The following is a 144,179-nucleotide window of genomic DNA, read 5'->3' on the forward strand; positions in this document are numbered from 1 at the left end:
ATTTGTTAAAGGGGTCATGACCCACAGGTTGAGAACCACTGCTTTAGAACAGCACGTTTTGATAGAGCTCCTCTCTAATATGGAAGGCTGTATCTCAGAGGAAATTGCCGCACAACAGTGAGTTCAAGGCCAACCTGAGCATCCTTGTGAGATCCTTGTCTTGAATGAAAAGTAAAAGAAGGACCAGGGATGTATGATTCCTTTGGCCTTTTAAATATTAATATTCTAGTTCTCTCCAGAGTGGATAATCTTCTGCCTTTTAAGTATTAACTAACGAGGGCTGGAGAGATGGCTCGGTAGGTAAAGGCACTTGCTGCAAAACCTAACTCCTTGAGTTCAATTCCCCATTGTGGAAGGTAAGAACCGACTCCCCCATGGGTTGCCCTCTGGCTTCCATATACATGTGTGCCCATGCCTTCCAGATTCACAAATAAATGCAAATATTAAAAAGGTATATTGTTGTCTTGCTATAACTACTATTGAATCAAAAATAGTACCATTTGAAGACAAAATTGCTTGATCCTAGCAATTCTGAACAGATTAGGAACTTGCTAATCAGTAAATTCAGAAGAGTACAGAATTTTCTAAAGCTTGTGTATTTGTTTCACTCTTGGTCAGTTGCAAAGCAATGACCACTTTACTATTTCAGGAGTTTTAGCCTTTGATGTAATTCTTGACTACAAAAAGCAGAAATGAGGATTTTAAGCATTAAGTCACCATTAATGATTACCCACATTTTGCAGAAACATCGGGCTTTTTCCTATGCTTTCTCAAAAGGAGCACAGCAAGTTGCCATGTTTGCTTTTCCCATATGCATGTGTGTGCCATAGGGGTGAAAGCACAGCTCCTCACACTCTTGGTGCTCACGGATCAGCCTTCATCCTCGCCCATCATCTTAGGACACGGAGACAGATGTCATTCATGGAAACACAGGTGGCTGACACACATTTTTAAACCAGGCCTGAAGTATTCACTGGTGACTCTGTGTGTGCAGGGGGGAGGGGCAGGGGGAGAACAGCGGTAGGAAGAGGAGGAGCAGCACAAACACGAGCTCGTTTTTCTAATAACGACGTGTTTACTTTTCACTGGGAGAATCTGCAAATCAGTAATCAGGCAAATGGGTGGCTGTCTTCTTGACATTAGCAGATATTCCATTTAATGAGGACTCTGTTGACCTCAAACTAAATCCCACCGCGATAGCACTTGGCAACCCTTCCACCTGGAATATTCCAAACAAAGGGCAGGCTTTCAAGGACAACAGAGCTTCACTGCTGAAGAATCCATGACACCTGCTCTTTTGCAGCGTCTTTCATCCAGCTTGCCACACCTTGAGCTTCTGGCAGGCAGGGTTATGCCAGGCCACACTTATTTATAGTTCCTCTTTACAGCGGTGGTGACTGCAACAGCCATACCTATTATTTGTCTGCTAACTGTAGTTTCCCTCAAGTGCCCCACCCTTCAGTGTTCAGGGCCGTGGAAATGCCTGCCTTTGAGGGGAACATACTTTTCTCTCGCTGGCTTCCCTTAAACTTTTCTTATACATTTCCATCATCTTTAAAATTCTTATCTTCTCTTTATTTACCCTTTTATCTTCTAAACATTACTATTTTTATCCCTTAAGCGTATAAAGAATCCATTATAGTGAATAATTTTTAGCGATTATAGCTTCTGAAACAAAAATATCGTCCAAAATTCCTAGCTGTAGGCGGTAACAGATTCAGGAAGGTGTGTGTGTGTTCCTTGCTGCTTTCCAGGATACTAAGAGTTTCAGAGCTTTCCCAAGAACACTGAATTCATGGTGACGGTGGTATCACTAATGATTAGTAAATTCCCGGTAGGTCAGTAACTGGGCTAGCAGCCATGTAGGATGGCACAGAATTTTGCATAAGACCTATATACACCAATAAATACAGCTCAGAAAAATACAACACCAGCCAGAGCTCGCGTTTCTTGTGCTCCCTACTCGCCATTCTCCTACTCATCTCTTCCCTCCTCCACGAGAACCCACATCATAACTTTCTCGTGTCTGGTGGACTAGGAGATGTGGTACCCGCAGACCACGCGCCGCGCCTGCGCACAGCGTCTTCTCGCGTGAACGCCCTGCGGTGGCTGCCAACTCCCTGCCCATCCGGAGTGCCTGGCCGGTGGCCGGCATAAGCCACCCGCCGCGTCCTCATGGAACCGGGTACCACCCTGCTCTCCCGAAGCACATCCCTCCTCCCGCCGTCGGGGCCGCACAGGAACTGGTGCGCGCCACCTCACAGCAGTTAACACCCAGGAACCCGGCGCAGGAAGGTGCCGCCCGGAGGAACCGAGCCGGGAGGCGGGACTAGGCCGGAGTCCACGCCTCGCGCCAGATCCCGGCCTCCCATTGGCTCGTGTGCCTGTCCGTCCGCCCGGCACTGGCCCGCGCCTCTTTCTCCGCTACCTCTGCGCGTGTGGGGCGGTCCCCCCCGGCAGAGCAAGCCGGAGCTGGCGCCGGCTGCCGGGAGCTTACGGGAGGCCGGGAGAGGCGGCGCCAGGGTCGAGCATCACGGGCTGTAGCGCCGCGGCCTCTCTGCCTACAGCACCACCTGGCGCGGGCCAGGGTCTGGTAAGGCGCGGAGCGGGCGGCCTGGTGTGGGGCGGGGTGGGCGCGGGCCTTTCCGCCCCGGGAGCTGCGCGTGCGGCCCGCCTGACGGGTGGGTAGCCGGGCGGAGGGAGGGGCGCCGCACTCTTTTGGGGTCCGGCTCGCTGGTGCCAGGACACCCCGCTTTCCTCCCAGGAATCCAGCTCGGTGGCTTCTGGATCTCGAGCATCCCGGTCTCTTTTCCTCCTGCGCTGGGGGAAAGACATACTTTGTGGTTCGAAACCCCTCTGGCAAGATTTCTTTCTCAACAGAGCTCGGGGAGGCACAGGAGTTAGGCTGTGCGTGTGTTCCTCATTTTAAAAGAATGAGTTGTTGCAAGCTAGAAAGTTCTAAGATTGGCGTGTTTCCGTCCATTCATCTGTAATGGCACCTGTGCACCGGGGTTGGCCGAGGACTCTGACGCTCTTCACAACCAACCCAGAGTGTGGTGTTGCGTTTGTGGCTTTAGGTTCGACCTTATTTTGGAGAGTACTAATGATCATTCTAGAAAATGTGTGTTGCTTGTGGTGATAAGCATGATCAAAATAACTGACCTCAACAGAAGTGCACCCCTAGTAACGTTGGATCCCTGGAATTATCCTCTTAAATGCTTGTGGCAGTCACTTTAAGCAAAGCAGTTAATAACGTTTTATTTCTGTTGGTGTCGGCATTGTTGGTAACAGTAGCAGCACTGTTGTTAGAAATGGGCTGGGCGCTGTTCTCTGAACACGTTACTCCAGAATAATCCTTTCAGGTTTGTGCTCTTATCTCCCAGTAAATACCTTGGAAGGTTAAGTAACTATTTCAAGACCTGAGTCTTTAAGTAAGCGAGGGAATGGATTCAAACTCAAGCTATGGTCATAGCTCTTCTTCCCTTAACGGTGCATACTCCTTAAGTGTTGTTTATGTTGTTGAGCGATTGCGAAGTAATACAAAGTTTTATTTGTAGTTTCCAAATATTCTGGAAGTTAGAGAAGAAACTGTTGGTCACATCCCCTGAATAAATTTTAAAAAAAAAATCAATGTGTCTTGTGTATAACCGCTGCAGTTAGCTGGTTTATACATCTGCTACACGGTTTCCAAAAATACAACCGTTTAACTTTCTGAATACTGGATTTTAAGGAGTCAGCCTGGAGCATTGATTATAAGCTGAAACTGGCTCTTTGGTGCGGCTATGAAAGCTTGGAAGTTTGCTGGCCAGGAATTCTGCCATGCTGCTCTGTCGTCGTCAGGCTTGCTGGACCTTGCTTTAATTAGAGCTTCATTCATTCTCCTCAAAAGTTGCTAATGAAGAAGCATCTGAGTCACATCCTTCTAAGGAGTTCAGTGTACTTATAAAAGTGCATTTCAGAGTCATGAAGGGCTCACCATTTCAGGGTTGTTGTGCTTTTATTTGGTTGGTTGGTTTTTAGAAAGGGTCAACATAGCCCCAGCAGGCGTGGAATTCAGAATTCTCCTGCCTTGACTCCAAATGCACATCTGAGCCTCCATACCCTGCTCATTTTGGAGGTGGTAGTCTTTAAGTTAAAAGCTTCCATGATGTTATTATGCCTAATTTACATTTAATTCCATTTTAAAAATTCTTACCTATACTAAATTTTATATTGTGTTAAACTGAAATTATAACTCATTGAACTTGAAGCAAACTAGTTATATTTTGATACACACACACAAAACTCCACTAAGATTTGTTAATCTTAGGGAACAAAATGTGAGTTCAAAGTTATATTTGGTTTAATAAAATTTAATTATTTTATGGACGTTAACTAGTTTATTTGAAGGTGATCATTTTGCTTATACAGCTGAAATTGAGCAGTGTTTACAAATTTCAAAGTGAAGAACATATTACTTCTGTAGATATTGTAGAGTATTTTCTGTCGTCTGGGTCTCTGTGCTATTGTTCATAGCCTCCTTCTCGACCTAGAGAAGGAAGTATTTTAAATGTTAATTTCGATCATCCTCATAGCCTCTAAATTTAATCATTAAAAAGTGTTGATGCAGAAACTCCCTGGTGCTTAGAATGCAGGTTCTGACCATCAGCTTCTGGCCATGGTAGCCAGCAGCAGAAGTGCTGGATCAGGAGCATTTGTACAGCTTGCAATAAGCATTTGGAGTCTAATTTAAATTTAAGCTGTCTTAATTTAAAGCTTGAGGGAGCGAAGAAAGCCCTCTGAGTAGTTCTTGTTGTGAGCTACGAGAACTGAAACTCAGCGAGGGTGTGACTTAACTATGAATTAGTCGAGCCGGCAAGTGAGGAAACAAGGGTTTAGGTCCTGGCAGTTTGGCTGTATAGCTTGCCCTTAGGGTCTCTCTTTTGTCTTGGAAAAACCTTCAAGTCAGGCAGTGGAGCCTGTGACGAGATTACTGTGTGTGCACATACGCCATCATATGTGCCGTCATATACGCTATCATTCTGTAAGTTTGTCACTTGGGTTTGCCTTTCCTTTTGTGTGTGCTGTGCTTGTGCGCACTTAATGCAGACGTCACAGATGTCCTCAGCTGCTCTGTCTTCTTCAGAGACGTGATCTCTCACTAAGCTTAGAGATGACCTTTGTCTAGACTGGCTGGCAGCATTTGCCCATCTCAATCCCCCGACCCTCAGCTCTGTGGTTACACCCACATAACTGGCTTTTTATGTGTGGGTGTTAGGGATTGAAACGTGAGTCCTCATGGTTGTGAAGCAAGCACTGTACTCATTGAACCGTCTCCCCAGCCCTCGCTTTCCTGAGAAAAACGAGTGTTCTGATGGAGTGGTTGGTTCCTAGATTAAACTTCATGAACAGTTTTTGTTTGTTTCGTTTGTTTTTTAAGTATATATGTAGAGAGTATTTGGGACCAGAGAGGAAACTGCCAACTTCTAAGTTAAGAACCTTTTTAAAACCTACTGCAAATGCTGCTGTTTGGAAGGCAGGAGGGTTGCTGTATGTAATCTTGAGGGCAGCCTGTTCTAATTAGTGACTTCAAGACCAGCCTTTGGAGCATAGCAAAATGGTATCTTTAAGACCACATCAGAAGTACCCTCCAAAGCCCACTGTCCCCGTCCTGTCCTAAAAGATAGGATTTAACTGCCAAAAAGGGAAGGTCATAATTAATAACATAAAAATAAATATACATTTACTATTAAGAATTATATTATTACACTGCCCAAGTCTCTCCTTAGGTGGCCACAGGCCAGTGAAAACCTGACTAACCCCTATGCCAATTCAAAGACCGTTTGGGATCTCTTCCTAACACATTCAAGTTCAGGTCTGTAACTGCTAAGTGGACTCATTACTCCAAGTCATGACCTCTCCTCTCCTCTGAATAGAGTCGGTGGCACTGGTCTCCATGGTGCTGGTCTCCAGTGGATAACCTTTCCAGATGGTGACCACCTCATTTCTGTCCCCAGGGCATGGTGTGACTTTACAGTTGACGTTCCTGTTGGAAGTACACTGGAAGCCCTGTTTGTAAACAACACCCAGAGAGTTCCACAGCCTCAGAGTTCAAGAACTCCTTTCTCTTGTTACTTACTCTTGAAAGGGGACAGGGAGAGTGGCAGTGGCCATGCCAGCAGAGAACCAGGATCCATGAAACTTTGAAGTTTCCTGGAGCATGTCCCAGGATCTGTGAAACTCTGGAGTAGGGCACCGCAGAGGAAAGCTGTGGATTTCAGGGATGGTAGAATATAAAGAGTACTGCATGGTAGGGGCTGGGGAGATAATACAGCAGTTAAGAGCACTTGTTTTTGCACAGATTGGGGTGTAGTTGCCAGTAGCCACATGACAGCTCACAGCCATCTGTAACTCTGGTTCCACAGGATCTGACACCCTCGTTTGGCTTCCTTAGGCATGGTACACAGACCTGTGTGCAGATAGAAACACCCACCTGAGAGACCCTCCCCTTCCTGCACAGTGAGGTTAATGAAGTAGAAACAAACACAGAGGCAAGTTTGAAAGGGAAATCTTCATATGCAGGAATGAAGAAAGACCCTCCCGGCAGTGGCCTGGAGTTGAAGTGGGTAGGTGGCCCTGGTTATGTGGGGAATTAAGGACAAGTGAAGTATTTATTGCTCTGCAGGAGCTGGAAATTGATTTCCTAGGCCCCATTTACCCTTAGGAGTCAGAATTTTATGTACTGAGTGAGAAGTAGGAGAACAATGACCTTCCCGTAGGCGGGACTGGAAGTCTGTGCCCTGCTTAGGATGGAGGTAGGTTAAGCTAGTCACCCCACATCGTAAGTATGATCATAGACCTCTCTCACTTGAATCTGGGTTTGGAGATAGGCATCCATTTAATCAATTTAATTTAAGAGTTGGTTTTAGGCAATAAACCCTGGGTCTCACTGAAGCAAACTCTGAGTGGGCTCCAAAAGTTGGCTTCTAGAGCACATAAAACATGTCAGGCCACTAGCAGAGATCTCTACTGCTTCCTCAGATAAAAATGACGCCATGAAAGAAACCAAAATTTATACATGGGTACCAAAGACATTAGAGTGATTTGGAAGGTCTTGGAAAGGTCTTGGAAATATATAATGAAACCAGAATTTTAAATTATATCAACAGGTTCAGATAGAAATATAGACAAATAAAGTGGAAAACAATGCCAATCAGACATAGGTAAGTAGGGCTGGGAATGTGGTTTAGTTGGGAGAGTGCTTGCCTAATGTGCACAATGCCTTGGGTTTGCTGTCTAGCTCTGCAGGAGAACTAGCCAGGCAGTGGCACATGTCTGCACCGTGGTGCATGCCTGCACAGTGGAGGCAGGAAGATGGAAAGCTCGAGGCCTGAGATACGAGGTTTGTCTCAAAAAGAGAAAGAAAGGGATCGTTAAAGAGCTATGAGAATTTAGGATAGAGTTGTTTCATTAGTAGCTTTAGTTGGAAATATGGGATTTAGAGAGAAAAGAAATAACTACATTAAAAACTGAAGGAAAAAACCGAAGGAAAGTTTCAAGGGCTGTACTTTGAAACATGAAAGGAAGAGCAGAGCAGGAGCCCAGGGAGCAGCGGCTAAGCTGGGTGAAATACCGCATGCTAGTTCCTGTCACTGAGCTTTCATGGCTTTTAACAAATTAAGAAGTCTAAGGTAGGTGGAACTGTAGGTGTGATTCAAGGAAAATCTGCTTAAGTCTGGAAATCCACTAATGAGAGCATAGTTAACGTTAGGGCTATGGAGTTAGTCTAAGTAGCTGTAATCTTCTGCTTTACACAGGCATCTCAAGGAGCTAGGTGTGGGGGTTCATTCCTGTAGTTCCATGACTCAGGTGCTGAGGCAGGAAGATTTACTTGATTTGGGGCTATAGAGTGCATCCCTGCCTCCCATCCCCATGGGGAAAAGGATTACCAAACAAAACAAACTCCTATCCAGAAGACTTGATAATGGGAGGGGGACCCAACAGGTCAAGAGACTGCCACAGGATAGGAGGAGGAAGGGGTGTGTGCATATGTTACGGGAATGTATTCTATACATATTATATACATATATAGGATGACAGAGTTGTTTTTTTTTAAAAGACCAAAAGGAAGAAAAAAAAATCAGGCTCATAGTTACATTTTCTATGAATATGAAATGTATTTGGTCTTCGTCCTGTTCTTTGCTGAGAGCTACAAGTTGCAGAGTTTCTTGCGTGATAGGAATGTCATTTGTTCTTGATAAGGCTTGTTGATCATGCTTTGCTAAGGAGGTAACTGGGTAAAGCTCCGGGAGAGCTGCAGGATAGGGCTGGCACTGTAGGGACCAGAGGACTGGAGGCTCGGCCTCACCCATGACCTCTGGGAAGGGTGGGACTGGACATTAAGCTCTATAAAGCCTCCCGAATTAGAGGAGTTCATGTGCTTCTGGGTTGCCAATCACGCTGAAGAGCAGGGGAGGCAGTGTACCCCGTTCCCTGCACTTTGCCCAGCATATCTATCTGCAGTTCATCTGCGGCCTTTCTATATCGTTTGCAATTGAACAGTAAATAAAGTAAATCTTTCTCTGAGTACTGTGACCCATTCTAGCAAACTGTCACGCCCATGAGAAGCTGCTTGATGAGAGTATAGGTGACAATCTGTTACTTAGAGTCGGCAACCAGAGCAAGGCCAGGCCGGCGAGTGGGTCCTTAACCATCTTAACCGTCCGTGTAGTGTCACAGGTGAGGGGAATCAGGGCATCCTTGGTGTCTGCTGTACCGTTGTGTGGAGCGAGTCCGGTGTTCTGGTCAGGCGTTTGCTGTAACTCATAGAAGGAGGGAGGCGCTGAGCTCGCAGAATTGGTGACTGAAATGTGGAAAGAGAGTAAAAAAGCTTTCTCTTTACACATAAATAGTTTTGTTCCTTCCTTGTTCTGTAGGCAGTAGATCACTAACTAGGTCCGGATATAAGTTCTATTACTTGTTTCTAGAGGAATGGGGAGCTGCATGGCAGGGAAAGCAGAACCCTCACTAGTCCCTTAACATTGTGTCTTAAGTTTCCAACATGTAAATGGAAGTTAAATGTAAATCTGAAGAAATTAGGCTCTGTGATTTTTAGATCTTCTGGTTTTGTGATCACCAAAGTAAATTTGGGTATCTTTATGGATATTCAGGTTGTGTATAAGTAAAAATTCTAGGAACGGCAAAAACTGCATGAAGTAAAAATTGAAAACCAAATTCACTTCTGTCCTTTCGGCTCTCCAGATCTTCATGTATGTGTTTATTTATGAGGCAAGTTTGTTTATTGTGTTATTCGTGTTTTATGTGTACAATCTTCACTAAACACAGAGCATTGCTTCTGTTAAATATTTTTGGCATCTTTTCTCTTAAAAGAAATCCCAGCTGCACTTTAATTGCTGCCTAGAATTGGATCATAGGTTTGAACAGGTCGCTGGTGAGGACTTTGTTAGTTTTCCCTTAGTCATCTTTTCCTTCTTACCATTTCCTACTTTCTTTTCAGCTTTTCTTAAGGTACACACTTACTGCTTAAATTCCTGCTCTAAAATTTTTGGTTAGATTCATCTCTGTCTTGGCCCTTTTTGTACAGTGATTTTTACCCTCCTCAAGAGTAGAAAACGTTTCATTGCTGTTCCTGTCACTGCGTTCCCCTTCCTGCTTTATTTTAAAGTTACTTGTGTGGATGGCTATCTAAGCTGAGTGGGACATCTGCGACAGTGTTGCAAATCTTCAGCTCTGCGTTTTATCTAGCATCAGCCTCACCCTCCAGATGTGGGTGTGTTGGTGGGGCTCCTAGCCTTAGGCAAATGCCTTTGAAACAGTGTATCCCACCTTTGTTCTGATGTCTGGTGGGTGGCAGAAAACAGCTTCAGAAGATTACTTGTAGACGGCAGTATTTCAGTGTCTATGACTATGTGGTCAGCAATACTTTGAAAACTAGCCTTTTGGGGTCATGGTGGCACACACTTTTAATGCCAGCACTGGGAAAACGGAAGCAGGTGGATCTCTGTGAATTCGAAGCCAGCCTGATCTACAGAACAAGTTCCAGGACAGGCTCAAAGCTACATAAAGAAACCCTGTCTTGAAAAAAAAGAAAAGAAAAGAAAACTAGCCTTATTTGAATTTGCTGATCTCTGGATTGAAATATTTGCAGAAAATAATTGAGAAATAGTGCTAACTTCAGGCCCATAAGGTGTGTGTGCAAGTGCAGCCTGGGCAGGAGACTTTATGCCCTTCAGAGCAGGGATTCGTGGCCTCTGCCGCAGAGGCCAGCAGCATTTTTTCAGGTAAAGAACTAATGAATAAATAGTTTAGGCACTCCAAGCCACATGTGTTTTCTTTGTCTTCTGTGTGTTTATTTCACATTTGTGTTTTTGTAACCCTATAAAAAATTTGAAAACCACTCTTTAGGTCAAGGACCATGTACAAATAGGCCATAGCCTGTTGCTTTTAGAAAAACACACCCGTTTCTTTGATTGCTAACCTACACTGTCATAAAACAGTATTGCTTGCCCATAAAACAGTATAGTCTTGAGACACTTTGAAACTAGTGTCTTGTTTGATGGTAAAATTTAAAGTGTGGTGCACAGTTTTCTTTTCTAGAGAATTCCCATTGTTTCAGTGTTGTCTGCTGGGGGAAGCTGAGGAGAAACTAAAAACTGAGAGGAAGTAAATCTGAGAAGTCCATACTATCTCTGTAACTTCTGTGGAAGCTGGAGCAAGTGCTTACTTAAAAGTCATATTTTATGGTTGCTCTTAGGAAGTTTTTAGTTGGTCAATGATAAGAATAAAATAGCTCCGCCGGCACAAAAAATCCAACTAGGTCAAATCAAACCAAATCAAAATTCCCATCGTTTCATTAAGAATGACGCCCTCCGGTGGCTGAGTGCGTGGCTGGGAGACAGAACAGCAGAAAGCCCAAGCAGCCCACTTGTTTCTCCTTTGGGAGTTCACTCCCTGTGGGAGTGGTCCTGGGCCCCCCCCCTCCTCCGGGAGGGGTCAGGCCTGGCATGCTAGGATTTGGAGTCCAGAGCAAAGCAACTCCCAGGCCAGAGACTGGGGCTTTGCTCCCAACTGAACAGTCAAGCTGTGCTCTTTGCTTTATTGCTTAGTTAGCATCCTTTGGCTTTGAAATTCTACTTAGCAGAGGTTCTTCCCGCTTACCAGGAAGTTGAAAAGAGAAGTGGAGAAGCCAAAAGACTGTCCATAACATCTGCAGGTAGACAACCAGAAGCTGCATTTTCAGCGTTCCAGGTAGCTATATAGTCCAGCTTTATATGGAATGCCATTGCAGTCTTCCGTGAGGTCTTTAATAAATTAAATGTTGTTGTAGCATTTGCTGGCACACTTAAAACCACTGCATAGATTTCTTTTTAAAATAATTTCAAAAGATGCATTTTACACATCTAGCATCCCCTTTCCAGGGCAACTTTGTACATGCATTCAAAATGAAATATCTTACCTCTGGATGATATATATTTATTTGCTTTTTGGTTGCTGTGATCAAAACCTGACCCCCCCCAAAAAAAAATGGCAGAGAGCATGATAACAGTAAGAGCTCATGGCTGGGACCAAAGGGGTAGAGGGACGTGGTGGCTCTTTTTTCCCCTTTTCATTCAGCCCAGGACCCCAGTCCATGCATGGTGTCATCCACATTCAGGGTAGGCATTTCCCACTAAACTGTTCTGGAAATGTGCTCACCGACACCCGAAGTGTCTCTCCTGGGTGATTCTAGTTCCAGTCGGGTGTAGCTCAGTTGCCAAGGTCAGGAAATGTAACATCAGTAGTGTATCTCTCTCTCTCTCTGTCAGCCTCCTCAGTTTAGCCTTTAAAACTAAAGCATTTTCCAATGTGCAGTGAGCGTCATGTATGCCTTTGAAATAAATGAGGCGATGCTTTGGTGCAGTGTGTTTCTTACGAGCACTTTGTTTTTCCCAGGTGAGAGAAAAGATGTTTTCCCGGGTAAGAGCCGTTGTCACTCCTTGTACTTTGACATGTCGTCATTTGCACCTGAAGGAGAAAGGCAAGCCACTCATGTTGAACCCACGAACAAACAAGGTCAGTGACATTAATGCCAATGTGATTTATCTTCCTGGTGGAGGTGTGCTGTTAGACCGATAAGGCGTGAAAGTTTTATCTGCTAGCTCTATTGCTATAGAACGAAGGTCTTTTGGGGAGAGTTGCTTTTTCTGTACCAGACCTTCTCATTCAGCTGGGTTTCGTTTCTTTGTATGGTTGGTTGATGTTGTGCTTTGAGACAGGGTTTCTCTGTGTAGCCCTGGCTGTCCTAGAACGCACTCTGTAGAACAGACTGGCCTCGAACTCAGAGATTTACCTGCCTCTGCCTCCTGGGTTTTGACTTATTCTCACCTTTATTTACTGTATGACACTGGCATCTGAGTAAGACCCCTTGGCAACTCACCTGTTGTCATCTGAAAAAAATGGCAGAACAGTGGCCCCTGCTTGCTGAAACAGGCTTTGACATGCTTTGCTTAGTGCCTGGCATGTGGTGAAGACGTGTCAGTAGCGGTTGGGGAATAGTTCCATGGTAGAGTGCATGTTTACCACGTTCCTAGATTCAGACCTCAGCACCATAAAAAGGTATTCATGAAATGTAACTCTGGGTGAATATATCTGGTGTGTGTCAACTTGACCCAAGCTAGAGTCATCAGAGAGGAAGGAGACTCTGTTGAGGAAATGTCTCTGATATCCAGCTAGGTATTTTCTCAATTAATGATCAATGGGGGAGGGCCCAGCTCATAGTGGGTGGTGCCACCCCTGGGCTGGTGGTCCTGGGGTCTGTAAGATAGCAGGCTGAGCAAGCCTTGGGGGACAAGCAGCACCCCTCCATGGTCTCTGCATCAGCTCCTGCCTCCAGGTTCCTGCCCTGCTTGAGTTTCTGTCCTGACTTCCTCCAATGATGGACTCCAATCTGGAAGTGTGAGCCAGATGAACCCTTTCCTCCCAGCTTGCTTTTTGGTTATGATGGTTTTTTGCAGCCATAGAAACCCTAACTAAGAGAATGAAATATTTTTAAAATGCAATTCTGATAAAACAGTACTTGGAGAAAGCTTGCCAGAGGATAGATCCATAGAGTTTATGAAGTATGTCTTTTGGGGAATGCTGTGTTGAGATTAAAGATGTGATCTGTTTTTTAAAAGAAACTTGCCATAAAAATTTTGTAGCATAAACACCATCCCCTAAAGAAAAAAATCTGATTTTTTTTCGATTATAAGAAAAAACTATGAGCTGGTTAGCATGGTAATGTTTACAGGGGTTTGAGGCCTGAATAGCAGATGCCCTGAGTTTACCACATCTCAGCGTGTTAGCTGCGGTTAAAAGATGCTTAAAGAAGAAGACCCCTTCTTGGTTTTCATCTGCCTCCAGATTTTATGTGCTCCTTAACCTGTACCTCATTCCTAATCCAGGGCTGGAGACATAGTGTGATGAAAGAGACCACCATGGCATGTTTGGAGACCCGGTTCAAACCCTAGAAACATTACAGAGCAAAACAAAGCAGAGCCAGTGGCCTTTCCACACCAGCAGAGCAGGGTGGTTGCTCCGCCTCTGAAACTCTGCAGCAGTTCAGCCCCGGCTCTTATTCCATTCCAGCTTTTGTCTTTTTCTGCTGTTTTTCATGTCTTAAAATCGTGATTCCCTGAGTTTATCTTTCTGAGACTATTTCCTGTTTCTTTGGCCAATACTATTCATCTACTTTGTATCTTTTCTAATATCTCATAGTAGCCATTTTGTAAACATGTTGGATTTACTTTTTTTCCTATAAATTGTGTATGTATGTGTGTGTGTGTCTGTGCCTGCAGAGGTGTCAGAACCTTCTAGATCTGGAGTTATAAGTGCTCTCAGAACCTGCCAGTTACCTTCTGGCGCTTTTAAGGCTTTTCTGGATGTTGTATTCCCCAAATACCTCAGAGCTTTTCTATGTCTCACTCCTATGGACGCCTTATTCCCTAAGCCTTTTCCTAGCAGCTTTTTGTTCAGCCTGTTGTTTACTATGGGTGTTATACAATGTTTCAAGCAGCTCTCTGAAGCTAAACTCAGCTGCTTTTCTAATGCTCCCTGATCATTGTAAGCCTTCAGAACTTTGCAGAACTAAGAAAAAAGTTGATTCCAAATATTTGGCCAGTGCTTTTACCCCTTACCTCTTTTATGGAGGAAAAAAAATTTCAGAAATCCATACTTAAGCATTTGTGCTGGGATCATTTTAGTATAATTTATCCCACAGCTAAAAACTGGAAATTAAATATGTTGACATAGATTAATTTTTAGCTCTATTTTGTTGATTTAATTTATACGTTACATGCATCTATATAATAGGAAGTTTTATGTGCATTTTCTAAGCATAAATAGGTTAATAGTGTGCTTTGATAGGGAACTCTATTGTACACTGTATGGATGTACCATAAATTCCTTATAGTACAGATGATGAACTTCAGTTTGTAACAGCCAAGAGATCTAGGAGCACTGTTAGATCTGATCCCTGTTACACACCTCTGTGTGGAATGGCTGTGGGCAGGTCATAGTGCGTGATTAGAAGATGTGCACATTAAGGTTTGTGAGTGCAGCAAGGTGTGGCAGCACACACCTTTAATCCTAGCACTAGGGGAGCCAGAGGCCTGCCAGGTCTCTAGAGCAAGTTTCAGGACAGCCAGGGCCACACGGAAACCCTGCATCCAAAGAATGGGTGTGCTTTAGGCTGTCTTCCATGCCCAGCAGCAGCCCCTCTAAGAGTAGCCCTTCCCACATAGTCAGCAATATGTGATTCATCAATCTTGAAACATTTCGAAGTTCCTGGAATGTGTATTTTACTTTTTAGAATTTTCACTTAATTTGTATTTTAAAGGACGGTGCTGTTGTTACTGCATTTAGTACTAATTTTAATTCTTTATTTCTATTGTTGTTTTTTTCTTTAGGGGATGGCGTTTACATTACAAGAACGACAAATGCTTGGTCTTCAAGGACTTTTGCCTCCCAAAATAGAGACACAAGATATTCAAGCCTTACGATTCCATAGAAACTTGAAAAAAATGACTAGCCCTTTAGAAAAGTAAGAGTTGGTTGGGTGTTTAGTTTTTATGTTGGCAGTCATTTTTAGAATTATGGTGTGATTATTTATGGCATGAGAACACTCTCATAACCAAGTTTGTTCTTTATCAGTTAACTCCTCCTACGATGATTGTGCCTTCTTTGCTTTAGGGCACACTTGCCAGTGCTCACTGTTGTAGAGTTTTGTAGTAAATAGGGGCGGCGGGGCTGTGTTCCCAGCACCCTGGCCGCCTGCTCGGCTAGCTTATGCCCCGAAATAACAACACACAAACTGTATTCTTTTAGATACTGTTTGGCCCTTTAGCTCTAGCCCTTACTGGCTAATTCTGATATCCCGATCAACCCATCTCTAATAATCTGTGAGCACCGGTCTTACCAGGAAGATTCTAGCCCACGTCCATCCTGGGTCAGAGCTTCATTGCGTGTGTCTGCCCAGGAGCCGGGAGCATGGCGTCTCTCTCTGAGGCGTCTGCTCCCGAAAGGAGAGCTGTGGAGTCTGAGCTCACTTCCTCTTCCTCCCAGCGTTCTGTTCTGTTTACTTCTCCCACCTATCTTCTAACCAATGAGGGCCAAGCAGTTTCTTTTTATTTAACCAATGACCTTCCTCCATCAGAGTTTGGCAGTGAGGATGACTTGCAGTCACATTCCACATGTGATCAGAGCATTGGTCACGGAGGTGCCGTCTAATTTGCTCACATTCTACCCCATGGCTCTCACTGCTCTCTCACTGTGTGTGTGACATTCTGCTGCTAGGTTTGGAAGTGCAAGAATCCATGGGAGCCCTTTCATGCTGGTAGAAACTGTAGGTCCTTGCAGTTGCATGGAACATCAAATATTGAGGGAGCTAACTGGCTTTTATAAGTATGTTGCATGTGCTGATAGCTAGCCTGCTCCCATGATAGCCCAGGGACCAACCCAGGAACATACAGCCCACCTTCTAGGAGTTTAGCAGCCAGTAGCTACACTGTACTGTGACTGTGCTCTGTCTGCTTCAGTGTGTGTTGTAGAAAAATTGCACATGGGGGGTCTATTCTGAGAGCATCTAGCTCAGCTTAGGGAATCAGATAAAACTTCCTCTCTGGGCTGAAATTTAAAGCAGGTTGCAACTAATGAGTTGCAACAGAATGAGAAAGGAAGTTCTCACAGGGAGTAGTCTGAGTTCAGGACTGGATGTCTGTTGGGGTAAATAGAAACACAGCTGACCTGTGGAAGCAGTTCAGCTGATGCGATGGGACAGAAAGATAGTTGTATTGGGAAGTGAGTGGGTGGGAAGAAAGTGTACTCTGCTCTGAAGAAGTTCAAGTAACAGGGGAAGAAAGCCTTTGAGCCATAAATAAAGTGAAACTCTGGTTTAAGAATTCTCGTGTGGGGCACAAGTTGAGTGTGTTCATAGTTAACAGAGCAGCCTCAGGAGAAACCGCTACAGCAGGGTTCCAGAGGAAGGCCTAGGGTCCAGTGCAGAGGTGGAAGACTTTTGATCCAGAGGAGCATAATACAGATGTTGGTAAGGGTAGGTGTGCTAGTGATAGCTCTGGACTCATGCCTGGTGACTTGGGTTTTGTTTATGAAACAGGATTTGAGTGTCCCAGGTAAAATATAGAAGGGCTAAGGTCAGACAGAGAACGCCTGTTCAGCTAGGAAGAGGCACTCAATTATGAAGTGAAGCCCCTCAAAGTTAGATGGGCAAAAAAGAGCAACCCTGGCATTGTGGTGATGCAGAAGAGGAGCAGGTTCATAACTTGAAGACTAGCCTTGACTACATGGTAAGACCCTGTCTAAACACAGCAAATGTATGGGAGCCTTGTGGGATGGTCTCATTTGTAGTGCTGTTCTACATGGACAGTGTTAGTTTCTGCAGAGAAGGAGAGGTGTGGCATCGGTCCAGGATTGGGGGCATTGGTCTAGGCTTCTCATGTTGAAGTTAAGTCCAGCCTGTTTGTCTGCAGTTGACTGTCTAATTGGTGAGCAGGGACATACACACTTTGGTTGGGTTTTGCAGTGGTGGAGATGTATGTACCTGTGACTTGGCAAATGGTGGATAGTTAGGGAAGAGGATAGGGTTGTGATCAGTGTGGAATTCAGGGCATTTGTCACCCCTGTGTTTGAAGAGACCTGGTTGAGACTGAGATCAGTGTGAGACAAACAGAAGTGACCAAAGCAAAATGAAGATGGAGTGATGGGGCCGAGAAGCTCCCCGTGCACATGCCTGAGGGGTCACCTGTTTCTTAACATGCTTGTCGTCTCTTGCCATTTTATGGCCCGATTGCTTTTGATTATTTCCCTAGAGTGAGGAGAAATCGTCTCTTTAATTTCTACCAATTGATGTCATTTCCATCCCTGTAGCTCTATAGAAAATACAGTCCATTCATATAGTTTTCTTACATATTCACCAAATAAAATATAGAAATAGAGAAGTCTCAGCCTAAGATGGAGCTCTAATAAACCATTTTTACAGTGAAACTATTATAAGGTGAAGGTGTGTTTAGTACGTCCAACCTACCAAATACCATAGCTCAACAGTACAGTCCATTTCAGAGCAAATTACTGAGCTTTGATTGTATGTCTGCCTGGAAGCTGTGGCTCACTGTAACAGCCCAGCATGAGAGTATTTGCATGTAATCTCCACATATACCCTCCCTTTTACAGGTGATCACTTCCTTAACAGTGCAAAAGCAATGTGAAGTTGAATACAGAAGAAATAATAGGGTATAGCTGTTGGAGGAGGCCATTTGTTCATTTCCCAGACTCTCAAAGTAATCACACAGAAATCTGTATTAATTGCAATACTGGTTGGGCAATAGTGTAAGTGTATTTCTAGCTAACTCTTATATCTTAAATTAAGCCATTTATATTATTTTATATTTTACCACAAGGTTTGTGGCCTACCGGCAAGGTTCCACCCAACTACTTTCATCTTCCTCTTCTGGCGGCTTCATGGCGTCTCACTGACTCCGCCTAATTTTCTCCCAGCATTCGGTTTAGTTTTTCCACCTAGCTCTAGTCTGTCCTAATATAGTCAAAGCAGCTTCTTTATTCATTAACCAATAAAAGCAACACATATACAGAACTTCCCACACCATATAGTGGGGGCAGAACACAGAAAAGTCGAGCATATGTGTGCACTTGGAGGGGAATGGCCTCAGCCACAGTGGGAGGCCTGAGTAAGGAACTGTCCCTAGCAGATAGTGAGATGGGCCATCGGGTGCATCCTGTCTGAGCAGATGAAGTAAGTCAGGATAGAGGAAATGAGGCCGGAAAGTACATGGGGGTTTGCGCCTTACTTTATTGGCATTTAGGATCCATTTAAGGACAATTAGAAATGGTCCCAGATAATGTGTTGTAAAAGAATGGGTTGGAGCAAGAAAGGAAAATTGTATGAAGATTGGTTAGTGATTTAGACCGGATGTGGGGAGGAGAAGTGGGCATATTTGAAGGATGCTTGTAGGTGTTCACGTTGGGCCTCGGTGATCTACTAGATTGTCTCAGAGAAAGAAAGCAGAAGTTAAGAATGGCCTGTAATTTGAATCTTGTTTTCTTGGTGTTGTTTCTCTCCTTGTACCTCATAATGCTTAAAACAACTGGATTATAAACTCTTCAGCATTGGTGGCTTCTTTGTCCCTGGACTTGAGAGCAGTGCTTGGGGCCATCAGTGTTTGGTGAGCATTTGGATGCCTACCATTTCCTTCAGCTTCTTCCTTTACATGTGGGTGTCCTGTTGATCCCTTAGCATTTCCAGGCCTTTGTTCAAAGGATTAGCTGTTGTTTCTCTTGTTATCATCTTCCACTTAAGTACATCTGTGTTTGGCTATAAGGTGTGTGTGTGTGTGTGTGTGTGTGTGTGTGTGAGAAAATGTATGTATGTATGTATGTGAAGGACCCTGTTTTAGACATTTGAAAAATCAAGTTTTTCAGTGTGCTGCAAGCTAACTCAAACATTTGGTGTGCTTAATTTCAGATACATCTATATAATGGGCATACAAGAAAGAAATGAGAAACTGTTTTATAGAATACTGCAAGATGATATTGAAAGTCTGATGCCAATTGTATATACACCAACAGTTGGTCTTGCCTGCTCCCAGTATGGCCACATTTTTAGAAGACCTAAGTAAGGCTTGTTTTTACATACAAATATGTAATTGATTATTGTATAAGAAAGTATCAATCTGTAACATCTAATTAGATTTCTGTGTGTTACTGTGGTCTTATCCCCGTCAGGTTTCTCACCTCACAAAATCCTAATTTGTATTAAAAGCCTAACTGATATTAATACAAGCTCAGCATGTTCATATCTTTTGTCCTTGTAGAAGTAGCTAGCTCCTAATACTATTGCCATTATTAGAGGGGCTGTGTATTCACTGTGCCTCTCTCCCCCGCCCCAGACCGTAATTAAGGCTGTTTGCAGATTGCCAGCTTTAATTTCTGATACCCGTCTTCCCTTTAAAATGAAAAATTAGCTGTGATGAATTTTAATTTCAGACCATTCTACCACCATCAAACATTTAGTAGGAAGAGTCAGTCCCTCTATGGGCCATTACCTCAAGTCCTTGAGTGAGCACATGGTGCCTGTCTAATGGGGAAAGAACCTGTTAAGACTTGCCAAGAGGAAGCTGATGTGCTGGATCTGTCTGAGACTATTTTTATTTGAGTTTTTCTGTCCCTTCTGATCCATTGTTTACCTTAATCCTTGTCCCGTCCCCCCAGCTCACACACTGATATCCCTGTAGGCATTTAGACCAGGAATGAGAGCATCTCTCAGCCACTCCCCCACCCCTGCATCTAGTCTGAAGGCTTCTCTCAGACTTGAGTCTATAAGAAGCACCTGTTGAATTATTTAAAAGGTTGAACCATGCCAGCTCTTTCTCTCTCTCCACAAGCTTCTGATGAGGAGGAAGATCTGGCAGCCTGAACTTAGCGAGCACCCTCTGTGCTTATGGGACAGAAATTCCCTGGCAGAATGAAGCATGATTAATATAAACTCAAAGACAGAAATTGGAGTTCAATCTGAAGATCAGAAAAGAACAGCGGCCAGCCCCTGGCTCTTACCTCAACCTCATTTCAAAGGCGATCCTGCCTCCAGGAATCTCAGAATGAGACTGTGACTGAGAGCTGTCTCCTCCCATGTTATAATCCTCTCTAGGGCTGGGATTAAAGGTGTGCACCCCTGGGGTTAAAGGCATGCACCACCCAGTTTCTGTGACAACTAGTGTGGCTACTGGGATTAAAGGTGTGTATCACCACTACCTGGTCTGTAAGGCTGACCAGTGGGGTTGTTTTACTCTCTGATCTTCAGGCAAGCTTTATTTATTAAGATACAAATGAAATGCCACTACCGCAGACACTGAGAAGTGCAGTTTAATCTAACCTGTATGGTGCTTTTACCAAAGTATCTAAAACATTTCTAGGAGATAACCCAGTAGTTGGTCACATGTGCGGTTTCTTATTAGAAGAGTGTTTCTCAGCTCAGGTTAAAGGAGAAAAGGTTGGCAGGTGTACTGCCTAGACAGACCTCACCCCATGTCAGCTAGGTCATAGAAGCTCCTCTGTGTTTGTCATGTGCATCACAGGTGAGAACTGACGGGAGTCGTCACAGCACGGGGCAGGGCTTCTCCATGTTGCTGTATCATTAATTCATTGTAGCCTATGGAGGAATTTTTACTTTATTTTTCACTTTGATGGTTGGACCATGCAATATGGACATGTTTCATTTTGGCAAAAGGGTCACATCAGTTAACAGTAATCTTTGTTCAGTTATTCTATAAGCAACATAATTATCATTTGAAAGAGTTGGAATGTTCGCAATAAATCAGCGCTTGGAAATTAAACCATATCTTGGTGCTCTATTAAAATGTCTTTATCCCATGGACAAAACGTAGAAAACTGTCGTGTGTTTTCCTATTGCAGGGGGTTGTTTATTTCAATCTCAGACAGAGGTCATGTCAGATCGATTGTGGATAACTGGCCAGAAAACCACGTAAAGGTACTAAGAGCACACCCTCCTTCTCACAATGTCTTCTCTTCCTTGTAAGTTAACTCTAGATTGCCAAGAACAAGTTCCCCTTGTCGCTCTGAGTTGTTTACACACATGTACGTGCAGATGTCTGCTCTGTGTCTGAGGAGGTGCTGGTCGTAACCGTCCTGAGATGGGGCACTGAGACAGTGCTTGGCTCTGAGTGAGACATTGGCACCAGTTAAGAGTGAGCTTGGTCATAGCTTTAGTTTCTTGGTAGAGAAAGCGAATGCTCACCCAAGTGTGGTGGTGCAGACCTGTAATCCTGTAATCCCCACACTAGAAGGAAAAGGCAGGCAGACCCATGAGAGCCTGGCTCAGAAAAGGAAAGGCAACAGCATAGGAATGTCGGCTCTGGGAGAGGGGCATTTTGTGTTCTCTCTCTCTATGTATCTCTCTGTCCGTCCGTCTGTCTGTCCGTCCGTCTCTTTTTTGACTAAGGTAGATTTAGATCCTTGGTAAGTACTGCACTGTCAAAAGAATTTTAAAATGTAGCAAATACGAGCCATGGTCAGTGTAACTCTTTCATGAAGCAAATTGGACAGCTTCTTTAAAGACCTGTGGGTAGCACTGTGCTTGTCACTGCGGTCATCTCGCTGCCTTCATTGTGAATGTCTCCTTTACCAGAGTAAACGCTGACGAATCGTGAGTTCAGCCTTGCGCAGTCTCTGCACTTTCAAGGTGAAAGTAGAAGAACTGGATCATCCTTTACTACATAGGGAATTCTAGGCCAGCTTGTGCTAAATTTGACACTGCCTCCCCCTCCCCCATCCTTCCAAAATCATTAGTTCAGATAATTTAGGAAAAATTCGGTAAAATAACTAAATTTACAATATCATCTTATACACTTATATGTAGGTATCCGTATATATGATTTACATTCATAATATATGTATTTATATATATATATATATTATATATACTTTTTAAAATCTAGATTGTTTTATCCTTTACTTTGCAAAGGCTTTTCTTGATTGCCCTAGGTTGATAGATCATGCTGTTTATTTTTTAAACTTTTTATTTTGGTAATCTTGGACTTTAATTTGCTTTTCCCATGTTTCAGTCTATGGAAAAAATACTTAATCTATGCAAAGAATACTTGATCCCTCTGTCCCCTCATTCTAGTCCCAGGACAAAGTCAGATGGGAAGCATGTCTAGGAACTCTCCTCTAATCCCTCATAACAGGCAGAAGTCCTAGCTCAAGCCTGCTCCATGGGGTCAGGTTTGGAATTAGATAGAAAGGATTCTGCTCCTGCAGTGAGAGTGGAATAGAGCAGAAGAGCCCACCCTCTCTGAGGATGAACTTCTTCCGTGCCCCACTTTGGCAGCTTCTGATGCGCTTTTTGTTTTATTTCTAACAAAGGCTGTCGTGGTGACTGACGGAGAGAGAATTCTGGGTCTTGGAGATCTGGGTGTCTATGGGATGGGGATCCCCGTTGGGAAGCTTTGTTTGTACACAGCATGTGCAGGAATACAGCCCGAGAAATGCCTGCCTGTGTGTATCGACGTGGGAACTGATAACAAAGTGAGTAGCACCCCCACACACACCCCGTCCATTCTCCCTTGTTCTAAAAGAAACAAAAAAAACTACAGCTCTCTTTGAAGATGGTTTGTTGAAGGGGTGAGATCCTGTCATTTTAGGTGTTAGTCTTTGTCTTAAACTTAACTTTTAATATTTATATAAATAAGACTAGATCAAGTCTATTAAGTTTCTTAAATGATTAAAGTTTTATATGCTTAATGTAAATAAATATTATAATAAAAGACTATTTTTAATCTTCGCTTTCTTATATAGGCACTATTAAAAGATCCCTTTTATATGGGCTTGTATCAGAAACGAGATCGTTCCCAACTGTATGACGACCTGATTGATGAGTTTATGAAGGCGATTACTGACAGGTATCCTATGAAACAACCTCTTATTGCAGGGTGGGGGGCACCATTCTGCTTTTTCCTTTTATGTCCTGGGAGCTTGTAAGGGAAGGGTTAAGTTGTGGGAACTCTTTCATGCCCACTGACATGTGCTGGCACAGGTGGGACCTCTGTTCTGCATTGCTGGCTGGGATTACCTGATATCTGGAAGGAAGTCTGTCTGCTTCCGCCTCTCCTAAGCTCTCACAGCGTGCGTTCCTCCCTCAGCCTTCCACGGCCGGGCTCATTCCCACCCTCCGCCAGAGCCTTCCTTCAGCTTTGACATCTTATTTGGGCTCAGTTGTGGAGTTCGTTTGTTTCTGGGTGTGTGCATATGTGTTTTTGTGTGCATATGGAGGTCAGAGGTCACCTTTGAGGAGTCTCTCGTTTACCTTTCTGTGGGCTAAACTCAGGTTGCAAGCCGATTAGCAAGCACTACACCTGAATGGATCCTCTGTTCACACGTATACTTGTGGACGGCTGTCCTGGGAATGAGTTCAGGGCTTCACAACATACTAGACAAGCACTGTGTGACTGAGCTAGACTCTCAGTTCTTGCATATACAGTAAAGTGTGTCCTCCATACATGTGACTCACGAAGCCACCTGTGTGGCCCTGCACACCAAACTGCTGGGGGACCCTGTCTTGAGAAATTCTGTCATTGCATCCTGTTCTACCTCAGATTGAACTCTTTCCCTTTGCAAACAGCCTGCCTTCCCTATTCCTAACTGCTAACGTTGGCAGTAACGTTCACCTCGTTGCCAGACCTTTAATCTTGGTGCCGTTTGTGGCTCTCCTCCATCAACCAGCCCTTCCGTCAGAGCATGCTCACATTCAGCATGCCTCTTTAGTGTGTTTCTCGTCGCCCCAGCCTTCTTTCGCCTTGCCTGGATTCCCCTAAATCCTTCTCCGGCAGGTTTCTCTCTAGTTCATGCCCATCTAACATTAGGATTAATCTTGTAAAAATGTGTATTGCCTTATATATTTTGTTGCTGAAAATTTCTCAGTGTTTTTCTATTACCACAACTTAAAACCCAAATTCTTCATCTTTGTGGTCTAGCATGTTCTCTTTCTCTCTCTCTCTCTCTCTCTCTCTCTCTCTCTCTGTGTGTGTGTGTACTGGTGTGTGTACTGGTGTGTGTACTGGTGTGTGTACTGGTGTGTGTACTGGTGTGTGTACAATGGCAACCGTGTGTGGAGATCAGAAGACAACCTTTGGTGTCTGTCTTTACCCTCAGCCATAAAGCAGGGTCCTTGTTTTTTTACTATACAATCTCTCATATGGCACTCTTTTGATGCTGTGGCCGGTTCACAGACTCCCAGAGACCCTCCTGCCCCTGCTTTCTGCCTCCCTGTAAAGTATTGGGTTATTTATGCTCACACTGAGTCCAACTCTTTTGAGGGTTCTTGGTATTTGAACTCAGGACCTCACACTTGCTGGGCAAGCACTTTTACCCATAGAGCCATCTTCCAAACTCTAGCTAAGCATTTAAAATAACTGGCACACGGAGATACTCGGATTCCTTCCAAGAGGCAAAGATGCTGACAGACTTAGAGCTGAACTGCTTATCGGCCCACACCCTGCCCTCTGTTCCTTCTTCCTTCACCCAGACGGCCTTGACGCTGGGCTGCCTCACACTTTCCAGTTTGTTCTAGTTTTCCATGGCATCTGTTTCATGATTCCTGGGTCTTTGTGGACTCCTAGCTGCTGCTGTCTTTCTCACGTCCCCACACTCAAGCATGCCGCACACCTCTGGTAGGTTACCTTTGCTAGATGGAGGCTTTTGTGAGTTCTTCATCCTCCAGAGCCTTCAGGGATTCAACATGAGCCAGCTTCTCCTCGTCCTGCAGTGTGAACCCTGAAACATATATTCTGGCCATTGAAAATTCAGGGTCACCAGAATGTACCTTGTTTAACTTTTCTTTCTTATTAGTTATTTCTGAGATGAAGACCCAGTGCAGTTCCCTTTCCAGTCTTTTCTGCCTTTTTCTTTCCTTGGTTAATTTGTTTGAGTCTGTCTTCTTGTGTTTTCTAGACTGGCCTTAAACCTGTGATCTCCCTGCCTTAGCTTCTCTGCCTTCCAAAATGAACTCGCCTGACACACTGTCCCAGTGCTTACTTAGTGTACCTTCCTGTGCTGTCAGTCATTGCTATTTAAGGGGCTCATCCATTTCGAAGGTCTACTCTGAAATGCAAGAAAGAATCCCTTTGAGGGGGTCACTTAGTGCTCCTATGCTCTGGACACCCTCCTGGGCCTTGGTCAGTATTTACACAGGGAATGGCCATAGGCCCGTTTGTGCCTCTGTTCATTAAAAAGGATGTCTGCAATTTGGCTCTAGGCTTTGACAAGCTCTGAAAGTCATGGCCTTGGGCTAGTATAATCTCTTCTTTCAGATACTAATTGTAGAACTAGTAAGCAGGAAGTCTGTCTAATCGTGGTGCTTTTAACACAATTATCAAAGGGTTTACTGTTTCTAGATATGGACGAAACACACTCATCCAGTTTGAAGACTTTGGGAATCATAATGCCTTCAGGTTCTTAAGAAAATATCGAGAAAAATACTGTACTTTCAATGACGACATTCAAGGTAAATCAAAAATGAAATGATTCTTCCCCCTACTTTTTAAGTGTTTATAATATGTCTTTTGTTTGTTTCATTGTAAATATCATGGGTTTTCCCACAGGGACAGCTGCAGTTGCTTTGTCGGGCCTTCTCGCAACCCAAAAAGTTATTAATAAACCAGTCTCAGAACACAAAATCTTATTTCTTGGAGCAGGAGAGGTAAGTTTCTAAAGCTTTTATAATTTAAAACCAGTACCCTGTTTCCTTCTGTAAAGTAAGACTGACCAGAGCTGGTGGCGCACACCTTTAATACCATTGCACTTGGGAGGCAGAGGCAGGTGGATCTCTGAGTTTGAGGCCAGCCTGGTCTACAGAGTGTGTTCCAGGAGAGCTAGAACTATAGAGAGAGAGTGTCTCAAAGAAAACAGGAAAGTAAGACAGCATGTTGGTGCTTACTGATGGTCACAGCAATCACAGTGAGTTTAGAGCTTGCAGAAATGGTGTGAATCATGATCTCTCAGAAGTCATTTGTTCAGAGAGACTTGGGATTTCTAAGGGAAGGTAGCGCAGATACGGCCAATAATGTGATCCCTACATAAAGAGCAGCTGAGCGTCACCTCATTCTCCAGGCTTGACTTTTAAACATGTGCTTCCCGGACAGGCCGCCCTTGGAATTGCAAACCTTATAGTCATGTCTATGGTGGAAAGTGGCCTCTCAGAAGAGGAGGCACGGAGGAAGGTCTGGATGTTCGACAAGAACGGCTTACTAGTTAAGGTAAGGATGCAGAACTTGGAGGACCAACAGGGCATCTGACTGGGGTGTTGTCTTGCATCTCACTACCTACTGCAGTGTGCAGGAGCTAGCCTCTGCTGTGTTGTCCACAGAGACTGTCCCATCTGCTGTCTGCCGTGGTTTCATTTTTGTGGCTGTAATAAAATAACCCCAATGAAAAGCAACATTGGGGAGCGTTGGCTGACAGCTGCAGGTTAGAATCCTTTACTGTGAGGAAGTCAAGGCAGAAACGTCAAGTGTCACAGCCACAGTTGAGAGCAGAGAATAACATGCTTGCTTGCTGTCAGCTAGCTTCTCTTACCCTGCACTGTCAAAGCCCAGCCCATGACATGGAGTCATCCACACTCAGGGTAGGTTTCCGTTCTTCTTCGAGGCAGTCCGGACAATCCATGCAGACACACACACCCTTCACACACATCTAACTCCTGCCAGGCATGTCCAAAGGCCAACTAGGTCTTTATACTCTTCACTTAGACTCTTCTCGAGTGATTCTGGGTTGCTGTGTGAAGTTGGCAGTTCCAGCTAACCGGACACTGTCTTCTATAAAGACTCTTATTTCATACTTAAATCTTAATCTGTCTGCTGAAACCAGACTTGCTCTCTCTTGCTGTGTTCTCAAGCTCTTAAGAGATGGAATAGTTACTATATCTGATTGTATTTGACTCTCTTAAACTAAAATGTTTGTGGTGCTGGGGATTGATCCCAAGGCCTTAAGCATGCCAGGCGAGCATAATCATTCTGTCATTGGGCTACACCCCTAACACTAAAGCTCAGTTTTGAGTTGGGACCCAACATTCTGTTTAAACTATTAGCAATAAATACATCTAATATTTGAGCAGAAACTGTTTTGTTGTAATGTCGTTTAAGTCATAATCCCCTGCGTCAGTTCATGTATAGTAAGGGTCTTCCCCGTATATTAGCACCTCTGAGCCTGCTTGCCAGCACTCCTTTAAATTGGGTACTGTTTTTAATCAGCTATAGATATCGTATGTCTTACATTATGTGACATATTTTCATCTATTCAGTATACAATACTACTTTATTTTCCCGTGTTTTCATCATAATCTAGTGGCAGGACAGTTCTTTCCCATTTACATGTACTAAGCATGTTATCTTTACGTACATATACATGTATAGCCGAGTCTAAAGTGACCGTAGTGTTGGTAGTGCATTGCTTCCTCCACACAGGAGAGACTCCCTGCTCGCCTGTACCCTCAAGCGTGTTTTGTTGTTGTTTTGGTTTTGCTTTTTAGAATGTATAAAGTAGCTTGACCTGTGGGTCTTGGGTTTTCAGTCTCTTCCAGTGATCCTAACCCTGTCATCCATTTGGCTACGCTGTGCGTTCCCTGCTAACTGCCACTCTCCAGAGCTGTTGATGCCAAGGCAGTGAAGCCTGTACTCTGGGCTCTTAAACTTTGCTACTTGGAGATGGCTGGGCAGGGCTTAAGCTATGTAGTGAGTGAGACCAGCCAAAGCTAGGCCAAACAAGACCCTGTCTTAAAGGGGGAGGGGAGCTGGGGAGTTTGCCCCAGCAGTAGAGCATTTGAGTAGTATGTTCAAAGCCCTGGGTTCTGTTCCTACTACCAAAAATAAACTCTTTTGGTGTGATTGTTCATAAATTTGATAGGCTGTGGTGTCCCCTTTTGGTGGGCAAATTTGCAATATTTGCTATATTGCTGTATTACATTTCTGAAATACAAAAGATTCTTCATTGTGAATATTGAATTTAGGAGGAATTCATAGAAGGAATGAGGTTTTGAGAGAGACAGCAAAGCTTATTATGTTCTAATGTAATTTGATGGGCTGTGTTTTTGGACTCTGAAGTTAACATTAGAAAATAAAGGTTGAAGAGAAAAATAAATAGAAATGACAAAATTTATCTAATTGATAGCTCATGTCCAGATTATCTTTAATATGCACTTACTGATATTGTATTTTATCTTTTGATTCAGGGGCGGGCTGCTAGCATAGATAGTAACCAGGAACCGTTTGCTCACTGTGTCCCAGGGAACATACCTGGAACTTTTGAAGATGCAGTAAATGAACTTAAGCCTTCAGTTATAATTGGTAAGCGAAGCTGTTGATAAATAATCCTGTTACTTAGCTGCCTGCCATAACTGCCACGTAAGATTGCTAAAGTAAGTTGATGTATTTTACTTTGTTCTTAGCATATGCAGTGGTCTCTTAGTGGGTTAGGGGACTGGTGTCAAGGCCCACTGGACAAACCCAAACCTGCTGCACCTACATCCCCCATGTTAAGAGATGCAGGACTTGTTCATAACTTGTACACACCCCACTTAAACTGTGTAAATGCCGTGTAAGAGCTCTTCAGCTGTATAGTGAGACACAGAAGTCTGCACATGCTCAGTACACGCTCAGTCTATTTCCTTCGGCATTTCCAGCCTACATTGAAAGTGTACCTTAATTGAATCTGTGTATGCAGAACCCTGCACATAAAAAAAGCTGACTCAAAGTAATATTTTTGGTGACTGTGGATAAAAATTTTATTTTACTTTATTATTTTCATTTGAGACAGGGTTTCACTGTGTAGCTTTGGCTGTCTTGGAAGTCACTCTAGACCATGCTGGCCTTGAACTCACAGAGATCCACCTAACCTCTACCTCCCAAGTATTGGGATTAAAGGCGTGTGCTACTACTGCCGAGGACATAAAAATTTTAAGAGACAGAAGCTCACGCTAAAACCAGGAGGTGGTGGCGCACGCCTTTAATCCCAGCACTCGGGAGGCAGAGGCAGGCGGATCTCTGTGAGTTCGAGATCAGCCTGGTCTACAAGAGCTAGTTCCAGGACAGGCTCCAAAGCCACAGAGAAACCCTGTCTCGAAAAACCAAAAAAAAAAAAAAAAAAAAGCAGCTCAGCTAGTTATGTTGATGTGCATTTGTGCTCTCGACACTCTGTAGAGACTGAGGCAAGATTATGAGTTGAGGGCCAATTTAGGCTGCATACTGAAACATTATCTAAAAATCTGGAATGGGGGCCAGCAAGGTGACCCAACAGGTAAAGGCTTGCTACACATCTCTTAGTGTGTATTGAGCCCCCAGGATCTATATAGTAGGAGAGGACCACGGCCTGCAGATTGTCCATGGCATGGTGCCCCTTCAATACACATATAAACACAAAATAGATAAATGTAATTTTAAATTTACATTTTAACTTCAACTGAAAACAAAGCCAAAGCTGTTTTACTCTCCTGTAGGCTGACTTTGAACACATGGGCTTCAGTGATTGTCTTGCCTGAGCCTCCCAAGGCACTGGGACGGCATGCCTGGCCCTTTACAGTGTTTTACTTTCAGAGTTGTTGCTGACTGTGAATGCAGCCTTAAAAGGCCAAGGTCATTTGACAGCCTGTACCAGGAAAATCCAGTGCAGAGTGGACATTTCATTGGCAACAAAGTGAAACTTTGCAGGTGTTTTGTGAGGCTCATATAGCTGATATCTGTGCTGACACAGCCAGGAATCCTCAGCACAGACACAGGCTGTTCCCTGTATAGCTGTAGATTGGAGTTCACAATCATGTATTTTACTAGTGTTCATTTAGGAATTCTGTTTAATGTTGAAAAGTAAAATCTTCACAACGAGTTCCTGCGCTCAGAAAAGTATGTCTATGCTTTTTTATTAATAAGAACCCTCATTATTTTTTAGCTTGAGAAAAAATCTTAAAAGGTTCTCTGCTTCACTTCTCTCGAAACCCAATATGGAAACCAGAATGTATCCACTCATTGTTTCTCTCTAGAGCAGTGGTTCTCAACCTGTGGGTCAGGATCCCTGAAGCCGAAACTACGCCCACTGAATGACATGGCATTCCCCAGGCAGCTGCTGTCTGACCTCCAACGGTCTGTTTCTGGGCCCTCGGTGGAGTAGACTCTCTCAGCACTGTCTCCTGTGCTGTCAGAATGGAGGACACGAGCATAGGTTTAACAGTTTTTCCTAGAGCTCACTATGAATGCCAAAGAATAAATATTTAAGTGAAAATTTCAGTCAGCATTTCGTTGTTTTTTTCATATCTGAAACTGTCCCCATAGTATTCTCTCATCATTATACAGAATCTATCTTTGTACTGATACCTGCGGTTTTGTTACGGTAAATGTGCTATAGAAACTTAGCAGGGACCGGTTTGATATGCCTGTGCTGATGGCTCTTTTCCTTTCTTTATTGCAGGAGTGGCAGGTGCTGGCCGGCTTTTTACTCCTGGCGTAATCACGGCCATGGCCTCTATCAATGAAAGGCCTATAATATTTGCATTAAGTAATCCTACAGCACAGGCTGAGTGCACAGCAGAAGAAGCATATACACTCACAGAGGTATTATCAATGAAAAGCACACACGTTGTGTATGTGTTTCATTAGCTTATTAGTTATACGTTTGTACACGTGTGGTTCATCAGTATTTAAGTGGCAATTGTAGTGGGTCACCAAGTCTGACATCAGTTCTGAGAGCAGTGACGTCATAACTCCGCCTACCACTCATTCGCCCACCTGCTGTGCGTCATGTACTTCTGGATACTCTGAAACCAAATATGCTTCTTTTTTTTTCTTTATTCTTTTTATATAGAAACTGTCCATTTTGATTTGTGTTCATTTAAAGTTTTTTGCCTTATAGCCATCTTCCTGCCTGTCTGCTTTTATCTGGGATCATGCTCCTCCTCCCAGAAGAACTTTTGAAGGGTATCTTCACCCCACATGGAATTAACAGTTGGTAGTTGCTGCATCTCAGTGCTTTAAAAACAGGTTTTTTCTGTTTTTATTTTGTTATTTTCTGAATTGTTTTTTGACAATTGTGCTCTGGCTTTGAACATGGACCCCAGGGTATGGTTTTCTTTTTTACTGGGGCTGGCTTTTACTTTTCTGTAAACTCATGGCTGTCTGGACTGGGTTTCATCCTTTCACCCAGATTGATAGTGAGTCTGTTCTTTGGGGCCTTTGGCACTATTGTTTTACTGTGTGTCAGTTACAGCGTATATATATATATATGTATGTATGTATGTATGTGTGCATATATGGTGTGTATGTAAATATGCATGTATGTAGTGGGCTTCCCCTAGTGTTCTGTGGGATGGTGTTTTAATCTCCACTGTGTAATCACTTCTTCCATTGTTGTGGATCAACGTGACGCCAGGAAGTAGAGCTTTTATTTTGTTTTTCTTTTTGTCCTGTCTTATGAACCTATAGCCTTGCGGATGTGTGTGTTTAGGTCAGCAAGCTACCACTGTGCTGTATTCCTCGGCCCTAGGAGTGCACTGTATAGTCCTCTGTGCCTTGATATGCCGAGTTCTTACTTAATTTCTTCAGTATATGACTGTTCATGAATATAATTGTTAGGTTACAGTTGTTTTTTCGTTTGTTTTTTGGTGGTGGTCGGTGGTGGTGGTGTTTTTCAAGACAGGCTTTTCTGTGTTGCCTTGGCTGTTGTGGAATTTTCACTGTAGACCAGGCTGGCCTTGAACTCATAGAAACCACCCGCTTCTCCCTCCTGAGTGCTGAGATTAAAGGCTTGTACCACCACTACTTGGCTTGGTTATATACTTAAGAATAAAGACTGTAATACGTCTTTATCATTCTCATTACTAATAACTCACTGGCGATTTTGTTTCTTTCATATCTCCCCAGATGATTTTAAAGATCTTAAATATCAGTTGTAAGCAGCATATCTGTTGGAAGTAGAATCTTTACAAAATAATGATACAGAGGTGCTGGTTAAGATGGCTCAGTGGGTGAAGGCTTTGCTACTGGCCCTGACCACCTGAGTTCGGTGTCCGGACCACAAGGTGGAAGAAGAGAACTGACTCCCACAAGTGGTCCTCTGACCTCTCTATGTGAGTCCAGACAGGGGCTTGCACACCCCTCGAGTAAACAAATAAATGTTCCATATTATAAATAGTACTGTGCCGTCTCAAAAATTTAAAAACATAATTATTCGTGTTTATATATGTGGGCACAGACATGCCACATCGTGTGTGTTGGTCAGAGGACAGCTTGGTGGTCAGTTTTCAGTATCATGCGGGTCCTGGGGATCATCCAGTCTCAAGCGGTCAGGGCCATCTCACTGGCCCTCAGTTGTCATCTTAATACTTACTTTATCCTCTGGCATCTTTCAGCTTTCTACTGAATATCTTCTCCCTTTGTGATTTTTGTTTCTTTTTGTTATTTTTAAAGCAATTTCTGGCTTATGTTCAGGCTGAAACTTAATATCCCAGTGCCTGGATTACAGGACTGTACAGCCACATCTAACTGATGAAGTTTCTGTCTTTGCATTTAATTTTTTTAATTTGTAAATTATAGTTAAAGTTTCTGATTGTAACAAAATCTCCCTTTCTATAAATTCATTTTTATTAGCCCTTCTCCCCCTTGGTAACTAGTTTTTAATTCTCTTGTAAGCTTAGCTGTTTGCTTGTGTGTCTGATGCTGGGTAGCATGGATGACAGGCTGTGACGGTCACTTGAGGTTTGAGGTACCTTTACCTCTCTGCTAGTGGCTGTTAGGCTGGGCTTCATGACCGTAATCACTGGCACAGTCAGGTCTAGGTCTCCATCCCGACCTCACTCCTTCCTGGGCTGCTCTTCGGGTATAAACTGGGCCCTGAGGTGTTTGCTTAGAGCCTCTGTCTTTGTGCCCCCTGATGTGGTGCATTGTCCCCAGAGCTGCTCAGGAGCTCAGCCACAGCTCCGCTGTTGAGTTCAGCAGTCACCTTGAAGGTGAAGCTGTGAATGCTGGGAGCCTTCTTCCTCCCTCCCACTGATGGCTGTGGTTACTCTGCTTCTTTTAAAACTCTGTAAGACGAACTTCTTAGCTGTCACTACTGTAACCAAAGGGGACATGATCGTGGGATGACCTGGAATATCACTGACAAAGCAGAAGTTATTGAGTTGTTTGGACTTAGTTTCATTGCAGATGGACTTAGCATTTCTTCTTCTCATTGTTACAGTGGTTGTCCTCCCAGCTCATTCTGCTGGTGTCACTATTTGGTTTAGAAGAAATAAAAATAAATAGTTCTTGTGACATCAGTTTCTAGTATATAGAATGATTTTAAACCTGATTGAATCCTTTACTTTTCCAATCAGTCACAAATCAACGTATAGAAGTTTTTTTGTTGTTGTTTTGTTTTTTTTTAATGGTCTCTCTTTTCTGTCCTCCACAAGCACCAGGCATACACATGGTACACAGACATACATGCAGACAAAACACCCATACAAATAAAATTTTAAATTTTTAAAGAAATTATTCTCCTTAATCTTTTACCAAAATATAGTATTATTGTTAGCCTGTTTGCTTATCTTATCTATCAGTTTTGAGTAAAATTGATGACTGTTGTTCCCCAAAATAAGCCATTCTTATACAATGAATATTAGGCTCAGATCTAATATATCATTAGCTCTTACATTTTCAAAATAAATATACATTATATATATATATGTGTGTGTGTGTGTGTGTTGTGTACATGTACATATATATAATGTTTTACAAAGTGCCAAATTAATAAAATTTGAGAATTTTATCTTTGAATAATATTATTAAACTTAATACATATTTTTGGAAAGAACCAAAATTCTCCAAAGAGAATAGTTTGATAAACTATAATCAGTCAGTTTTAAGATGCAGATTTTAGGTCAGGGAGATGGCTTAGCAGGTAAAGGCACTTACCACCAAGACTAGTGTTTCGAATTCAGTTCGCATGTCCTATGTGGAAGGAGAGAACAAACTTTCACACATCCTCTGTTTACCTTAACATGTAAACAAGCAAAAAAAACTTGACATCCAGAGGAGAATGAGTCATAGCTCATATAAATTCTTTTTTATTGTCAAACAAAACTGTGGTGTTAAGTTTTGTATTTACCTCTTAAGTTTTTAGTGCTCCTCCTCTTAGGGGAGAAAGACTTGTTGCTCTAACGCCCTCTGCAGCTCAGAGAGAAGAATCCTTCCTTTTCCGTGCAGTGGGGCTTCAGTGTTGTCTGGGCTGCCCGCCAGCGCTAGTTACCTTCTCATCTGCCACCTAAGCGACTGGGATTACAGGAGGAAATTGTCTAGTTAAAACTGGACCGCGGCTGTCATGAAATCTGACCACGTTATGCTGTGAATGAGGAGCATCTGTAACTGAATAAGTGGAAATTACTTAGCATATGAAAATGAACATCCGAGATGCTTACCTGTGCCCTTATCATAGTTAGCTTGCTCTCACACTTAAACTTTGTATCATGTAATGAAATTTTGAATTTATACCATTTTGAAATTGTGTCACTAAAGTAAAACAATATAACATAGCCCTTCATATTGACCAACATTTACTATAAAGACTTAGTATTAGGGCTTGGGAGCATAGCCCCGTTGGTACAGTGCTTACCTAACATGCATGAAACCGCTGATTAGATCCCCAGTATTGCCTTAGCCAGGAGTTGTGATATGTGCTTGTAATCCTACCACTCTAGAGATGGAGACAGCTGTTGAATGCTATTTCAGTTTTCTGTGGATCGTGCTTTAATCTAACCTAGCTGGGTGTTTAAACATGATAACATTGGCTGTTCTTGAACATTCCAAGATAGGTTGCCCTGTTTGAGTGCTATTGTGTGGCTTTTGCGCTTTGATTTTGGTGGGACAAAGGGAATAATACTGTAAACATTTTTTGTGAATTAAATGTATAGCCCCTTTCAGTCATATGCAGAGTTCCACTAGCATCACTTGTCTCTATAGACATGGTACTAACATCAGATAAAGAAAGAGTAGGTGGAGGCTTACTTTTCCTTAACGAGGCAGCACGCAAGTTTGTTCTCTTACAGTAGTGCGGTTATATCATTCGCCCACATTATAAACTTGGAGGGGGGGGTATCATGCCATAATAGAAAAACATTGGGTTTAGATTTTAAAAATTTGGATTCAAGTTTAATTGCTACAAATTTTATACACACTCTTTACAAAGTCTTGAAAATGGCAAATCCTTAATTTTTGCTTTGCTTGTTTGTTCTTTTGATCAATGAGTGGAAGATGGTAACAAGCAAACCGGGTTTTCAGGGAAAGGTAAACAGAGTGGTGCATAAGGCACCAAGCTCAGAGCTAGCTGAACTAATGGGCCGTGAGTGGTAGCAAATTAATTCTGCTGTTTCCCACTTCATTATGAGGAGCATGTCAGTCTTTATTATCTGAGATGCTCTTTATTACCAGTTTTAATTTTATAAAGAAAGTAGAGTGTTAGGGTTTAAAGAGTTAACTGAATATTTTTCAACTGTATTTGCCTATATGCTATGTACAAAACAAGTCTCGTTCTAATTAAAGAATTTAGGTTAAAGGATTATATTATGTAGCAAATGATTTCTTGTTTCCAGGTAATTTAGTAGTCTAACTTCACTGTAAGACTTAATCTTTCATGAATTTGCCTGAATAAGTGGCCAGAAAAAATGAGATTATTTCATCTTAACAGGGCAGGTGTTTGTTTGCCAGTGGCAGCCCGTTTGAGCCAGTGCAGCTCGAGGATGGACGAGTCTTCACCCCGGGCCAAGGAAACAACGCGTATATTTTCCCAGGTAAATGCTCTCATGACTAATGTTATAGATACATCGTTAATTTCATAAAACAAATTTCAGGATGCTGGCTGATAGCACTGACTGCTTTTTCAGAGAATCCTAGTTCAATTCCCAGCACCCATATAGAAACTCAAGGTTATTTGTAGCTCCAGCTCTGGGGTTCTGATGGCCTTACCCGACTTTTGCCAGTATTGCTTGAAAGTGGTGCAGAGACATACATGCAGGCAAAATATCCAGACACATGAAATAATAATGATGATGGTGATGATAATAATAGTAAACATTTTCATGGAATTCTTTAGAATTTAAGGTTGACATAACCAATAGTATTCACAGAAATATGATATTTACCGGGAAACAAGGAATTCAGTAATTCTAACTTGCTGTTTTCTGTGGTTCCTGCAGTTAGACTTTATGACAGAGATGATGTAGTACATGTGTCAGGAAAGCACAGAGGAGCAGAGGTTACTGTGTTCAGCTCTGTTGGTGCTTTCAGCACACTCTGATTGTTGGGTTTGTCCTTTTTCTGGTGGATACAATCAAGTGTTTCTCTTTAGCATGGTTCTCCTAAACCCTCTGTAGATGTGAACTTCCTCTGCAAGCCATCAGCAATACCGCACACATAAAATAAAAATAAGTCTTTAAGAAAAGACAGATAAAGATAGTAAGTAGACAGCCTTCAAAGATCAGAAGCCAATAATGTATTGACTGATAGATAAGATGTGAGATTCTGGGTCAAGATTAAAGAGAAGAGAGTTTGGTGAGGTGGCTAGAATTCGTAGCCCCCTTAGCACTAGAAACCCTTCCTGATCAGGAAATAAACAACGAAGGGATAAGTTGTGCTTGTCCTTGAGTGTTGTTATATCTTCAGCAATTACAACTCCGCTGTTAGCAGCCTGCTTCTGTGACTGCAGCCTGGCGGGAATTCTGTCCTAAGCTCCAGCTCTGTCACTGCCGTTAAAGGTAGCTGTTACTAAATCTCTATCGTTCTATTTATAAATAAATTAGAGATTCAAAGGCTGGAGTGAAAACCTGGGAGCTCAGAGAGGCTGAGTATCAACTAACTAACCCCCTGTCCTTGCTGGCATATCCAGAAGACCTGTGCACAGGAAAAGGCTGCACCACTCCAAATCCTTCCCTGTTACTTCCTGTGTGTCTCTGATGCTCTGTGATTACTTCCTGTCAACTATTGATAATGCAGCCTTCTGACCCAAGGTTAATATTTAATTAATACAAGTGCAGACTTGGGGTTTACAGTGTGATCGGCTATCCCCCAACACTAGGGAAAGGATAGTAATGACATCTTGTCCGGGTATGGCTCCTCCCCTACTGAATGGCCACTCATACAGGACTGCCCCTGGAAGTCGACTGTGGTTTATAACCGTGGGTGGCCTAGAAAACTTCAGCCTTTGCTCTGCACTGTCAGTGCCTGGCAGAAGCAAACAGATGTCTCTGAAAACACATCAGCCCTCAAGTTGTTTTTCTAAGGAAATGTACAAACGCAGCTCTTGTTCAGAAGGAAAAAGGAGACCTGTGCAAATACCTGAAACACCAGCAGATGCCACAGGACAAGATGACATGTTTGGGCCCACAGGGAGACAAGTGCTAAACACAAACATGCATGTTATTTTATAGCAATAAAGGCAAAACTTCCGAATTTAGTCAAAATTATTCACTTCTCGAATTGAGTGACAGTAATAATCTAATGGATGAATGAAGATTAGACCAAAGCAGATAACTGGAGGGCACCGCAGAAGAAACTATAAATGAAGCAGGCAAAAGGGAAAATGCGGAAAAGTAAGGACTAGGCCTTTGTCGTTATTAAACAAACCCTGGAAGACAGTGAGAGTGGAATGAAGCAGAAGCAGCATGCAGGCTGCATGGCCAAGGATGTCTCCAGCACACCTCTGGAAAGCCTCTGTGGGGTAGACAAGACATGCATATCTAAGACCCTCACTGTAAGGGGTCGGAAAGGCCCAAGAAAGAGAAATTGTGACAGCAGCTGGTGCAGCTGTGGGAGCAACATCTGATTTCTCAGTATCGCCGAGGGCCAAGAGGAGAGGAGTTATCTCTTCTTGTTGCTTGTTGGAAATACTTGCCAGCCTAGAATTCATTACACGGTGACAGTTTCTCACAAGAATTAGGGCAAAATGGAGACATTACAGTAGTACAGAAAACTCACTGCCTGCTTATTCGTATGAAATCAAAGGACAGAAAATCGTGTTCCTTAGACCAGTGGGGAACTGTCCCAGGAGCTCAGAGATATAGGAAGAAGAAGAACAAAGCGTGCTGTGGATGGGCAGGCAGACAACAGGACAGGGACGCAGTATTCCAGAAAATGTGTTGAGACACAGTGGACAACGATGCTTTTTCAGTTAAATAGACCTGACCTGTGGGAAGGGATTTCCCTTGTCTGTCAGGAAGATAAATTTTAAATGAATGGAAACTTGTGGCGAGAACACATGCTGTGAATTTGAGGATGGTCACCAGGATACTAGGAAACTTGCCCTTTCCAGACAGGAAATAGTGGGGGATAAAATGCAACCGTTAAAGAACAGAACCAAAACACGCAAAAGGAATCATAGACAAATACAAGACAAAGCGCTAGCTTTAGCCTCAGACGCTTAAATGTCTACATTACAGTGAGCTGGACCTCTAACAGAGGGAAGGGGGAGAGAAGGGCGTTCAACTTTGGGGCCTAGAGATGGCTCAGCAGTTAAGAGCACTGGCTGCTCTTTCAGAGTTATCTAAGAAAAGTCTCTCATAAAAAAATTTTTTTAAAAATGATTGCTGTCATAAGAGACCAAAGCAGTGTTTAAACAAAAACAGACATCTTGGAAGAAAACAGGTCTGTGGGGAAAGTTTTTGAAAGAACTATAAATATCCTCATAGGGAGACTTATTTCAAAACAAGATAGAATGTCAAATTAGAAAACAATAAATTCTTGAAAATAAGTTGATACCAGAAAAATTACAGTAAAAAAAAGTTGAGGGAGCCTGTTTAAAATGAATTTGGAACAGGAGATAGCAAATAAAGAATAAAGTTAGGTGTCATCTCTAGAGGTACGAGTTCAGAAAATAGAAATTTCGAACAAAAGGGAAAAAAAAAATCCAGGGTAGGGGTGGGGAGTGTGGCATCAAAGACAAGCATTTCTCCAAGTGGAAAGGTGCGGGCTCAGAGGGGCTTACCAATGAGTGCCAGATCCAGTGGGTTTGGAAACATACCTAAGACACAGTTACAAAATCAGAACCAAAGATCTCCATGCTTCCAGAGATGAAAAGACAATGCCCAAACAGACAGACCCTGGGCCAAAGCTGGAAGCCAGGAGATGCAGTGCTGTTTTCAAACCAAGCCCAGAGGAGTGGAAATAGGTAAACATACATATTTTCAGTAATGTGGAGTTTCAACAACAACAAAAAAATGTATTTCCCATCAGTTGTTTCTCAGAGCAACTGGGGGAAAATCTGTCCTGCTCGAAGAAAGAGTAACAAAAGACTAGGAAAGGGGGTTTTGTAAATGGACTCAAAGAAACACAGCCCTTAAATGATGGGGTGGAGAATCAGCTGAGCTAAGAGGGCTGCTGCGAAGATTTGTGCAGAAAATAAATGGGATGCTAGAATACAAGATCGGACAACTGAAGAAGAGGTCCAAGGAGAAATAATGTTAATTACTAAAGATCACAGTAACGGGACAAACAGAACGGTAAACGTGGGGAAAGGGAAATTTATACCAAGAGAAAGTAGCCCCAGTATGACATGAACACGGCCGGTACTGAGCAACACTTATAAAATCACAGTGTAGACCACACCCAGAGAGAGAAGCCTGGAAATAGGAGGGGGCAGGATGCTTGTGTTTGGTCGGGAGGAATTGCGGCTCTCTAAAGCCTGTTTTTAAAGCTCAGGAATAGTGAGGTGATGAGCTGAAGGAGCTGGCAGCGGCTGCTCCTGTCGGGCCGAGGTGGCCTGGGCCTGCCTTGTCTTTTGCTGCCTTCCTTAAAGGTTAGAGAGTGCACAGTTTTGTGTGACATTGGTGTTTCTTCTGGGCTCCTCCGCCCAGTCCCCCGGCCTCCTCCCCCGCGTGTCTGTGTTTCCCTGCCTCTCTTTTGCTTGCTCTCATTTTTTGGCACTAGGATTTGAGGTAGGCCCTGACTCAAACCTGGAAGTATTTGCTATGCTGATAAAGGGTAAAAAAAAATTGAGAAGGCCACTTAATTCTAAGGTGATTTTGTTAACAAATAAGAAGTAGACATTAACAAAGATCATTTACTTTCGTTTTAGTTTGGTTTTGCTTTCTCTTGGACTGTTTCGGTCGGAGTTTATTACTGTTTATTTTTCTCAGTTTAGGAATTGAACCCTTCATAATTTGAAAAGTGACCTTATTAAATCAACTATGTAATGTATATTCTAGGTGTGGCTTTAGCTGTTATCCTCTGTCAGACCCGGCATATCAGTGACAGTGTTTTCTTGGAAGCTGCAAAGGTAATGTTTAAATATTGCTGATGTATAAAGTATGGGTTATAGAGGTGAATGAATCTTAGAACCAGAGTGGATTAAATATCCTTATGAATGAAAAGGAAGTTAGCAAACCATTGCCTTTTATTTTTCTGCTTTTGTATTATGTTTACTTGTTAAAATCATAACTGTTCAAATGTCTGATCATAAGCTGTGAATCAGCTCATATTTATGATACTCGTGCCTGTGTCTCACGTGGTCTGGCATCTGAAGGTGATGCTGTGACAGCAGAGACAAAACGTAACTCCTCCGCATTCCTCATGGAGCACCACATCCGAGCGGGGATTCTGAAGACCTCGCGTTAATGCTCGTGCTGATGTCTTTTCTTCCTAGCCGTTACTGTGTGTAGCTTTGTGTGCAGAAGCAGAGTATACCATGAAGTCTTTAGATCCGGTTATTTATTGGTTGCTTAGTGGTGAACAGAGTTGTTTCGGTTCTGTTGTGTTTGAATGGGGCTTTTTGACTTTAATTTTTAAGACAGGCTCTCACTGTGTAGTCCTGGCTAGCCTAGAACTCACAGGGTAGACAAGGCTGGCCTCTAACTCATAGGTCACTTGCTTCTGCCTCTGGGTGCTGAGATTAGTGTGTCCCACCATGTACAGCTGTGATGAGAGGTTTTAATTTCTACATTGGTTTAGTGTAATCTTGCAAGAAATAAAAATTCTATTTGTCTATAATACTTTGGTTTTCCAATTTTTTTTTTTTCATTTTACTAGATTCTTCTGTTTAAACAAAAATATGGTACTGGTTTTTCTTTCAGGCACTGACAAGTCAGTTGACCGATGCAGAGTTAGCCCAAGGGAGGCTGTACCCATCACTTGCTAACATCCAGGAAGTTTCTGTTAACATTGCTATTAAAGTAAGTCATCTGTTCATCTTACATAAACTCTAATGACATTTTCTTGTCCAAGTCATACAAGTGCATAAGTTCCTAATATTTAGAAGGAAATTTTATGTGATCCATGTTCGGATGTTTTTATTTAAGAAGAAGTATTGTAGCCTCATCTGCTATGTCCAGTATGACAGTGAAGGAGACCGCTATGAGTTACTGTAAGACTGAGCCCAGGCTGGTTGCACCCTTGGGAAGGACGGGAATCTGCTGCCACTTCAGAGGTTGACTTTCCTTTTTAAGAGAAAAAAGTCAGGAAAATATGCATGGCTTTGTAGCCACAGGAGCCTGCAACCCCTGACCATCTCCTCATAGCCCAGTGGCCGGAGAGTTCTGTATCAGGTCTGGGCTATTGCGTGTTCCCCAGTTTGCCGCCAGTAACCCCTGCATCCGTGCATGACCAGCTGGGGCTCTTATCTAAATGCTGACTTTTAGTCATTTTGTCAGCAGGATGTGTGGGTGCCACTGTGAACTCCTCTGCCCGGGCCTTGTATCTCAGGGTAAAGCATAAGCTTACATTCCCTTTGGCAGCACCCCGCACGCTGTTCCCTGCACTCTAGAAACCATCCCACTTTCCCTTAAGGTTTTAGCTGCCCGTTGTTACCTGTACGCTAAGACAGCATCCCACCTTCTCTTCAAGAGTTTTGTCCTGGGCTGGAGAGATGGCTCAGTGGTTAAGAGCACTGACTGCTCTTCCAGAGGTCCTGAGTTCAATTCCCAGCAACCACATGGTGGCTCACAGCCATCTGTAATGAGACCTGGCGCCCCCTTCTGGCTTGCGGGCACACATGGAAGGAATGCTGTACACATAATAAATAAATAAATAAATAAATATTTAAAAAGAAAAAAAGAGTTTTGTCCCCTGTTGATGGGAGTTTTTCTTTCTTTTTTTAAGTTACTTTTATGGGTATGGGTGTATTGTCTACGTGCCACTGTGTCTGGCACTCATTGGTAAGCCCCTCTGTACCACATGATCGTGGTGCCCAAGAAGGCCAGGAGAGGGTATCAGATCTCCTAGAACTGAAATTACGGGCAGTCACGAGTCACCATATAGGTGCTGGGAACTGAAGCCCCCATAATTGGCAAGAGCATCAAGTGTTCCTAACTACTGAACCCCAGAATTTCTTTGTTGTCTTATATTGTTATCTCAGTGGATGGGCCTTTACTCAACTATTGTTAAGATTTTTTTTTGCACAGTTTTACATTTTAATCAAAAGTGAGCATTTTTGTCCCTTTAAGAGAACGGCATTAAAAATACAAAATAGAAGTTTAGAGTTTACAAGGAACCGGCTTATTGCACTGGACAGCATGTCTCGAATAGGAAAACGCTTGTTGACAGAGTCCAGGCCGTAGGACCAGGCTGTGGTCATACGAGGCTTTATAGATTTGAGGTGGAACCCAGGATTTGCATTTCCAAGTTCACCTACGATGCTGATGCTCCCGGTCTGAAGACTGTGATTAGCATTGGCCCTGTGTATTCCATCAATATCTCATGTGGTGTAGGAAGGAGGAACTGTCCAGAACCAAGAACAAGAAGCTAAAGCAGGGTGACTTGCATACACAAAGATTTGCAGAAAACCATGGTGGGGGTCAGGATTCTCTCTGAAGGCAGCAGACAGCAACTGAAGTAGAGTCAGCCTCACATACTTGAGGACAGTGGCTGATGAAGCTGTGCTTCTGGGTGTGTCTGCTTCTTTGTCAGTTCAATTCTTGTTTGGCACTTAATGTATTTAAGGTTGTGATTGCTCTTTGAGGCCATTCTGATTAGGAGGTAGAGTCACCTAAACAATACAGCCTTTCAGCAGGGCTATGGGAATGGTGACTGGAATATCACCTGCCTGGAGATTAGCCACCTAGACTTCTATTCGCTTGTTGAATTTAAAGAAATACTCATAATTCTTTTCTACATCAAGAAAGGTGACCAGAGGGCTGGAGAGATGATGGCTCAGTGGTTAAAGAGCGCTGGCTACTCTTCCAGAGGTCCTGAGTTCAATTCCCAGCAACCACATGGTGGCTCACATGTAATGAGATCTGTCGCCCTCTTTGGCCTGCAGGCATACATGGAGGCAGAATGTTGTATACATAATAAGTAAATAAATCTTTTTTTAAAAAAAAGTGACCAGAACATCTGAGTTATCTTGAGATGACAGATAATTTTTTTAATATTTATTTATTTATTTATTTATTTATTTATTATGTATACAATATTCTGTCTGTGTATATGCCTGCAGGCCAGAAGAGGGCACCAGACCCCATTACAGATGGTTGTGAGCCACCATGTGGTTGCTGGGAATTGAACTCAGGACCTTTGGAAGAGCAGGCAATGCTCTTAACCGCTGAGCCATCTCTCCAGCCCAATGACAGATAATATATCTTTCAAACTTTACATAGTTTTAAAATAATTTGAAACAAATCAAAGTAATATTATTTTATATTTTGGAAAAAGAAAAGTGCCATTTTTCTGTATTTGTGTCTGTGTGTTCTAATGCTATTTATTTCTCTGATAGGTTAACATTCAGACCCTAAGTGGTAATGCTGTTTATTTTCCAGGTTGCAGAATACCTGTATGCTAACAAAATGGCTTTCCGATACCCAGAGCCTGAGGACAAGGCCAAGTACGTTAAAGAAAGAATATGGCGGAGTGATTATGTTTCCCTGCTCCCGGACGTGTACGATTGGCCGGAGTCTTCACTGAAGCCTCCTCAGATGTCCGAATAGAAACTGCCCCATCAAGACATTCCGTGCTTCAGAGAACCACTATTTTTAGACAAAAAGATAATCTTCTCAGAGTTGCAGCCTGTGCTTTATTCCTCCACACCACTTGCTTGGCATCTCTTTCTGTGAATCTCTCTCCTTGGGGACAGACATGTTGACTGTACTGCTACTGCCCACCAGTGCCCACAGTCCAGTACTGAGACCGCGTCGGTCCTGACGGTTGTCGCCATTGTGCCCTTGTTGGAGCTGGCTACGGTCATCTTGCTGTTACATGAATGTATCCTCCACCTCCACTCAGCTCTTCCAGGGCTGTGGATCTGGGTACAGAGTATTGAGAAGAAGCCAAAATTTACTTAATTCCAAAGAAAACTTGTCAGTACTTAGAACTGTTCTTTTATATATTTTTACTTTTATTTTACTTTACATTTTACGTTCGTGCTCTGAAATCCATTTGTAGTATACAGATCTGGGGAAATAAGAAGAAATCTCCCCAATTTCCTGGAACTCAATCAAGGCTAACTAACATTATAGATGAGTGGGAGGAGCCAGTGCTGCCTTTAGACAAGCTGAAGAGTCACTTGCAACACTGTACAAAAATAAATACTACTTATTTAATAAAAGTAATACCTTACATTTAATTGTTTCAGTTACATTATCTTATTGATCAAACAGAAACCTAGGTTTGTTGATGCTGAAAACAGTTTCGTTGTCTTCACGTCTAGTTGAGGGAGTGTCACCGACTAGCAGCTTATGACTCATGTCATGTGATCTGGAAATCGTATCTGAAGGACTTGACTACATACAACCTATACCTTTTTTTCTTTCTGCCATATTCTTTGCAGTCATTTGGGATTCTCCTGTGACTCATTCCTTTGAGTATTGGTAGTGACATCTTTCTCTGCTGAGAAACTCAGTGGATATAAATAAAGTAGAATTAGACCAGGAAATGCCTTTTGTTTTCTCGAGGCAGGGTCTCATTGTGTAACCCTGGCTGTCCTAGAACTAACTCTGTAGACCAGGCTGGCTTAGAACTCACAGAGATCCACCTGCAGAGTGCTAGGATTAAAGGTGTGCACCACTCCACCTGGCAGAAAATACCACTTTTATCCCAGGAAGATAGCAAACGCTATGTAAAGACATCAGTGTTCACAGGTCACATATCAGGGATGCTGAAGGACCTCTCTGAAGTATTTTGAGAAGTAGCAGTGTGGCAGTGATGTTTGCCTGTCTAGATGCTTTGAGGAACAACGCTCGTTTTTGTTATGAGACTGTAGCAAGGTGGCCTGGAACTCACTGGTGTGTTACTGGCTTGCTTCCAAGTGCTGAGATCATAGTTACAAACCACCATGCCCTGCTCAGGACCAGAACTTAAGGATGCTCACCCTGGAATGGTAGCAGTACAGAGCAGTTCATAGTTAACATATCACAGGACATACTGTATGTTCTCTGTCGGTGAAAAGGATCTTTTCAGCTTCCCGCTTAAAGAAATTGATTTAAAATTCTGATACCAAGACTGCTTAGTGTATACCAGACCTTGGGGGTCAGTTCACAGGACCACCCCAAAAAGAAGCAGACTTGAAATGGCTTTGTCATTTTAAGTATGGATAGATATGGTGGCTAATTTAACATATGAGTAGTCAGAAATATGTTTAGCAAAATATGTCATAGTTTGATGCCTTTGAAGATGAAAGCTTATACAACCCTGGATCCAGCACTGAGGCAGGAGGACCTCAAGTTCAAAGCCAGACTGGACGGCATAGTATCTATCATCCCGTCTGCAAAAATGAGCCCACAAAGTGAAAGCAAGATGGTTCCATGGTTGTTAAGGCCTTTGTCCCAAGCCTTGACATTTAAATTTAGTTCCTTGCCTCAGTTCTCACCTTCCAGGCTCCAGCAGTCCTAACCTCACGCATGCTAAGCAAATGCTTTGCCACCCAGCTACAGCGCCAGTCTTTGGCTGCTGTCTTGGCGCCCCCCATCCAGGCCCTCAGACCCATCTCACGCTCAGAGATCCTTCCGCTGCTAATTAAAGGCCAAATTTAAATTCTTATAATCCCATATGCATGCCTACAGGTAATTTCTTCTGGCTTTTCTATTTGTTTTGGCGGGGGGGGGGGGGGGGGGGGGGGGGGGGGCGGAAAATGGTCCGAGTGACAGAGCAAGGACTGCCAGCCTTGCTCCAGGGCACATTTGTTTACATTTGGCCTCGTCGTTCCTTCTCTCCTCCTCTGTCGCTCTGTATACAGAAAGGTTATTTTCTGAATGACTGAGAGTGGTTTGCAGGCACGATGCTGGATATCCAGAGCGGCCTCCGCGCTCCCTGCACCCTCTGCCTGGAACTCTTGAGTTCACAGCATCTGCACCTCCTTCGGTTTTCGCCCACGACATTTCACAAAGACTTTCTCTGACTCACCCTCTAATGACTGCAGCTGAGACTCCCCAGCACCCCCTCTCTAATTTTCTCCGCTATCTGGTACAGTGATCATACTTATTTCATTCATGTCTTTGTCTCTCCCCTCCTGAGTAAGAATGCTATGAAAACCGGGCTTTTTTCTCTTTCATGTTTTCAAAAAACACCCGAGTTTCTCCCACAGCACTCGCCGGGCAGTCTCCTGACCTCTGGTGTGTGTGTATTTCCCTTCACCCCCGAGCAAGCGATGGTGCGGCCCTCAGGATCTCAGTTTCAATTCTTTCACTGTCTATCTGGAGACTTGGGTGTGGCAACCACGAGAATGCTTTCATCATGTCGGATTATGAACCACAAGCGCTACACTTTGAAATCATGTTCCCTTTGAACTTGGAAGATGTGCTGCCTTTGGACTCTCTCAGCCAACAACTTAACCGCAGCACACAGCGTATGGACGGCAGGCCCTTTCCTGAGAGTCAAGGACCAGCTCTTTCTTCTAGAGGGCAACATCAGTTCATGGCCTCCCAGTGGTCTTGCAGAACAAAACTGTATTTCCACCTAATGTGCTTTCTTATTGAAACCTGTCTTCCCTATCTGTCTTCTTCACGTTGGATCACATCTCCATCACGTTTTGAAGGCTCTCACAGCCTTGCTGGCTCCCTCCCTACTTTGAACAAACATTTCTCCTAATATGTTACTTGCATGTTTAATTTTATCTTGTGTGTTTCTTGGAAGGCCAAGGCTAGCACAGGAGATGATTCTGGAAATGTATTTGCAGATAAGAAATACTAAAATGATGGAAACTATTGATGGGGTAATTAGAATTTCTGCATTCTGAATACATACCATTTTCCCCCAGATTTACTGTCCCAACTTCAGCTTATACCATGAAATAACCTCGGCCAGTCTGCAAACATGCTCTTAATTAGGCCCTTAAAATTTAATGACAATACCAAAAAAACTGTAGATGAGAAGGCTCAGCTACCCTCTACTTCATTATGACGAGGAGTTAATGAAAATAAGTCTTAAACAATTATCATATGTAAACACTCAATAAGCAAATATTCTATTACAAGCAGACTTATATTACTTGTCTGCCTTGGTTTTACAGGGTTGTCATAGCAAAATACCAGAGATGAATGATTAAACGATAGGAATTTGTTTTCTCATAGTTTAAAGGCTGAAGCTAAACCATCTTGGTTGGTTTCTGGTGAGGGTCTTCTTCCCGGCTTGTACAGTAGCTCCCCTATCCTTAGAAGACAATCCAAGGCCCAAAGGGGATGCTGGACATTGTCAGAAGTTAGATGGAGGAGCTGAGCTCTGTGTTGTTTCCGTTAGAAGCCTGGAGAGTTCCCATAATCTGTTAGGAGCCTCGACTCGGGCCAAACAGAGTTATGGCTTTAATACAGAAAAGAATTTAAGAACCCATCAGTATGAAGCAGAACTGGAGATTTTATTAGATACTTTAATACAGTATGGGTATGATAGTGTACACCTTTAATCTCAAAACTCAGAAGGCAGAGGTAGGTAGATCTCTGTGAATTCTCGGCCAGCTTGATCTACATAGCACATTCCAGAACAGCCAGGGCTATATAGAAAAATCCTGTCTCAAAAAGAAAGAAAGGAAGGAAAAGAAGGGAGGAAGGGAGAGGGAGGGGGGAGAGGGAGAGAGAGAGAGAGAGAATTTTAATACAGGTTCTAAGCATGAGATGAGGGCTAAGAGAAAGAACTGATCAGAAAGAGCGTATTTCATACTTAAATGTCAAGTGGGCTCAAGGGAGAGCTGCCATTGCTGTGTTAGTGTTAGATGTGTGTTCCATTTTGGTGGCTTTCAGGTTACATCTTAAAGAGGTTATTAAGAGGAGCTAGAGAGATGGCTCAGCAGTTAAGATTACTGGCTGTCATTCCAGAAGAGCTGGGTTCAGTTCCCAGGACCTACATGGTAGCTCAGAGCTCTCTGTAACTCCAGTTGCAGAGGATCTGATGCCCCCTTCTAGCCATCAAGGCACTGCATGTAAGTGGTACACAGGCATTCATGCAAATAAAACACCCATACCTAGTGCAGGAGAATTATCTATATTCTGTCAATTATGTTTTAAATAAACCCTGATTGGCCAGTAGCCAGGCAGGAAGTATAGGCAGGACAACCAGACAGGAAGTAGAGGCAAAGAAATGAGAACAGGAATATTCTGGGAAGAAGGAAGCTTCCTTCCCAGTCCTGTCCAGACACTGAAGAAGCAGGATGTAACCTGCCCCACTGAAAAAGGTACTGAACCATGTGGCTAACATAGATAAGAATAATGGGTTAATATAAGTTATAAGAGCTAATACGAAGCCTGAGCTAATGGGCCAATCAGTTTATAACTTATGTAGACCTATGTGTGATTTTCTTTGGGGGCTTACTGGCTATGGGAACTGGTCAGGATATAAACCCCAACAAGCAGGTCCTCATGTTACATATACCCATGAGATAAATTTTTTTAAAAAGTTATTAAGCATGCTCACTTTGGCAGCACATATACTAAAACTGGAACAATACAGAGAAGACTAGCATGGTTCCTGCATAAAGATGATATGCAAATTCATGAAGTATTTAATATTTTTATACCCATAAGAGACCTGGTCCTTTCTAAAGAGAAACAGAAGAGGAGGGAGTTGGACATACAAAATGAAAGAAAGGTAAAAAACCAAATGGTAAATGTAGATTAATAAAAACAGGTTAAGGGGCTGGAGAGATGGCTCAGAGGTTAAGAGCATTGCCTGCTCTTCCAAAAAGGTCCTGAGTTCAATTCCCAGCAACCACATGGTGGCTCACAACCATCTGTAATGAGGCCTGGTGCCCTCTTCTGGCCTGCAGACATACACACAGACAGAATATTGTATACATAATAAATAAAATATTAAAAAAATAAAAATAAAAACAGGTTAAGTTATAAGAGTTATAAACCAAGGCTAAGACTGAGCTTTCATAATTAAGTCTCTGTGTCAGTACTTGAGAGTTGGCAGCCCACGGAAAAATCTGACTCAACCCTCTCAATTCACTCCTCTTCTGTTTTAAATATCATATTCTGTAGGTCTCCGAAGTGTTTAAAGGCCACCTATCTAGTTAAAATATATCTCTGTTTGATCTTGAAAAGACACCTAAATTAGACTGTTATGATGACTAACTACTAACCTGTCTTTATTATCCTAAATAGCTTTCAAGAACTAGAAATTCACATTACATTTTAAAATGAGCTGAGTAGGCACCATACCTTAAACACATACATATATATGTGTGTGTGTATTAACAAAAATAACCTTAAATTTATACCAATATACTGAAATCCATACCAATGCAAAATATTTGAGTCTAGTGGTTGTTCAAAAGTAATCAACTTTTTTATCGCATCATTTCTGTACTATGTCCCTCCCCCTTTGCCCTTCAGAAAGAAATCCCTGACTCTTATCTCCTTTGTTGAGCTTTTTTTCCTGACCATGACCAACAATCAGCCCCCAGAAATAATGATAAGCATCCATAATGCACTGAAGGTCCAAAAATCACCTACCCCACCTCTTGGGAATGTGGGCCTCATGTTCTGTAGATTGCTTCCTGTTGTCTGGGGGTGGCAGCATCTTCAGGGAACCCTGAGAAAATTGTGATAATGGTCAAATCCTGGGAGAGCTAGCTGTATCTTTTGTTGTCTGTTCTCTGTGTAAGTGCAGGGCCTATCTGGAGTCTTGGATGGCTGGACCATCTCAGCTCGCCACCTGGAAGTTGTTACGGATCCAGAATTTTGAGGAAACTGCAAGAGAGGCATCCTGAGAGGCTGGGTCACCTGGGCCACTTGTCTTCATTGGCATCTGGTCCTTTTGTTCTGAAAACACAAACTTTTAAAGGTAATGTATATATATATATATATATATATGTATGTATGTGTGTGTGTTATATATGTTATATATATATGTTAATGCAGATATATCTGCATTAACACAAATACGGTATGTGCGTTAAAGGCAACCTTCATATCTGCAATAACACAAATATAGTATTGTGGCGTGTACAAGTCTGCTAAAGATTTTCTATTTTGTTTGATCCAGTAAAAGGTATCTGTCAACTTTAATTTAACCATTTTACTTTACACGAAAAAAAAATTTATAATCCAATTTGTTCCATGGAAACATACCCCACCACCAAAAAAAAAAAAAAAAAAAAAAAATCAGGAGAAACATTGTTGTCTGGGAAAACAGGGCATGAAAATCAAACCAAACGCGGAAGAGTAAACGTTTTCCCTTCGGGGTCAGCAGCTCCAGCCGGCACGCGTCGCAGTCGCATCCACCGCATTAGAGACTTGGAAGGTGGGGACCCGCCGACCCTCTGCAGGCTCTGCAGCCCGGCCGAGCAGGCAAGCCGGCGGGGGCCACCGAGCGCGGACCTCCCGCGCACCTCCCACGCGCCTAGAGCGGCAGCGGCGGACCGCGGGGCGGCGCATTTCCGGCCGCGCGTCTCTGCTCGTGCACTGCTGGGCCTCGGAGCCGGCCTGTGCCTCCCTCGCCTCCGGCGGGCCTCGGAGAGAGGGTGAGTGGGGCAGGACGCCCGAGGGGGGCGGGCGGTCCCGGGACGCGCCGAGTGGTGCCCGGAGCTGGCCACAGGCCTGGCCACTCACTCTCAGGCCCACACAGCTCCTTCATCTCCAGAATGATGGGCGGCGTCATCACCCTCCTGCACCCCAGGCCTTGACACTGCCTTTCTGGAAACTGAGGAGCGGCTGGGCTCCACTAGTAACCCAGGGGCTGTGGGAGGCCCCACGGTGAGCAGAGATTGTGATCTGCAGTAAGGCCCGCTGTGACAAGTGACAGCATTGTCAAGGCTGAAATTACTACGCACGCTCTCGAACGTGGATGACAGTCTTGGGAAAGCCAGCAGCTGCTTTTTGTCCAAGAAGACAGGGACCAAATGTGGTTTGCTAGCATTTAATTCCTAATACCTAGAAACATGCATGTCACCAAACCACCATTGCTTAAATAATTGCTGTTTGCCACCTGACCTGCCGGGAGGGTTTGGATTATTGAGTCTAATTTTAAACTTTGTACTGGAGAAATTTTCAAGCATACATGGGGGAAAAAAAATCCCAATTCATGATCAAGCTTGTTTCACCCATTACCCTCTTTCCCACGGTTGTTTTAACGCCATTCTGAAATGTATCCATTCCATCTGCTAAATGCTTGTCAATAAGCATTTATGTTTCTGAACATAAAGTCATCATCCATCTAGTGAGCATTTCATACCCTCATCTATTATCCAATTAGTGTTTACATTCTCCCTCTTGTCTCTTCCCTTGCCAGTTTATCCAAATCAGGAGCCAAACAAGCTGCATATTATTACAGACAGAGATTTCTCCCATCTCTTTCGCTCTCCTAATCCCCTCTCTTTTTTTCCCTTGTATTGTACTAGCTGAAAATCCAAGCCGCGTGCCCTATGTGTATTTTCCTACCTCCTGCATATTGTCATACATATATATATATATATATAAAATCTCCATCCATGGACTTCCTTAGTAAAATGGTATTTAGCCTGTTCTGGTTCTGGTTCTATTTTCGGCAAGAAAACCTCATGGAGGCCTACCATTCATTTTATACTGCACCATCGAGACTTAGATAAGATCTTGCCTCTCTTCAAGGATCTTTAATATGTAAAGCGCACCTCAGGGTAAGCAGATAATTGAGTAGGGAACAACTAAGGGCTACTCACCTTGAGGCAACCCCTAATGACATAATGGATCTTGCCAGTGATCATCTGTAGACGTTAACAGCAGAAAAGGGGGCATTTCTAACACGTGTCTGTCCTGTTGGAAGCCCCTCCTACCCAGCTGGGTTGGAGAGGAATCCAGGTTGCCCGGGAGAATTTGAAGCTCCATGAATACTCTGTGGCAATGTATTGAACTGACATGTCTAACTTTGTGTGTGTTTCAGATCTCTCCTTTTCTTTGTTTTTGTCTCAAGATAGGGTTTCTCTAGGCCGGGTTGACCTCGAACTCTAAATCTCTCTACTTAACCCTCTCGTCATGCGAGGGTCTGAGGTGTTCACCAACACACCCAGTTGGAATTTGTGTTGATGTGTGCGCACTCGCTTACACACGTGTGTGCCAATGCGTGTGGAGGCCAGAAGTCAATGTTGCATGTCTTCCAGATCACTCTCTACCTTGGTTTTTTGAGGTAGGCTAAGGTCTTTCACTCACAGGTCGTCTAGACTGGCTGGCCAGTGAGTTCCAGGGATATGCTTGTCTGCATCCCCAGCCCTGCGGTTACAGACACCCCTGCCAGACCAAGGGTTTTTATGTGGGTGCTGGGGATCTGTACGCAGACCTCATGCTGTGTGTCTGGCACTTTATTTGGCTGAGATATTTCTCTAGCCTCTGAAAAGTTTCAACCTGGGTTTGTTGTCCTTACTGTGTAGCCTTAGGTGGCCTGGAGCTTGCTATGTAGACCATTTAGAGAGAGAGCCGCCTGCCTCTCTTCTGAGAACCATGCTCCACCTGAATAGTTTTCTAATAAACCGTATTTTAATGTTGACTGATGATTTCAGGCTGTGATCCTTGAGCTACAGTTTCCTACCAAGGCGTTGTTGTTTGTTTGTTTCCTGGGCTACTTTGAAAGTATCTTTTGTAGCTCAGTCTGACCTTAAAGTTGCTATGTAGCTGAAGCTGGGGATTTTGGTCTCCCAGATCCTCTTAGCTCCACAGTCTGAGTGCTTGGATCACAGGTGTGCACCACCTAGCCTGCTTCACTAAATACTTCTAAGCGTGATTTGGTATTAGAATTCTGGGGAACAACCCCTCTACCCTCTTAAAAACAATGCTAATCAAGTGCCTTAGAGAATTTCCTGGTTAATTGTTCTGGGATGGGCCCAATCATGGGTGTTTTACAGCTCCCTGAGTAATTATGATGTGCTTTTAGTTTTCCAACCCCTTGTCTAGATCCATTCTTTGTTAGGGATTGCAAACCGATTATGTAAAGTAGGGATAGGAGCCGCAGATAGGAGATTAGTAAACACTGCTTGGGCATGAAAATGCCCATCCCCGAGAGCCCTGAATGGAGACTCTTCTTAGTTTTGATATTTGGATTCAGCTAAATTCACATGTACATATCATCTGGCTTTTGATTCATCTTTTTCTATAAACTGTAGCACTGCTCTTGGTAAGGAGGAGACACATTGGAACTTCTCTTTCCACAGTTTTGGCCAGAACTGTAAAGAAACTCTTCCTTCCATCAGTTCTGTCTCCCAGTTTCTCAGTGGCAAACAACATAACGCCAGCAACAGCACCCTGTTCTTCCTTCTGCGTTTAAGTTAGCTTTCTACGTTATCCCTCCACTTCCTGAAAAGTGCAGTGCAACAAGGAAGAGATGCAGTAAGCCTGCAGACACTAAATTACTTAGTTGTTAAAAGGTGAGCTTGGTCTTAGAGGTAAAAATGCAGAGTAACTCATGGAAGGGATGCTAACAGTAACCTTAATGCTTGGGTGTAGATAACCACATTCAAATTCATGACCTCTTCCTTAGTTTCTACTGTTCCACACAGATATTCATATATATATATACTCATATATATATGACCTACTGAATCCATTTAGTGTTGCTTATGTGTGCATATGTTTAGGGCTGACCAGCTGGGATTGGATAACTAGGGAGTGGAGGAAGCCCTGAGTGAATGTGTGCTGTTGATATGGACACAGCCATGTCATGGACCACAGCCTCAGACCCATGGGAAAAAGGCAAAGCCTATGCCTTCCCACCCAGGGTCTCACTCAGAGGGGTGGCAAAGCCTGCCTGGGGAGTGTTGACAATGTGTGCAGAAGATGTCCACCTTAGCACCTGCTCCCCTACAGAGACTGCTCCTGCTGACGTTAGCTATCCCTGCCTTCCTGTTTAATAGTAGCCCTGCCTCCTTATTCAGCTATGTGCAGTAGTCCTCTCTGTTCAACTCTCTAGAATAAAAGTGCTGAGCTTCTGGGATGTTGGGTTGGTCCATCAGATAGCCCAGCCCATCCAACTCCAGCTGTCTGTGTATGTTTGTGTTTTCTTCGTTCCCTTGCCACCACAGTCACATCTGTCCCTGGATCTGTGCAGGACACAGCAGACAACCTGTCATGTGACTGGCTGGGTGGACACAGCAGATAACCTGTCATGTGACTGGCTGGGTAGACACAGCAGATAACCTGACATGTGACTGGTCCCTGGAAAAAAACTGATTCTCCCTCCCTAAGCACCCTTTGATTGTAGCTCTTCCTCTAGGGGTGGGACCTTTTGAAATTTCCACTATCCAGGTGGTCACATGGACTGGTATTATCATTTGCAGCCCATGCTTAGGCAGCCATGCTGTTGAGACTTGACGTGTGTTGCTTCCCGGTCATATTTAGAAGGCACTGTCTAGCAGCAGGCATCCTGGTCATCTGGCCCTTACAAAATCTTTCTGCTGCTTCTTAGATTTGCCTTAGTCTGAGATTTTGTGGATGTTTACCTTTTTTCCTGTCATTTGACAGAGTTTTTGATACACAGATGTTACAAAATGCTGTAACATTGTTTTTAAATTTCAGAGCTTCTTGCCTGTGCAGGAAAGACTTTTCTACTTCCCAAGTTACATATTCTTCTGCTCCCCCACCCCCACCCCAGTGCTGGGGCTGGAAGCAGAGCTTCTTCCGCATGAGACAAAGGCTCACCTATTGAACTATATCCCCAGCACCCTCCTAATTTTAAAGCATATCCAACTCATGTGGAACTGGTCATTCATAAGTTTCAGTTAGCCCTCATATATTGTGTGTGACACATCCCATCACAGTCAGAGATCAAAGGTGGCACAGTGCCTAGATCTAGGAGCAGGCAGAAATCTACATCCGCTGGGTCGCAGATCACTGAGAAGAGTAGCTAGAGTCCCGGCTAGAGGCACACTCCCGGTAGCTCCTCTGTGCACCAGGCCCTGTGCTTGAGCCTCAGGACTTGGGGTAGAAGGCAAAGGTGTGCTCTAAACCAGCCATGAACTCTGTCCTTGAGGGAAGGACACCATCCGCACTGCTGCGAAAAATCTGCAGGTGTCCCCCATCTTCCACAGCAGCCACTCGGTGAACATGGTCAAATACTATCCCTTGTTCAGAACCTTAGCCAGATCCAAGTTTTATTAGAACTTAAAAAACATGAACTAGTAAAGTATGGCGCCTTCTCATAGGCCTTCTCACCCTCTACTCCACACTTCTTCTCTACTAACATGAGTCTGGTAAGTTCATGAGCTAGTATAGTCAATTATTAACAAATGTTATTTGAATTTTTGTGTTGTGCAGTGTGTGCACTGATACATAACAAAATTTCTTTGTCTGTATATGTGGTACTGGGGTCAAATCCAGAGCTTTATACATACTCTACCCCAGTTACATCCCCATTTCCAATATAACGACATTGCTGACTTGATTGCGTCATATAGAATGGTTTTGTTTCCTTAGAAATGCGTGTCCCCTATTAATCCTTTCACTGGCATCACCAGCAAACCCCCATTATTTTGCTGTCTCTGTAGTTTGTCTTTTTGAAATTATCATAGGGTTGGAATTCAACTACAGTGTTTTACTTAGAGTGCCAAGTACCAAGCCCAGAGCCTAGTACGTGCCAGGCAAGAGCTCTACCATTGAACCCTTCAACTATAGGTTTTTAAAAAATATATATTTATTGATTTATTTATGTATGGAGGGAGTGTGGAGGTAAGAGGACAACTAGGAACAGGTTCCCTCCACCATGTGGATTCCAGGGGTCATATTCAGTTTGTCAGATGTAGTGGCAAGTGGCTTAACTTTAGTGCTTTGTGTGTGTGCGCGCACATGCATGTGCACGTGTGCCTGCAGTTGTATTAGGTTTGATGGCTTGTAGTTTCAGCTAGTTAAGATATAATTAGAGGGGGCTGGAGAGATGGCTCAGCGGTTAAGAGCACTGATTGTTCTTCCAAAGGTCCTGAGTTCAATTCCCAGCAACCACATGGTGGCTCACAACCACCTGTAATAAAAAAAAAATCTGATGCCAACTTCTGGCCTGCAGGGACACATGTAGGCAGAACATTGTATACATAATAAATAAATATTAAAAAAAAAGATGTAATTAGAACTGGGGGTATAGCTCAGTGTGAGAGTGCCAGCACCATCTTAAACCACCAAACAAATCATTTTAGCCGGAGAATGAATAGGGGTCGAAGGGATAGCTCCACCGAGAACTCATGTTCAGCCAGTGTGGAGATCTAGGTCCAGTTCCCGCACCAAAATCTACTAATCAGTCAATCAGTCAGTAAAGCTCAAAGGAATGTGTTTTGGTGCAGTAATTTTTTAAAAATAACCCCCAGGTAATATTTCTGTTGCAGGTTGAAAGATGTCTATGGATGTGACCTTTCTTGGGACAGGAGCAGCATATCCATCCCCAACCCGGGGTGCCTCCGCTGTGGTTCTTCGGTGTGAGGGCGAGTGCTGGCTCTTTGACTGTGGGGAGGGAACACAGACTCAGCTTATGAAAAGCCAACTTAAAGCAGGTTAGTGTGCACCCAGCTTTCTTGGATTGTCTTTGGTTGTGTTTCATGTCTTGGCTCTCAGGGAACCTCTTGTTGTGTAACAGCCCTGAAGTAGCATCCACTTCAGAGCTAGGGCTCTGTCTGGCAAGACTTGGAAGAGCATCTGGCATCCAGCAATGCCTGCTGAATGTCATATATGCCTTTACTTGCTTCTCACTCATCCTGCAAGTGTTGAGAGAAGGGTTAATGAAGGCCTGAGCATGCCGGATAGTGAGAGACACAAGAGGTGTAGCAGATGAACCCTGCCCTAACAGGGCTGGTGACCAAACTGGTCTCCTGCAGGAGATATGCATTATGGGAGAATGCAAAGGGCAGGCAGTCAATGGACAGATGGAGGATGCTCCCTTGCTATCATGGTAGCCATCTCAGACAAGTTCATCTATGAATTGCTGAGAGAGGAAAACTCCCTGGCCTGGGGAGAATGGAAGTCCAGCTTGAGGGAATGGAACAGTGAGCCCAGACCAGCACCTGGAGCAGAGGATTCCAGTGGTGAAAGCTCTCAGCCTGGAAACAGCAGACCTGGGTGTTAGGCCCAGTTGTATTTCCAGTTTGACCTTAGCAGAGCAGAGGGCTTAATCAGAACAGGGATACGAACTGCCTGAAAGAAATGCTATAAACCGGGTGTGTGGCACTTGCTTGGAATCCTAGAACTCAGGAGGATAGCCTGAGCTACACAGCGAGCCCTTGTCTCAGAAAAAATTAAAGGAATTACATATATTAAATAATTCATATCTTCCGTGGTTGCTTCTATCTCATCATTTAAATCTTTAAAAATAATTTCTAATAACTTATCAATTATCAGGTTTTCATCATTTAAATCTCTTCTCAAAGGCTATTTCCTCAGGGTTTCCTGAACCTCCTGGGTTAAGTACCTTCCCCCTACTCCAGTCATTCCTTTATTTTATTGACTTTATTAACTTCTTAGCATCATTAGTGTCTGAAACTATGCTATTTAAGTAGTTTTTGTGCTTGCACATTGATGTGGAGGTAGGTAGGTTTATTGACACTTGTGCACTTGGTAAATGCCTGATAGGCTCCTGTTCATGGTGAACAGGTGGACATTTAGGGTCCCACTCTTGAGGTCTTGATAAATCATAGTTGCCACTGATCATCAGAGGGTGTGCACTTGGTCTTTAAAGACGTACTTCTAGTGTCCAGGGACCAGCAGCCATCAATCATGTAGATACAGGAAAAAAAAGGGAGGTGTTTTTAAATACTTGCAGCATGAAAGAGGGAGCACTAATTATGGTAGAATGTATGCTTAGTATATGTACCACCGTGTTCCAGTCCCCATTATTGAAACCAAAACCAACAAAGCAGAAGAAATGAGTATTAGGTGATTCCTAAAAGTATTACAATAGCACAACGACAACACAAATGATAACATTGTACATGGGTCCATTTGCAAGGATTCAGCCCCAAACTAAAAAAAATTAATTATATATTTATATACGTGTGTGTGTGTGTGTGTGTGTGTGTGTGTGTGTGTGAGAGAGAGAGAGAGAGAGAGAGAGAGAGAGAGAGAGAGAGAGAGAGAAAGAGAGAGAGAGAGAGAGAACTGGCAATTGAGTGCTCTACCACTGAGCCATATCCTAGTACTTTTTATTTTGAGGTAAGAATTTGCTGTTACCCATTGACTGTCCTTGAATTCACTCAGTAGTCAGGAAGGCCTTGAATTTGTGGTCTTCCTGATTCAACTTTCCCAGTAGTTGGAACAGTAGGCTTGTGGTACCAGGTCTGGCATGTGTGTGTGGGTGTGTGTGTGTGTGTGTGTGTGTGTGTGTGAGAGAGAGAGAGAGAGAGAGAGAGAGAGAGAGAGAGAGAGAGAGAGCTGGAGCTGAAGGGAGGAAGGAAAGGAAGAAAACCACGTTGCTGAGGCTGCTCTAGTAGTACATTCCTGTTAGCCCGGTACTTAGATGGTAGAAGCAGGAGGATTAGGAGTTCATGGTTATCCTCTGTTTTTGGAAAGCCTGAGCTACATGAGACCTTGTTTCAAATGAACAAAACTTCTTAATTATAACATTTTTGAATACATATTTTTATTGAAGAAATTCAAATAAAACAAAACTAAAAAGTGTATGTAAATAAGAAAAGCCCAAGTCTTCCTCACATAGACACCCCCCAAAACCTCTCTTTTCTTGGAGGCAGGATTTCATGTAATCATGAGGCTTTGAGCTTGTTATGTAGCCCATGACTTTGATTATCAACCCTCCTGCCTTTTTTCCCCTGTAGTACTGGGGCGTGAACTCAGGACTTCATGAATGATAGACAAACACTCCCCCACAGCACCTACGTTCCTAGCTCCCACAGGAACATTCTATAACTACAGATGTGGTGATGGTGTGAATATGTATAGAAGTGCGTGTAGTTTGCCTAAATGAAGCCACAAGTTACTCGACATTAACTATGTTCGATGTTTTTGGCTGAGCAGTGTATTTATCACATCCTGTACAACAGCAGATTTGATTAACTATGTTCGATGTTTTTGGCTGAGCAGTGTATTTATCACACACTGTACAACAGCAGATTTGATTGCACCGTCATGTCCACCTAAGGATGCGCAGTGTTCTGCCTCTCTGTGGGCAGTGTTTCCTCACCACTTCCTTCGGCTTAGGGGAAGGGAATCGGGTGTGATCTTCACTCTTCATCTGTCGGCTTCCTCATACCTTTCATAACTGTGGTTGCCATTGCTTGTCTCTCAGAAATCACATTTCCCAAAAATGAAATGCCTGGCCTTCTTGAAACTGATAACCGTGGGAAGCAGTTTTTCTCTGACTTTGTTTGCCACGCTTGTTCTGGGTTCCCAGGCTGTTTTGTGTTCAGCGTTGGCTTTGTTTTGCAATAGATAGTGAGAAGACCTAGAAAGCCTGATGTTGGCACTTTTGAGGCCAACATGGGATCCGGATTCGGTAACTGCTGTAGTTCTTTTGTTTCTAGAGTCCTTGGGTCATATTAAGAGACAGCCTGGAAAGGGAAAATGGGAAATTTAAGGACTATCCTTTCATTTGAAGTTTTTTTTTTTTAAAAAAGAAAAAGCAGTAAAATATGAAGGCTAAAAGAGGCCCAGGAGTATAGCTCAGTGAGCACTTGCCAAGTATGTGTGTGACACCCCAGCCTCAAGCCCCAGCACCATACAAAATAGCTCTGAGCCAGCTATTGTTCTAGGCCACTGCAGCCTAGGCAGCCTAGGCGTAGTCCTTCTGGGAAGTCTTGCTTTGAGAGCATTTGCTGTCAGAACAAATCACAGTGTGATAAACTGTTCCTGTTCTTTTATGGTATCAATAAACTGCTCCTGTACTTTTATGGTATCATATACTTCAGATAGGTGGCCCTTGAGCCTGTTCTACTGGAAATATGCTGTTTGTGATTGTTACTTTCAAAATGCCCATGGTACATCTCAGAAAATGCTGATGTGGCATCCTGCCATTTACCAGCAGTAAATTCAGTTTACCATTAGCTAAATCAAGTTATGACTAAGCCAGTGTGCACTGACAAAGCTGTTGTGTAGATGCAGACTGGAAACAGGAGCTGGGTCCATGTGCCCTCATGTAGTATGCTCAGGGATCTGCCTTCAGTCTGCAGCCTGGCATCTGGTGTTCATGACCCGCCTCTTCTCTCACCTGTTCCTCTTCTAGTTATCTTACTCTTCCTCCTTCTTCTTTCTTCCTCAGTCCTTGTCCACTTTGTCCTTCCTCCACATCCTCACTGGGACACATAGTTCAGTCTTCATTGGTGACCCTATCCAGGAAGGAGACCTTAAAAGGCAGTTTTGGGGTTAGGACTGATGCAGTCAGTTAGAACCATAGAACATTCCACTTTGCTGTTGGTATGTCTCAGAGGACTGACAGCGGACGGTGTAGCTGAAAGATACTTTGACACTTGAGGGCTAGTTAGTTATCTTGATGAACTTTTTTTCTAAAGTGAACAGTTGACCTACAAGTGTTTTGTTTTTGAGATTTATTTATTACATATACAACATTCTGCCTCCATGTGTGTTTGCACACCAGAAGAGGGCACCAGATCTCATTACAGATGGTTGTGAGCCACCATGTGGTTACTGAGAATTGAACTCAGGACCTCTGAAAGGGCAGTCAGTGCTCCTTACCTCTGAGACATCTCTCCAGATCTCTTGATGAACTTTTTTTTTAATATTTATTTATTATGTATACAATATTCTGTCTGTGTGTATGTCTGCAGGCCAGAAGAGGGCACCAGGCCTCATTCCAGATGGTTGTGAGCCACCATGTGGTTGCTGGGAATTGAACTCAGGACTTTTGGAAGAGCAGGCAATGCTCTTAACCACTGAGCCATCTCTCCAGCCCCCTCTTGATGAACTTTTATATTTCACTTTGGAAAATAAGGATATGTAGAAAAACACTTGGAAAGCTGCAAAGCATTGTAATTTGAATATTTTCATAGAAAAAATAATATCCTGTTTAAACCATCTGGTGGAACTGGGCCTGGTAGTTTAGACCTATAATCCTATCACTTGGGAGGCTAAGGCAGGAGAATTGCCACAAGTTCAAGGCTGCCTGGATTACATGGTGAGTTTCACGTTAGCATTGGCTACAGAGTGAGATCGAGGTCCTGAGTTCAAATCCCCACATCTGTGTAAAGAGTTGGACATGTCTGGTGCCTTTAACCCCAGCATTAGTGGGTGGTGAGGGAAGCAGAGCCTGGGAACTCACTGATCATCCAGCCTGGTCAAAATGGTGAGCTTCTGGTTTATAAGAGAGCCTGTCTTTTTTTTTTTTTTTTTTTTGGTTTTTCAAGACAGGGTTTCTCTGTGATTTTGGAGCCTGTCCTGGAACTAGCTCTTGTAGACCAGGCTGGTCTCGAACTCACAGAGATCCGCCTGCCTCTGCCTCCCGAGTGCTGGGATTAAAGGCGTGTGCCACCACCGCCCGGCTGAGAGCCTATCTTAAGATGAAAGTAGGGAGCAGTAGAAGTCACCCAAACACCTCCTCTGGTCTCCACATGCATGTATAGCTACCTATTCATGTGCACAGACTACACACACAACACCACATGCACACCCCACAAACATACAGAAAACCAACCAACCAACAAGACCATAGAGCATCATAAAACCTATCTCTCTATTTCTGGAGTCACGCAGCAGGATGAAAGGAATGAGTAAGTGGATGGTAACATACAGAACGTCCAATTTCAGCTTACTGCTTTTTACGTAAGTTCTTAGGCTTGTTTTAAATTGCTTTGTCTGTGGAACTGAGGCTGTTCCTTAGTGGCAGCATAGTGGCGGAGCAACTGCCCTGTGTGCACAAGGCTAACATCCAGCTTCACACTGAGGGCTGAGGATGTTGAGTCAAATAGTTTTGTTTTGTTTTTTATTTCTGAAAATCATCCTAATTCTTTTCTCTGTCTCAATCAAAAGGGAGAATTACCAAGATCTTCATCACACATCTTCATGGGGACCACTTCTTTGGCCTCCCGGGCCTCCTCTGCACGATCAGCCTGCAGAGCGGCTCTGTGGTCACGCGGCAGCCTATTGAGATCTACGGCCCTGTAGGGCTTCGGGACTTCATCTGGAGAACCATGGAGCTCTCCCACACAGAGCTGGTTTTTCCTTATGTGGTCCATGAGATAGTACCTACAGCTGACCAGTGTCCTGTGGAGGAACTAAAAGGATTTTCACATGTGAACGAAGCAGACGGCCCTCCCAAAGGACAGGGACGAACTATCTTGTTAAACACAGAAGAAAACTCCTACTGTCTGGTTGATGATGAGCAGTTTGTTGTAAAAGCATTTCGCCTCTTTCACAGAATTCCATCCTTTGGTTTTTCAGTTGTGGAAAAGAAACGTGCAGGCAAACTCAACGCACAGAAGCTGAAGGACCTCGGTAAGTTTGCCTTTCCTTCCTTATCTGACTGTCTTACCGGAAGCCACTGGGAGTGCCAGGGTAGCCTGTTTCCTGTGTGCTCACAGTAAGCACTCACTTCCTTTGCCCAAAATTTGCTTATTAAGGAAAATCTTTGGTGTCTAAAGATACTATTCAGAACAGAACTAGAATATTTAATATATATGAATCTTTTCTCATTAGTTTCCTGGATTCACATTCTTTTCTCTTCCTTTTTGGCTGCACTGGTGATTGAATCTAGGACACAAGCTAAACAAGCACTGAGCTCTATCTCCAACTTGTTTATTATTTTTTACCTGAGCCATGGTTTCACTAAGTTGCTCATGGTGGCTTTGAATGTGAGATCATTCTGAGAAGCTGGGATACAGCCTGTATGACCAGGCCCAGCTCTGACTTGGTTGGCAAGGTGGTTTGAATTGGGCTGGTAAGTCCATGATTTATTTTTATTTCCTTGTGCTTTCCTTTTTGTTTTATTTTGGTCATGCTAGGGTTCAAGCCCATGTGCTCTGCCACTAACCTATACTTGTAATCTTTATGTTTTATTTTTGAAGTTGTATTTTCATTTTTTAAATCTGTTTCTATTTTTATTCTTGTTTGATACAGGATGTTCACTCTGTAGCCCAGCCTGGCCTACAACTCACTATGTAGCTCAAATTCAAACTCATGATCCTCCAGCCTCTGCCTCAAGATTGTTTGGAACTGGAAGTGTGCACAGTCCTCAGGTATGTTTTTGATGACGTCTTTGTGTGAGGTGTGTGAGCTGTGTGTGTGTGCTGTCATCCATGCATGTGCACACAGAGGTCAGAGGTCAACATGAAGAGTCCTCAGTTACTGTCCACCTTTTTGATGCAGGCTCTCTCACTGCACCTAGAGCTCATTATTTTGGCTAGATTGGCTACCCAGTGAGACCTTGGTGCTAAGGTTGCACCTGGCTTTTACATGGGTGCTGGGATCTGAGCTCAGGTCCTCCGCGCACTTTACCCACTGAGGCATCTCCTTGGCCCTTCAGTGCCGTCTTTAGTGCAAGGATTTTTGCCATGGGCCTTTACAGCAGCAGCCAACTACCTCAAGACTTCCTTTCTGTCTACCTTGCCTACTCATTCCAGCCTGACTGAATTAATTTGATGTTCAGGACATTGCACCTTAACTAGTTCTACATATACCATAGTCACCATAGTGGAAAGGAAACACACAAAAATGGGAAAAGGGCCTTGAAGAAGTTGTCTTTTCTCCATGTGAGGCCATGATGCACAAGTGAGGAGACCTTAAGAAATGGAGGTCAGGTCCATCCTATGCCCAGCCTTACCACTACGCCTGGCATGACACCTGTTGAAAGAACAATAGTGATTCATCTAAATTTTAGTTACCTTCCCCAACTGAAATAATATACTAGATAACGAGGAAAGTGATGTAGGTCAAAGGTATTCTTGTCATATAAATTCTGTGTAAATAGTTATATTTGGAAACTTTAAACATGATCACTGTTGGAAATATTGACCATATATTTCTTTGTAAGTGTTAACCTCTGTGTTAGTCTGTATTAAATAACACTGAAGCTTGAAATCTGGAACTACTACCATCTACCAAGAAGATTAATCATGTATGATTGCCTGAAATACCCCATGACCTTATTTTTGGTGGTTTTGCTTGGTGTGTGTGTGTGCATGTGTGTTTGCCGTGGTGTGCAGGCAGGGGTCAGAGGATAACTTTTGGAAGTCGATTCTCTCCTTCCACCGTGTGGGTCTCAGGAAACAAACTGAGGTCATTAGGCTTGGCTGGAAAGGTCCCTGGCTCACACTTAGGATCCCAGTAGTCCTCTCTACCAAGTTTCTTACTCAGTTAGTCTGTTTGCAGATACTTATTCTGACTGGAGATATTGATTATATGATTATTTAGATGTACTCTTTGATGTTGTAGTAAATAAAGGATCCCCAAACTGTTATTCTCATGCAAAGCAGAAAATCAGAGCTGGTATCGTGAGTATAGTAAGGCCTAAGTGATACTTCAGAGCTTAAAAGTCAGCTCACACATGTGCTAGGAAAAGCGTAAAGCCATTGTTAATAGCAACACTGAACTTTTAAAATGTTTAAATATCCCAGTTGTCTACTAGTAGGAAAGCATCTCTTCCAGTTTTGGAAATGATCAGATGTCTTTAACTTTTAAATTTTATGTGTATGGATGTTTTGTGTGCATTATGTATGTACCATATACCTGTCTGCCATCCTCAGACACCCTGGTACTGGAGGTACAGACATATGTGAACTGTCATGTGGGTGCTAGGAATTGACTTAAGGTCCTTTGGAAGGGAAACAAATGCTCTTAACTGCATCCAGACCCCTGGATGCCTTTGCTATTTGCTGTTTGCTGTGCTGTTAAAGCTGTTTCTTTACAAATCCTAATTCCATGTCCCTGATGTAAGGTTTCTGCATCATCAGGTGTGCCCCCAGGTCCTGCCTATGGGAAGCTGAAAAATGGAATTTCAGTTGTTTTGGATAATGGAGTTACAATTTCTCCCCAAGATGTCTTAAAAAAGCCTATGGTTGGAAGAAAAATCTGCATATTGGGTGACTGTTGCGGGGTTGTGGGTGATGGAGGAGTGAAGCTGTGCTTTGAAGCAGACCTGTTGATCCACGAGGCAACTCTGGATGATTCTCAGATGGACAAAGCGAAAGAGCATGGCCACAGCACACCCCAGATGGCAGCGACATTCGCGAAGCTGTGCCGTGCAAAGAGGCTGGTCCTGACTCACTTCAGCCAGCGGTACAAACCGATTGCTTTGGCTAGAGAAGGAGAGACAGATGGCATTGCAGAGCTGAAAAGGCAAGCTGAGTCAGTGTTAGATCTCCAAGAAGTGACGCTGGCAGAAGACTTTATGGTGATTGGCATTCCCATCAAGAAATGAGAGCGGTGCTCCAGAAGGCAGACATGGACGTGCTGTGGCTGGTTCCCAGACCTGCACTGCAGGCTTTTATTGTTGGTCGTGAGTGATTTTTTTCTTTATGTTTTGGATTTTTTTCCTTAAAATTATTTTGTCCTTAGTAATCCTTAAGATGGAGCTGGATTGCTGAGGTGACTCAGTAGTGAGAGGGAACAATAAATCATTTTTAAATGATAAAAAATACCCAGCATCCTTCTTAAAGTGCAGATGGAATAAATCATCGATTTTTCAGGGGTATTGCTCTTGTGTCTCTCGCCACAGATAGAAGCCAGTACTCCACACAGTGTTGGAGTTAGCTCTGCCCAGCTTAACTGCCATTATTGGCAAAGTGTCTAGGACTGGGTCCTCTTGGATACAAAATGATATTTTGTCAGTTTGTATAGAATTTGTCCTAAGATGGAAATAAATGTAGAGGCCATCTTGATGGTAACATGTGGGAGTTCACTGGAACAGTCAGTGCAGCTGGGACTAGCGTTAAGCTTAACATTTTATTCAACATCCCGGTTTCTTTCAACACGTGGTCCTGGGTTGTCACAGTGACTAAGGAAGATGGTGGCTCCACAGCAGCTCAGTCAGTGGGGGTCAGGAATGCCGTGTGCTATGCACAGTTCTGCATAACAATTACCTTGATATTCTAGGCCTGTTCGGAGACACAAAACTCTACTCCCAATGTGAATATACTTTGCCAAAATTGGTGATGTAATGGATTGATTTAATAGACAAGCTAAATCTTCCAATAGATGGTAAAGGATGAGTATAGTCGAATGAAAATGCCACATCAAGTATTATTTGGAAAAAATGAGTCATCGAGTGAAGCTTGGAACTGTGGGGAGAAGTATCCACGAATCCCCCACCTGGGGAGAGGATCTCCTTCCGGGCCAGCAGCCCTGGAGCTGGGCTGTGAGCTGAATGTGCAGGTGGATCCATGGACGAAGTCAGGAGTCAGAGTGGACCCTCCGCTGCATCACTGCGCTGCCTAGGTGACTCTGGAAGACACGAGCGCTGGACTAGCCTCGGAGAAAAAGGCTGTCTTTTTTCTAAGTGCTTAAATTGAGGGTACATATATAGAGAGATATTTTATAGATTCTTATACATATGTTTGTGTATGTGCATAGTTTATTCATGCATATTTTTACGTGAAGGCTGGTCTCCCTCCACTATTTTCTTAAATAAAGATATTTTATTGGACAAACAAAAACTAGGAGTTTATTATCAAAAATCCTCTGTAAGAAACTCTGAGGCATTATTTTTGGCAGAATAAAAATAATGAAAGCCATAAAGGGGCAAGTAGCTGAGTGATGTAGAGAAACACTGACTGTAGGGCTTCAAAATAAAGCGCTGGCTAACGACAAGTCTTTAACTACTCTTCTCATGAGCATTTCCTGTAGCATCAAGTGGTCTCTGAAAGTATGAGCTTAGTGATTTTATTTCATTTTAGAATTGTGTCTTGGAGCACTGAGATTGCTTTCTGTTAGTAGAAATAAAGCTGACACGGGGTCTTTAAGTATCTCCAAGTCATTCCTTCTTTCTAGTTGATCTCTCTGTTGGGTATGGTGGCACAAGCCTGTTTCATTTGCATTTGTGAGGGTAAGGCAGGAGAATTCAAAATCCAGGAGGGCCTGGCTTACATAGTAAGACTTTAACCTAAAAAAAATTAAAAAAGAAAGGAAAGAAAGAAAAAGGACAGAAATACATCTGACTTATAACATATATTTTAATATTCATTCATGTTCCTAAGCCCACACAGGAGTGGCCTGTTTTATTAGTCTATTGAAAATACAACTTCATCAATTTAAAAACCCTCTCTCAAGTCCCACCCTCTTCCTGTCTTCTCTCTCCTTTTTTAACAAGTCTCAGTGTGTCCTCCTGCTTGAGAGCTGGCGTTATTAAGTATGCATTTGTAATCTCACCATAATGTTTTGAATATTTCTTTACTAAGGTTTGTAATTTTTAGGCTGTGAGTATAGCTTGGTGGTTAGAATACTTGCATAGAATGTCTGAGGCACTGGGTTTGATTCTGTAGTATAAAAAGGAAAGAAGATTTTTGCCTCCCAGTGCAAATATCGTTATTATGCCTTTAAGTTAATACATATAATTCAACTCTTATTTCTATGCATATTCTGATGCCAGCTTGAAATTTTGTTACTTTTCCCTTTATTAATGAAATATAAATCCTTCTTCAGTGTGTTTGTCACAGATAGACAGGGGTGACTCTCTCATCTTACAGAGGTGTATGTTCATAGTGAAGTGTACGAGATCTGTCACTGGCAGATTTGAGGGCTGATAAACTAAGGAAGTAATCAGTGGGAGCATTGCCACCCCATCTTTCTCTTTCTTTTTTTTTTTCCTTTGAGATGGGGCCTTATGTAGCCCAGGCTAACCTTGAACTTGCTATGTAGCCAAGGATGACCTTGAGCTTCTGATGTTTCTGCTTCCACCTTCAGAATGCAGGGGTAACAGTCAGATGCCATCATACCAGGCTTGTGTGGTACTGGGGATCGAACCCAGGACTTTGTGTCTGCAAAGCAAATACCCTACCAACTGAGCTACATCCCAAAGCCCAAATACATGGAGTTTTTGTTTATTTTGTTTTTTTAGGGGAATATTAAAAGGAAACACTAGCTGTGACTTTATCCTCTCTTGACAGAAAAGAGCTAAGTTTAAGGCAGTGCTATGGGTTTATAGTGTGTGATTTTTCTTCTCTTCCTTCAGTGTGCAAAAATGAAAAACAACTATTTAAGGATATCATGTTTTAAAAAGCAAGAAAAGTATCTGCAAATATAGCTTGGGTAGAAAGTGGTTAGCCTGAATAAGGTATTGGGTTTGATTCCCAGTGCCCCCACTTGACCACCTCCCTGAAGAAAAACAAGGGGGTAGGAGAGGGAATATAAATGGTTAAAAGTATAAGAATTATGAAAATGTGATAAATACACTGTTTTGTATAATTAGTATGTGCTAATAACTTTCTAAGTGGAGAAAGCTGCCGTGGCAGAGGGGCAGGAAGTCTGGGGAGCAAAGACCACTTTTATTGTTGACTTTTGAGTCAGCGGTACGGAAGATGTTGTGGCTGTTTGTATGTATATATCCATTTCGTATAGCACTCATAGAGATAAACCACTTCTCTAAATAATTAGCCGTCCCCACACGGGCACTCCAGAGCTGACAGTTCAGCTCCAGTCCTTGTAATGTTCCTGTTTGTCATCTGTACTGTAGCTAGAGGAGTGGTTTTTCCCCCAAAATGTAAAGTTTTGCCATCTCTCCCTAACGTGAAACTTCGTAGTGATCTGGTTCACTCATTTCTCTCTAACTTAATCTCACTTCTCAGTGCTACTCAAGTTTGCAGCCCCAACCATGTGGGCCTCCTCTCCGTCCTCCACCAAGGCTTCTGGTGTTCCAGAGCCTTCCTGTGGCCTGCTTCCTTCACCTGAAATGTCGTTGCCGACCCCAAATCAACCTGGAGAACCTGCAGGCCACAGCTCTGCAGCCTCATGGACTTGGCCTGCCCAGCTCCCGCTAGGTAGTGTGTGTTTTTCCCAGCGCCTACCCCATCTTCCCGCACTTGTCACAGCTTCGCTTCGCCTCTGTATGTGATGTTTCTCTCACAGCAGCTCTGTAAGCAACACAAGGGCAGAGCTCTGTCTGCTTCTGTTCCCCTTTATGACTGACTAACTCAGTGCCGAGAACATCAAAGGCACTCAATAAATAGTGTTGACTGGATCAAATGTTCTTGTCCTGTTATTTTGTTAGTGTTTAGTACTGTGTCATCCAATGGATTTTTCCCCCTGATTCGTGTTAAACACACACAATGCACAGACCAAGTCTCTGACACGGAGGAGGAGGAACAGAACTCTTGCTTGGTGTTAGTGGGCAAATCCTTACAAATAATATTCTGAAACTCTATTTTGGTGTTTTAAAATATGCATGCAAAACTCAAGAGTCGGGGGAAAAGTTTAGAGAAAGATTTTCTCTACTTAAGTTGGGTACCAGCTTTGGCTGTGTAAGGATGTTGGAGCAAAGCAAGAAAGGAGCAGGGAGGCTGAGACTTAGGCAGTAGTCTGCAGATTTACACGTGTAGAAAATGGCGTGGGAACCTTCTTCAACTTTTTTTTTTTATGTTTTTTCAAGACAAGGTTTCTCTAGCTCTCCAAGAACTTGCTTTGTAGACCAGGCTGACCTTGAACTCACAGAGATCGCCAGCCTCTGCCTCCCGAGTGCTGAGATTAAAGGTGTGCGCCACCCTTGCCCCTCTTTATTCAACTTTTTTTTTCCTAAAAGAAATAAGAAAATAGTTTATTCTGAACCAATTAGGAGAAGCTGTGACCTGATGCTGATACAGGTTACCTTGAATAATGTGTTTTATTACTGGCCTTGTGGCCCGGAAGTGAGTCCCTGCTTAGTCCTAAACATAGAGGTCTGCGAGGTCCATGCTTAGAGGAGTCTTTCTGTGTTGTGTGCTACACAGCACTAATGGAGAACAAGGCCTGAATCCTATGACAGTCTCCTGTGGGGAAGGGGGACAGCAGCAGGCAGACAGCGGACAATCCCTCACGGGGAACAGTTCCAGACGCTGTAGTCAGAGGTGACCACAGAACTGCCTCCAAGAAGACCAGAAGCCTAGGAGGCACAGACTGTTACAGAGCCATTTTCAGTCACATCTAAAGGGCAAGGTGACTCTAATTGACACCTAGACTCAGATAGTTCTGTGTTCTTGATGCATTCTGAGGGTTGGATAAGGCTGTCCTTATTATCCTGATTAATAAGGAAGTTGGGGTGCCTAAGTTTACCCAAAGCAAAAAAAAAAAAAATTCCCCTAAATAAAGCTAGCTGAGAAGCCCTGCTCAGATGTCAGCCTGCTAATTATATACTCAGCAGACATGGCAGGTACAAAGATTAAATTCGCCCACAAAAAAAAAAAGTGTAAGGGAAAAGCGAGGGATCAGGTTTTTCAGCAGTATAAATCTCTGTAGCTGCCAGGGCTGTTCAGACAGCACAAGCAGAACTAAGCAGCATTTAGTTCTGTGTAACCCAGCAAAACAAGGTCATCTTGTCCAGGTTTCCTACATTGTTGTGACTTCCAGAGATGATGAGTTAGTCTGATTCTCTCTCTTTCCCATGTCTGGACTGGATCTGACCTTCCCAATGTCCAGGTCTGGGCCAGCAACCCAACGCCACCTCAGGACTTTGCCACACAGCTAGCAGGACTAGAACACAGTCCCTTTCTCTCCTGCCTAGCCTGTGAGGCAGCGTCACCTAGGACAACAGTCTTGGAACTAGCTGACTTTCCTGAGATGTATGGGCTACTTTTTTATGAAACACTTCTAGCGTTTGGTCTTCCTGAAACCTAGGAGAGCCAGTGTCACGCTAGTACTCCAGGGTGATGTCAGTATGAAGACCCTCCAAGTTACCAAAGACAAGGAAGATAGGCATACTGATCAAGGCTCAAATGCTAAATGATTAGCTAACACATTCTTTCACAGGTCTAGTTCCCAATTTGTTGTTTAAAAAAAACTGAGGGAGGATGTAGTTTGTCAACAGTATAAGGTGTGGGTTTTTGTTTTGTTTTGTTTTTCTTTTTGGTTGGTTAGTTGGTTTTGGCTTTGCTGGGTATTAAACTCATAGTGACATTTTAAAGATAAAAAACTTTATTGAGCTCGAATTAAAATAGTTTACAATTCAATTGCAACTATCACTACTACGGTTTTAGAGTGTTTTTATTATCCCCCAGAGAAACCCCACACTGCCGGCAGCTAGTCATTCCCAGTCCACTCCTTTCCACTCTTTCCAAGCCCCCTAGCCTGGGGAGCCTGGAATCTGTTTTCTGGATCTATCAATTTTTCAGTTCTGATCATTGTGTCTGAATAAGATTGTACAGCATGAGTGTCTTTGTAAATGACTTCTTCCACTCAGCATATTTTCAATATATGTCCCATCAGGAATTGGCCTTTTATGGCTAAGTACTATATGGATATACTTCATTTTATTTATCCATTCTTCAGTAGATTGGATGGATTATTTTAAAATATTTTATATAAAATACCTATATTAGGAATATGAAAGGAGATATTGGTACACATGATATCAGCATTAATATGACAAAAATATTGTCATAAATAGTATTAATATTAGGTGAAACTTCTAAAGCAACTTTTTAAGAAAGCAAAACCTAGGAGCTGAGCATCTCTGCCCTCCTGGCATTTAAGAAGCAGAAGCAGACCATCTTGGGCTGCACTGTCAATTCCAGTCTCAAAAAACAAAACAAAAAACTCAAACAAACCATCAACAAAGAGGACCAAAACAAACTCCTCCCCTCCTCAACCATTAGATAGATATGGTTTTGTTTCCCTACAGTCTCAGTGCTTGGGGAAGGTCTGGAACCTGGGAGTTTAAGGCTACCTATGCCAACATATTGAGACCCTGTCTCAAAGATTACAAAGGAGAGAGAGAGAGAGAGAGAGAGAGAGAGAGAGAGAGAGAAACCTAAAACACAGTTTCCCAGAACTTATACAATACTTTTGAAAATACATAGTATGAACTTTTCAGAGCATTCTTAAGACCATTATTTTTAAAAAGTTTAATTTATGGCTAAAAATTTTTCAGTTTTTCCCTGGTTTCCATTAGTGAATTATTCTACAGAAACACACCTTCCTTCCACAGACACTTCTAGAAGGCTGAGAAAAGGGAATTTGTCCAAGCCTTTTATGAGGCCAGTATAATCTAGATGATGTTGAAATGGAAGGACAGAAAAAGAACTGACAGTTACATGCTAATCTCTTCCATAAAACCCTGAGGAAAGTAATTAGCTAATTGAATCCAATGACATATATTACAAAAGACATCTTTACGAGGGAAGTTCATTCCAGGAATGCAAAGCTTGTTAGCATTGGAAAAAGCATTGGTATTCACATCAACAAAAATGGGAGAAGAGAGGCAAGATGATCTCCCAGACAGAGACATTTTTGTCTAAAACTTAACACTCTTTTATAATAGTAAGAATTCTGATCATATTAAGACAAGGAGATGCCTTTATTCTAACAAGTAATATCTTAAAAATACAGTAAATGAAGTCGGGCAGTGGTGGTGCACGCCTTTAATCCCAGCACTTGGGAGGCAGAGGCAGGCGGATCTCTGTGAGTTTGAGACCAGCCTGGTCTACAAGAGCTAGTTCCAGGACAGGCTCTAAAAAAAAAAAAAAAAAAAAAAAAAATACAGTAAATGTTATACCTAGTAATATTTTTGTAATAAAAGTTTTGTCTCTAAGAAACATTTAAGAATGTCCACTTAGTACCATATTAATAGTATAGGTTTTTTTGTTTGTTGTTTCTTTCTTTTTTTTTTGCCCAGTTTTATTATGACAAAGATGGGGACGATCCCCACCTCACCTCTGAACAGGGAGCTCTTGTACCTTTCTTTGAGAGTCACACACAACCCCATGCTAAAGTCCTAGGAACCTCTGAGAAAGAGGGACAGACAAGCAGGGTCTTCTGCTCACAGGCACCACCAGAGAGCACCTGAACTCTTGCTGAAGGAATGTATGGGGCCACAGCTTAGAACAACCTGAGGGATGAGAGATGTTCTCACAGATCTTTTCCGCAAGCATAGGACCCCAGCTGCTACTCCAAGGAGACCCTGCTCACTCCGTGAACCCGCTGTTGAAAGGAATTGTTTTGGTCTATGTTTTTGTTGATGGTTTTGTTTGGTGTGCACCAGGGTCTCGCAGTCCATGCTCTGTGGCCCGAGAGGCCAGGCTGTGCAGTGGTACCAGCAGTGACTGCAGTTTATGCTCCAACACGTCACCCTGGGACTGCTGCCTGTGCGCCTGCTCCCTCACAGCCTATCCGCTCCTGCTGTGGGGTTTGGAGCCACTAGTGAGGTCCTCCCTCCTTGAGCAAACAGAGCATCCCATCCCATTTGCCGCTCCCAACTCTGGCACCACTGCCCATAGTATTGACAAAGCGCTGGGAACAACTGGCCTCTTCAATACTGCATTCATCCACATCTGTGTGGCAAGTGTCTCCCTGCCATCACAAAAGGCAGCAGCAGTAGCCTAGGAGGATGCAACTCCTCCATTTGCACATGGAGGCTGCCATGTTGCAGCTCTACAGAGCCCCGGGGAGCCTGCTGGTCCTCTTCCAACGGGAGCAGAAGCTATAGCAAGGCCTGGTGGGAGTCGGCCCAGGGCTGTGGGGATGAGAGCCTGGTAGATGGTCCAGCAGATGCCGCAGGCTCAGTGTTCATCGCAAATGATGAGGAAAGACTGGTATAAACGTTGCACAAAGGACTCAGAGACAGGGCCTCCAGAAAAACCCACGGCACACACTCTGCCTCTGGGCCTGTAGACATGCACAGTACCGCCTACTGCCAAACCTAGAAACCAGGGCACAAACAGCTCTCAGGAGCCCCACGTGGTTCACATCTCTAAGTGGGGTAGCTTTCTTCTTTTGGTGGCTGCGTGGTCCTGGGTGCACACCATAATATGTTTCCTTAAATGTCATAGCAGTACAATAAAGCAAGACATGTAAACAAACAAACCAACAAGTGAAAATTAAAGAGAGATAAAATGGTCTTTGTTAGCAGGTGATGTAATTACATGGGTAGGAAGTCCAAAAGAATTAAACAGATAACCGGGAAGGATTAATAAATTAATTTAGCCAGGTTGATGAACATAGTTAACATGTAGAAAAGAAAGCTTATTTATAACGTACAGGGGAAAGCCCCTTTGCAACAGCCGTGACTTAAGAGTGGAAAGTGATGGCTGCATTTACAAAAGCTTTCAGAGGACATCTGAACAAAAACCTGAAGGGTCACCAGTTAGCAGATGAAATCACAGTCTCTGACACAAGGGTGTGGCTGTGGAGAAATTGCTTCATCTCTCCTGGGGCTCAGCTCCTTTGTCTGTCAGTGTGGGGCAGCAGCAGGGTTCCAATGAGTGTGTTGTCATGCCGACTGAAAGGTGAGTGCTTAGGACAGGAAGTGCTGCACACAGGTCTAACATTGTCACCTTGGAGCCTGGGGTATTATCCGGTCATTCTCAGGGAGTTGTGGAAGCTGCCTTGGAGAGTTCCCCCTGCCCTGGAGTATGGGGAGACAGCACCTACAACCCCGCAGCTGCCTGGAATATGGGGAGACAGCACCTAACCCCACAGCTGCAGGAGGTAGGTGAAGGACACATTGCTTCCCGTAGGTGTTGATGTCTCCAGCCACATGTGGCTACTGAGTGCCTGAGCTACAGCTGGCCCATACCAAGATATGATGGGAGCAGACAATAATCACTGGGTTTCGAAGACATTATGAAAGTAACATGATTCAATTTTTATATTGACTATATGTTAAAATGGTATTTTAGCCATATTAGGTTATGTTATAGTATTGATATTGGCTTTGGGCTTAGGAAGATGGTTCAGTGGGTACGGATGTTTGCTGTCCTCCAGCACCTGTGTAAAAGACAGGCTGTCTGCTGGGGGCAGAGACAAGTAGATCCTGGGAGCTCTCTGACCAGTGGGAATGGTGAGCTTCTTGAATTCACTGAGACACCGTCTCAAGGAATAAGGTGTAAAGTGGCAGAGGAGGAAGATACTTGATGTCCTCCTCTGGCTTCCTCATGAGTGCAGGATGCATGCATTCAAACACACATACACACACACAGACACACACACACAGACACACACACAGACACACACACACACACACACGCTATTGAGTTCACCTGTGTTTGTACAGTTTTGCTGTATTTGGGGCAGGGTTTCACTATGGATGCCGGGCTTGTCTTAAACTTGGAATTATCATGCCTCGGCCTCCCAAGTGGTTGGATTATTGGGTACTATGCCCAGCTTTTTAGGCGCTAGTGTATCTACAAGAAAATTCACAATTGCCATTTGAATCTCAACAGGACAGTGCTGCTTTACATCATATAGATGAGAATGGAGTCCTTGAAAGACATGGTTCAGGTCATGTCGCTACTCTGCTTAGAATTCTCCACTGATACACACTGCACTCACCAGAAACAATCTTGACTAGATCTTGCGTGAGTGATCAAACTCTTGCCTCCCCCATCTACAACCAATACAGACTGTGAATTGAGCAAATTAATTTGAACAAATTAATAAGTCACAATAGTTTTCTGGACTCTTCAAATTTTAGGTCCTGGCCTTCTGATATGTCTTGAGGCAACCAACCAGACATCCTGATGGAGAAACAAGTTCTCTCATCTCAATAATGCTCTCATGAGCCTTGACCTAGTCTCTGGTAGCTCCTGAAGCTTTCTTGAATTTGCCAGCTTGGACTTCACCATCTATCACTACTTCTTCCTTTCCTTCCCACCCATGGGGTGCTAGAGCTTGAATCTAGAATCTCCTGAATGTGCGCTATCATGGGCAACAACCTGCACCCCTAGTCCCTTTCCCCTCCCTGCTCTTCTCAGCAGCAAGCAGTATACAAGCAGACACTTTAGAGTTTTCCATTGTCCCTTTCCTGGACTAGAACATTCAAGGGCTGGTGAGATGGCTCAGTGGATAAAGAAGTGAAGTGTGTCCAGTCTGATAATCTGATTTTGATATCTGAGACCCACATGGCAGAAGGCAGAGAAAAGTCATCAACAATCTTACCTGTGAGCTGAGAGCTACAGTAATGAGCGGCTAATCAAGACGTGCCCACCAGTGCCATACTGGCATAGCTGATGTGGGGCTCACCAACAACTTCATAGCTGAATCTGAGGCCTACTCCACAGGGAGAAACTTATGCCTGGTTTTGAAAACCTAGTTGAAAGCCCTTGGCTAGAAAAATCACAGGCCCTAGTGGGGCAAGATGGGTAATCCATTACTATTGTTTTATAAATGGACATGTTGTCAAACTACCTTCTAAATACTTGTGTTTATATTCATAGATATAAACTGCACTCAACTCTTATAAGAGAAGGTTCTTGTTGCAATGACCATAGTAGTTAATGCAGAAACACGTAGACTGGCAAACTGAGAATAAGTGATGGCAGAGTGTTTGGTCCTAAATGGGGCATATACATCATCACCTCTGAGGCTTGGGGAACGTGGAAAGAAGAAGGAGAGAAGAGAACGTAATAGCCAGAGGACAAAGGGGTAAATGGCAACAATATGTCTTCTGGATATGACATGTTCCTCGTATTCATGAAGTCACTACAGCTGTCAGTAGTCATACAAGACCTGCACAAGATCAGCTCCCTAGGGGGCTATTGAACGTTAGTGTTGCTGTGGGGGTGGGCCTCCCATTCTTGGGTGGTCTAGCCACTAATAAGTTGCCCATGTCCCATTCAGTAAATAATTTCCCATCAATGCTCATGCAAGCAGGCCTAATGAAACTTGGTTGGTCAAGCACACACACGGACATGAAGGTGAGAGAATTTGTGGGAAAGAAAAGTTCTGGTCACAGGGAGGCAGGGTGTGAGAGGGGGTGGAGCGGCTCACAACTGCTCTTTAACTCCAGCTCAAGGGACCCAGTGCCCTCTTCTGGCCTCCATGGGTGTGCCTGCACACACATGCACACATGTACACAGATACACACATACACATAACTAAAAATGAATCTTTAAAATCCCACAAATACAGTAAGTATGACTTAAGTCAGAAGCTATTCTATTCTTTACTGTGTCTTTCTAGAAGAGTAGTTTAGCATCACATTTAGGAACACAGACTTTGAAATCCCTACTCGGCTGCTTAGCCACGTGCCCTTGGACCAAGTCATTAACCTCTGTGAAAACTAGATAATGTCTGTTTCATGGGACCATTAAAAAGAGCAAATGAGCTGGGCGGTGGTGGTGCACGCCTTTAATCCCAGCACTCGGGAGGCAGAGGCAGGAGGATCTCTGCGAGTTCGAGGCCAGCCTGGTCTACAAGAGCTAGTTCCAGGACAGGAACCAGGACAGAGAAACCCTGTCTCAAAAAATAAAAAAAAAAATAAAATAAAATAAAAAAAGAGCAAATGAGCTGGTAAGACTAAAGCGCTTACCATAGGACCAGGCACACAGTCGGTACCTAGTAAGTGTGACCAAAAAGTGTCATGTCTAAATGTAAATGTTGACTTCCTCAAAATCAGGAACCCTTGCATGCATTATTCACAGCCCTGCTAATACGTACAGACCGCTTGAAGCTTTCCCCTCGCTGGGTTCAGCAGTATTAATTTATTAGCAGATGCAGGCATTGTCTTATTTGCTGGTTTCTCCATCTGCTCTAAACTTAGTACTAAGTAAAGACAGTTGTGGGGGTGGAGGAAGTTGGCGATCTCTGGTACAGATCCATTGGGCTTTTTGTCTTGTGCAAACGCTGTAATTCAGGCAGAGTTTGGAAGCATCTGCTGAGGATCAGTGTAGGCATGCTTTGCAGAAATCTGCAGCATCTGTTCCCATCGTTATGTGCATCCATACGCTGAATCTTTAACCATTTGCATATAGTAGCATCCTTACTTACACTCCAAATTTGATACTACTCTGTATGTGGGCTTGTATAATTCTCGACACATAATAGATATGGAAGAAGTTGGTTTATCCATTGCAGTCCTCTTTCTCGACCGTGGTAAGTAGAATAGCTGTGATCCCCCAGTCTCAGGTTTGAATAACGATCTCCAGTCCTAACTTCACCTGACAATCTGTACTGTGCATGATAAAACCTTGCCTGTGTCTGTTTTGCTTAATTCTTCCAAGCACTCAGCCAACGAGACAGGAAGGTGTGTACCACGGGCTTCTCTGTACAGATGAAGGCATGTGAAGAAGTGGTTGCCTGAGTTTCTTAAAGGCTAATAGAGGGTGCAGCTAACGCCACACTCAGTGTCCAGCTGCTCGCCAGCGCCTGCTCCACCTTATTAATAGAGATTAATGATAAGAAGTTCCCCCTTTCTATCATTTTTTGTTTTAATAATAATTTAAATTGTATTTTTAATTTTGAGAGTGTATGTATGTGTGTGTGTGTGTGTGTGTGTGTGTGTGTGTATGTGTGTATGTGTTGGGGTTGCCTGTGTGGAACTCTGAGAACAATTTTATGAGTCAATTCCCATCTTCCATAAGTGGATCCTGAGGATTGAACTCAGGTCATCAGATTAGGCACCTTCACCGACAGAACCACCTTGACAGCCCTAATTGTTTAATTTGGGGAAAGCTGGAAACTGAACCCAAGGCCACATGTACGCCAGACAAGCTCCATATCGCTAAGCAACACCCACAACCTTCTCACTGTGTTTAACCAGCTTTCTAGGAAAGACTGGGAAGTTCTTGTCAATGGCCGTCTGTTGGCATCCTTTAGCAAAGTGTGTGGTTGGTCTCACCTTGTAAATGTGATAGTCCCATCCCCCGCGGCCATGAGGATTTGTAGTGTGTGCGTGTTTTTCAGTAGTAGCGTTTAACTGCATATTCTGGAACTGAGAAACTTGAGAACTGAAAGGCAAACAAGAATCATGGCTGGGGGTGGGTGAGATGGCTTCTCTGGTAAACCATTAATTACTGAGCCAAAGTTCGATTCCCAGACCCACACAGTGGAAGGAGAGGACCAGTTTTCACAGACTGTCTCTAATCTCCACAAGCAAGCTAACACACATACACATATTCCCCAAAGAAAATAAATAAAGCTAACACACACACACACATTCCCCAAACAAAATAAATAAATAAAAATGGAGAACCATTGCTGAAGTAACTAGAATAGTGGCGGAGAACCTTCATGTTAATACTCAACCGTTCCTCACTTCAAGTTGAAGGCGGCTATACAACCAGACACGGTGTTGTATGACTTGGATCTCAGCACTCTGAAGGCAGAGGCAGGCAGATCCCTGATAATTCCAGGCCAGCTGGGGCTACGTAGTGAGACCCTGTCTCAGAGAAAGAAATCCCACATGAGGTGGAGCAGAAACAATTCTCTGGGTGGAAATTTGAAGAAAAGAAATCCTGCAGGGTGTTCGGACGGGATGCAATTTTCGTCAGAATTCTTTGTCATTAAATAGAGCGGAGGGTCAGGGACCAGGAAAGGGAAAGTCTTATAGGTTCAGACTCATGCAAGCAGCACTAATTGGAGTCCACGGGTTATTAAAAAAAAAAAAATGAACCGGTCATGAAAGTGGCAGGAGAAGCGGACATGTTTGAGGGAGCAAGGGAGTGGGTTGGGGAGTGACTCCAGCCATATGGTGCCCCCATATTCAGGGTGGGTTTTCCTCCGACTCAGTTAACTTCTCTGGAGACAGCCTCACAGACAAGCCCCGAGGCGTGTCTTTTAGCTGATCCCGAATCCAGTCAAGCTGACTCTGAGGACTCACCTTCACATCCTGCTTGCCAACTTCCCATCTCCTAACGTTCAAGCAATGACTCCTGGGGCACGTCTGGAGGTAATGCTATGCTACAGAATAGCAAGTGTCAGGGGGCCACAGTGTCCAGCTCATAAAGTTGCCACAGATGGCCTTAGCAGTCACCAACGTGTCGCCTCACCCTACTCAGCTTCTCTCACACCCGTGTTATTCACTAGGACGTATTTACCTTGGAGCACCTGGTGGCACTCGGTACATATTTGTTCAATAGATGGACATACTCAGAGAACATTTGGTCAGTCCCAGGGGCGTGTGTCTGTCATCCCAGCTGCTTGGGAGGCTGTGGCAGGAGGACCACCGCAGCCTGGAAGTTCAAGGTCTGGGTAGGCAACAAAGGAGACATTTTCTCAAAACAAACAAACAAACAAACGAGTCAAAGCAAGAGTCTAAGCTTCAGCAGGAAAGCAGATACCCTCTCAGAGCTGTCCTTTCCGGTACTTTTACTACACTCCAAGCCTCTTCAAACACCATCCCTCTGGTTTCATTTGAGGAGTCCCAGCTTTCTTGCCTTGCCCTGTTTTATGAATACACAGAGCTTCCTTCTGCTTCAGGATCTTTATACCTACTCTTCTCATATTTGCACACCGCTCACTTCTTGTTCTAGTATTCCTGTTTTTTACTTGATTTCTGTTTGGTCTTGTTTTGAGACAGGGCCTCACTATGTAGCCTTGCTAGCCTGGAACTTGATACATGGGCTAGACTAGCCTTGAGCTCCCACAGGTCTGCCTCCCTTCATCCACCAAGGGCTGGGAATAAAGACATGCACCACCGTGCCCGGTTTATAGCACACTGCTTGATGTCCTTCAGTTCCCTGCTCTAATGCCAGCCCCTTGGAGAATCTCCTGATTGTCTCATATAAAAAATATCAGCTTAATTAAACACCCTTTCAGTTACATGCTTATCACGTGTATCACCCATTAGAATGCAAGCTCTTTGAGGGCACAGAATTTGCCTTGGACACCATCATGTTCCCATCTAGTGCAATACCTTGTAAAAAGAAACTGCTCTTTGGTTTCCCGACTGCCCAGACATGAATAATCACACAGAAACTTTATTAATTGCAACACTGCCTGGCCTATTAGCTCAGTCTTCTTATTAACTAACTCTTACATCTTAAATTAACCCATTTCTCTTAATCTGTGTATTGGCATGAGGCTGTGGCTTACTGGTAAGGATCCGGCATTTGTCTCTTTTGGCAGCTACATGGCATCTCTTTGACTCTGCCTCTCTATATATATCTCTGCTCAGATTTTCCTCCTGGCTTTGTTCTGCTAAGCCATTGGCTGAAACAGCTTTATTCATTAATCAATGGTAATAAAACATATTCACAGCATACAGAGGGGAATCCCACATCAGTACCTGACAAATGGTGAACTCTGGGTAGATTGCTACTGGATGTAAGCCTTCATTTCATTCTCAGGAGAAAAGATTAAAAGTGTTCCAATACTTCTTGTGTAGATGATTTAACTGAGGTTCGGTTATGCCTAGCAACTTGTCCAGGAGCGAAGAGCTGTACAGAGCGAGGATTTTTCATGCCTTGCCCATTTATAACCCAAAGATGTTGTGCTGCTGTCTCCTAATTAAGCAGGATCTAAACACAGAGGACAGTAAAAGTCACAGGAGGAAGAGTGGCTGGTGGCTGTTTGGATGAGATCAGTGGGAATGGAGTCATTGGCAGGAGACAGGCCAGGCCTTGTGAACAAAGGCTATTTGGAGAGATGGGGAGGGAGGCACACCGCCTCACCCCAGACCCTCATAGGCTAAAGACTGTCTGCTGTGTTCTTGGCCTTGGCTGAACAATCCTGTTTGACGTTTCCCTTCCCAGGACAGCATTGAGGAGAGCACATTTTCCAAAGAGCTTTAGTGGACTGTGGTTAACTGTAGTCTTGACCGCATTCTAACCAACTGGTCTAGCTTTGGACAAGTTCAGGCAAGTTCAGATGAACTTCACAATTCTCAGGCAGTGCTACTTGCCTGACTGCTGAGCAAGGAGGTCCAGGCCTCAGACAAGACTTTGCCTACAGTGTAGTTCCTTCTTAAAAAAAAAAACAAAATAAAACAGGGGATGGGGGAGGCAATGTGTGTTGTACATGTGTTTTCTTGTGTATGAGTCAGAGTATTTATGTCATGGTGATTGCAGAAACAGTACAACCGTAGGTGTCTTGCCTTCTATTTTGTTTGAGAGAGGGTCTCTTGTTTATCACTTTACAGTTAGGCTAAGTGGTCCATGAGCTTCCCTGTAGATTCTTCTATCCACCTCCATATGACTGTAGGGTACTGGGATTGCAGAGGTGTGTTATTGTATCTGGCATTACATGGGACTCATGCCCAAGTGCTTTATCCACTAAGCCATCTCCCCAGATTCTAAGGGCATCTTTTAGAAAGAGGATCAGTGATACTGTTGAACAAGGTAGGAGATGACCTGGGGACCAGCTTTCAGGCTGCTGTGGAAGGGTGTCTGGAGGTGTCTCCTGTCTTGAAGATGTGGATTTCGCCCAGGAAGCTACCTGGATGGGGAGGGCAGTAGCAACCAGAGGCAAGGAAGAAAAGGGGGAGGGTAGTTCCCAGGCAGTCACTGGATTGAAACTGGTTGGAAGTGCCAGGGAAACCAAAGTCAGCCATGGGAAAGAGAAGAGGTAAAGGTGGACAGGTGACAGCCAGCACTTGCAAAGATAAAGGGACAGGAAAATCTCGGGAGGGGTGGTTGTATCCAGGAGGCCTCAGGGAGGCGAGGGATCTGCAGGTCACCTCTTTGAAGGAGGCTGAGCCTTAGATGCATTTGTCATCCCCCACATCTTTCAGAGGAGACAAGGCACCATCTGCTCAAATATTCTGAGCATCTCCTCTCCAGCACCTGTCTGCTGAGCTGAATTCCCACCTCCGAAAGTGACATCACATTAACCTGGGACCTTGAAAAACAGTAACTGACTTGGATCCTAAGCAAAACAGACTATTTTCCTTGAGTATCTAATTCCAAGAATAATGTTTGGAAAAATAAGAGGCAAATACAACTGGAAAGATGGTTAAGTAGATAAGGATGTGTACTGCTCTTGGAGAGGACCCAAGTTTGAACACCAACAGTACCCGTGTCAGAGTTCACAACCACCTGCAACTCCAGCTCCGGAGGTATTCAGTGCCTCCGGCTCATGTTCTCACATGTACACACACACACACACACACACACACACACTCATACAGTTAATTAAAAATGAAAATGTTAAGTATGAAAAGAATTTGGCACTGTTTAGCTAGTACACCTACCCCCTTAAGATCAAAAGCTAAAAATATATAACACAAATATTAATTAAAAGAGACCTCTATAACTCCAATGATACCACAGTATGACTGCCAACTCTTGTTTTATTTTTTTCCTGCTTTTGGTAAATTTGTCATTTCTGGAACTCCTTTCCTGCAATATCCTCTCTTGTGCCTGTGACATTGAGACTTAGATACCAAGTTTACCTGGTGGACTCAACACTGCTTAGACTTGAGGCTGATTTGGTGTCTCCTAGGAGAATGGAATGGATGAAGGATAACTGTTTCAGTTAATGTTCACCCGTCCAGCTCTGAATTCCGAAATGTAGCATAAAGTCGGGACACTCTGCATGTTCTATGAGGGAGAGCATGCTTGAAAGAAAACCAGCTCAATTTCCCGGACAGCGTTTGGAGTGGCTAGATGGATGATTTACCAGATTGCATTTGGAGTGGCTAGATTGATGACTGTGGATGACTTGCTAAATCTTTTTGTGTTTCTTTCCCTTCTGCTGTTCCCACAGTGAAGTTTGTGTTTGAATCCCTGAAGGTCTGGGTCATCTAGTATAGGACTTTTGCTCCTTGACTATGTGGTCCAGGGACTAGAGTATCAGCTTCACTAGTGTGTTAGGAAGCTCTTCCTTCAGCTTGAGCTCCCGGTCACTGGTTCACACCCTTCCTTAAGATTCTCGAAGCTTGTGTGCTGAGGTTAAAGATGCAGAAATGTTTCTTAGGACCCTTTCCAGTGCCTCTAAGGCTCTGGTTTCAGCCTACAGCTATTAGTAGTGAAGGCTAGAACCCCCCGACACACACACACACACACACACACACACACACACACACACTATGGAGAGGGCTGGGCTATAGAGGGTTCAGATTCTAGGTCTGGGGCTGAGGATGTGTGTAGAACAGTGCTACTGTGTGTTCAGTACATATTGAAGTTCTGAGTCCAATCCTCAGCACCACACACATACACACACATGCATGTGTGTGCACACACGTGTAACACCAAGCGGTGGTGGCTCATTTTTTTTTAATCCCAGCATTCAGGAGGCAGAGGCAAATGGATCTCTATGAGTTCAAGGCTATCCTGGTCTACAGAGTGAGTGCCAGGACAGCCAAGGCTACACAGGGAAACCCTGTCTCAAAAAAATTAAAAAGGCAAACAAACCACATAAAATTTGTTCAATATTATTATTTAATCTCTATCCTGTAATATCCTTTGTAGAAAAAAGGGGGAGCATGTCTATTAGCCTCCTAGATCTAGTAGTACAGGCACCTTTTCTTTGGTCTTTGTCTTTTACAGTACTGGTATTTTTAAAGAAAAAAAAAACACTCAGAACATCCCTCAGTAAGGAGACAAGTTATTTTAACTTTGCAACACTGAAGACCGAACTGAGGAGGCCCTTATCCAAGTCAGGTTTGCCTGTCTTTGAGGTGGGGCTATGTAGCCCTGGCTGCCTAGAACTTGTTGCCTAGACCAAGCTGAGTCCAAACTCAATGTGTAGATCAGGTTGGCCTCAGAGTCACACTAACCTCCTGTCTCTGTCTCCTACATGCTGTGATTACAGCTGAGTGCTACTATGCCAGGCCCTCGCCTATGCTTTACATTTTGATATAATGTCTTGATATCTTACTCCATATATCTATGGTAGGCTTGCATTAGACTTAGTCTGTAGCCATTCTTCAAATCTGTGGTGTTCCTGCCTCAGCTTCCCAAGTAGCTGGGATTAGAAGCCTGTATCCCCAGGCCAGGCCTACGTCTTAACTTTGCTTGGTCTCATCACTTGCTGGTGGACTACACAGCTTTCTTTGTGTTGAGCCAAGTAACAGCATGGCATGTGGCAAGGGTGGGCAGTTGAATGAGTAGCCAACACTGACTAGGCCATTGTTAGTCAAGCGACGTGCCTTACCTGAATTCTATCTCTGGGTTTTACCACAGCAGATGCTGCCTAATCTGAGATGGATTTCAGAAGGGACTGAGACTCCTTTGTCCGAGTTCTTCAGGCTAGTCTAAAATGAAATTCCTGCTTGAATCCAGGCCAGCTGACCTCCAAAGATGATTTGCTTAGTAAGTACTCATGCAGTTCTTGCTTAAAATGTAATTTTCAGATAAAATTTATATAATGGAGAACTCACCACTTCAACCCTTTTAGGGTATCCAATTCAGCGTCTTGGTATATCTGCAATGCCCTGTAAACATCAGCATGTTCTAATTCTAGAACATTTCTACCATCCCCGCAGGAGACCCTATGCCTCTCGGCTCCCTCTCTCCCCTTGCCTGATGAGCACTAACCTATTAACAGACTTAGCATCTCTGGCTTTGTTCAGTCATGCAATGGAGTATACTGGACAGTGAAAAGGACCCGATTGTTCCTTCACACACATAGCAATACCTTGGATCTCAAAACACGTTGAGTGAAAGAATTCCGATATAAAAGGCTGCATGCCTGAAATTCTGCTTATGTGAACTTCCAGAAAAACCCATGATATCAAAAGGACCTGAGGGTAAGGATGGCACAGTGGACTTTTGAAAGGAATCTGCTGTTTTAAAATTTGATTGTGGAAGTGTTAGCTGAATGATACACATGTCTACAGAAATATCTATCTACATCATATCTCAACAAAACTGTAAAAATCCAAACATATGTGGCCCCAAGAGTTTAGTTCGTGAACATGCTCTTTTTTCATGTTCTGCTTCAAATCTTTTTTCCTAGGTACATCTCCCCTCTCTGTGCTCAGACACTGTGGGGCACTTGTTGTATTCAAGCTGGTAATAGGAACTGAGGAATTCACACCTTGGTTTGTCTATAGCAAGGGGAGTACCAGTGTGGTCCTAGAGATTTATGAGAGGAAGGGATTGAGACAAGTCCCAGAGAGTTTAGGTTCTGGTCACGTTGAATTTCAAGTTTAAATCTAAGCTTTCAACCAGGTAACACATTTACATGGTTTCTAAAGAGATTAAACAGTGAAAAATGTCCTCCCACTCACCTCAATGTCATCTCTGTTCTTATTCCATGTGGTACCACCACAATGTGGTAACTATCTTGTTTCTCCTCCTTTAAAACATAAATGCCACCACGATATTCTCATCATCAGCCCTCCTTTAGGGGGCATCATTCCCCTGGGATATACAGTCTGACATTTTCTATTGGATGCACCTTAATTTATTCAAATCATTTCTTTTTGATAAACATTAGTATCTATTTACCACAGCAAATAATCCATTTTGTGCTCTTTTATCAAGTTTTCTGGCTGTATTTTTACATGGGCGAGTATATGTCACTACATACTGATGTTTTAAAAATCATTCCACACACACGTAACAACAAATTTCCTGTTTCTACGTCTGTTCCCTTTGCTTTGAAAACCTCCACTCTTCCCTGTCAACCAGTGATCACTTCACAAAACTCAGCAGAAGAATTGCTTTTTCTGAAGCCTTCTACAGTTCTGTCCCAACTCACCTTCAGAATCATCCAACACTCCACCGTCACCCACAGGACTGGGAGCTGTTCCAGAATGCTGATTGGCAGATTTATCTCTGAATCGCTCGGTATTTGACACATAGTAGGCACCAATATTTGACACATAGTAGGCACCAATATTTGACACATAGTAGGCACCAATATTTGACACATAGTAGGCACCAATATTTGACACATAGTAGGCACCAAGTACAACATTCAAAGAACTGGTGAGGGGCCTGGGTCCCCTCACTCAGAGTTGTGCGGCCACCTCTCTGTGTCAGCGCTGTCGGTGGCCTCTTGGGAATTTTGAGGGTTGCTGCCAGACAAAGATGGACTGTGGGTTTTCCCCTCCCCTCCTAATTCCTTCCTTCCTGCTCCACCTCTTTCCCCCCTTGGGATTCTGTCCGCAGCTGCCTGTGAAGGTCCTAGTGGATCCAGCTTGAACAGCAGCCATTCCAGACTTTTGAAAACAGTAAAGATGGACCCTTTGCTCCATCCGTTTCTCTGTTTCTTTTCTCCTCTCCAACTAAAAAAGAACAATAGCTGGGTGGTCAAATGAGTATCCAAGTCACCGTCAAAAATCTTTTCCTGGTCACAAAGCCAAAGATTACTAAAACACTTGCCATTTCGGCTAATCACTGGCAAACCACTGAAGGGCTGAATGTTTAAAAAGACATCGGCTTAAAGGACTGGGCCTGTAGTACAGGTTAACTGTCCCAGCATGTGTGAGAGTGAGACAGGAGGATTCTAAGCTCAGGGCCAGCCTGGGCTTCAAACATGACCGTCTCAAAAAAAAAAAAAAAGAAAATTGAGCTAACATTAAACTATGTCAGTGACGTGCTTGAAGCTGGCAGTTGCTAGGTTGTTTCCATGGCACAGTTCACTTCTGCTCCTTCCCCTGCCGGGTGCCACTACTGGGGCTTTGTCTCTATCTTCATAGAGGGACTGGAGGTCCACAATCTTCTCTCCTGGAAAATCTCCACCTAGGAGGTACAGGCCCCTTAAATGACAGCAGAAACAGAAGGCTTTGAAGTCTCTCTCTGCACAGGTCAGAGATGCGGGTGAGAGCAGAGATGGCTCACCCAGGAGAGCCCTGCAAAGGGGCGGCTTGGCTCCCTGTGTGTGTTCTCTGGGACTGTGGTCCTCAAAATGACTTCTTGCTGGACTCATAAAAGAAATTTGAGTAACTGTGTTCCTGGTACTTTTAAAGGTCATATTTAAAGTGTTTCCTCGTAACTTTAAACGATGGCAAGCTTTATTATTTCTGTCATATTGTAAGTATTGGCATTTTAAAATAAGACTGTTACATCATTCCTTAAGTATATCCAGGGGAATCTACATATCATAACGCATCTCTCATCCATCAAAAAATACACGAACAAGCTTTTCTTTAAAAGAAACTTTATATCACTCTTCAGTCTTTGATCTTGTTTTTCCATTACACTTGTTTCTGAGAATTTTAATGTAATATTTTAGGCTGGAAAGTTTTTTATTGATCCACATATAATATTTCTCTATGATTTAAAAATATTTATAAAATGGAGTCTCAGTGTCTCTTAAGATTAAGGAAATCTGTCCTTTTGTTGTTGTTTCTTTTTTTTTAAATATTTATTTATTTATTATGTATACAATATTCTGTGTGTGTATGCCTGCTGGCCAGAAGAGGGCACCAGACCCCATTACAGATGGTTGTGAGCCACCATGTGGTTGCTGGGAATTGAACTCAGGACCTTTGGTAGAGCAGGCAATGCTCTTAACCTCTGAGCCATCTCTCCAGCCCCTGTTGTTGTTTCTTTCTTGAGACAGGGGACTCTCGTTGTAGCCCCCAGCTGGCCTGGAATTAATGCAGATCTGGTTGACCTTGAACTCACAGAGACCCACTCATCTCTGTCTTCCAAGTGCTGGGATTCAGAGGCATGGGCTACCACAATAGCAGGTATTACAAGTACAATGTGTCTTAGTTAAGTGCTGGGATCAAAGGCATGCCCCACTGCACCCAGAAAGGAAACCTATCTTGGTTGTATAATAAGTACAATGTTACTTTTCTGCCCAGAAAGGAAACTTACCTTGATTGTATAATGAGTACAATGTTACTTTTCTGTCACTGTGGTAAATATCACCATGAAAAGCAACTTACAGAAGAGAGCTTTTTGGGAGTGGGTTACCTTCACAATGGTGGGGTAGGCATGGCAGCAAGCACCAGAGTAGGAAGCTGAGAGATCACATCTTTAACCACACAGGAAGCAGAGTGAGCCGGAACTGGGATGAGGCTACAGAGTTTGCCCAGTGTAATGTACTCCCTCCATCAAGGCTGTATCAGCTAAAGCACCAACACTAAACAGCATCACCAACCACAGAGGGAATGTTCAAATATGTAAGTCTCTGGGGCACACTTATCATTCAAATCACCACTAATAGCTAATTGAAGCTAATTGATATAAACAATGTAAAATACTACTTAAAAACAAAGCAGGGTTTCTCTTTGTGATATGGAACTAACGATGTAGCTCAAGATGGCCTTGAACTTACAATACTTCTGAGTCAGCCTCCCGAATTCTAGGATTACAGGCATCTGCTACAATGCATGATGAATAAATTTTGACATACCCTTAAATTTTAAGTACAGAGTTCCTGGAGAGATTGATCAGTGATTCAGCACACTCACCACCAGTCCCAACAGCCTGAACTATATCGGAGTTCTATACTCATGTAGTGGGTATGAGCATGCATGTCCCTGAAACAAACCCACTTGGCAACACTAGCAAGTACTACTGTAAGTCTCTGCCCTTATGGAGTTTATACTCTGGTGTGGAGGAATGATAGACGACAACCAAACAACAAGGTAAACGCTACATGTGACGAGAGAGCGGGGTGACAGCAGGGTTGAGGTTGGGGATATAGGTCCATAAAGTGCCCGCCTAGCGTTTGCAAAGCTCTGGGCCCGACCCCCAGCTTGCCAGAAAAAAATAAAAGAAAAGAATGGGTTGCGAATTTTAGAAAGGTTCTGGTGGGCCCCACTGAGAAGGTGACTTTGGCCAAAGGAGGGAAGAAGTTAGAAATGTAGGCCTCTGGCGGAAATGTGTACCGGACAGAGGACAGAGCCTGCTCAGAGGGAGCAAGTGTGGTGTCTTCCACCAAGCAGGTGGAGCATACTGATGGATGAATGAAAGGGGAGAGGAAGGAGACAATGATCAGGCCTGCCCGTGCCGATCCTACGGAACTCTGTTAGAGGGGTATAGATTTTTACTCGGATCAAACTGAGGAATATTAGTGAAGAAATGAGTTGAGGTTCTGTTACTTATTTGGGTACTGAAGATCAAACTTATGGCCTTGTGTAAGGTAGGCAAGTGCCTCACCACAGAGCTGCCCACCCAGAAGCAGCCCTGTTCTCTCCATGACTGCCTCACTATTTAACTCAGGCTGGAATGAAGCTTCCAGCCTCCTGACTGGTGGGACCATAGAGAACATGTCAGGATGTTTGCCTGGTGGTGATGTGTTTCTAGCTATTTCATTGAGAAGGGGAAAGAACAGACCAGAGAATGGCATGAGGTCACGGTGTGAGGGAGGTATATTGTTCAGTCTGTGACATGTGGAGTTTGAGATGTGGCAGATAAGCACAATATGGAATTCAGATGAAAGTGTGAGCTGGTGATATAAATTTGACAGTTGTCATCATCTGGTGACATCATACAGCTGCGATGGTACTGAAAGTCAAGAGACTGGATGAGATCACTGAGAAAAAAATATGTATAGATTAAAAAGCAAAGGTGAAATTTAAGGGATGAGCCTGGGGCCACTCAGCGCAAGGCTAAACAGTTTGAGAGAAGAGGTGGAACAAGCAAAATGACAGGGAAAGAGGGACAGGGGAAATCAATAGGTTAGAAAACCTAAAACAAACAACCCCAAGCAGGTCTCCCAACCCAGTGATTAGCTGTGTCAGCTGTCATAAAAAGCATGTCAAGATGGGACTTAACCATTGGATGTAAGCAAAATGAAGCTCATTGTTAACCTTGCCAAAAGTTGTTTCGGTAAAGTAGTAAGGAGTGAAGCATGATGGGAGGAGCTTTAGGGAAGTGGAAGACCTGCCATTTCGGCTGACAAAAATAAGGTGCATCTATGACTTCATGTGTGCAGTCTTCTGTGTATTCACATGTTTGCAGATGTCTTGTGTATATAGCAATGTGTATATACATTTGTGAACATGTATGTATGTGGCGGCCAGAGGTCAATCTTGGTGAGTTTCCTCAGGAATTGTCCTTGTTTTTGAAGAATGGGTCTCTCAACCAGGACTGGGGATCAACAATTAAGCTAGTTTGCCTGATCAGTGAGCCCTAGGGATATTTTTGTCCCCCCCTTCCTCATGATGGACTACAAGAAGATACAACCATGGCTGGCTTTTTATGTAGGTGCTGGGTTCTCAGGAGTCTCCCCAGCTTATAGGTGTTCATCTGAACACAGGTTACTTCTTTTTGGACTTTTTAGGAACAGTATGATATTCTATGCATGTTCCTAGCATGGGAGAACTAAGAACAAAGTATTATTATGTAGAACACTATTGGAGTTTTGCTGCAGAGGAAGCAGAGAAAATAGCTGACAGAACAAATGGGGACAAGAGAAGGCTTAGCAGGAGTAGAAAAATAACGGCTGTTGATGGGCATCTGGAGTGACCAGCAGAGGCGAAACACTGGTAATACAGAAAACAGGGAATGGTCAGAGTGAAGGTGAGAGGGATTAGGACCCACCTGCCACCTTTAGCGGAGAGCTAGCATCAGCCAGTTCATAGCAGCTTCCTCTGAATTCAAACACTTCCTCTAGGAGGGAGGAGGGGCTCATGAGACTCAGTTGGTTAAATAAAGGTCACATGCCTGAGAAAGTAGAAACTTGGAAGATTTTTTTTATTTGCTTTTTTAAAAAAATTAAAATAAAATTACATCATTTAGCCCTTCTCTTTTCTTCTTCCCACTATTCTCACACGCCCTTTCTTGTTCCCTCTTGAATTCATGGCATATATATATATATATATATATGTGTGTGTGTGTGTATATATATATACACACATATATATATATTTAAATAAATAACTACAACTTGGTCAGATTTTAGTTAGTATTTAGTATTCCTTAAATGTTATGATCTCAGGGCTGACCACTTAGTATTGGATAACCAGTTAAGACACTCATCCCTGGGGAAGACTGTTTCCCTGGTCTCAACATCCATTAGTTCTTTCTTCAGGGGCCCAGTGAGATGTTCCCTTTTGTGTGAGCATGTCTACCGGTGTTGCATTTGTTTGGGTCTTGCTTAGGCAGCCATATTATTGAGGTATCACTGGTGAAGCTTCCCTGACATTTCTAGGAGAAACAATCTCACAGCAGACTTCCTGGTCCTCTGGCACTTGCCGTCTTTCTTCCCCATCTTTTCTGATGTTCCCTGAGTCTTAGGTTCAGGAGTTAAGTCATAGATATGTCAAATGGGCCTAGTATTCTAGGATCACTTGTTTTCTGCATTTTGATTGGTTGTGGTTTCTGTAATGGTCTTTGTTACAAAGAGGGTTTTTTGCTTGTTTTTTGTTTGTTTGTTTCTGACGAGGGGTGGGAGCTACATTTATTTTTCGGTATAAGAGTAAATATTAGAATGGTAGGTAGGGTTTGGTAAACTGTTGACATGTGGTTCTCCTCTAAGATCCATGAGCTCACTGGCTCTGGGTAATTGGCTGGGTTTCCAGTCTCAAGCATGGTTTCTCTCCTGCTGATCAGGTCTTAGGGACAGTAGACAACTGTAACTTACCTCTAGGGCATGAATGCCACTATTGCACTCTTGGTTTGTCCTGCCATGCTGGTTGGTGTTGTGGTTCATAGAAGTCATAGTTGCGTAGAAGTATGGGTTGCTTCCCACCCTTGGAAGCTTGCACAGCACCTCCTGGTTCTATGAAAGTTAGACCTCGCGAAGAGGCTTTCAGATCAATTCAGCCTGGATCGTCTGTGTTGGTGCCTGAAGTGTGTGATAACTTAGTAGTCCCTCTGGGAGGTAATCAAGGGCAACAGCAATGGTCTGTTGCTTTGGGAAGCTCTTAGACCAACAACTTGAGAGGTTTTGTACGCCTGGCATTAAGAGTTTTTGTTAGTTTAAGATTCTTAGTTGCAGGGAGGAGCATTGTCAACTCAAGTGGGAAAATTTCATTCTATATGTATACACATAAACTTACACGTACATTTATGTCAAGATAAATAATGGTGATTCCTTATGGTTTTTTCAGGCCCCTTAGTGTTATATTGCCCTCTTCCCTCCCTTTCTGTATTGACTTCCTTCCTCCTCAGTTAATGCCCTGCCCCTCTTTCTCCAGTCTCCTTCAAATCACACAAATCCTGCTCTTCCCTTCCCTAGTGTTTCCCACAGTCATATTTAGCTTTCCTGATGGGAATATTCTTGAAGGCCCCTCCACAGCTTCACAGAAGAAGAATCCAAATACCGGAGGAGGATACTCTGACCAGCCAAGATACAGAGAGGAAATCTGGGGGAGATGCCTGCAAGCTGTGCAGAGTTCTGGGGTTGTAGCTTTCATGAGCCATCATCAGTGTTGGGGGTGAGCTTTTCCAGAAGCAGCTGTTTTTTGAGTCATTGCTCAAAAAGTACTGCTCTATTCAGTAATCACTCATCCACACTCCAGTTAGTAACAGACTCATTGCTTCACCATGTTGGATTGTGTGCAACAGTTACTTTGGTCATTCCTGGGTTACCTTTCTGGAGTGAGTAGATAAGTAAGTCGTTTCTCCCCAGAAAAAGTCTCTCACACAATAGCTGGGCACACGGAAATCTAACTGTGTCATGAGGGGCAAGGTGGAGACAGAGCCAGTGTGTCGATGAGGGTAGATGTGGTTTGTGTCTCACTGCTTTAATGCCCTCAGCGAAACAGAAAGCAGGGCAATTCCTTGAAGAGGAAGATGTATAGGTTGGAAGAATGAAATCTAGAAAGAATGGAAGGGGGAGGTAGGAACCTGAGATTCACAGTGATAAAATGAAAGCAAGTATTGTGTTTTCCTATAGCTATATCCAGATGCTTGGGTCCTAATGTCTAGGACCAGATGCTTGGGTCCTAATGTCTAAGCCAGCTTGAATCAGGACTGTGTTTTTGCTGAACTCAGGAAAAAGGGAGAAAACCAAGGGGCTGAGGATATGTGCAAGGGTGACTATCACGGCTGGGCAGAAGCTAGAGCCAGGCAAGGATTTGAGAAGACAGAGGTGAGAGTTGAACTCCTTAAGAACTTGGAGTAGTTGATAGAGTGATCTGGAAAAAAGAGGTAGTGATCTGTGTATCAGCTGTTTGAAACTTTGATTATGAAGGTGTAGAGTTTGATACGACTCCCATAAATAACACCATAGGAGTGCATGGTTGAGTTAGGGCAAAGGCCACGGAACCAAGAGGCCGGGGTGTAGGGAGCATTGCCCTGTAGAGGACCTAGCTGAGCTATGCCTGGACTCAGGAACAGAGAATAAGAGCGTACTGCTTTAATCCTCTAACTTGTAGTAACGCATTAGATAGACACAGATACCTGACATAAAAGTTCGATGTTAGCAATGATATTCCACTTTAACAGACTTCTTTCAGAAGTATATTCCCAAGGACTCACAGACTGATCCACAACCAATCAATTTTAATGATCTGCCAGCTGACAGATCTTCCTTCCATCTTTCAATTGTATTCATTGTGGGGTTTCATACATGTATACACTGTGTATAGACCTTTTCCACTTTCCCTACAGTAGCTCCTGAATTCTCCCAACCCTCATATCCCCCTCCTGATGGAGGTGGGTCTTGTATCTTATCTGTTGCTTTCATTGGTTAACTAATAAAGAAAACTGCTTGGCCTGATAGGACAGAAAATTGGGTAGGTGGAGTAGACAGACAGAATGCTGGGAGAAAGAAGCCGAGTCAGGCAGTCACCATGATTCTCCCACTCCAGACAGACACAGGTTAAGATCTTCCCTTGTAAGCCACCTCGTGGGCTACACAGATTATTAGAAATGGGTTAGATCAATATGTAAGAGCTAGCCAATAAGAGGCTGGAACTAATGGGCCAGGCAGTGTTTAAAAGAATACAGTTTCCGTGTAATTATTTCGGGGCATAAGCTAGTCATGTGGGTGGCCGGGTGCCGGGGATGCAGCCCTGCTGCTCATAATACAACACCCTCCCAACTTCATCTCCTCCTCTTTTTATAACCCACCAAGTCCAGTCACTGTTGTACCCTTCAATTTTGATGACAACAAAGTATTGGATTTGCAAAGGAATTTAATATAGAATTATTTAAGTAATGCATTTTCTCATCACAGATACCAATTTTTGGATCCCTGTGGATAAAAAAATCCCAAGTGCCTTTGGCTTGCCCTGAGGGTTTTACATATTGGGCCACCTTAATAGTGGGAGAGAATTTTGACTTTCTTTTGTAAGGTATGAGGACAGTCTTGAAACACTGCCCTCAGCTGCCTTTTGGAGGTGAAGAAACAGCACACACTGTCTGGAAATGAATTCTCTGCATAGCCTTGAAAAGCCTTCCTACACCTCAGGAGTAGACCAGTTTCAGCTGAAAACCTCAGGGCTTTCTTGTTGAAGAGGTTTAGACCAGGCTGGGATGGTCAGACGTGGAAAAACACGTGTAAAGTTTCACCCAGAAGAGCTTAAGAAATGACTTAACTGGTCTAATAGCTTGTCTTAAAGGAATCCTGATGGAAGCATTTTCAGGTTGGTGAAAAATTTAAAAAGACACCAATAATTTATGTTTTCTGGGACGTCTAAATTAATTATTTTAGAGATAGGGTCTCACTCTTTAGTTCTTGGCCTGAAATTAGCTATGTAGACCTAGCAGGCTGGCGATCCCCCTGCCTCTGCCTCCCAAGTGATAGGATTACATGCGTGTTCTATGAATCAAACCCAGGGAGCATGTGGTAGGCCTGTGTTCTAATCACTGAGTACAAAAGTCATAAAATTAGAAAAGAAAATAATTACGAAGTTAAAATCAAGAGTGGGTCTTTTGCCACCAAATGACTATCCTTTGTTTTGACTTTTGTAGCGTGGTGCTGCGAAGGAAACAGCCTTTGTACATAGACATCAAATCTTGAATTTTCCCTTTAGGTTGCCCTGGATGTTTTAGATATTCAGCCATCCGGCCACCTAGGGAATGGGAGAAAATTCTGACTTTGCTTTGTAAGGTGTTAAGTTTGAAACTGAGCTATACGTCCCAGCTTGCACAACCTACCCAGCAGGTGTACAGTAGGTCTGGAAGGTCGCCTCCAACTCGAAATTCCAACTGCTCACATTTGGCAACACGGGCCAAGGCCCCTGATCGTGATTCCTTGACCGCGCGCCACCAAGTTGAGCTCGATTCCGGGTCGGTGGGAAGAAAGGGACAGACACTCCACCCCGCCCCCCCCCCCCCTCGCCCCCTCCAAAGTGAACTGCTACAAACACCTGCAGTTAGCGCTGCCGTGCCCACCAAGGTCTTCAAAGTCCCAACCCGACCCGGCAGCCCTGCCCATTGCACATCCTGAGCTGTCCCGCCGCTGCTTGCGTACTCTTTAAACAGTCCGCGAAACTACAACTCGCCGCCACCGCCGCCGCTCTGCTCTGCGCGCTCAGCCTGGGCCGGCCCTGCCGGGGCTAGGGTTGCGAGCAGCCCGCTGCTGCCCGCGGGCGCCTGCGCACTGGGACCCTCCCGGATCTGGGCGGGAGGCGGGGGCAGCCGGGAGAAAGGAGCGCTGCGGGGGGGAAAAGGGCCAAACCCTGAAATTACCCGGATGTGGTCCCCGCGCGCGCATGCTCAGTGGCCTTCCGACAAGTTGGCAGCAACAACACGGCCCTGGTCGTCGTCGCCGCTGCGGTAACGGAGCGGCTCGGGTGGCGGAGCCCGTGCGTGCGCCCGCCCGCCTTCCGTCCGTCGGTCCGGCCGTCCTCGGGAGGCCCTTCCCGCGTCGCGCTCGGCTCCGCGGCCGTCCCCCGGGGGGGCGGGAACGCGTGACGGGAGCCGGCGGCCCGCGAGCGAGGCCCCCCGCGGCGGGGCGGCTCCGGAGCTCCAGCGGCCCGGCCCGCGCGGTCCGCGGCGCGCGCGGCGGGGGAGAGGGGCCGCCTGGGCCCGGACGCCGCGGGCGGGACCCGGGAAGCGACGGCTTGGCGGTGCGGAGCCCAGGTAAACGCGCGGGTCGTCCCCTGGCCCGGGCCCCAGGGCGGGCTCCCGCGGGCCCGGCGAGGCTCGGGTGGGTCGCCCCCCGCGCGCCCCATCTCCGCGTGCTCGCCCGTGGGTCCCGGGGCCCCAACTCCACTCGCGGTGAGGCGCGCCGTCCCGGGAAGTCGAGCGCCGTTTGCACCGCCGCTCTTTGTTGTTCGGGAGGAGTTTGGCCGCGGCCCGGGCCGTGGCGTCGGGCAGCTCGGGAGTGCGTTGTGTCCGGGGTGCCCCGGGTCCGTCCGTCCTCGTGGCCCCCCTCCCCCCAGCAGCAAGTGTTTGTTTTTTTCTCTTTGTCCCCACTTTCTCTTCCTGGTTGTGTCCTTTCAGTTTACGTTTGTAGCTTTGATTTGTTTACTTTTTGGGTATTGTGGGTGATGGCGGCTTGCGGGAAACATTCTTAGCGCCTAACTGCACCACCTCCCTCCCCTAATAAAACGTGTCTTCTAATAAAAGGCGTAGTTTATTTTATTGTTAGGGCTACATGCACAGAGCGTGAAATTAGTGGAGAGTGGAGGGCGTTGGCTTCAGCACCCCAAACTGCTGTTATGATTTCTCAAGCCAGATTTTTCAAAGACATGGGCGTGTTTAGTTAACTTGAAAGGTTCCTTTGCGAGGAGGGAGGCTGTTGATTGATAGCTCCTCCCAACTGCCCCCACGAAAGCTGGAGTAAACTTTAAAATTTTTAAAGTTGATTTTTTTCTAGGTAATTCATTTTTAAATTACTTTTTAAAGTGTCATAAGGTTTTGATAATTTAAGGAATTTAAGGTGGGATTGTCACTTCCTTAGAAATAAAGTAGCAAGATAAAAGAAGAGTTATAGAAAACGCCCTGAATTCATGTTCTGCAGGCTTGTAATCTCGGGTAATTTTTTTTTAACCATCTTTGACTTCTGTCGGATTTAGCATCCTTTTCCTCAAAGTAGCATCTTGATTATTTGAACGTTTTAAGAATTAGGGTCAGGATTTTATGCTGAAAGGCAAAACCGTGTGGAATCTTACTTGAAAGTACGGAAATGTATAAATTCCACAAAGTAGTTAAATTTTAAGCACTGCATTTGAATTTTTTTTTTATAGGTCTCCTGATTGACCTTGTCTTTAGGACCTGAAGTATTTGCAGTTGGAACGTAGCTTAGGATGTTCTAAAGTAACTTTGCTCTAGTGTTGGGGGCTCTTGTCTCTATTGGAAAGACTTGATAGGATTAGTACATGCTATTTCGAGGTGTAAATGATTGGTATACTAATTTTAAGAATACAATTTCTCCCTAACGCTTCATCCATGATACTGTCATGAGTTTGTATGGCTTCATACTCTTCTCACCATCCTTTCTCGGTCTCTCAAGTGCTGAAATACAGGACTGGGACAAGGTGCCCCCAGGCTCAGGCTTCTGTTTTCTTTGGTGAACTCCTTAGAAACGTGCACAGAGGCAGACTAATACCCACGGCTCCAAGTGGCTTCAGATCTTGATGGGATGAATTTCGTAGGCTTAAATTGCTGGAATTTAAATGAAACCTTTCTGAAGAGAATTAACAGAGTTGACTGCAGTAATATGAGTGACTTTGCTTTGCTTTCAAGACGTATTACATGTACTTTTGTTTGTTTGTTTGAAAAGTAATTAATAGTTTTGATTAAATGCTTCTGTTGTAAATCTTAAGTTGGGGGAGAATTAAAATTGTGTTTGCAGAGTTAATGAAAATTTGCGCTAAACAAGTCAGTGAAAGTAATATGGGATTATGTTATGTTTTATATGGACCTACACTTTCCTGAGGGCTTTGCCCTTGAAACAGTTCTGCTTATACTGGGTTAGGATCTTGTTTTTTTCTAAAGTCACTGTTTTGTTTATGCTGTATGCTAGTTTGAAGTATTTCTGTTGGTGAATTTTGTATCTGAATTCCCCTTTGTTTACACTCCCCCCCACACAGAGAGAGAGAGAGAGAGAGAGAGAGAGAGAGAGAGAGAATTAAGAAGTATTAAACTAATTTATGCAGCCCTGTCACACCCCAGCTCAATTAGAACCTATTTTTCTTCCTGATTGAGCCAGAGTTATAGTAATACTGACATTCACTATTCTAATTGAGCTGTTCTTGACTGGGGCCACTACTAGGGCAATCAGCTCCGCAGGGTTAATTGCATATTTGGGCTTGTTGAAAATTTTGCCTCTTTTGGGGAGAACATACATTCTTTTTCTGGTGTTAAAATATTAACTTATTTCAGTTCTGTTTTGTCCCCATGTAGTTAATGCCAAGGTTTTTGTTTTTCTTTTCATTTCTCATTCTTCCAGAGTGGATAGCTCTTTAAATATCTTGTAATAACTTTTTCAGTGCTTCATTGTATGGTTGTATATATACCTCCCACCCTCCACTGTGTTTTGTTCAAGCCATGAGGATGAGTGACTCAGGTGAACCCTTAATCATGTATAAAACTAACCTGACTAAATGGCTTCATTGTTTTTTGTGCTAAGTGAAAGTTAAGGGTCTTAGACTAGAATGTCAGTATAGCTTTCTTAAATTATTTAGATTTTTTTGTTTTGTTTTTGTCCATTAGTTAAATGAAGATTCACTTAAGATGAGACTTCAGATAACTGATAAATATGTATAGATACCATGCATATGAGCTACTTTGGTTATGATGCTGTGGGCATCTTAATATCCTCAGCTTATGCTAATGAGTCATTTAGAATTGTTGGAGTTTTTCCCTTTTATTTTAAATTGTGTAGTTTTGGTAATGGAAATTTTGGCTGAATACCAGCTTCTCAGAAACGAGGTATTTTAGATTGTGTCACCTTGACACTGTTACATGGTGTAATTGGCATCGAGGAAGATTTATTTTCGATATGGAAGTGAATGAGGACTAGGATGGATAAGGACTAGGTGGTACTCACTTCTGTAAAACTGGAATGGTAGGTGATCAGATGCTTGGTTTTAATAATTGATAAAGTCCATAGGTCAAACATTTACTAGAGATGATTGTATTTGAAGCTGATTCTAAATCTCTTTCAATACAATTCATATCTTAAATAGGATTTTCTTTTCCCAGTTTGGAAAACTTATTGCTCTAGGCCTCCGCTGTTGTGGGGGTAGAGCTTAGGCCTCATGAGTGCAGGCGAGTGTCTTGCCTCTGCACTGTGCCCTCCTAGCTCTTTTCACTGCTTTTTTAATCTCAAGGGTTGGGACAGTGATTTTCAGTCTTACTTGAACATTGAGATTTCTTGGAGAGCTTTACGAAACATCGATGCCTGATTAATAACCACAGAAGTTTTGATTGGTTTGTGCTGGACTGTGTAACCAGCTCAGGAAAATGCAGTAGTTGAACCTTAGGGTCCTTTTAACCTGTTTCATTGTTGATTTTAACTCCCCCTCTCATTTTTGTTTGTTTTGGGGATAGGGTCTCACTACATGGCTGACTTTGAACTTTGATTGACTCCCCCCCTCAGCTTACTGAGCAGTGTGATTACAGCCTATGATCCCATACTCAGTTCTGCTTTATGTTCTTTGTAGTGCAGTGATACATTCATACAGAAGGTCCATTGCACATTTAATTTAATGGGTCTTTTGAAGGTATTGCCATGTTTGTTTTGCTCTTAAATCTCTGCCTTCCTCTTCTTCCCAATCCCCTTCTTTCTGTCCCCCCCCCGTTTTTTTTCAGTTTATTTGTATTTAATGACAAGTTTTAGGAAGCTACATTTCTTATGATCATTAAATTGATCTCTAAATTAGCATCTAAACACCCAATGAAATTTTATTTCTTTTTAAAATATTTATTTTTATTAATTATAAAATATATTTCTATGTATGGGTGTTTTACCTACTTCTATGCCAGCACCACTTGCATTCCTGGTGTCTGTGGAGGCCAAGAAGAGGGCACTAGATCTTCCAAAATTGGAGTTACAGATAGTGGTGAGCCACTATGTGGGTGCTGGGAATTTAATCCAGGTCCTCTGGAAGAACAACCAGCGCTTTTAACTGCTGAGCCACATCTCCAGCCCCTTAATAATTTTTAACTAGACATATGTATGTGCCTCTCTGTAGGTAACTAAAACCACGTGCCCAGAGTGGGTGCTGAGAACCGAACCCCATATCTCTAGAAGAAACAGTACATTCTCTTAACCGGGTAACCATTTCTTCAGCCCTGGAATTTTGTCATCCTCAGGGGTTAGTGTGCTTGGAATCGTCACAGTATTCTGGGCCTAAAGAGGAAAGTTGCATTGATTAAACCTGTACAGTTGGGGGTTTAATTTTTGCATTGTGAGAAAGTTGCTCAACTAGCCCAACTAGTTGGCAGTTCTATGGAGAGATCATTTGGGCACTGTTCTCTTTTTCCTATTTTTCCCTGTGCTGGTGATTGAATTTAGGGCCTCACGTTTGGTTAATTAGACCAGTGCTGTGCCACCGAGCTCCTCCGCAGCCCCTCTACTTATGTACTCTTGAGATTGCTCCAGAGCTGGGCTATAGAGTTAGCTGCATCTCTTGTCTTTGGAAGAACTATTTATAACAATAAAACTGTTTTGTTCTCGAACTGTAGCGCATGCGTGCGCACATGCACACACACACACACACATTCAATTCAGAATGGGAATAGGATGAAGGAGGCATGGGAGTAACTATAGGGGAAAAAGCCCTGTTTTGGTTATTTATATTGCCTAATATTTCTGTATTTGTTTATACCTTTTGACCATCAATACTTTGGAGTGTTTTATTTAGAACCTATCAAATCCTAATTTACATGTTTTGAATGAAGTTCTTATGATTAAACAGAAAGGATTACTGATAAGTAATTGCTCTCCTAATATGATTTCTATACATATGGATGAATCTATATAGTTTGGGCTTTCTCAGATTAAATGTATGTATATACATGTGCTTGTGCTTGTATATTTGTGTGCATGTGTGTGTTTTCAGACAAGGTCTTGCCACGTAGCCTTCAATTTCAGGACATCTTCCCTCAGCCTCGTAGATTACACATTTGTGCCCTACACCTGGCTTCAAAATATATTCATAAATTTGGAACTGAATTAAGGGTATTTATTAGTGGTAATTGGCTGACTAGTTAACTCTAGAGAAGGTAATATGGTGGACAGTCATCGTATCAGTTGAATCATTTGGGGGAAAGATTGACAAAGTGTAATGAGCTGAGAGAAGCTAGGAATTGTTAGGACACTAAATGCATCTAATGTTATAGACTTTGTTAAGATCAGTTGAAGACTGGCATGGTGGCAGTCTTTAATCTCAACATTTGAGAGGCAGAGGCAGGAGGATAGCTCTGAATTTCAGGCCAGCCAAGGCTGCATAGTGAAATCCTTTTTCAAACAAACAAACAGAAAAACCCCCAAAAACAATAAACGTAGTTGAAAGAATAATTTTATGGATGTAGGTATTGAAATGATGCTGATAATTATATTAAAAAAGCCCACTTTGTTATTAGACTTTTCAATTAGGTGTATTCATGGTGTTTTAATTCATTTTCTGTATTTTTGGTAATCTGTAAATTAGACCAGTGCTTTGTGGCATTGAGAGCATTTCAGACTTGTACTTTTAAAGGTTAGCCTTCGCATACTGGAGCTACTTTGAGCTCCCGTGGAATTCCAATACAGTCCTCTTCCCAGTGGCCAGGTATTAAAATTCAACTTCCTTTCTAACCTTTTGAAACAGTGGTTCCCAAAATGTGCTCTGTGGACTTCTGGGAAGTCCCACAGTCCTTTTATTAAAGAGGTCATGAGCTCAAAATAATTTCCATAATAGGGGGAGACATTTGTTCTCTCCCAATGTCCAGTTGTGCTGTGGTGCAGACTGGTGGCTCCTTGGCATGTATTAATTAAGACAGTGTCTTTGTGCTTTTCACATCCAGATATATGTTCAGCATTTGAAAGAAAACTCCAGTTTCACTTAAGAATGCCCTTTGTGAGGGTTTAAGTAAACAGTTTTTTGTTTGTTTTGTTTTGTTTCTTCAGTTTTTTCAAGACAGGGTTTCTCTGAAGCTTTGGAGCCTGTCCTGGGACAAGCTCTGTAGACCAGGCTGGCCTCGAACTCAAAGAAATCAACCTGCCTCTGCCTTCTGAGTGCTGGGATTAAAGGCGTGCGCCACCACTGCCCGGCCAGTGTTAGCTTTTAAATAGTCTTTATTTTGTGTGATTAAATGTGAAGTGTGTGCGAAGCATTTTTGCATGTTCAAGTGAACTGCTTGTGTCTAGGAAGACCACTTCGTGACTGAGCTGCTTTTGAAATGTGGTGTCATTTTTTCACTTCGCAGAATGCCTGTGGCTACACTCCTGTCATTTAGACCAGGTGTGTGGTGAAATGAGTGAGATGAACCCGGCACTTAAAGGAAAGTAACTTATTTGTCAGTGATAAAAAGTTGAATCTTTCACATGAAAGAAGTTAAGGTTTTGGAAAACCAGAGTCAGTCGGCGTGAATTTGCTAGTTTCCCAGTACGTGTTTCTGGTGTGATTGTTGGTGATTTTCAAGGAATGAATGTGTTTTTTAAAAATACATTTGTTCTACATGAACATGGTGTTATGCCTGTAATCTTAGCATGTGGGAGACGGAGGCAAGAAGATAACTGCTTCAGCATTTGGAAAATATGAATAACTCACCAAACATGTTTTTTCCTAAATGATCAATTCTTAATGTTTTTTTTAAAATATTTATTTATTTATTATGTATACAATATTCTGTCTGTGTGTATGCCTGCAGGCCAGAAGAGGGCGCCAGACCCTATTACAGATGGTTGTAAGCCACCATGTGGTTGCTGGGAATTGAACTCAGGACCTTTGGAAGAGCAGGCAGTGCTCTTAACCTCTGAGCCATCTCTCCAGCCCTCAATTCTTAATGTTATAAAAATTTTCCAGAGAAAGATGTAGATAGATTTGTGTTTGTGTGCACGTGTGCGCGCTCATGTGCAGGTGCTCCTGTGTATTGTATGTTTGTGTTTGTGTGTGTGTGTGTGTGTGCATGTGCAGGTCCTCTTGTGTATTGTATGTAGGTAGGCTCATGGGGAAGTAGATGATTGTCTTGGCTGCTGCTTATTAAGAGTGGTCCACTTTATTTTTTGTTTTCTTGAGTTTGTTTTGTTTTTGTATCAGCTCCAGAGATCTGTTTTTACTTCCCAACATTGAGATTAGAAGCATAGCTACCATGCCTAGCTTTTTTGTTGTTTGTTTTTTGTTTTTTTGGGGGGGGGGTTTGTATGGGTTTGGGGCTCAGACTCATATCCTCATGCTTGTTAGTGACTGAACTACCTCCCTAACCCCAACCCAGTGGATTTTTATGCAACAAACCGAGAATTTAGATTCTACTTAGTAACCTGCACTAATCTCCATTTGTTGCGTTTTGGCATTGAATAAAAGATGAATACCCATTATTATCTGAGAAGACTATCAAAAAAAATATTCTTTCCAACTGTACAGATTTCTGTGTCACATTTCCTTCCTGTACTTTCAAATGTGCAGCAGATTGAATGCTAAAGAAAGTAGGAGAGTCCAGCTGTCTGTGTTGATCCAGACAGTAAAGAAACTTGCACAGATGTAGAATAGTGTCACTCTTACTACTAACTTTTGTGTTGTTTCTAGAAAAGGTTATTTTTTATAAAAGTTATTTAGGTTAGGCCTGTTGAAAGTGAATTAAAATTTACTTAAAGTTTTACTTGGAATATGATAAATATTGATAGAACCCATATTTAAAAATTAGTTTCAGAAAATAGTCAAATATATAAATAAAGGGAGTCAGAAAACAGTTTGACAGGTACAGTTTTAAAGTAGCTAGTTCTGTATTTTTACTAGATTACCAATGGGATATATTATTCATATGTTTGGGCTTATCTGAGATGGTAACTCATGTAATTTTTTTTTTCAGTTCTTATGTTTTCAGGAACATATAACAGTCAATATTCAGGTACTTCATTGACTTGACCCTAGATTGCTGGTTTCAGAATTTCAACCAGTGTTGTCAACATTGCCTTTTAGGTTTGATTTCCTGTTCTTTTCTGTTAAATCCTCAGCTTAATTATTTTCAGCTTAGGTCCAGCATAAAAGGAACTCCCCTTTCTATTTTTTAGAGATGGATTTCAGGTTTGTGACTTGTCTCCAGCTTGCCAGAGTTAGGATTTGGGGCACGTGCTACAATACCTGGCTTATGTGGTCCTGGGGATGAAGCCAGGGCATCTTGCTAGGCAGGCAGTCTATCGATGAAGCTCATCCCTAGTCTTCACAAGGACTCAGTTTCTTTTGTAATATCCCCTCCCCATTGTCTATCAGAAGTTAAGCCACTGGCTAGGGTTCTTTTCATCTCTTGGGTGATAGTGTGGCCAGGGTTTGGTTCTATGTACTCTGGTTGGGAATTGTCTTGCCTGCCTAAATAAGATTTTTCCCTGGAAAACCAGACTTGTTGCAAAAGGAGAATATATGCCGGCCATAGTATTTATTGATCCTTTTCAAACTGTATTTAAACAGGTTCTCTCTGTGTAGCCCAGGTTGGTTGTGACTGCAGTGCTTTTGCCTTCAACTCCTGAGGGATAGGATTATAGGTGTGGACCACCATGTTGAACTACAACTTTAACTTTTTTAAATTTTTATTTAATTTTGGAGATAAGAGCTTATTTTGTAGCCCAGACTGGCTTTGAATTTATGGCAATCCTTCTTCCTCAATCTCCCAAATGCTGAGATTACATATACGTATGATTCATTATGCCTAGTTTTAAAATATGCTAGTTTTAAACTAAGGTTATTTAATACTGGTTCATGAAAAGCATTTGAGTAAGCAGAAGCACATGTCCCTATTGTCTCTCATAGTTCACCCTACAAGTTACTATACAAATACTTTTTGTTGCATTGGTTGCATTCGTAATACTTAATGCTTTTGGATGTTCTCTAGCTACCCTCAGAGGTATCGCAACCGTCAGTGTAACATCTGGACTGCCACTTGTTGCAGGGAGATAAGCCTGAACAATTGTTTTACTTGATTGTGAAGCTTATGTTAGAATTTTTTCCTAGTCTCAACTCACTAAGCCAGCACCCTTCCTCTGAAAAAAACCAAACCTCTTGATCTTTTTAAAAAAAATACTTTCATACTAAGTATTAGTTTTATAATCACTTACCAAAACACATAACTTCTAGAAAATTATATGCTTGGTATATGTAATACAGTTCTCTTTGTTCCTTCTTGCCTCTCCTCCCAAACCTGGTGCTGATTCTTCCATGGACCTGCATACACAGTCTCTTTTTTACAGTCTGTTGCTACCGTTCCTCCTCTTTGCTAATGTAAGCCTACTCTAGACAAAATATTTGATTTATTTCTTTGCCCTATTCCTGTGTTCCCCCATTCCCATTTAGCCTTGCAATTCCATTTTGATATGTGTAGACTGCACTGTTCTACCAAGTATTCTGATGATGGATCACCTGGCATGTGGTAAAATTAGCTTCCTTGTCCTTTTTTGTTATCCCCCTCCTTGAAATTTGTGATAGCCTAGGGTTCTCAGCTCAGACACTTGTCATTTTGGATTGGATAGTTTTGCTCTTTTCACCTTCATTGGGGACCAAGGAAAATTACTCCCAACTAATACTCACCAGACCTGACCCTGCTTGGCTTCTGCTATCAGATATCAGGCACATTTAGGATGGTATGATCAGAAGCCAAACATTTCTGTAGACATTGCCAAACATCCCTTATAAGACTAATTCCCTGTTGGAAACCACGGGTATGGCCATGTGATAAGCCTGAACAATTGTTTAGCCAATCAAAGGCAAGGATAAGTAATAACCTTTAAAAGACAATGTGTGAGCTGTCCTCTCTTTTCTCCTCCTTCTCAACATGGGAAGATAGTTCTTCTGTCAGTCTCTAAAGTAGCTGAGCAATGGATAGTGCCAGATGATCTGTGACGAATGAAGAACTTAAACAAAATCAATCTCTAACTGTAGGTATTTGGGGAGTTGGTTATAAATGTGACACAGCCCATTCTAACTTGATTTACACATTATGTCAAGATAGGACCTTTCTGTGTTGTTCCATTCACTTTTATACCTCTTTGTAGTTCTTAATAGTTTGGTAATATGTTTGGGTTTTCTAGATGTGTTATGCATACACATGCTTTAGAAATTGCCTTCATACAACATAGATACATATTTCACCACTACCTCAAACTGTAGATTCCAGCCCTGAGGAGGCAGAGACAGGCGAGTCTCTTGAGTTCAAGGCCAACCTGGTCTGCAGAATGATTTCCAGGACAGCTAAAAGAAATTTGTCTTAAAAACCAAAGTGAAACCAAAACAAAACAAAAAGACAAAAAAAAAAAAAATAGCCTTAAAATATTTTCTGAGTTGAAATCTTGCTGTGTTGCCCAGGTCAGGTTTTTTGAACTTTTTGTATTACTGATATTTTTATTTGACTTATGTATAAGCATATAAAAAATAGGTATGCAGGTAAGACATTTCCTGATAATAAGTATAATAATATCTAAAAATTCTTTGCTGTAGATAAAATTTCTCATTTATTGAAGATCAAAGTAAATTAGCACTAATAGGATGAATGTATTTGTTGATTTTTACGTAAAGAATTAAATCTTTGCTGCATATTTGCTGCTATAGCACATCTTCAGTATTTTCCATAATTGGTCAGGGTTTTCATTTTGTCATCATCAGTGCTGAGAACCCTGCTTCTTATGCATACACAGTACATGTACATCCCATACATATGCAGTACATCCCATGCATACACACTATATCCCGTGTATACACACTACATCCTGTGTATACACATTACATGCTGTGCGTACACACTACATGAACATCCCATGCATACACAGTACCAGGTGGAAGAAGTATGTTTAGGGCCATTTCAAAATTGTTGGAAATTTAGTCCTAATTCCAAACCCAAATTCATTAAGCAAGTAAAAGAAAATGAAATTCAGGTCAGCTACTCAAATTACAGTTCTTAAAATCAGACATTCTAAAATAACATAATCCAAAGTTACACTAACTTGATACATGCTGAAGAATGCTGGTAGGAAAATATTAAATTTTGTCCTCTGTATTAAACCTTTTAGCAAGAGACTGCAATAAGAACACTGTAGTTTATAACACAGTAATCTGGAATCGCGGCAGTGAAGTCACTTTGAGTGTGGGGAAACGATGCACCACCAGAAACTCCTTGGGTTTATTACTTATTTTTTGTGAGTTCAGAAACCTTTTATTACTGTTGCTTGTTTTTGTGACCTCCACCTTTAATTACAGGACCTCCCTCCCCCAGATAGGTTCATAATTTACAGTTGAGGAACTACGGGCAGGTGGTTTTCTGTCTTAACTGGGGCCACTCATGGTGTGTACTGCTGCAGCCAGCCAGTGTCTGCAGTTCTTGTAGACTTTTGTGAGAGGTCCTTGCAGGTGGGGTTTAAGGGACAGCATCTCGAACAGGCAGTGAAGAGTTATCTTAGCATCTCTCACATAGGAAAACATAATTAGTATTTAGTCCATTTCTAGCAATTAAATTTTTCTTAATTGAAGCTTTTTTTCTTTGGAGCTTTATTTGTCCACCGTTTGAGAAAAACCAGTGTTACCAACTGTGCCGACATAATGCTTGTCTTAAGTCTTGACATGCAACCATCGTGTTTATGAGGCTGCAGAAAGTACAAGCATCTTAACTCCTTTTTAAAAAATTGGGTTCCAGAGTTTAACCCATGATAAAAGTATTCTGCTGAGTTACATTCTGGGCCCTTAACTTCTGTATTTGTATTTTCTCATTGGTGTGCCATACATCAAAATGCAGATTTTACTATGTGAGTCTTTTCCTCCTTTATCTAAAGTTAGGATAGTTGAATTTTTCAAAATGTATAGATTATATTTTTAATTTCAAGATATCAAAGGAGGTGTCCTAGGTTGTTAGAGATACAGAGTTTTGGTCTGAGCATACTTTCTCATACTTAACCTGTTAGTCTGTGTCCAGACTGCAAGCATAGCTGTGCTGCCTTGGTCAATGTGGCTCCTACTTTGCTTTCCTATACATTGTTGCATTTTATTACTTGGTTAGTCTGTAGGGTGGGCAGGACAGATACTGCCCATTGTATAGATGGGACCATTTTAAGAGGTTATTATGTTGCTAGAACCTTATTTGGAACATACAGTTTTTATTTAAATCATGTCAGTATTTTCTCACGTCTATCACATTTCCATAATCCAAAGCCATATACTATAGGAATACATTTATATATCCCTGCTGATAATTGTTTTCTTGTAAGAAACTTCTAAATTAAGAACCTTATGATCCAAGAAATACAACAAAATCCAAGATATGAGAAGGCTGCTTTTAAGAAAACAAAGTTATTACTGTATTCAAAGAAACTTATGATTAAGACAGCCTTTGCAATACTGTCAGACCCCAAGCAGCCTATTTAATAAAGGATGACCTTTAATATTGACACCATGGAGAAATAGCTGTAAATAAATTATACATTGGTACAATTTTCACTAACTGTGAAAACAAAAAAGCTTATTTGCAAGCTAAATGTGTCTTAAGACAGATCCACAGAATAAAAATCGTCTCGCTGGTCCATAGATACTTGGTATATGTCAGTGTCTTAGTTACTTTTTACTGCTGTGACAGAGCACCATGACCAAAGCCTCTTAGAAAAGAAAGCATTTAATTGGGGGCTTGCCTGCAGTTCCAGGTGAGTCCATGACCATCGCGGTGAGAAGTATGCAGGCAGACAAAGCACTCATAATAGCCGAGAATGTACTCGTTCAGACAACAGCCATAAGGTGGTGGTGGTGGGGAGTTGTGGCACAAACATGAGAACATAAAGTGGAAACTTCAAGGCCCATCCCCAGTGACACACCTCCTCCAACAAGGTTATACCTCCTGGTCCTTACCAAACAGTTCTACCATTGGGGAACCAAGTATACACACATAAGAGTCTGTCTGGTTGGGTCGTTCTTATTCAAACCACCACACTCAGGAACTGCATGGTGTTGGGAATTTCTAAGGTGAAACTTTTTTTTTCTTGAACTTCTAAATTTATACGTTATATTTTGAACTCCTAGAACTGAGAGACATATAGTGAAATTACTGTAATTTAATATGTAAAGTATAATAAAGGTGTACCTTAAATTTGAGAGAGAGAGGAACCAAGTAATTCTTTGGAATCGAGAGGCAAGGTGGCAACATAGTAAGGGGAAGAAACTCTTCAGGGTAATTCAAACATTTAGGCTATAATTTGAAAGGAAGCCTAGGGCTTAATTATTATTAAGTGGCTAAAATGGTGGTAAATGTTTTAGGTCAAGGAAATACTATGAATTAAGCATGTGAAACTCAGGATTGCACCTGTTGGGCAGTATGTGGGGCTTAACCTGTTCTAGGATTGGTGAGGATGACTAGTTCAGTCTTAACCTGTCTACAGGTGCCTCAGTCAGTGTCTTATTGCTGCCATGAGACATTATGACCATGACAATTCTTATAAAGAACATTCAGTTGGAGCTGGCTTACCGGTTCAGAGGGTTAGTCCATTATCACCGTAGCAGGTACATGGTAGCCCTCATAGAGCTGAAGCGGTAGCTGAGAGCTCCAGACAGACTGTGTATAACATGGACTTTTGAAACCTCAAAGTCCACCCCCAGTGACACACTTCTCCATTGAGATTATACCTCCTAATTCACTCCGTGGATGAAGCATTCAAATATGTGAGTCTATGGGGGCATATTCATCAGACCTCTACCACAGATCTTGTAATACAGGAATAAACTGTGGCAGTGAGCTATATCAGGTCAGATGGAGGGTTCCCCTTCCTCCAGTCTGAAGATTGACTCTTGCGTGTTTACATGCTAAGCAGGCACTGTATTACCCAGCTATATCCTAGCCTTAAGAAAGAGGGGTGTATGTGTGGGGTGTGTGTCATTGAATTTTATGATCTTGTCTCAGTCTCCAAAGTAGCTGGGTTTGCAGGTGTTCACTACTATGCCTAGCCTAGATTTATGCTTACTGTTTTGTTTTCCTTTTCTTTTTTGACCATACAGTAGTTTCTTTTACGTTTCCCTTCTTTCTTTTCTCCATTAATAAATCACCATTACTTAAAAATAAGACTTTGCACACTGAGTACATGGCCATTTTTCATTTTTAAGTTCACAGTCTAGTAGCAAGTGCCACTTCTGGGAGCAAATAATAGTTTTCCAGTTCAGGTGGGTGTGAGCTGTCCTTTTTACTTAACCTCCTGCATGCCTTTGAACTGTAGTGGCTTACCTCTGTCATTGCCTTCTTACATTTCCTATGGTGTGTATTATTAGGAGAAAATGCAGACAAATATATAATGTGTTTTGGGATAATATCCTTTAAAAACAAATGTCTTGGGATTCAGACAGTAGGTACGCCATACTGAATGCTGTATGCAGCATACTTCGTATTGCCTTGTCTCCTTTGAGTTCTCCTTTTAGTTCCAGATTCAGAGTGTAACTCTTTGCCCAACTTCTTAGTTTAACTGGAATCCTCCTCCAGTCTCTGATTCCATCCACCCATGTGCAAATACTCTTTATTTGGAAAGTGTACCTTCAGTGACTATTTATTAGCTGAGTATGATCTCAGCATTTGGGAGGCTGATGTAGGAGTATTGCTGTGGGTTCCAGGCCAGCCTGGGTTGCGGACTAAAACCTTGTTTCCAAAACAAACCTGCCAAGCGGTGGTGGCACACGCCTTTAATCTCAGCACTTGGGAGGCAGAGGCAAGCAGATTTCTGTGAGGTTGAGGCCAGCCTGTCTATAAGAGCTAGTTCCAGGACAGCCAGGGCTATTACACAGAGAAACCCTGTCTCAGAAAACAACAACAAAACAAGAACAAACCTTTCCCTATCTTTTTATTTATTTGTATTTATACATATGGATAAGTGATGACTATTAATACACATGAAAATTTGCTTCTTTATGTGAGGACATAAATTGAAAGACGTTTAAGAAATGACTCCAGAGAGTGGTTCTCAATCTGTGGGTCACAACCTCCTTTGGATTGAGTGACCCTTTCACAGGGGTTGTACATCAGATAGCCTGCATATCAGATATTTACATTACAATTCACAATAGTAGCAAAATTACAATTATGAAGTAGCAGTAAAAATAATTTTATGATTGAGATTACCACAACACAAGGAATTCTATTAAAGGGTCGCAGCACTGGGAAGGTTGAGAACCACTGCTTTAGAGGAAGTGATTATATGAATTCTAAAAAGGCTCAAAATTGCAGCACTGGCATAGAAAATAGAAAGGGTGCAGAAATAACTAAGTAAAGATTTGGGGTAATGTTACGTTTGGTAAAACTTGTCTTAGTGTGCCTTTGCATTGATGAGAGGGCCTGATTTTTTTTTAATGATTTTGGAATATCAAAACTAGCTACATTTTATAGTTAAGCTGTTTCACACTTTAAACATTTTTTAGAACTATGAGTGTTGAGTCCCTTGACTTAAGTGGAACAGTTCTTTCCCCCAGGTAATTATATCTACCTTGTAAAATATATTCTTTCCCCACTCTCTCTCATTCAGATTACCCTGCTCACCAGATGTCTGACAGCTCTTCTTGCAACATTGGCTATTGGTTTTCACTGCCTTCACAAGATCAGAATTACTCCAGAAATTGGAGAGTTTGATTTAAAAGAAAAAAACTTAAACAAATGGACAATATGTCTATAACTAATACACCAACAAGTAATGATGCCTGCCTGAGCATTGTACATAGTTTGATGTGTCATAGACAAGGTGGAGAAAGCGAAACGTTTGCAAAAAGAGCAATTGAAAGTTTGGTAAAGAAGCTGAAAGAGAAAAAAGATGAATTGGATTCCTTAATAACAGCTATAACTACAAATGGAGCTCATCCTAGCAAGTGTGTCACCATACAGAGAACACTGGATGGACGGCTTCAGGTTGGTCTGCAGAGCTTTCTGTCTTCTGTGCTAGCAGAGTAATTGATGTTTTTAAATTTCCTCTTAAGGTCTTACAAATTTAATGTGAGCTTTATCTCTTTGTATATTTATTTATTTGTATATTATTATTTGTATGTTATGTATTTATAGATTTCTTTTTATTACTTGTGTGTGTGTTTGCACATGTGTATGTATAGATACGGGAAGAGGGCAGAAAAGAGCATCCCCAGATGCTGGGATTGAATTCTGCTCCTCATAATAGAGCATCAGGTATTCTTAATGCTGGGCCATCTCTTGTTCTATAGCTCTGTCTCTTGGCAGACTGTGCATCTGTTGCCAGTGTGTGTGATGAGAGTATATTCTTATTCAAAGTAATTCAGTGAAGAAAATTTGAAAAATAAATGAGAAGCCCTGTATTTTGAGAACTACCTTTAGCTCTTCAATATCCATCATTACAGTTCACACTCTCCCTATCTGCTAACCTCTTTTGGTATTGTAGATGGTCAAACTGATGTGTTGGAATCCTGAAACCTCGGTATGTTACATTTTCCATGGTGTGAAACATTCACTGGTCACATTTTTTTCATGTAAAGCAATATCATTTGTATGAATAAGTATAGAAAAAAAAGTGATGTTAGATTTTTAAAATTTTATTTCTGCATTTTAGGCATAGTTTATGACAAATTCATATTTTTGCATTTTAGAAACCCGAGTGCAAGTCTTGAAATTGAACACTATTTCAAATTCTCTCCATGATCCTGACTAGGTCATTTATTTGTTGTAGCTTGGCCTAACCTGGAACTTGAGGGTTTTTTATCCCCACCTCAGCTTCTGAGTGCTGAGATTGCAGATGTGTGCTCCTTTGTTCTTGTTATTTTGAGCTTTGGATTCTCAGGAAGGAATGGTTACAATCTGACATTGGCAATGGAGGTGGGATGGGGAGTGGGACTCTCAAACCAGTTTCCCCTACTGTAAGTAAGCTCCAGCCTATCTCTTTTGTGACCTTCACAGGTGTGAGGTTTCTTTTATCTTGATAAATAAGCGCGTAGGCGGGTAGCACCTTGCCTCCTCTAATTCAGTTCAGTTCTGACAAGGTCTACTTGGAGATGCCAATCATAATCGTCTGCTTGTTTTACCTGTGCTTCTCTCCGTTGTCCATAAAGGGTTCCCACAGTCCCTCCCATGGTTCAGTTAATTTAGTCAAGCATCTCCTGTGGCTGAGGGAACCTTGTTTATCATTATGAAGGGTATTGCATAGGCCCCAGATTGAGAGCTGCATAGGCACGGTAAACCGCCATGCCCTCTGAAGGTAGACCAACCTCCAGGACCTCCACATGCTCAGCCACCCAAAGTGTCTAAACCCCGTTCAGGTTTTAGTCATTGATTGTGATCAACTCTACATACATAATAGCCCCTTTCCCTTCCACGGGGGTTGGGCCTAAAGTTCCAGCTTCCCTATTCTGCCTCTCTCTTTGATCAGCCCCCATCCTTATGGTACTTGTGAGCTGTAGCCTTCAGTCAGCTCATACCTCAAAAAAAAAAAAAAAAAAAAAAGATTTTTTTAAGCACATGGATACACTCAGAAGGATATCATTTTTAGAAGCCTAAGATTTTAGTTTTATGAAAGGAAATATGAGCAAAACCATGTGTATGTTTTACAGTATTACAGATGCTGACTTTGTAGAGTTTGAAGATTAAATAGGAACATTTTTTTAAATCCCTTGTGTAATGTATAATACAAAACTGATACTTAATAAATGATGGTTTCTTTTCCCAGGTGGCTGGTCGGAAAGGATTTCCTCATGTGATCTATGCCCGTCTATGGAGGTGGCCTGATCTACACAAGAATGAATTAAAACATGTTAAATATTGTCAGTATGCTTTTGACTTAAAATGTGATAGTGTCTGTGTGAACCCCTATCACTATGAACGTGTTGTGTCACCTGGAATTGGTAAGTTGACTGTCTTTGCACAACCTTCATAGATCTATAAAGGGAAAAGATCCTAGCAGTATTTTAATTTTCCTAGTTTAAAGCTTGTATTTGAGGACTACTTAAGACTTCAAATAAAGTTCAAGAATCATAATTAAAATTTTATTTTAGACAAGGTCTCATCCCAGGCTGGCCAAGAGCTGGCTATGTAGTCAAGGATAACTCTTGATCTCCTGCTTCAACCTCTTGAGTAGTGGAATTAGAGGTATGCACCACTATGCTTGGCTTAAGATTCAGATAATTTAAATGAAATGTAAATACTTAAATTTGTGGTTTTGATTTCTAGAATTGAGTATATAAAATTGATACTCTGGGCCTGGAGAGATGGTTCAGTGGTTAAGAGCATTGCCTGCTCTTCCAAAGGTCCTGAGTTCAATTCCCGGCAACCACATGTGGCTCACAACCATCTGTAATGAGGTCTGGTGCCCTCTTCTGGCCTGCAGACATACAAACAGACAGAATATTGTATACATAACAAATAAATAAATAAATATTTAAGAAAAAATAAAATTGATACTCTGCCTACTTTTTACATTGTTGTTGAAGATGGGAAACATTATAAATTTAAATTTATAAATTTATATATTAGCTTATATATATATAACTATATATATATGTATAAAATTTAGAATCTGCCCTACTTTTAAATTGAAATGGCTCATGAAGTTTGGTAATCTCTGGCTTACATTTATGTTCTATATGTAATGGAAGATATGTTCATAGTAATGATTTATGTTTCATTCTTTTTCCCCTAAAATAAGATCTCTCAGGATTAACACTGCAGAGTAATGGTAAGTAACTGGTTTCCTGTAACTTTTTCTATTTTCTTGTATCATGTCTTAATTTATTTTTTGTTCAAACAAGTGGTTTGAGTTGGAGCTAGTAACACCAACAAGAAAAAAGTTGCTGCTCTGAACATGTAGATTTTGTAGGGAGGTATATATTAACATTTAAAATTTGGCTTATTAAATTTTTTTATTTTATGCATCTGAATGCCTGCATGTATTTTTATCTACCGTGTGTGTGTGTGTGTGTGTGTGTGTGTGTATCTGATGTCTGTGAGACCAGAAGGGATATCAAATCTCCTGAAATTAGAGTTACAAGTAGTTGTGAGCTACTTCTGTGGGTGCTGGGAATTGAACCTGGGTCATCTAAGTGCTCTTAGCGGCTGAACCATCTCTGGAGCCCTGTAATACTAGATTTAAATTGGCTTTGGCTCTCTGAGTTTGAACTGCCATTCATGAGTTAAAATTCCTTAGGTGTGATAGATGAATACACCAGTACATGAGTCTAATTAATGGTCAGTTTGAACAGATTTTTAATTGTTAAAGGAATAGTTCTTTGTAAGAAAAACACGTGTAAATGGGTATCAGTGACCATAATGTGTGGTAATTTGGAATTGTGTGTACCATATCTTACAAGATAATCTATTTTAGTTTTTCTTCATTTCACCCTAATTTACTTTCATGAATGAAAATACTGATGATGTTTTTGAATTATGCATATTAATATTTTGAAAATGTATTTCAGTGAAATCAAAGGTTAAAATGTTTTGAGGTGTGAAAATCCTCTTGTTTTTAATTTTGGGGTGAAATGGACTTCTCTAAATCTTTAGTTCTAATAACTTAGAACCTATTAAACTAAAATCTCTGAAAAAATCTATACTTTGTGGAGATGTTCTGGTACAGAACCACTGTTATCTTAAAGCAGCAGAATGCTTGTTCTGCTGGTGTTTCATTCTTTACACTCCCAGAGGTGGGCCAGAAACACCACATGACTTTACATTGTCAAATGTGCCTGGTAATAAAGGGCTATTGTGGCTACTGGTTCCTGAAAACTGCTTGGCAATAGCGGGAGTTGTGGTCGTCTAGGAATGGTAGCTTTAGAGCTGCTGAAGCTCTGCCTCTGCCAGCACAGGAGATGTTGTAAGCAAGCACCCAGCAGTTGTCACCCTTCTCCATCCATAGTTTTTGCGATCTAATGCATTTACTCAGTGGAAATTAGGGTTTAGGAAACTGTAGTGATAATTTTAGAATTTCAATATGGATTAGTTGTGAGGTTCCACATCCGGGTTGTGGGAGTTAATATTCTTCAGGGACACTAAGGGCATTGTCAGCCTTGTGGATCCCCCTAGTGGTAGTTTTTTAGACCATCTTGCCTGGCTTATTTGCTTGGAAAACAAGATTTCATTTTTGAATTGGGCAGAACAATAATAGTAGAGCAGGTAATGAAAAGTTGAGAAAAACAGAACCCTTCCTTCACTTGTCAGTTGGGATCTTGTGGTTGTCCAGCACAACTCATCTCTGTCACGGAGCTCTGTGACCACACCGACCCATGTATTCATTGTTCAAATATTTGGTGAGTTTATTATTGCCTGTTACTGTGCTAAACTTTAGGAATATTAAGAAAAACGTGGTGTGTTTCTTCCAGTCAGAGTTCAGAGTCTTTTGGAGGGAAGAGAAAGTTAGCAGAGAGTGGCTTGCTAGAGGGTAAATGGTCAGTGGCAGAGTGCCCAGTGGCTTAAGCTTAGTCCTTTTCACCTATGGAGAATTCACTATTTACCTCTCATACAAACCTTTATTTATGATTATATTTATAATTATAAACTACATTTATAATTCTCTAAAAACCCAAGCAGCTGGGCACACCTATAGGACTTTCAGTTAATTGGCTCATTTGCGGTGGGAAAATCTACCTTAAATCCGTACCATTTGAGGTTGGAAGAGTCACCTTAACCCTGGGCCACAGATTTGTAAAAAACATGGAATAAGGAAGATTTTACTTTGTTTGTCCTCGCTCTCACTGGAAGTTTTTTCCTTCACTAGTATTACATCCACTCAGGATTTCAGTCATGTGTACTGAAGACCAGTTAACTCACTGAGCCTTACGGCTGAGCACCTACTAGATTCTTGGATTTTCCTTTGGAAGACAGCCATTGTTGGACTTTTTGACCACAGCCTGTAAGCTACTCTAATAAAGCCGCGCGCGCGTACACACACACACACACACACTTCCTTCTTTTTCCAGTCATTCTGTTAGTTCTTTTTCTCTAGAGAACTCTGACTCATAACAGTTCATGAGCCTAGGGAAACAGAATTGCTTCATGGAAAGGACAAAACTTTGTTCTTACTGGAATGTATATTTGTTCTGGTTATGGATTTCTGTTTCTAGCCTGTAATGATTCTGCCAACACTACCATCCATGGACTTAAAGAATGTCTTGTCTACCATCATGTTATTCCATACACTATTGCTTCTGACCAAGGAGCTCACTTCTCTAAGTGTGACAGTGGGCCTGTGGTCATGGAATCCATTTGTCTTGCCTTGTTTCCCACCATCCTGAATTAGCTGGCTTGATAGAAGGATGGATCAGTCTTTTGAGACATGGTTACATGCCAGTTAGGTGGCGGTAGCCTAGAGGACTGGGGCAGGGTTCTCTAGAAATTAGCATATCTTTTGAATTAGCATCAAATATGTGATGTATTTTTCCCATAGCCAGGATTCATGGGTCCAGGTCTTAAGGGGATAGGAAAGGGAATAGTTCTTCTCACTGTTACCCCTAGTGATCCACTAGGAAAAGTTTTGCTTCCTGTCCTGTTCTGCTGACTTAGAAATTTTGGACCCAGAGTGGGGAGTGCTCCTGCCAGGAGATAAAACATTCTATTGAACTGTAAGCTCAGACTTCCTCCTAGCCACTCTTGCGTTCTCATGTCCTTAAACCTACCGTCTAAAAAAAAGAATAACATTGTTAGGATGGGTGATTGATCCAGACTACCAAAGGGAACTGGATTGCTTCTCCACAATGGAGGTAAGCAGGATAATGTGTGGAGTGCAGGAGATCCTTTAAGGGGTCTTTTGCTGTTACCATGCTGCTGTTACCATGTTCTGTGATTAAAAGCAATGGGAAATTATAACAACCTACTCACAGGCAGAATGACAAAGGGCATAGACCCTTCAGGAATGAAGGTATGGATCACTTCCCCAGGAAAAGAGCCAAGACTTGTTGAGGTGCTTGCTGAAGGTAGAGGAAGGTAGTTAAAAATAGCAGCTAAGGCCACGTGACCAGTAGTAGAAATGAAGTTTATAATTGACATCAGTGTTTCTGTCTTATTTTGTTAAGAATGTTTGTACAGATATTTGTGTTTTCTTTTCTCTTATTTCTTTACCCTATAGTATATCCTGTAATAGAGGATGATTGCATTCTCCTCAGCTAAGATAATATTTCAGTGCTTAATCATATTAGAGATATTACAAGAATGTCCTTCAAAAAATTGTCACCTTTCCTAAAATCTATAATGCATTTGGTTGTAAGTGGGATAGTATATCATGTTAGGCAAAATTATGACCTGCTTATTGTTTTTATTTGGAAATTAGGCATAATGTAAGAAGATGTGATTGTGTGTTAGGTTGACCAGGGGTAGACTTGTGTTGGCTCTTCTTGAAAATGGTCTCCTGTTACCTGATGAGGACATGGGGCTTCCTGTTCAGCCTCTGTAGCCTCTGCAGCCTCTGCATAACTAGGAATAGAAAAAAGCAGGACTATTGAAACCCATAGCTCCATGCTGTTCTTATGCACTCAAAATAAGTCCTGGAGGTGGACGTTTATGTTTTTGGAAATGTATCTCTGCAGCACCTAGTGTTGATGTTGCAGGTCCTGTGATGACCTTTATATGCTCACATTTAACAAGCAGCTGGGCAACATTAGACACAAGTTGATTAATCCTTCCTGTCATGGTTTTGATATTTTGGATGAAGCACCCCTTGTCTGGAAGTTGGCTCTTAAATTCAGCTAACTCAATGGTTAACATATGAAGACAGCGGTTTTACTTACTGATATCTTACCACAAGAATTGCACCATTGCTTCAAGTGAGCCATACTTGTGGGAGATTGAGGAGACTCGTTGGTGACCACGTCAGACTGGGTGACTGAGTGTGTACTCCTAGACTGACTTGGTTATCATGAGAGACTCCTGAGGTGTGTAATCTGAGGTGCATTATCTCAGGTTAGTCTGGCTGCAATGTCGTCTCCAAGGGAATTGAGGATAAGGTTAAACATGGGAGCCTGTGAAGATGTTCTGAGTGATGTACACCAAGGCACCTTGGTTCTCAGGGAGGTAGGATTCTTCCTCACTCAGTGAAAGGGATAGAGATAGCCTATGTATGTGGACAGATGGAGGAACTCAGCACTGGGAACTTTTTCTTAATGTTTTTTCTTGATGAGTTGTTATATTCAGAAGAAATCCCAAGATGAGGTTCCAAAAGGACACTCTAGGTGTCTTGTTCTTTTTCTCTGGCAGTTAAAGAGTTAAAAGACAGGAAAGATCAAGTGCAGTAGATGGCATTGGAGAAATCTCAATTCCACAGACATCAGCAGACAGAATCGGCAGGTGTAGAAAGGTGTTTATTGGGAGTGAGGAAACACAAGCGCTGTAGGCAGATGGAGGAAAAGATCCATTGCAAAGTAGGTGGTGACTTGAGAAGCTGAAAAATCCTCGTTCCAAACTTCTGTTTAGGGAAGTTTAGTCGACATGTGAAGGGAAGGAAACGTTGGGAGGTGTAGCTATTTAAAGTACACAGCAGTTGACTCTTGTGATGTCACGGTCAACCATGCAGCTGTCAAGTTCACAGCTGCTCTCTTTTGTATTAGTAATGCCAACAGGTTAAAGGATCTCAGTCACTTCAGCAACAAAAAAATTGAATAGAGATGCCATTAATTAGATGGCCCATTAAGTTAAATAAATAATTAAATCAATATTGCCAGGATTTTTTTTAAAGAATCTTTTTTTAAAATAAATCTTTATTTAAATCTATTTATTATGTACAGTCTTCTGTCTGCATGTATGCTTGGATGCCAGAAGAGGGCACCAGATCTCATTACAGATGGTTGTGAGCCACCACGTGGTTGTTGGAAATTGATCTCAGGACCCCTGGAAGAACAACCAAAGCTCTTAACCTTTGAGCCATCTCTCCAGCCCTTGCGAAGATCTTTATGAAGAAAAATCCAGAATTTTGTTGAGTAGACTAATCATAAAAACAAACATGCAAACGGAAAAGCTTAGCCATTTATACCACTGTGTTTTCTTTTTTTTTTTTTTTTTTTTTGGTTTTTCAAGACAGGGTTTCTCTGTGGTTTTGGAGCCTGTCCTGGAACTAGCTCTTGTAGACCAGGCTGGTCTCGAACTCACAGAGATCCGCCTGCCTCTGCCTCCCGAGTGCTGGGATTAAAGGCGTGCGCCACCACCGCCCGGCTACCACTGTGTTTTCTGAACAGGAATTTTTTTATTATAATTTTCCCAACATTAGTGAGTATTTAGGGTCAACTTTTTTATTTAAAGTTCTTTTTTACATACAGTATATTTTGTTTTTAATATTTCTCCTTCCCTAACTCCTCCTGCATCTTACCCTCCTCCCTACCTCATTTAGACAGCTCATTTGAGTCTCTGCACATTGTCCAGTTGTGAGTCTCTGTTAATTCCCACCTACTGCAGGAGAGGCTTCTCTGATAAGGGCTGAGTGATGCACTAATTGATCTATGAGTATAGCAGTATGCCATTAGGAGTACTTTTGTTGCCGTGTTCTTGTAGCAGAAGAATAGTATTAAGTTTTCCTCTAGGATCTATGAACTACCTGGTCTCAGGTTTTTGGCTACCTTAACAGTGTCAGGTATGGGTTCCCTCTCATGGAATGGGCCTTAAATCCAATTTTAAAAAATGATTGCTTACTCTGAAAACATTTGTGCCACTGATACATGATAATGTGTTAAGCATCTTTTTATTATTGTATTGGTTCCCTTAGAAGTTACTTTGGGGGGCTGGAGAGATGGCTCAGAGGTTAAGAGCATTCATTGCCTGCTCTTCCAAAGGTCTTGAGTTCAATTCCCAGCAACCACATGGTGGCTCACAACCATCTGTAATGAGGTCTGGTGCCCTCTTCTGGCCTGCAGGCTTACACACAGACAGAATATTGTATACATAATAAATAAAAATATTTTCTAAAAAAGAAGTTACTTTGTTTTCCTTTATTATGTATATATTTTTGTGTTTCTGTGTGGGTGTGTGCACATGTGTGCCAGTGCCCTTGAGGCCAAAGGTGTATTGGTTCCCGTGGAACTGGAGTGATAGAAAGTTATGAGCCATTTGACATGGGGTGCTGGGAACCAAACTCGGTATAAACAAGTTGCTCTCTTAACTACTGAGCCATCTCTCCACTCCCTACTACAACATATGAGTTTCACAAATAACAATGTTTTCATGTTTGAAAAGTCAAAAAAAGAGGTTGGTTGTATGCAGAAGCTTGAACAAATATGGAATATTTCTACTGTTAGAAGTCACAAAAAAAAACTAGATAAGGAAAGTGATATACTAGTTTTTCAATTGAAGAGAATGTCTTTGTGGCCTTTCCTTGATAGCTCTAAGAAGATGTGGCGCACACCTTTAATCCCAGCACTCGGGAGGGAGAGGCAGGCGGATCTCTGTGAGTTCGAGACCAGCCTGGTCTACAAGAGCTAGTTCCAGGACAGGCTCCAAAGCCACAGAGAAACCCTGTCTCGAAAAACCACAAAAAAAAAAAAAGATACCTAATACTAGTATTCAGTTGATTATAAAACTTGAGTTACCTACAAGTGTTAGTTCAGAAACATGAAAAGATGATTTTCCTATAGATGGCAGAACCCGAAATAGTGGGTCAAGACCATACGAGAAGGCTCCGAACAGAGAACTGATAGGAACACGGTTCAGTTTCTCTTAAAAAAAATAGAGCAAAGCAAATAGACCCCTAGTTTATTAAAGATACTACTTTACATGACCTGGACACTAGATATGTTCCTTATGCTCCTTAAAGTCTGAAAATTTTAATTATTGACAGTTCTCATCAAACATTTTTATGTAGATTGGGATTCCAAAAAGAAAATTTCAATTTGATGACTCGTGATCTTCCTGGCCTGTCTCCTGAATGCTGAATTACAGGCCAACACCCTGCATTGGGCTTTCATTTGACTTTTTAACGGGCTGTTTTAGGACAGCAGTTTCAAATAATAAATAAGTCCAGGTCTTGGCGTTGAGTACCTTTTAGATCCCACTTCTCTCTCTGTACGTTGTGACATTCAGAAAGGCAGAGCCAAGTATGTAGTCTCATTTTGTCTTGAGGAATAAATGATCTTCACAGCTGAGTGAACGTTTGCTAGGCCTTTGGTTTTTACTTATTTAGATGATTATGCACTTCTAGGTTTGTCAGGAAACTGAAGAATAATTCTTCAGATATCAGAGAGTCATAATTGATAAAAATTTCTAAAGTTACTGTAGCTGATAAAATATGCTTTTTTTATATATGAAAATTTTCTGAATTTGAATTATTTATACTTAGTTGATTTTAGATTTTGTCATATTATTTGTATATAGTTTTTGTGGAAATGGAAGAATCTAAAATATATAATTGTGTTTTTTTTTTCTCATAGCTCCACCAAGTATGTTAGTGAAGGATGAATACGTTCATGACTTTGAGGGACAGCCATCCTTGCCCACTGAAGGACATTCAATTCAAACCATTCAACATCCACCAAGTAATCGTGCATCAACGGAGACATACAGTGCCCCAGCTCTGCTAGCCCCATCTGAGTCTAATGCCACCAGTACCACCAACTTTCCCAACATTCCTGTGGCTTCCACAAGTGAGTTATGCAGTTCAATACAATCGTAAGTCTTCCTAATCCTTGAATATTTATGTGTAGTCACTTGGAGAAACCCCAAGTAAGTAAAAACTTGTGGTCTTTATGGTGCTGGGTACGGTGTCAGGGCCAGATGCGAACTAGATGGGTTCTCACTCCTGAGCCATACCACTCAGCCCACAGGAAGATATGTTGAATTGGTATTTGAGTTCATTCTGGAGAAAATGGTGTTCATAATTTATTTAGAATTTCTAATGTTGATATACAGTCAAATGTAATGACTTTGACTATACTGTTATTACATTGCATAAGTAAGAAGTCTCCTAATTATAGTATGAGTGTGTGATTGTTTGTGTATATGTGTGCCCATGTTTGTGTGTACATGTGGGCCATGGTATGTTTGTGGGGATCCGAGGAAAACTTGGTGGATTCATTTCTCCTTCTATCTTTCCATGGATTCTTGGTATCAAATTCAGGCCACTGAGCTTGTGTAGCAAGACTCATTCCTTACTGAGCCATCTCTATCACTGGCCCAGCAAATAGCTTTGAACCAAGGTGTTTATAAAAATCTACAATCAAAACCTTTCTTTTAGTCCATTATTTTGTCTGAGAGGGTAACTTTATAATAGTTTCTCAATTTCCTATTGTGACTACTTGAAAAAGGCTCTTAAAAAGACTTGCTTATACTATTTGTGGCCCCAAGAAGGCATCAAGTATTTTAACCAGTCTCAGAATAAAGCTAACATGCACATCTTTGAAAAGGATGTCATAGGGGGTTCTCAGTCTGCGTTCTGTTCTTGTTGTCTTCCTTCTTTACCTGTCTTTGTTTCTTTCTCATATCAGTTGAAGCTAGGACCTCTACCATGCCAGATAAACCCTTGGCCACTGAGCTGTACCCCCAGCCCAGGCTCAACTTTTCTGGGACTCTAATAAAGACACTGTGATCTGGTTTTGTTTATATTGTTATTTGCTTTTACAATTCCAAAAGTTGAACTTTGCTTTGCATAGTAGAGTAATTTGCTTATTTAATTCAAAAATTGAAAAAAAGAGTTACTGTGTCTGTTTGAGTGCTGGCACATGTTGTGGTGTACATGCAGAGTTGGAGACTGCCTTTGTTGTTGTCCTCTCTGTCCAGCTGCTTGAGTCAGGGTCCCTTACTGTTTGCGGCTGCACATGCCAGGCTCTCTGGCCAGTGGGCGGGGTTTCTTATCTTGACCTCCCATCTCATAGGAGGAGTTAGTGATGCACACTATAGTGTCTGTCCAGTTGTTTGTAGGTTTATAGGTTAGAGCTGAGGTCCGCATGCTTGCAGGGCAAGTGCTTTACCTGCTGAGACATCTTTCTATCCCTAATTATTACTGCTATTTTGAATTTAAATATTATCAAGTATACAAATAGTAATAATTTGATTACTAAGAGAATTGTTTTTAAACCTAGATTGTCAAGGGATAGTTGACTGATATAGATGGATATTTGTTATTACCTAACAATGGAGTATCTATGTTCATATCAGTTTAGACTCAACATTGAAATTTTAATCTTTGTGATAATCAGATTTATTTCTGAATTGTTTTGCTTCCATCCCACCCCCTGACATTTTCCCTAGTGCTGGGAATCCAAGCCACTGTGTTACCCCTGATAAGCATGATAAGCAAGCACTTTACCACTGAACTATGTGTCTGGCCCTGTAATTGTTTTCAGAATTTCTCATTAGTCCATTTCACCACTTGAAAGCAGTCTTTTTCAGTGGTACAATCTTAGCACAGATAATTTCTATGCACATTTGATATATATGAGTATGTATATACATTTGGGGGGAGGGTTGGGACAAGATTTCACTTCATAAGCCAGGCTGGCTATGGACTTCTGATTTCCTTGTCTCAGCCTCTGAAATGTTGGGATTACGTGTATGCAGTATAGGACCTTGCTTGCATCTCTGACTGTCCTGTCTTTATTTGCTTATTTGGAGTATGGTTGACAATGGTGGAGATGAAAAATAATATAGATGCATTCACTTATGTGTAGATTACTTCTGGGTCAGGCACGCACTTCTGTACATTCTCTGGAGACTGAGCTTTGTTCAGTTATTTCCAAAGTGACTTCATTTTGACTTTTTCCTTCCCTCCCTGCAGGAAGAGTTATGCTTGAAGGCCAAAAAAAGATGTGAATGAAATATATCCAATTCTGTCTTAATACTTTTTAAAGTATATTTTTATAACTGAAATATAAATATTATATATTTTAGAATTTGCGGTGAAAGTTCCTTATTTCTAAAATGATTGATAGCGTTAAAGGAAAGAAAAGAAATTAGATTAAAAATAGAGGAATGTTTTTACACGAGCTGGTTTCACATTGTTAACATCTTACACACTTGGTTCGTGGTGGTGATTCTCAGTGTAGAGGAGTACAGTGATTTTGCAGGTCCTAGTTTTAAGGAATTATGCTGTGTAGGGAGGAGAAATGTGCCTTGTTCATTGTTTCTGGTTTTGAGACAGGAGTTTTACGTTATAGCCCAGCTGGCCTTGCGTTTGTTGAGCTTAGCTTTTCTCCTGCTGGAGTTGTAGCCATGCCACTCTGCCTGGCAAGTCCCTTCTCTTGTAGTTTCTTCCTCTGACTGCACCCACTATGAGGAGAGAAAACCAGTGCCACTGACACATAGCAGTAAGAACACCGCAGTGTTCTCCAAATACAGTGAACATGACAAATGCTCGCTCTAAGAAATAGCCTTTTCCACGTACAAAATAAAACCTATACATGGCAAATAATAAAACATAATGGAATATATTTTGAGTCAAATGAAATAATTTTCTTGGTGTATTACAGAGGGAGCAACTGATTTGATGCAACAGTGACTTTACTGACATGATTCTGATTTTTTAAAGAGAACGTGGAAAAAGTTTCAAAATTGATGAACAAGTTTTGTTGTTTTACCAAATGCTGTATTGGCTCGACAGTGGAGCAGGTTGTTTTGTTGTGCTTTATGTTAACTTTCTTACCCTTGCCACCCTATTCATTTAAAACACTTGCCTCCTGTGCTTTTCGCTGTTGTTAAAGCCATTGTCTTGCCATTATCAGCACCAGTGCCATGATAATTAACTTTCTGTTGTCAACATTTTCTTGCCTGGGTTTTGGGGATTCAGATCAGGAAAGTCCAGCATGATCTGGTGAAGTGCTTCTAAAGCTGTTGCTGTAACCTAGATGTTTCGTGTGTTTCTTAGCATTTGAAGAGGGCCTGTAAAGAAATAGGACACTAATGTTAGGAAAACATCTTCCTTCCTTCCTTCCTTCCTTCCTTCCTTCCTATTTCATTTATTGTGCACTGGTGTTTTACCTGCATGTATGTATGTATGTCTGTGTGAGGGCATCAGATTTCCAGAAACTGGAGTTATAGATAGCTGTGAGCCACCATGTGGGTGATGAGAATCAAAGCCAGGTCCTCTTAACCGCCAAACCACCTCTCCAGCCCCAGGAAAACATTTCTTAAGAAAAGGACATTTTAAATAATTTCTGAAGGTTTTCCTTTATAAATGCTTTTAGCCTTTTTATTTGATAGGCAATGGGTAAGTTCCACTTTTGGCCCACCTTTAGAATTGTGGATTACCAGACATAATTAGACCTTCATTTTTGTATACTAGCGTGAAATTGCATCTATACATATGCTGTGTTAATGTCTTCTTGTTTCTCTAGGTCAGCCGGCCAGTATTCTGGCAGGCAGCCATAGTGAAGGACTGTTGCAGATAGCTTCAGGGCCTCAGCCAGGACAGCAGCAGAATGGATTTACTGGTCAGCCAGCTACTTACCATCATAGTATGTACATGCTTTTTAAAATCTTTTAAGTAGTTGAGAAAAAAACTAGGCAGCCTTTATAAAAGCATATTAATGCATATGGGCCTTAATTTTTAGACAGCACTACCACCTGGACTGGAAGTAGGACTGCACCATACACACCTAATTTGCCTCACCACCAAAACGGCCATCTTCAGCACCACCCGCCTATGCCGCCCCATCCTGGACATTACTGTAAGCTCTTGTTTTCATTGTAAGCAGGGCCTTTTTCTTTTCTAGTTAGGACTTTAATTTCTATTTTCTTAAAAAATGGTTTTACATCTTTTATTCATCTTACAATTTAATTTCATTAAACTGTTAAGTGTTTTTACTTTTTCAGTATTTGTTTGTAAAGAGTTCCTTTAAATGGTTCTCACACATTTGTTTTGCACTGATGTTCGCTGAGTACATTCATTTGTCTGTGCTGATGGTTCATCAACACCACATCGATTTCATTCGTTTGTTCGCTTTATATGTGGTTTTAGGTCTTGAGTGTTATCGCCCACAGTCAACTGGAGCCCTTGAGTACTATGATCTCAAGGTTTCCCTCACCATAGAATCAATGCAGTAGATGCTGTAGATCATAGGTGTTGAGCAGTGCTCCATATAGTTGTGATTAGGAGGGGACACTACAAACAGTCCAGTTTCAGGCAGAATGGGAACATTGTTCATTTGATTTTAAAATCGTGAGTATAGGGATGAAGGGCAAAAATCAGGGATATATATCTTTCATAAATATAAAATCCCTTTTCCTCATTTTATGATCAATAGTACCAAAAACACTAGAAAAGTACAAAAGGCATAAATAATAAAACTGCTTAAAATCTTATGTAACCTAGACATAGTCACTTCTAGTATTACTTCCTTCCAGTCATATAAATGGTGTGTGTGTTTGTGTGTATGATATGTATTTTTGGGGAAGGGTCATGCTATATGCATATTGTTATGTATCAGTTACACTACTGTCTTTCCAAGTGCTCAGAGAATCTGTTTTCTAATGGACCAGTACATAGGGTATTGGGTTTGCTCTATGATTGCTGGTCACTTACTTAAACTTATTAAGCCTCAAGGGCTGTAATTTTATTTGCTTAAAACAACATTATAAGAAGTGAATTTAGTATTTCTGTAAGGGTTTTAGCACAATGTATTAACTAGTAAACTTTCAGTTATAGCTATTGGAACATCACATAAATGTCCCTAATTTACTAAATAAAAGCACTTATTTTTAGAATAGATTAGCAATTTAAATCATTATACATTGCATTATAAATTATACTAATATGTGAATTGAATAATTAATTTATAACCTGCATTAAGTATTGCATATGTGACTTTATAAATTGTTAAATAGCGTGTGTCAGATAGCACTTAAATTGTTAGCTTATTAGTATCACAAAAAAAATTTAGGAAATAAGCTTTTAAATTCTTGGGCATGGCATAAACTTGATCTAAGCCAGTCTTAAGACTTATAATATTTATATTTAAAGTTTTTTTTAAAAGTTTTGGCATTGGGAAACTTTTAATAAGTAAAATGGGATTTTCATTATATTTTCTTTAGGGCCAGTTCACAATGAGCTTGCATTCCAGCCTCCCATTTCCAATCATCCTGGTAAGTATATTTCAGTATTGATTCCCTGTATGTAGATTTTTATTATGATAATTGGAACATGTATGCCAGTGATTATTTTACGGGTAACTGACCTCATAGTGTAATATTTGTTATGACTTAATCAGAAATTTAAGAGTAGCTGATAGTCACACATAGACTATATTTAATTCATTTTAACTGTCTGAAAGAAAAGTAAAAACTGTTTTGAAATCAGATACTAAGTACAGAATTCCAGGTTTTAGCATTGCAGCAGAATGAAACTAAGCTTAAGTAGAATAGTATCAGACCTATCGCTTAAAAACCAGGGAAGAGGCTAGTGAGATGGCTTAGTGGGTGAAGTGGCTTGCTGCCAGGTTTGATGAGACAGTTTGATCTCTTGGACCATGTGGTAGGAGAGACTGACTTCCATGAGTTGTTCTCTGACCTCCACATACATGTTATGTCGTGTGTGTGTGAAGGGGGGGGAGAGAGGGAGGGAGGGAGAGTACTAAATTTAATTAAAAGGTCAGAGAAGAATCTTAAATAGATGTTAAAACCAAAAGTAATTGTAAAGAACTGTTTTATAAGAGAGATGCAGATCAGCTGGGTGGTAGTGGCGCACACCTTTAATTTTAGCACTTGGGAGGCAGAGGCAGGCAGATCTCTGTGTGTTTGAGGCCAGCCTGGTCTACAGAGTGAGTGCCAGGACAGGTTCCAAAGCCACACAGAGAAACCATGTCTTGGAAAACAAACCAACAACAAAAAAAGAAAGATGCAGATCCTGACCGAAATTTAGAAAATACTGTGTTAAATTATAGATGCAGGAAAACAGAAACCCCCTGAAAACTTGAGATGCCAAAGCACCTCTGTAACACAGACAATAGGAGCAAGAGCTTTCTCTAATTCTGACTTTATAACTGATTTTCTTCACTTCAGCTGTACTTATATTCAGATCTAGGAATTCTCAAGTCCTTTATATAAGACCATGTAGTAGTTATTCTCTTGATTTACATATGTTTTTTGTATATTATTTGCAAATATGGCATCATTTTACATAAGAGACTGAGCGTCTACAGATTTTGATGTCTGATGGCTCTTTTGGAACCACCCTTTTTGGACATAGGACAGCTGTTTGTTTTCGGTAAAGTCATAAAAAAATAGCTACAATCACCCTTAACTATAGTTAAAGGATAGGTCATAGAGTTGTTTAAGTGGGTTCTTGTTACTTATGTTGATTGCAGATTTTTTTCCTACGTGCCTAAAAGTAATTGGGTAGATGATCTGTGTGCATACAGCTTTTCTCATACTTTATAATTAATAAATAATAATTCCTAGATCAAGAGAGAGAATGACTTTATTGACACCATAACAGCGCCAGTCTTAAGATGCTCATTAATGTATATGTAATTCTTAATGAGCATTTTGCTGTAATACATTTCATATTTGGACACATTGTATCAAGATCTTAATTTATGTTTGGAATTGCAAGAATGAGAACTTCTGCTGACTCTGAGGCAGCATTCTTGAGAGTCAGTACTTGTTTTAAATCCCTTTAGTGTTTGTGTGGCTTAGTAGAGCTGGTCTGCAGGAATAAGGATGGTCTGATTCTGAAGAAAAACTAGGTGAGGTGGTGGTGCTTCACACCTTTCATCCCAGTACTGGGGAGGCAGAGGCCGCTGGATTCTGAGTTTGAAAAGGTCAGCCTGGTCCACTGAGTGAGCTCCAGGACAGCCAGGGCTACACAGAGAAATCCTGTCTTGGGGGGAAAAAGAAGAAAGGAAGAAAGTACGGATGGACAGATGAACTTATTATTGAATGGAATGTATAGTGAGAATAGATATGGCAGTCAGCTACCATCTAGACTTGATTTAGGTTCAGCAATTGCCTTTGACCTCTTGATAAATTTGCTTCCATCTTCTCACAGTAGAATGGATGATGAGACTGAATTGCCCCTAGTGTTTAGAGAATAGTATTGATTACATGAGGATGCATCTGTAGCAGCCTGTATTGACATTGATTCCTGTCTTTCAATAGAATACAGATGTGTCTTAATGGTGAATGCATCCTAAAAGGGTTTTTGTGTTTTTTTTTTATTGGTTTTGGGTTTTTTTTTATTTTATTTTGTTTTGTTTTGGTTTTGGTTTTTGTCCAGTTGGTTGTAGGAGGAAAAGATTAATTCTGCACTTTTACTTTTAGTGGTTAGAACTCAGGTCTTGCTTGATGATTGATATGGGAGGGCCCAGCTCACTGTGGGCAGTGCCACCCCTGGGTTGGTGGTCGTGGGTGCTCTAAGAGGAGCAAGCCAGTTGGCAGTGTTCCTCTGTGATCTCTGCTTCAGTTCTCAACGTAAGTTCTGCCTTAACTTCCCTCAGTGATGGATTATGACTTGACACTTGTAAGATGAAATACATCCTTTTTTCCCCCAAGTTGTTTTTGGTTGTGTGTTTTCATAGCAATAGAAATTCCAAGAGAAAGGTAAACAAAGATGTAACTTATCAAGAGGCAAGAAACAATTGAGACCATGCTAGAGTCATGCACCTCACTCTCCCTTCCTAAATGTAGTTTAAGCATGTCTGTGCCCCATACCTAGTGCTGGCCATACTGAATTACAGTAACCAGCTTACACGTCTGCTTTCCTAATTGAACAGATAGAAAAGAAATCAGTTAAATATTCTTCTCCCTCTAGCTCCCGCTGTCCAGAAAGTTACTATTTAGACCAGAGTAGCCTCAAACTCAAGAGTTGCAGTGTGATGTCTGGGTTATTAAGCAGGTGGGGACTTACTGGTAGGGAAGTAATGAAAGGTTTAGTGCATTGCGGATATTTCAATTGGTAATAATAAAAGTACATTTTTTCTTGAACATGGAAACTGAAAGGAACCCTTTTTTTCTTTTTTTGAGTTGACTTGCCTATAATGAAGCTTTAGCCTTCCATAGAAACTGGGAAATACATTGTACTTGGAAATATCACCCCCAGCATTATATTCATTTGTAACAAAGTTTTCATTCCCTACTCAAAGATCTTGTAAGGGCTACTAGTTTTTATTACTGTCAGAAAATTGGGTAATTTAAAAATTGCTCAGTCTTAGCTTCAGTCAGTAACTGCTGCTTGTTTGCTGATTATTACTGTTCATGATATATGATATCTCCATTAAAGAGTTTCACTTATGGGGGCTGGAGAGATGGTTCAGCAGTTGAGATCTGCTTTGACTCCCAGCACCCATGTTGCAGCTCTCAGCCATCTGTAACTGCAGTGCTGGGGGTCTGTCATACTGTTCTGGCTTCTTTGTGCTCTACACATGTGATACACATACATACATGCAGACACATATACTCACAAAATGCAAATAAATAAATCTTTTTTTAAAAAAGATTTTTACTATAGAAAATAACTTCACCGGCAGACAGTGGTGGCACACACCTTCAATTCCAGTTCTAAGAAGACAAGGCAGACAGATCTCTGAGAAACTCTGTCTCGAAAAATCAAAAGAAAATCCACAAATATTTCAAAACTGGTGTTTAAGCAATCATTTAGGTATAATTTTATAAACAAACATATTTAAAGAATTATATTTGCAGTGAATTTATTGGATTGATGTTTCAAAGTTTTTAAACATTTTTGAGTTAATCTATTCTTTTTTCTTTTTTTAAGACACGGTGTCTCTGTATAGTCTAGGTTGGCCTAGAACTCACTGTGTAATCCATGCTGGCCTCATTCACATTCTTCCTATGTTAGCTCCCTGAATGTTGGCGTTATGGGCATGCCTGTGTGTGCCTGACTAACTCCTCATTGGAAAGTGCTCTTTTGCTTGACAGGTTTTTGCCCAGCAATTAGGTACCTTTATATATTAGCTACTTCTCTTATCGCTATAGCAAAATACCTCTTTTTTTTTTTTTAAAGCAACTTAAGGGAGAAAGGGTTTATTCTGACTCACAGGTGAGAATATAGCTTACCACTGCAGAGTATTGGGTGACTAATCTCTTTATTAACTGCTGCTGCCACTTGTCTGTAGGTTCAAGCTAACATTGTTGCAATTGCATGTTTTCATATTTTCCTACTCTGCTTTTTGTGCTTCCTGTACACCTGGATGAGAGCTGTGAGCAGTAAATATTATGCAGATTACATATTCTGTTTGGAGACTTCGTCCACCCAGCACATTACCCCATTACTTTTAAGCTTGGTCTCGCTAAACTTTGCAGAACACAGGCATAATCCAGGTAGTGTCTAGACAAGCTATAATATGGAATGACCTCTACCCAGTTTTGGAAAGAGTGCCTGGCCTCCACTGTCTACATTTCTCTTGGCATTCTGCTTGCCCAAACGCATACCAGAATGACCCCTTAAGCTCTTATTTACATTGTTCTAGTGCTTTTCTAGGTCAGAGTTTCAAACTTCTGCAGTCCTGTTAGTTCCAGAGGCTTAAGAACCACACAGTCAAATGTATCACAGCAGTGACCCTGTGTTTCTGTTTTACTTGTTGCTATGAGAGAATATGTGTGACATGAGAAGGGAAGGAGGTACAGTTTGTCACATTTGGGATGTTATTGTGTGGCAGAGGGGTTAGGAGTGGGTTGCATTGCATCTGCAGTCAGGAACCACAGTACCTGTGCTCTGCTTTCTTATTTGTTCAGCCCAAAGTGGCCTTGGGTCTTCCTATTATACATGGTTAGCCCGATTCAGACTGTCATAGACAGTCCCAGAGCTTTGTCTCTTGGGTGATTGTAGATCCTGTGTACAGTTAGTATTAGCCATCATAGTCCTGTAAAGTGTTGTTTTTCTTTTTCATTTTCTTTGGTTTTAATTAAAATTTTCTTTTTTCGTTTGGTTTTTTGAGACAGAGTTTCTCTATATAGCTCCAGCTGTCCTGGAACTCACTATGTAGATCAGGCTGGCCTTGAACTCATAGATTCACCTGCCTTCACCTCCTGAGTGCTGGGATTAAAGGTGTGTGTCCACCACTCCTGGCTCAATTAAAATTTTCTTTTGAGAATTTCATTTATGAGTACTCTTATTTACATCATTTTTTTTTAAGTTTTAAGTGTTAATACTTCATTTTTCTGATGGAACTTGAAGTCTGGGCTGGTTTTTGTCGTTCTAAGTATTGTTTCAGAGTGCAGAAAGTTTTGATTCAGATTATACATAATTCATAACACATTGTAATGTAGATAAGTCTGCAGACAAAACTCTTACTCCCTAATCTCTCAGAAGTTCTTCCTCTGGGGCCAGTATAGGACTTTCATTCAGGTCTTGAGTTTTCAGACAGAATGTCCTTCAAATTTGTAAACTGACGTGTTCCTTCCAGTCACCTTCTTTTCCATAGCGTTCCTCCTCCACCCCATCCTCCACTCCCTCTCTTCCTTCTCCTCTTATTCTGATTACCTTTGCAGTGTTGTCATGACCTGGGCTCCATGTTCATTTGTTTGCTCATTTGCCCACTTGAGGAACCTCTGTGAATGGTTTTGTTTGCTGCTTTGCATACAGTGCCAAGAAAATTCCCTAGATGCTCGCATATATCTATTAAATAAATTGTGAAGGAAAAGCCAAGCAGATTACATGTATACAAACTTTCTTTAATAATGCAAACAAAATCAGAAATAATTCTCTGTATTTGCAGTCCAAACCAAGTATTGTTTCTTCTCCTAGCCCCACCCCTGCTCGTCATTTAAAATAATAGTTTTAAATGAATATATTGTACTAGTTCACTAAAATGACTTCTAAAAATGGGATATGTGTACATTGGGCAAATGACCTTTGATTTTTGAGACACAATTACGAATCTGTATAAAACAGCTCTGCAAAGTTCTTATGTATGAGCAGGAGTATGTCGACTGATTTAGGTGCTTTCTCCTAATTAGGGGTCTGTAAAAACATACTATAGACTATGTTTTAGGATTAGTGTACTTGTCAAAAACGAAGTTCAGACAACAGAACATATGTGCAATCAAATGAACTATCATGATAGAAAAGTTTGTTTTAGAATGTGCTTGTTTGCTTCCCTCCCTCCCTTGCCTCCTCTCGTGCATGCACGATCTCTCTCTCTCTCTCTCTCTCTCTCTCTCTCTCTCTCTCTCTCTCCTTTCAGTCTGTAGACCAAACTTGTCTTGAACTCACAGAGATCTGCCTCCCGAGTGCTGGGATTAAAGGTGTGTGTCATTACCGCCCAGCTAGATCTGATTTCTTGTGTTCTTTAATTTTAGTTGATTTGGTCCTTGGAGTATCAAGGTGTAAGTACTAGCTACAGATAAAATATGAAATCACTATTTTTCAAGTGTATTACATTATTTTAATCCAATTCTTTTATGTGCTTCTCTAACTCCTCTTTCCTTCATCTTTGTCTAGGTTTATTTTTGTGGATGAAAGTACCTTCTCCCCCTCTAATATCTTGGCAGCATGGATGAGTGTTCTTTTTCATTTATTTTCTATAGCTCCTGAGTATTGGTGTTCCATTGCTTACTTTGAAATGGATGTTCAGGTAGGAGAGACATTTAAGGTCCCTTCAAGCTGCCCTATTGTAACTGTGGATGGATATGTGGATCCTTCTGGAGGAGACCGCTTTTGCTTGGGTCAGCTCTCCAATGTCCACAGGACAGAAGCTATTGAGAGAGCAAGGTACGTTTAAAGAGTAAAAATAATTAAATAGTGCATTATCTTTTCTTCAAGATTATTATTTTTCTATGTATGAGTTAAAAATAATGGAATAAAGGTCATTCTAAATATTCAGAACTTGTAAGCATTCCACTTTAATTGTAGGTGTTTACTAAATTTAAAGTTATAAATAACAGCAAGGTTTTTTATATTTTTATTATTTCTGTCTGTACTATCCCCTTCAGTAGCCATTAGCCACATGTGGCTTTTGAAAACTTAAAATATGGTTCATGTGATTGATAGCTGGATTTTAAGTGTATTTTAAATAGCTGTGTGTTGTGGCTGTTGATTTGGGCAGTGTAGCACATAAGCCTCAGTTTCCTTATAAAAATAGAAATTTTATGAGGCTGGAGTGATGGCTCAGCCATTAAAAGTGTTTGTTATTCTTCCAGAGGACTGGAGTTCAGTTCCAAGCACCCACAACTGCTTTTAACTAGCTCCAAGGGATTTGATGATGACGGGGCACCAGATCTCAACACAGATGGTTGTGAGCCACCATATAGTTGCTGGGAATTGAACCAGGACCTCTGGAAGAGCAGGCAATGCTCTTAACCGCTGAGCCATCTCTCCAGCTCCCCACATACATCTTTTTAAAAAGTAAAGAATTTACCTTACTGAGTTGTGAGGGTTAAGTGAAATTTGTGTTAAGTGCTTCTGATATAGTAAGTACTGTATCTGTTTATATAGAGATTAATATATACGAAAAGGAAATACCAAAGATGCCTACAGTGGCAATATTTTGTGTATTGTATTATATTTTTTATTCTTGCTATGTACCTAAACTAAAACTTCCTGTACCTAAGATGAAATGTAATTGTGTCTTTCCTCCCTAAGGTTACACATAGGCAAAGGTGTGCAGTTGGAATGTAAAGGTGAAGGTGATGTTTGGGTCAGGTGCCTTAGTGACCATGCAGTCTTTGTGCAGAGTTACTACCTGGACAGAGAAGCTGGACGAGCACCTGGTGACGCTGTTCATAAGATCTACCCAAGTGCATATATAAAGGTCAGTTACATGTATATTTGAATATTTTAGACTTAAAACCCGCTTTGTTGAAGCCTGGAAATGGAGGTGTGAGGAATGGAAACCTGTTTTGGTCAGAGGTGGTGAGACAGTCTTGTCATGAGAACATTCAATAGAAGGATACAGGAGGATTATGAGCTCAAAGCCATTCTGGGCTGTATATATTGTGAATTTTGAATAAGCCTTGGCTGCATTATGATACCCTATCTCAAAAGCACCACTATAACAAAATATGCGTGTATTTTGAGTATAAAGCACATTTTCTGGAGATCTCTCCTTACTTTATTAAATTTTGACATGGATAATTTCACAACAGTTGCATCATTATATAGTTTGCTCATAGAAAACTCCATTAGAAATTTATTTGTATTTGTAACCTTTACTACAAGGAATTTTCATAGTTCATTTGTGTTGCTCTTTGTTTTTGTTTTGAGGCAGGGTCTCATGCAGCCCAGGCTGGACTTATACCTGTTAACTGGTCTCTTGTAGCCCAGGCTGGCCTTACACTTGTTAAGTAGCCAAAGTTGGTTTTGAACTGATAATTATCTTCCCTCTGCCCTGCCCTTCCCTGAGTCCCAGGATTACAAACATAAAACACTACATCCAGTGTAAATGGGATGCTAGATCGCACAGGGCTTTATCTGATCTGTTAGTGGCATTGGATTTATATGATTTATGCTTCATTTCGTTTGGTTGACAAATTTGTTTTGAAAGAATTACTTTTTAAATCTATGTATCTATCTGTGTGTCTATGTATCTATGTATGTATGTATGTATCATCTATCTATCTTTCTATCTATGGTCTTAGTTTGGATTTCTATTGCATGGTGAAGAGACACCATGACCATGGCAACTCTTATTAATTAATTGGGTGGCTTACAGTTTTCATAGGTTCAGTCCCTTATCATCATGGTTTATGACATTCAGGCAGACAGGGTGATGGAGAAGGAACTGAGAGTTCTGCATATTAATTTTTAGGCAACAGGAAAGTGTCACTTGATCATGGGAGACCTTAAAGCCCACTCTACAGTGATGCACTTCCTCTGACAAAGCCACACCTCCTAATATTCCGGCTCCCTATGAGCTTATGGGGCCAGTTATAGTCTAATAACCACTTTTCCTGTCATTACTTTTCCCTATAGGGCAATTTTGCCTGTCACTGGAATCCACATTTTAAAACCAGATTTTATAAATAGGAGGTAGGGAGACTTTTTCTTTTGGGGAAATTGAGTTTTTATCTCTGGGTATTCACAGGATTAAATTCCATTGGCTTCATTTCTTTGATACCTCTGCTTTGGGCAGTATTTGCATTTAAGGGCATATCTGAACTGATTGTCAGACTATTTGTATGGTTCATTGGCAGATGCCTAGTTGTGTCCCTGAGAGTTTTGACTGTTGTCCCTTTTCATACTGCAAATAGCCAGATTCTGTCTTTTACCCTCTTACAATCTTGGCTGAGAGAGTTTTGTCTTCAGTTTCAGCTGTCTGCTGTGAGGTTCTCTCTCTCTCTTTCCCTCTCTCCTTTCCTTTCTTCCTTCTCCCTCCTTCCTTTCCTCCCTTCCTCCCTCTCTCTTTTTTTTCAATGAGCTGTAGAAAACAACTTGTGGGACAGAATATTAGGCACTAAAACAACATCCTACTTTGTCCTCTTAGTTGTCTAAGTTATTACTATCATCATCAACATTGAGACAGGCTATACCAGAACTCACTACGTAGGCGAGGCTGGCCTCAAACTACAGAGATCCACCTGCCTCTGCCTCCTGAGTGCTGAGATTAAAGATGTGTGCCACCACACCTGGCAAGAATTCTTTCTTTTTAGCAACTATTTTATGCTCCTCAGAATAATCTTATTAGATGGGTATAAATAAATCTTAAATTGAACTACTGATATTTTCTTATTTGCTAATTCATTTGGCAGCAGTGCTGTTGCCTAGTTAGATTGTCCCCAGGGATGTTGTTTCTAGAGTGAACCCTATGTAGATAATGTGAGCCCCTGGAAGAAGTGCCTGCACACTGAGAAACACACATAGAGAGACACTTCCCTTTGAATTAAAACAAGGTAAACAAATATTAGTGTTTTTGGGTTCTGTATCCCATATTGGCCTTGAATTTGCTATGTAACAATAGATGGCCTTGAACTCCTCATCATCCTGCTTCTACATTGTGGGCTCTGGGATACAGGCTTGCTCCACTACACCTTACTTTTAAAATTTAAATGAAGCAAGTTTTTTTTTTTATGCGGTCTTGTTTTTTCACTTTTAAGGAGGGGACTTTTTTTATTCTTTATTTTATTTTATATGTGTGTATGAGTGCCTGCGTGTATGTGTTCCTGGTGTCTGCAAAGGTCAGAAGAGGGAGGGCATCAGATACCCTGGAACTGGAGTACAGGGGATTGGGATGTGCCATGAGGTGTTCTGTGAGAGCAGTATGTGCTCTTAGCCGTGGAGCCATCTCTCCAGTCATCTTCCTTTTACCTCCAGAAGTGTAGGGTCTGTTATATTTTGTGTTTTAGTCCTGGGAATTCTGGTTTTCAACAGCTTTATTGAGATAAGTGTAATTCATATGTCATACAAATCATCCATTTTAAGTATTCAGTTCAGTAATTTTTAGTGTATTCACAGAATTATATAGTCATCACCAAACCATTTTAGAATATTCTAGAAAGAAGACCCATATTTTTTAGAATATGCTAATTATATGTAATAATGTATTTAACTGTGACATTTTCATACATATAGGTGATCTGTTTTCATCTTTTTAGATGTGACATAGTTTAGGATTAGTTTACAGAAGCATATGTTCCTTAACAGTGGCTATATCATTGAAAAAATATCTCAACAAGCATTAACTTTGTAAAACTGAGGCCCCATGAGCCCCTTTTCTCCCTCCTCAATGCAGGTGATTGCAGCTCTTGTGGGTTTATCAGCCATGTCAGTGCTCAAAAGGTAGCCTTCCTCATCACTTCCTCCTTTTTCTCACATTGTTCCCTGATGACTGGAGAAGGTAATATAGATGTCCAGTTATGAATAGCATCTAGTACTCACTTAATTCTCAGCACTTTGATCAGTTATGGGTCTCTGTGGTTGCCACTGATTACTGCTAAAAGCTTTTCTGAATGAAGCTGACGGCAGCATCTAATGTGTAGGTGTAAATGTGGGTGTTTAGAAGGCAGTTTGATGGGCATCATGTCCATTTAGAAAACAGCAGTGGTTTCCCCGCTAGGGCCTCTGCCTTCCCCAGCTGCTGGATCTTGTTCAGGTTTATAGAACCAGCCGTGAATTCCCCTGTGGAGCTTGTCTCAAACATAGTGAGAAAGTGGTTGGTTACTTCCATAACCAGCTTGCCACTGTTACAGCAATAGGTATGTCTTGCCTGTGTGGTCAGTCTTGTGTCAGCAGTATTGTACTCAGAGTAACAGTGTTGATGACAGTTCTCCTCCAGTTGCCCGCCAGGCATCTTCTAACACAGAGCTCCTGGCCCAATTCTAGCTTGATTTCACTGTCCTGTGACCAAGGCATGCATTGTCTCCAGGGTAGGTCTTACCTACCATCCAAGAACCACCAGATTTTAAAGTAACTTCTACTTTTGAAAGATCTGTGTGCTGGTCATTTCTATGTCAATGTGATACAAGCTAGAGTCATCCTTTTAATTAAGGGAACCTCAGTTGAGAAAAGGCCTTCATAAGATCAGACTGTAGAGCAAGCCTGTAGGGTCTTTTCTTAATTAGTGATTGATGTGGGGTAGAGTCAGCCCACTGGGGTGATACCATCCCTTGGCTGGCAGTCCTGGATTCTCAAAGCAGGCTGAGCAAGCGGGAGGAGCAAGCCAGTAAGCAGCGCCCTTCATGGTCTCTAAATCAGCTCCTGCCTCCACGTTCCTTCCCTGCTTGTGTTCTTGCCCTCATTGTTTTTGATAATGAACTGTTATATGGAACCGTGAGTGAAATAAACCTTTTCTTCCCAAGTTGCTTTGGTCATGGTGTTTCATCACAGCAATAGTAACCCTGGCTAGGACAATCTGCTAGACCATTTTACGAAAACCATATATTCCGACTAGAGTGTGTGTGAGTGAAGGTTCCAATTTGCCTATTTTTCATCAGCACTAGTGGGTCTGAAGTGAAATCCCATAGCAGTTCTGTTAGCATTTCTGATACTGAATCAATTTGATTTTGAACATATACATATTGGGGCAAAGAAGCAGGAGATGCTTTTAAAACTAAAAGCTGTTTATATGGAGGTAGATTGAAAGTGTTATGTACCCATTAAGCTTAATTTATTCCCATCATCTGCTTATTGTTTTTAAGATTTATTTATTATATACACAATATTCTGCCTGCATGTATCCCTGTGGGCCAGAAGAGGGCACCAGATCTCATTACAGATGGTTGTGAGCCACCATGTGGTTGCTGGGAATTGAACTCAGGACCTCTGGAAGAGCAGCCAGTGCTCTTATCCTCTGGGCCATCTCGCCAGCCCCCTGCTTATTTATTATTATTTTTTATGTGTAAGTGTTTTGCCAACATATGTATGTATGTTACATGTATGCCTAGTACTTGCAGAGGTCAGAAGAGGGTGTTGAGTCACCTGGAAATGGGCTTGCAGGTGGTTGTTAGCTTACCATGTGTTGTGGAGGTTTCTGTCCCACCATGTCCAACAGCCATTCAGTCCCAAAGAAACACAGAGGTCTACATGAATTATAAGCTGGTTGGCCTATTAGCTCAGGCTTCTTATTAACTCTTATAACTTACATTAACCCATAATTCTTGTCTGTGTTAGCCACGTGGCTTGGTACCTTTTATCCGTGAGGCATTCTCGTCTTGCTTCCGCCGTGTCTGTAGACGGAACCTTTTTCCTCTTCCCAGAATTCTCCTGTTCTAGTTGCCCCGCTTATACTTCCTGCATTTTATTAAACCAATACAAGTGACAAATCTTTACAGGGTACAAGACCATTGTCCCACAGCAATCATGTGGGTACTGGGACTCATACCTTAGTCCTCTGCATGAATTACAAGTGTTCTTAAGCACTGCACCATTTTCCAGCCCCATATTGTGATCTTTAGCTTTAGGTCAGGTAACTTAATAAATCCTTTGTACAGTTTTAATATTCAAGCATTGTACATACTATACCACTGTGTGTTCGCCTTCCAGGCTGATGTTAATTCAATTAAGCCTTAGGAAAAAAAATCAAATTTTGGTTCTTGATTGAAAGATAATATACTAAAGCAATGTTATGTTCACATGTGTTGTATAATGAGTTTGTAATCAAGAGTAACTACAGAAAACATGATAATAAATAAATGAAAGTATGATTAAGTTGTTCATTAGCTTAGGAGTGATGGGTCAGAAATACTTTTTTGGATCTATGCTAAAAGGAGTATTTACAACCTTTGGTTCCTTTGGATTGCTTCTATCAACAACTTAGATGATTCTGAATGGAAGATGGTACCATTTCAACAGTAGCACTTATTTTACCATTCACTAAGAGAGACCTGCTGTGTGTATAGTCAGCCATTTACTGTGTGAAGCCAGTAAGCGACACAATAAATGTTGTATAGCTCGACTGGAAATTTTGTTTTCCAGTCTTAGTATTGTAGTTACATGAATGATCTACTGGAAAAGGTTTGATGAAGTTTGGTGCATCATATATATCCTCAGAATCACGTCATCATTTTTCATTTTTGGGGTTTCTTGACATATATGCCACTAGTGTACTATGCATTCAGTTGTGTATTTGATACTCTATAACATAATTGTACTGTCCCCATATGTGAAGATTATTTGGTTGATTTTCATGATTCATGATGGGCAGGGAGGAATGTTAAGCATTTTTTTTTAATTCTATGTTTAGATAATAAGATTACGTATGGGCTAGGCATGGTGCTGTATACCTTTAGTCCAGCTCTTGGGAGGCAGAGACAGGAAGGGCTCTGAATTCTAGGCTAGCCTACATAGTGATTTCCAGGCTAGCCAGGAATATATAGTGAAACCTCCCTCAAACACACCCCCCCAAAAGGATTATGTATATTATACCTGATTAGTGATGGTTTTTTAAAAAGTGATTGTATATAGGTAATATAAAACATAAAACTATGAAATTCCTATAAGGTATGAGGATTAAACCTAGATAACTTTAGCAAAACATCAAAGTCTTGATTTATAAAAACAGTTGGTAATTTGTGCTTCATTAAAACTAGTTTATAGGGGGAGGGAAATGGGAGGCAGTGGCGGGGAGGAGGCAGAAATCTTTAATAAATAAATAAAAAAACAAAAATAACTAAAAAAAAAACCAAATTAGTTTATAGGGTAGGGATTAGGAAAATGGCTCAGTTGGCAAAGTACTTTCTCCACAGGCTTTAGGATCTCCGGTCAGATCCCCACTACCTGTGTAGAAGCCAAGTGTGGCAGTGTGGGCCTGTAACCCTAACATTGTTAGGGCAGGTAGGTCGATAGCTCCAGGCTCAGTGAGACCCTGTTTCAAAAAGTAAGGTAGAGATTTTGGTGTGGTGGTGCACGACTTTAATCTCAGCACTTGGGAGGCAGAGGCAGGTGGATCTCTGTGAATTTGAGGCCAGCCTGGTCTATAAAAGCGAGTCCCAGGACAGCTAAGGACTACGCAGAGAAATCCTGTCTTGAAAAACAAAACAAAACAAAAGACACTTTGTACAGAGCTATTGAGATGGGAAAGGGTTCTGCCATATGCTGGACTGTGCTAGACAATACCTTCTAAAGGTCAAACCCAGTAGAAAAGTTGAGTGTCTAAGAAAACTGTTGGGAGCTGCAGAAAGTAGCTTTTCTGTTCTAGGCATTGAGGAATTCTGATCCCTAGGACTTGTCAAGTTCGTCTTTGAGTCTTTCAGGACTTTGTAGTTGACCAGTCTTCCTACTCATAGCCTCTCTAAGAGAAGGATGCTCTCGGTTTGTTTTCTGATGTGCCAGTTAAGAAATGTTCTGTTTCTTGTTTTTTTAGAAAATGGGTATCGAGTTAAGGAATAAGTAAATAGGATTATGGTTTGTTATTTGGAGAGATTGTATTATTGTTGTATGTCTTTATGGTTAGTGTTTAAATACCATGATTAAGACATTGTAAGTGTCAGAAAATTTATGGACTTGGTTTCATACCTATTATTACTGAGTAGAAAATTATGTACACTTTGATTTCTCTTGTTTTCAGTGATAGGGTAGCATGTACTTGGGTTATCTGCATTCCAAATTTAAAGAATTAGTTATGTTTTAAATAGGAGTCAAGTTACACAGTTCAGAAGCTAAAGTGATCCAGTATATAGCCTTGTTTCTGCCTCTCCTGCCCTTCTCACAGCCTAGTACTCTTTCTGTGGACTCTCCCACAGCTTACTAAAATGCCAAGAGAATTTTGGGAAGTAAAATTTAAAATGTAGTTGTTTTTCTCAGATAATGAGGTGATTTGTTACCCATAAGTGTTTGATTATTGAAATCACATTCCAGTCCTTACATAAAAAAGGGGATAAAGTGTCCTTTGCTTTACAGAAGATTCTCAGTTTCAGGAGGTCCCATTTATTCAATGTTTCCCTTAATGTCTGTGCTGCTGGGG

General features: G+C 42.0%; 3 protein-coding genes, 1 non-coding gene and 1 pseudogene across 7 annotated transcripts in view; 4 read left to right on the top strand and 1 right to left on the bottom strand.

Moving 5' to 3' along the window:
• The first annotated feature begins 2,115 nt into the window (after positions 1-2,115).
• Positions 2,116-44,606, top strand: Me2 (malic enzyme 2). 2 transcript variants are annotated; one of them, XM_041639321.1, is made up of 16 exons: positions 2,116-2,593; positions 11,932-12,051; positions 14,925-15,058; positions 19,013-19,162; positions 20,959-21,034; positions 22,429-22,590; positions 22,861-22,964; positions 25,455-25,564; positions 25,662-25,759; positions 26,202-26,315; positions 28,286-28,400; positions 30,511-30,653; positions 35,758-35,860; positions 40,268-40,338; positions 41,132-41,230; positions 43,811-44,606. In XM_041639321.1, the coding sequence occupies exons 2-16, from the start codon at positions 11,944-11,946 to the stop codon at positions 43,976-43,978; spliced, it is 1,755 nt and encodes a 584-aa protein (XP_041495255.1). In that variant the 5' UTR covers positions 2,116-2,593; positions 11,932-11,943; the 3' UTR covers positions 43,979-44,606. The 2 variants fall into 2 exon arrangements, with proteins under 2 accessions (XP_041495255.1, XP_041495256.1); XM_041639322.1 differs by lacking the exons at positions 2,116-2,593; positions 11,932-12,051; positions 14,925-15,058 and adding an exon at positions 16,429-16,820.
• A 4,273-nt stretch (positions 44,607-48,879) lies between these two features.
• Positions 48,880-48,986, top strand: LOC121438851. The gene has a single exon (XR_005973126.1). It is a non-coding gene; the product is annotated as a U6 spliceosomal RNA (small nuclear RNA).
• Positions 48,987-50,590: 1,604 nt separating this feature from the next.
• Positions 50,591-69,482, top strand: Elac1 (elaC ribonuclease Z 1). 2 transcript variants are annotated; one of them, XR_005973125.1, is made up of 5 exons: positions 50,591-50,940; positions 56,752-56,916; positions 62,351-62,815; positions 65,269-65,813; positions 66,410-69,482. XR_005973125.1 is itself a non-coding variant. In XM_041639265.1 (4 exons), the coding sequence occupies exons 2-4, from the start codon at positions 56,760-56,762 to the stop codon at positions 65,733-65,735; spliced, it is 1,089 nt and encodes a 362-aa protein (XP_041495199.1). In that variant the 5' UTR covers positions 50,593-50,940; positions 56,752-56,759; the 3' UTR covers positions 65,736-69,482. The 2 variants fall into 2 exon arrangements, 1 of the variants encoding a protein (XP_041495199.1); XM_041639265.1 differs by having other exon boundaries at positions 50,593-50,940; positions 65,269-69,482.
• Positions 69,483-73,381: 3,899 nt separating this feature from the next.
• On the bottom strand, positions 73,382-74,184 carry LOC121438772 (annotated as a pseudogene).
• Positions 74,185-96,528: 22,344 nt separating this feature from the next.
• The window catches only part of Smad4 (SMAD family member 4), a 56,668-nt gene continuing 9,017 nt past the window's right edge, over positions 96,529-144,179 (top strand). The window contains exons 1-10 of one of the 2 annotated variants that reach the window (XM_041639148.1): positions 96,529-96,975; positions 112,508-112,884; positions 114,662-114,836; positions 115,637-115,666; positions 123,327-123,539; positions 127,224-127,343; positions 127,440-127,556; positions 128,920-128,970; positions 135,373-135,419; positions 136,518-136,595. In XM_041639148.1, the coding sequence (XP_041495082.1) occupies positions 112,636-112,884; positions 114,662-114,836; positions 115,637-115,666; positions 123,327-123,539; positions 127,224-127,343; positions 127,440-127,556; positions 128,920-128,970; positions 135,373-135,419; positions 136,518-136,595 (1,080 nt within the window). In that variant the 5' untranslated portion in view covers positions 96,529-96,975; positions 112,508-112,635. Of the gene's footprint in view, positions 96,976-112,507; positions 112,885-114,661; positions 114,837-115,636; positions 115,667-123,326; positions 123,540-127,223; positions 127,344-127,439; positions 127,557-128,919; positions 128,971-135,372; positions 135,557-136,426; positions 136,596-144,179 lie in introns of both variants that reach the window. The other variant, XM_041639147.1, reaches the window with a different exon arrangement.

This window comes from Microtus oregoni, unplaced genomic scaffold (assembly GCF_018167655.1).
Source record: "Microtus oregoni isolate MIOR12 unplaced genomic scaffold, Mior012 000057F_ref0000458, whole genome shotgun sequence".
Taxonomy (NCBI): Eukaryota; Metazoa; Chordata; class Mammalia; order Rodentia; family Cricetidae; genus Microtus; species Microtus oregoni.

Excerpts from the sequence above, each read along its gene's own strand:
- Me2 (XM_041639321.1), top strand. The coding sequence starts at position 11,944 with ATGTTTTCCCGGGTAAGAGCCGTTGTCACTCCTTGTACTTTGACATGT. Across the intron at positions 15,059-19,012 it reads ATGACTAGCCCTTTAGAAAA|ATACATCTATATAATGGGCA; the intron begins GTAAGAGTTGGT and ends GCTTAATTTCAG. Across the intron at positions 41,231-43,810 it reads CTGTTAACATTGCTATTAAA|GTTGCAGAATACCTGTATGC; the intron begins GTAAGTCATCTG and ends TTTATTTTCCAG.
- Elac1 (XM_041639265.1), top strand. The coding sequence starts at position 56,760 with ATGTCTATGGATGTGACCTTTCTTGGGACAGGAGCAGCATATCCATCC. Across the intron at positions 56,917-62,350 it reads GAAAAGCCAACTTAAAGCAG|GGAGAATTACCAAGATCTTC; the intron begins GTTAGTGTGCAC and ends CTCAATCAAAAG. Across the intron at positions 62,816-65,268 it reads ACAGAAGCTGAAGGACCTCG|GTGTGCCCCCAGGTCCTGCC; the intron begins GTAAGTTTGCCT and ends CTGCATCATCAG.